Source organism: Syzygium oleosum, unplaced genomic scaffold (genome assembly GCF_021117445.2).
Source record: "Syzygium oleosum isolate NSW1041296 unplaced genomic scaffold, Sole_v2.1 Sole_v2.03, whole genome shotgun sequence".
NCBI classification, from domain to species: domain Eukaryota; kingdom Viridiplantae; phylum Streptophyta; class Magnoliopsida; order Myrtales; family Myrtaceae; genus Syzygium; species Syzygium oleosum.
The window spans coordinates 16,467,866-16,603,523 of NW_026607487.1; the positions used below are offsets into that span (position 1 = coordinate 16,467,866).

The 135,658-nt window shown below is 41.0% G+C and overlaps 21 protein-coding genes across 33 annotated transcripts in view; 12 read left to right on the forward strand and 9 right to left on the reverse strand.

The window, feature by feature from the left end:
• Positions 1–5,034: 5,034 nt before the first annotated feature.
• On the reverse strand, positions 5,035–9,158 carry LOC115671969 (xylan glycosyltransferase MUCI21-like). Its single transcript, XM_030593694.2, has 2 exons — positions 8,633–9,158; positions 5,035–6,336 (listed from the first exon to the last, which is right to left on the reverse strand). The coding sequence occupies exons 1-2, from the start codon at positions 8,775–8,777 to the stop codon at positions 5,045–5,047; spliced, it is 1,437 nt and encodes a 478-aa protein (XP_030449554.1). The 5' UTR covers positions 8,778–9,158; the 3' UTR covers positions 5,035–5,044.
• Positions 9,159–14,289: 5,131 nt separating this feature from the next.
• On the forward strand, positions 14,290–17,067 carry LOC115671975 (uncharacterized protein At5g01610). Its single transcript, XM_030593705.2, has 3 exons — positions 14,290–14,575; positions 15,834–15,888; positions 16,471–17,067. Exons 1-3 carry the CDS (start codon positions 14,474–14,476, stop codon positions 16,848–16,850), a joined length of 537 nt encoding a protein of 178 aa, XP_030449565.1. The 5' UTR covers positions 14,290–14,473; the 3' UTR covers positions 16,851–17,067.
• A 3,569-nt stretch (positions 17,068–20,636) lies between these two features.
• LOC115671976 (uncharacterized) lies at positions 20,637–22,501 on the reverse strand. Its single transcript, XM_030593707.2, has 2 exons — positions 21,056–22,501; positions 20,637–20,774 (listed from the first exon to the last, which is right to left on the reverse strand). The coding sequence occupies exons 1-2, from the start codon at positions 22,095–22,097 to the stop codon at positions 20,740–20,742; spliced, it is 1,077 nt and encodes a 358-aa protein (XP_030449567.2). The 5' UTR covers positions 22,098–22,501; the 3' UTR covers positions 20,637–20,739.
• Positions 22,502–23,008: 507 nt separating this feature from the next.
• Positions 23,009–25,819, reverse strand: LOC115666734 (cell division topological specificity factor homolog, chloroplastic). Its single transcript, XM_056309062.1, has 2 exons — positions 25,626–25,819; positions 23,009–23,817 (listed from the first exon to the last, which is right to left on the reverse strand). The coding sequence occupies exons 1-2, from the start codon at positions 25,716–25,718 to the stop codon at positions 23,209–23,211; spliced, it is 702 nt and encodes a 233-aa protein (XP_056165037.1). The 5' UTR covers positions 25,719–25,819; the 3' UTR covers positions 23,009–23,208.
• A 3,525-nt stretch (positions 25,820–29,344) lies between these two features.
• Positions 29,345–33,794, forward strand: LOC115671970 (protein RETARDED ROOT GROWTH, mitochondrial). Its single transcript, XM_030593696.2, has 7 exons — positions 29,345–29,772; positions 29,948–30,059; positions 31,495–31,654; positions 32,165–32,313; positions 32,607–32,758; positions 33,094–33,208; positions 33,456–33,794. The coding sequence occupies exons 1-7, from the start codon at positions 29,459–29,461 to the stop codon at positions 33,594–33,596; spliced, it is 1,143 nt and encodes a 380-aa protein (XP_030449556.1). The 5' UTR covers positions 29,345–29,458; the 3' UTR covers positions 33,597–33,794.
• A 215-nt stretch (positions 33,795–34,009) lies between these two features.
• On the reverse strand, positions 34,010–39,702 carry LOC115671973 (isopentenyl phosphate kinase). 3 transcript variants are annotated; one of them, XM_030593701.2, is made up of 12 exons: positions 39,490–39,702; positions 38,790–39,020; positions 38,428–38,525; positions 37,281–37,323; positions 36,648–36,709; positions 36,423–36,479; positions 35,586–35,621; positions 35,422–35,499; positions 35,041–35,107; positions 34,872–34,928; positions 34,550–34,653; positions 34,010–34,467 (listed from the first exon to the last, which is right to left on the reverse strand). In XM_030593701.2, the coding sequence occupies exons 1-12, from the start codon at positions 39,554–39,556 to the stop codon at positions 34,372–34,374; spliced, it is 996 nt and encodes a 331-aa protein (XP_030449561.1). In that variant the 5' UTR covers positions 39,557–39,702; the 3' UTR covers positions 34,010–34,371. The 3 variants fall into 3 exon arrangements, with proteins under 3 accessions (XP_030449561.1, XP_056165824.1, XP_056165825.1); XM_056309849.1 differs by lacking the exon at positions 36,648–36,709 and having other exon boundaries at positions 37,243–37,323; XM_056309850.1 differs by lacking the exons at positions 36,648–36,709; positions 37,281–37,323.
• Positions 39,703–41,264: 1,562 nt separating this feature from the next.
• On the forward strand, positions 41,265–46,611 carry LOC115671967 (probable WRKY transcription factor 4). Its single transcript, XM_030593691.2, has 4 exons — positions 41,265–42,048; positions 43,417–44,111; positions 44,199–44,357; positions 45,958–46,611. The coding sequence occupies exons 1-4, from the start codon at positions 41,545–41,547 to the stop codon at positions 46,229–46,231; spliced, it is 1,632 nt and encodes a 543-aa protein (XP_030449551.1). The 5' UTR covers positions 41,265–41,544; the 3' UTR covers positions 46,232–46,611.
• A 779-nt stretch (positions 46,612–47,390) lies between these two features.
• On the reverse strand, positions 47,391–53,935 carry LOC115671968 (uncharacterized). The gene is made up of 10 exons (XM_030593692.2): positions 52,935–53,935; positions 51,885–52,172; positions 51,452–51,535; positions 51,022–51,357; positions 50,200–50,335; positions 49,901–50,063; positions 49,355–49,480; positions 48,797–48,991; positions 47,975–48,097; positions 47,391–47,767 (listed from the first exon to the last, which is right to left on the reverse strand). Exons 2-10 carry the CDS (start codon positions 52,162–52,164, stop codon positions 47,654–47,656), a joined length of 1,557 nt encoding a protein of 518 aa, XP_030449552.1. The 5' UTR covers positions 52,165–52,172; positions 52,935–53,935; the 3' UTR covers positions 47,391–47,653.
• A 10,647-nt stretch (positions 53,936–64,582) lies between these two features.
• On the forward strand, positions 64,583–66,781 carry LOC115671780 (uncharacterized). Of its 2 annotated transcripts, XM_030593420.2 has the most exons (2): positions 64,583–65,989; positions 66,103–66,781. In XM_030593420.2, exons 1-2 carry the CDS (start codon positions 65,105–65,107, stop codon positions 66,115–66,117), a joined length of 900 nt encoding a protein of 299 aa, XP_030449280.1. In that variant the 5' UTR covers positions 64,583–65,104; the 3' UTR covers positions 66,118–66,781. The 2 variants fall into 2 exon arrangements, with proteins under 2 accessions (XP_030449280.1, XP_030449279.1); XM_030593419.2 differs by having other exon boundaries at positions 64,587–66,781.
• Positions 66,782–67,914: 1,133 nt separating this feature from the next.
• On the reverse strand, positions 67,915–78,897 carry LOC115671779 (CSC1-like protein At1g69450). 4 transcript variants are annotated; one of them, XM_056309342.1, is made up of 11 exons: positions 78,534–78,895; positions 77,528–77,862; positions 75,767–75,922; positions 74,504–74,567; positions 74,008–74,217; positions 72,646–72,837; positions 71,505–71,803; positions 71,006–71,282; positions 69,583–69,858; positions 68,981–69,214; positions 67,915–68,522 (listed from the first exon to the last, which is right to left on the reverse strand). In XM_056309342.1, exons 2-11 carry the CDS (start codon positions 77,806–77,808, stop codon positions 68,361–68,363), a joined length of 2,151 nt encoding a protein of 716 aa, XP_056165317.1. In that variant the 5' UTR covers positions 77,809–77,862; positions 78,534–78,895; the 3' UTR covers positions 67,915–68,360. The 4 variants fall into 4 exon arrangements, with proteins under 4 accessions (XP_056165317.1, XP_030449278.1, XP_056165318.1 ...); XM_030593418.2 differs by having other exon boundaries at positions 78,428–78,895; XM_056309343.1 differs by lacking the exon at positions 72,646–72,837 and having other exon boundaries at positions 78,428–78,897.
• A 3,190-nt stretch (positions 78,898–82,087) lies between these two features.
• On the forward strand, positions 82,088–84,188 carry LOC115671908 (uncharacterized). Of its 3 annotated transcripts, XR_008815979.1 has the most exons (4): positions 82,088–82,783; positions 82,994–83,024; positions 83,116–83,387; positions 83,874–84,188. XR_008815979.1 is itself a non-coding variant. In XM_030593588.2 (2 exons), the coding sequence occupies exons 1-2, from the start codon at positions 82,145–82,147 to the stop codon at positions 83,961–83,963; spliced, it is 729 nt and encodes a 242-aa protein (XP_030449448.1). In that variant the 5' UTR covers positions 82,088–82,144; the 3' UTR covers positions 83,964–84,188. The 3 variants fall into 3 exon arrangements, 1 of the variants encoding a protein (XP_030449448.1); XR_008815978.1 differs by having other exon boundaries at positions 82,994–83,387; XM_030593588.2 differs by lacking the exons at positions 82,994–83,024; positions 83,116–83,387.
• A 1,060-nt stretch (positions 84,189–85,248) lies between these two features.
• Positions 85,249–88,543, forward strand: LOC115671906 (26S proteasome non-ATPase regulatory subunit 11 homolog). The gene is made up of 2 exons (XM_030593586.2): positions 85,249–85,413; positions 86,938–88,543. Exon 2 carries the CDS (start codon positions 86,960–86,962, stop codon positions 88,226–88,228), a length of 1,269 nt encoding a protein of 422 aa, XP_030449446.1. The 5' UTR covers positions 85,249–85,413; positions 86,938–86,959; the 3' UTR covers positions 88,229–88,543.
• A 2,192-nt stretch (positions 88,544–90,735) lies between these two features.
• Positions 90,736–98,292, forward strand: LOC115671905 (ARF guanine-nucleotide exchange factor GNOM). Of its 3 annotated transcripts, none has more exons than XM_056310255.1 (3): positions 90,736–91,144; positions 92,342–93,140; positions 94,024–98,292. In XM_056310255.1, exons 2-3 carry the CDS (start codon positions 92,418–92,420, stop codon positions 97,669–97,671), a joined length of 4,371 nt encoding a protein of 1,456 aa, XP_056166230.1. In that variant the 5' UTR covers positions 90,736–91,144; positions 92,342–92,417; the 3' UTR covers positions 97,672–98,292. The 3 variants fall into 3 exon arrangements, with proteins under 3 accessions (XP_056166230.1, XP_030449445.1, XP_056166229.1); XM_030593585.2 differs by having other exon boundaries at positions 90,737–91,144; positions 92,342–93,152; XM_056310254.1 differs by lacking the exon at positions 90,736–91,144 and adding an exon at positions 91,196–92,072 and having other exon boundaries at positions 92,342–93,152.
• Positions 98,293–100,051: 1,759 nt separating this feature from the next.
• On the forward strand, positions 100,052–101,065 carry LOC115671833 (uncharacterized). The gene has a single exon (XM_030593484.1). The coding sequence runs from the start codon at positions 100,052–100,054 to the stop codon at positions 101,063–101,065; it is 1,014 nt and encodes a 337-aa protein (XP_030449344.1).
• A 4,623-nt stretch (positions 101,066–105,688) lies between these two features.
• On the forward strand, positions 105,689–108,508 carry LOC115672080 (vesicle transport v-SNARE 12). The gene is made up of 5 exons (XM_030593842.2): positions 105,689–106,106; positions 107,208–107,266; positions 107,361–107,549; positions 107,863–108,033; positions 108,241–108,508. Exons 1-5 carry the CDS (start codon positions 106,013–106,015, stop codon positions 108,388–108,390), a joined length of 663 nt encoding a protein of 220 aa, XP_030449702.1. The 5' UTR covers positions 105,689–106,012; the 3' UTR covers positions 108,391–108,508.
• Positions 108,509–109,078: 570 nt separating this feature from the next.
• On the forward strand, positions 109,079–112,556 carry LOC115672124 (uncharacterized). Its single transcript, XM_056309775.1, has 5 exons — positions 109,079–109,684; positions 110,176–110,275; positions 110,357–110,492; positions 111,988–112,083; positions 112,158–112,556. Exons 1-5 carry the CDS (start codon positions 109,312–109,314, stop codon positions 112,293–112,295), a joined length of 843 nt encoding a protein of 280 aa, XP_056165750.1. The 5' UTR covers positions 109,079–109,311; the 3' UTR covers positions 112,296–112,556.
• A 692-nt stretch (positions 112,557–113,248) lies between these two features.
• LOC115672119 (serine/threonine-protein kinase VIK) lies at positions 113,249–121,603 on the forward strand. Its single transcript, XM_030593894.2, has 11 exons — positions 113,249–113,786; positions 114,630–114,704; positions 116,523–116,639; positions 117,841–117,935; positions 118,373–118,493; positions 118,606–118,685; positions 119,561–119,620; positions 119,781–119,902; positions 120,006–120,091; positions 120,174–120,289; positions 121,076–121,603. Exons 1-11 carry the CDS (start codon positions 113,328–113,330, stop codon positions 121,200–121,202), a joined length of 1,458 nt encoding a protein of 485 aa, XP_030449754.1. The 5' UTR covers positions 113,249–113,327; the 3' UTR covers positions 121,203–121,603.
• Positions 121,604–123,327: 1,724 nt separating this feature from the next.
• On the reverse strand, positions 123,328–125,346 carry LOC115672120 (transmembrane emp24 domain-containing protein p24delta7). The gene is made up of 4 exons (XM_030593896.2): positions 125,034–125,346; positions 124,664–124,873; positions 123,707–123,783; positions 123,328–123,628 (listed from the first exon to the last, which is right to left on the reverse strand). Exons 1-4 carry the CDS (start codon positions 125,259–125,261, stop codon positions 123,484–123,486), a joined length of 660 nt encoding a protein of 219 aa, XP_030449756.1. The 5' UTR covers positions 125,262–125,346; the 3' UTR covers positions 123,328–123,483.
• Positions 125,347–127,919: 2,573 nt separating this feature from the next.
• Positions 127,920–128,919, reverse strand: LOC115672121 (uncharacterized). Its single transcript, XM_030593897.2, has one exon. The coding sequence runs from the start codon at positions 128,751–128,753 to the stop codon at positions 128,247–128,249; it is 507 nt and encodes a 168-aa protein (XP_030449757.1). The 5' UTR covers positions 128,754–128,919; the 3' UTR covers positions 127,920–128,246.
• Positions 128,920–129,834: 915 nt separating this feature from the next.
• LOC115672122 (transcription initiation factor TFIID subunit 10) lies at positions 129,835–133,597 on the forward strand. 3 transcript variants are annotated; one of them, XM_056310178.1, is made up of 6 exons: positions 129,835–130,018; positions 130,173–130,237; positions 132,369–132,431; positions 132,894–132,951; positions 133,026–133,076; positions 133,193–133,597. In XM_056310178.1, exons 1-6 carry the CDS (start codon positions 129,914–129,916, stop codon positions 133,301–133,303), a joined length of 453 nt encoding a protein of 150 aa, XP_056166153.1. In that variant the 5' UTR covers positions 129,835–129,913; the 3' UTR covers positions 133,304–133,597. The 3 variants fall into 3 exon arrangements, with proteins under 3 accessions (XP_056166153.1, XP_030449759.1, XP_056166154.1); XM_030593899.2 differs by having other exon boundaries at positions 129,838–130,018; positions 133,233–133,597; XM_056310179.1 differs by having other exon boundaries at positions 129,951–130,018; positions 130,173–130,241.
• Positions 133,598–135,531: 1,934 nt separating this feature from the next.
• The window catches only part of LOC115672123 (phosphate transporter PHO1 homolog 10-like), a 6,160-nt gene continuing 6,033 nt past the window's right edge, over positions 135,532–135,658 (reverse strand). The window contains exon 14 of the mRNA XM_056309999.1: positions 135,532–135,658. This exon is cut by the window's right edge and continues 225 nt beyond it. The gene's annotated coding sequence lies outside the window, so the exon portion shown is untranslated.

Below are 135,658 nucleotides of genomic sequence, written 5' to 3' on the forward strand. Positions count from 1 at the left end.
ATTTTCTTTAAATTAATATTGTTTGCTGGATTCGTTTCTTCTCCTATTTCTTCTTTTTTTTATTAAAAGATTTATTTGGCCTGATATAATATGTGGAGCGCAAATATGTCGGGTATTTTTCCCAGCAAAAATTAATGGAAATGAAATGGGGGGGGGGCATTTTCTGGGCTCCAAAATCTCACCTACCAGGGCGACTACCGGCCAATTGATTTTTTCGGGAGAAGACTTAAAATCTTTTTTTCAGAATATTATTTTTACAGGAGTCAATTTGGTGAAGGTGATTTCTGATTTCTTTAATTGAGCTGAAGCCATCCCGATTTGAATGTCAGACCGCGATGACCTAACTTCCGTGGAAATTAGTTTAATCCTGCGACGATGGTGATGGGAAATTACTAATTGATGTGCTCAAAAGCAGTTTCTTTTTGTCGAGCGTTCGAAAGTTAGGAGATTAGTTAAACGATGGTTATTGCGCTTAAAAATTCCCCCAAAAAGAATTGTCCGTTCTATCGTTTCCGATTAGAGCGAGTTATGAGATATATGTTCTTAACGTTGCTCGGGCGTACAATCATAGACAGGCGAGTTGAAAAGACTCTGCTGTGAAGTATATGGCAAATCGTCGTTCCCGAAAAGTTAAAGCCACTAGAAAATGCGTCAATAATATGTTTTATGGGATGTGCCTTCTCACTCCCGTTCACATGTAAGTCGATCATTTGGAAGTGCAAGACTCGACTCTATGTGAACAGGCACGACTCGTGTTTGGTGCGAACGAATCGCGAAGCCACCACGGGTAATGAGTTTGTTTTGGTCTTCAAGACTTTGCATTTGAGCAAAGTTCCTTGGCTCAAAGGTGCTTTCAATAAAGCAATAATAGTGTATAGATAATTGGTAATGGAAAACTTTAAAATGAAGCGAAACAAAAGAAAAAGTAAAAAAAAAAAAAGGGTGTAGAGGCATTGATGTTTGCTTTCTTCGAGAACTATTCTGTTTGCCTTCGCGATCGCGTCCTCTAGGAACGGGCAGTGCCACAACCACGATAGCATTGTCGCAGGGGTTGCCGGCGGCCCGGGCAAGGTGTTGATGGAATCGCACGATTCCAAAGCGAGGCGTCACCAAGTTCACATGCTACCGCAGGATCTGTCTTGCCTGGGTTCGGCTTGACCTCAGCGAGCATTAGCCAAATGCCGCAAGACTCCAACGAGTGGTCGACAGGAGGCAGCGAGACCGAGCGAGGCGACGCCGGAGTCGCTCGCAACCCCGCCTCCAATAATCGGGTTGAGCCACCTCTCTCTCTCTCTCTCTCCACGACCGTCGTTCACGGGAGATGAAGATATAAGGGCATATTCGGACCAGGCGCTCCGTCGATAGGGTTAAAGTAGAAAGATAAGACAGTCGGTCGTCAAAACTACCGAAAAGCCGAGGCGAATAGCGCATTGGCCGAGCTTTCGAGCATTTCTCCAGGGCAGCTCTCGACCCGTCGTAGTTTCTTAAACGACTTTTTACCAAACGCCTCAACTTCCATTGGCGGATTCTCGGACGCACTCAGCTGCCTTGAAAGTCATTCCCAATCCCCCGCACTTAACATTCTAAACATCTTTTACAAAAAGCGGGGTTAACATTAAACAAATGGTTTATTATTATTATTTATTATTTTTTAAATAAAAATTTGTGGGGGTAAAAGTGGGTCCCAGCAGGAGGAGTGTCGAACGACGAGGATTGAGTGGCTTGAGCCTTGAGGGGAGCGAGGGACATGTGTGCCCTTTTGTCCGTCGGTCTAATTTACGAGAATGGGATCCAAAAGAAGAGACCGTCGAAATCGCTCCTCATTGGCTGATCCTCCGCCCGCTCCACGTGGCACGAACAGCGGCTCCCGTCGATCCGAGAAAGCCCATGCGACACATGATAATAATAATAAATAATAATAAAAATAAAATAAGCCACCACGTGTCTGCTTTTACGCAGACAAAATGCTCTCCCACTGTTTCTCAAAGAGGGGGGGCGCCAGGTCACTCGGAATGTTTAACGCTTGATGATCCAGTAATCCACCCCCCCATGTCCCATGAGAATATAAAAATAATAATATTAAATTTTAATCAGGATCTTAATCACGAGTGCTCACGAATTTCGCGTCCCGAATATTTAATTGGGGAGGCATTTCGCCTTGCGAAGCATCTTGTGCGTGTTACGGAGACAGTCGATTTATTGAAATTACAGTATTTTTTTCATTTAGTTTCTTAAAAAGTGTCTCGATTCCCTTTTTAATTAAAAATCACGAGTACCATGGGAATTTACTTTTGACGTATGGAATCGTTCTCCTCCCCCCTTTTTGTCCAATCAAGTAATTGTAATTTTATCTTAGACCTCTTGAACTGTCATCGCTTGTTTCAAGTTGATCCTCTCCAACTTCAAATCAGCTTAAATTAGGGCGACGCGTATGTTGGAATCGACACTGAGTTATAAACATTTTTATTATTATCATTATTAAGTATGCTTGACGTTGGAATAGTGCATTCATTAGCGTAACCCAAAAGGTTTGCCCAAAGAACAAAAGAAGAAGAATTTTCAATTTATGCACCAACCTTTTTTTAGTGATGTATACAGCTTGAAAATCAAGGAAGGGGAAAAGTTGCGAGCCTTGCGGGCCACCGATTACATTCGGACTTTCTCTTGGAAACACTTTTGAGAGTACGGATTCATGTATCTCTAACAACAGTCTTGATATTTAAAAGTAATCAAGGGGATAATTGCAAAAGTAGTCCTTAACTTTGCTCTTTATATCAAATCATTCCTCAGATTTCACAACCACCGTTTGATATTTTCCCAACCTAAAAGGACCTATATGTCCTCATGCGAGCTCGAAATTTACACACATGAGGAGAAACATGGCATTGAGGACCGGGTAACTTGCGAAAAATTAGGATGGTAATTCTAGGTCCCAAAAAGCAAAGGGGATATTTCATATGGGGAATAGAGTTAGAGACGATACTTGTAATTTTCTCAAAGGGAAAATGACACAAATGATCACTGAACTTTAGTTTAATGTATATTATCTCTAAACTTTTAATTTGTTCAATAATGGTTCTTGAATTTTACTCAATTTGCAATGTCGTCATTTGAATTTTTTATTTGTTCAATGTGGTCCATGAACTTTTTGTACATATTCAATTTAGTCCCTAGATTATATGAAAATATTCAATGTCGTACTTCCATTAATTTAAATTCAGAGACAACATTTAACATTTTCATACAGTTTAAGGACTAAATTGAATATGTAATAAAAGTTTATGAACCGCATTGAAAAAATTAAAAGTTCAGGGATGATACTGTATATCAGTATAAAGCTCAAAGATCACATTGAATAAATTTGAAGTTCGAGGACGACATTGCACATTGATTCAAAATTCATAGACCATTTGTGCAATTACCCATTTCTCAAAAGAAAACATCACTAACCTTCTCTTGATGCCTTGGCTTGAGTGTGCTTTTATTCTGATCGATTTCTTTTTCTTTTGTCTTTTTGGCCAATTCATTGCCTTGCTTAGTGACAGGGCACCCTCCACATAAGACGCCACGTCATCGGATAGCAAAATTTATAGGGCTAGTTTAAAAAACTGGAAAAAAAAATCTCAATAATATATCTGTGCTGAATATTAAGTATTGGAAGCTTTTACTGCTAGATACAGAGAGAAAAGATGTATGATGATAGATAAAAATCGAATAATAAATGCAATTAATTTGGTTTTTTTGTCAAAAAATACAATTACGAATAATTTGTTACCAAGATGTATTCGTGGTTGGTAGCTTTTCTGCGACATAAAGTGGTGATGTAAATTTCTCAATACATTAGATGCACTTAATGACAATTAAAGTGCTGAAAAAATGTCAATTTATAGCACTTGATGTGACTATGAAAAGCTTGTCAAAGACTAGCAACTTCCCGACATTATTGCGAATACAATTGGCAAAAACCGATCTCTCGTTCCCATTGGCGGGACTTAAATGAACACGACTTAAGTAGATCTCGAGCTAACACCAACCCAAATCAAAGTCCGAGGAAGTCCGGTCCACGTCATTATCAGCGCCTGCATAGGAAAATTGAATGGACGGAAGGCGTTGCCGGTCAAGCAAATATCCAGTAGCTGGGCAAAAATTCACGTGAAGGTTAGAAAAAAAGGCCAAAGAAAAGAAAACAAAACAAGAAAAATGGTCTCAGGGGAATTTGAGGGCACGGTAATTCTAACGTAATGAGCAGTTTTCGTACCTTCTGGTCTTTCATCGCTAGGCTCTATCAATCATCCAGATGGAGGAATGGATGTGATGGCCCTGATGGGATTGGACCATGTTAGGAAAGTCCAATAAGTGGGCCTAAATTTTTCTTTTTAGGAACTTCCGTACCATAATTCCGATTTGCCTTCCCACATGCATCTTATATTCACGCGGCCAATTTTTCGAGCTTGACAGACCAACGAAAACTTTTCGAGTTTAGCGTTCCCTTCAAATTACCACAATACCCTTACCTTAATATAAAACAAGCGAGAAGAAAACACGTTAGGATATTATCAATGGAGATTTGAAACCACCGAGCAATTACCTCGTGAATTGTTTATTTTCATATAGAACATTGGCTTCAATTTGAAATTTAATTGGACGCTCGCGTAGTATTTGCGAAAGAACTAGCATTCTCTAAAGAAAGATTTTATATTCGTCTTTGCAATTTGGAATGTTCCTGTAAATTTAACCATAAATTTATTTGCTTCGGTTAATTTTTCTTTTTACGAGACATGTATTTTATATATTATAGAAGCCACGTAGATAGAGTCGGTCAATTAAGACTAATTGGTTCTATAAGTATATGGCAACTCAACTTTGTTTGCTCATCTTTTCCAAGTTTGTAATCAAATGTTTCACGAGGAATTGACAAAGAAATTTGACCCAAAAAATAAAAATAAAAATCGATAAAAAGAAAGAAGAGAAATTAATTAAAATTTATTGATTCTCAAAATTCATTCATTCAATTTTATTTTTTTTGGTATTCATTCATTCAATTTTAACCCTGTCGTTCCTCCTCCATGAATTTCTTGGCCTTCTCATACACCTCCTCCAGAAACCCCCTAATTCTCACCACATCCAACCTCACATTCTGCTCCTTCAAGTACACCCTCATCACCTTCGCCGACCAACCGCCGCCGTTGGCGGCCGCCGGGTCCTTCAGCAGCACGCTGTCCCTCCCGTACCTCTCCAACAAGCTGCTTTCCTCCGGTGCGATCCTGTACTCCACGTAGCTCAGCCCCACGGCGCGTGCCGGCTCCTCGAAGCACGCGCGCGCCACCCAGCCCGCTCCGATCGGCACCACCTGCCCCAGCACCGCCCCCGGCCGGAGGAACAGGGTGTGCGTGAGCGCCGCCCCGTGCACGCCGACCAGGGCGTGGCTGGAGTTGATCAGCTCGTACGCCTCCCGCAGCGGCGTGCTCCGCTTCGGCTCGAAGACGGCCACCTCGAAGCCGACCGCCTCAGCCAGGTCCGTCACTTCCTTCCGGTTCAGGATCACGCGCCCGACGCCGCCGCTCCTGGCGGTGATCACGAGCCGCGGCCTCCACGCCGGAGACCGAGGAGCGGCCGCGGGGGCCTCGGGGCGGTTGCGCCGGTACGCCTCGTCGAGGAATCGGCGGAAATGCAAGAAGGTTCTGGAATTAGGCGTCAATTTGGGGTTTATCGTCATGAATCCGTGAGAGATCAACCCGAGCGAAGCGGAAGGGAAGCAATGAGAGCCCTTGGCGCGGTCGACATATACGACGGGACGATCGCTGAGAGCTCGGAGCAAGTCCCCATACTTGTGGATCCACCTGCCGGTGGCTCCGTCGATCACGAGGACGAAATCGCGGCCGGGGAAGACGGTGTTGGCGGTGACGAAGAGGGGGACGAGGCCGTCGCCGAACTCGTGGAAGAAGTTGCCGGTGTAGCCGCCGACGCTGAACACGAGGGCGGGGGCGTCGTGCTCCACGTCGCACCGGCGGCCTTCCGGAGGGCCGGCGGCGAGGGCGAGGGTGAACTCCTTGATCTTGGACATGGTGGAGTTCTCCCATTTGCGCGGGTGGGGGCGGATCCTCTCCGGGGAGAGGCGGCCGGCGGTGGGGCGGAGGAGGAAGAAGGTGGCGGTGGGCGGGTGGAGGAGGGTGGGGCCGTTGACGGTGCAGGTGTCGTATGCGCGGTGAGACCGGTCGCAGGTGATTGCGGCTGCCGCTAATTCTCTAGATTCAGGGGATTGCGTTTGACTGTCGAGTGGTGGGGCCCCCGTGATCTCTCCTCGTTGTGTTGGTGACAACCTTTTGGTACCTGCGACTGCGAGGAGCAGAAGAAAAGTCAGACAGGAGTCCAACTGAACGTGGAGTTTTTCCTTTCCCTGAACCCACGTTTTATATCTCCGAGGCATTTGATCGATAAACCATAAAGCGTGAAAGTTCCGAAAATTAATTCGCGGAAAAATTATTTCACTCAAATAAACATATCCTTTGTAAGTTTCATTCAACAGTTAAGAGAGAGCCGAACATATTCCTTCTAATTCGTTTGGAAAAATGACATAAATAATCCTAAACTTTGGCCCAACGTGCAATGTGGTCCCTAAAATTTTAATTTATTCAATGCGATTCTACAAATTTAATCCAATGTACAATGTGATCTCTAAATTTTAATTTGTTCAATATAGTTCTCGAACTTTTGATACACGTTCAATGTAGTCCTTCTAAAAATTCAAGATCATGGATCACATAGAACATTTTTATATTGTTCAGCGACTACATTAAACTTTAGGGATCATATTGAACAAATTAAAAGTTCAAGGATCACATTGAATATTAGGCCAAAGTTTATGGACCGCATCGAACAAATTAAAAATTCAGAGACCACATTGCACATTGAGTTAAAATTCAATGACCATTTATGTCATTATCCCAATTCGTATTATTCGATAATCATAAATTATAAGCAGACGATAACGCACAAGAAGATTAAGCTCGTGATGCAATCCGTAAACGGTTGAATGATCAAACTTCTCTTCCCTCCATATGATGGATTGTTCGCCTTAGTTGAAAGCATCAACTGTCATTACATATACAAATCAGAAACTAAACGGCAAGCAACAAATACCGACCATGTTTATTATGATCGAGTCTACTAGAAGCAAACAAAATTGGAATCCTTTTCCTACGTTGTTCCAATCATGTCCGCAGTTGAACGCGTTTCCTTCAATTAAATCAATCAAGTATACATTGATTTCACCAATTATTCAGCAGTCGATACTTTGACTTATAGATGAGAATTTGAAGCCAGTTATACGGATGTATCATGGACGTAATAATTAATGGTAGATAGCTCGCAATTAAGCCAAAGTAGAAATGTTGACACCACTTCTTGGGTTGGCATAGTAAGTTAGGTCTGCTATCACAGGCCGCAGTCGAGATAGCAACCGTGGGGCACTTAGGGTTCCAAACGACTCGCTCGTCCCTTATCTGGAGTCGCATAAGCTCAATCTTTCTCTCGTTAATCGATCACTCTCTCACTTGATCCATTACGGATCGTAGAGAGATCCTCTAAAGAGAGCGTTATCATGAATAGAATACTCTGTTGTTCTTCTTGAGTTGGATTCATGGATATTGCAGATGAACGGGGTGAGAGAACCCCCTTTATTAACACGGAACCCCTCAAATTGCAAGTGTGGATCTCCTCTTGATCTAATGGTGAAAATCAAATCTCTGCGTCTACCATCTACCTCTTTAATTGCAAGAATGCTATAGAATATAAGTGTGCAATTCCAGCATTACCCCTAAGAATAGTTTAGAGTGCTCATAAAAAGCCTAGACCCCAATCCTAGAGGCTTCAAGACATGTCCGGTCATTTTGGCCACCTTCTCAACCTATCATGATATGAAAGCCTTTGATCCGTGACACTAGGACCTTCCGCATTAAGAAATAAAAGGTGGTCTCAAGTTTGATCCTCATCAGCGTCGGTTCCTTGAGACCATACTTAGAGTCACAGACTGGTACAACTTTACAATAACGCCGTATGATCGGGGCGAGAAGACCGCCACATCCTATGTGGATCAGCTGATTGTCGTTAGACGTTAAAGACCTCAATGAATTCAAAAGGTGTGGGGTGGACGAGGACCACGCACATGAAACACAATTGCGTTTGTTTTGTGGAGTTGCCAATAATGACTAATGCTCATTCAAGAAAGGGACATCTACAGTCAGCTTCCATGACTTTGACAAGGAAACTCATTTTTTTCCCCGTCCATGCAATCTGCAAAAGCATGCAACAAATTTGGGCAACTAACTAGTCATGGCAAGACCAATCAATGTTCCTGGAAAGCTAATCTGAGCATAACACAATCCGTTCTCTATGACAAAGCTGGAAAATGGGAGAAATAAAATTTCTGGGGAGAACTTCGAAATCTCAGTCGAAGATTATCCAGAAAAGCGTATAGATTTTCTTCCCTTTTTGGTGGCGTTCGCTCTGAATGAGCTTCACCAATTCGAGCAATCCACACCATTGTGAAGGAGTGGAATGAACGAAACAAGAAGCATCCTATGGAAATAGAAACAGAGAGAGATCTGAAGAGGGCTTAAGCATTAACGCATACCTTGAACGTTCTTGGTGAGGGAGTGTGGAGGAGTAGTGACGCTCGGCCTGGACACGGTCGAGACATCGATGCGAAGCACCAGGAGTGCTACGAAGAAAACCAGGCCTACCAGAACGCCCCGAGCCCCTTGGCTTCTCTTATTCATTGCACCCACGCGACTTTTTTGCTCCAAGAAAAAGACCCAAAGAAACAAGGCGCGATGATTCGCAACCTGTGTCTTTTTGACAGAAATCACACCCGCACGCACAAGGGAGAGATCGGATAGAGAGACTCCCAATGATGGGTTGTGAGAAACAGCAGCTCTTTAGCTGTGGATGTTTCGCTCTGTGTCATCAACCCGTCGAGTTTCTGGATGAAACTCTCAAGAGAGATGCATGCTGGAGAGAGAGAGCGAGAGAGAGAGAGAAGCGAGACTTGTACGCTAAGGACTAGTTAGGGAAAGCGCGCTTTAACGGCGAAGACTCGCACCAGGTGTCGCAGAAGGCCGAAAAGGAGAGAAAATATGATATGCTATGAGGCAATTGTTTGCAGTAGGTATATTATATACAACTATCCAAGGGGCGAAAATAATGATTCAGTACACGTTTCGTTTCGTGAATCGAAAAGAAAAAGATGTAAAGAAATCACCCAGTGAGCATATGCCATATATCAACCTACCTTAAATGAGAGATATGTCTCCCCCAGATCACACATTGCGACAGCATTTATAATCAAAGTCAAACGCGAGGAATTGGTCTTGGTCTGTCAATGGCATTTCGTGTGATCCCGCAGAGCAGCTCCTCACGTTGGAGTGTCACTCGTCTGTTGTAGGTGGTGAGCCAACAGCGTCTCACATCGAGAGATTCTTCGGACGGCACAAGAAAAAAAACTTGGGTTTGATTAGGTTTTCTCAACCTGTTCTTGGTTTGATACCTTTGTTTATTGGTTATTCTCTAAACTCGTTTTTATTACACCACCTCGAGTACATATCGTACGTACGTTTCCCACATAGGTACAGTCAAATTGCAACAATGATCCTAAGATAGGATTTAAAAATGCATTGTGGTCTATCAAATAAGTCGCTCTCAAGTCATCCATACTACTATATACATCACGCAATTTATAATTACCAATAATGTTTTGAGTGAAAAAGATTGACCCATTATGTGTAAGTCTTTCATGAACCGAGAATACAATTGCAACTTAATAATAGTTTCCTAGTCCTTGTCAAAATTCTCTCCAACTCATCCGAACACGATTAGTTTGAATCCAAACCCCATTAATTTCGTGTCGTGTTAACATTGTTGCCCCTGAACAAGAAGCCCTAAGCAAGAGTGAGTGTGACAAACTTACCCGCAGTCTTCTCTTTTCTTTGCAGCAGCAACAAGGTTGCTAACCTTGTTGGTCTTTTAGTCCTCTCCGATTCCTATAAGCAGGAATTGATGCCCCTAACCTTCCATTCTGTTACGGCTGTTAACCCTTTGTTATTTGTTTATGTGATTTCTATTTAAACGGCTTCAACCACCTTTATGTGAATATTCAGAACACTTACTGTAAATTGTTACCGTACAAGTCTCTTTAGTTAATTGCCACTAGAAAGGACTCTTTGTCCAGTATGTTCATATGTTTAGCAGGAGCAGGAAAATTTCACTATTCTTCTTAATTAGTGATTTTGTGCATAATTTTTGCACATATCTTTTCTCATTGGAGGTTACTTTTTTGACTGATTGCCGATACAGCATCCTGAATCTTGTTTGCACACAGATATTCCGAGAAGAAAAGGGTTGATGAGAGCCAGAGTTTGACTCTCGATGGTATTCGGCGTTCATTAATACATCTGAGAGGACAGCGATATCTTTAGCCTTTTGGAAAGGGTTCGGTATTGTTACGATGCTGATACATATGACCATGGCACCTTTCCCATCGAAAATTTTCACGGGTGTTTGGTTGAGTTTATGGTCAAAGAAACTGAAAAGCTGCATTCCCCAGTAACTTTGTTTCATAGATAAATAGAGGCAGTTCCATAGAAGGTTGCAATAGTCCTTAATTGATTTTCCAAATACTATGTCAATTGGCAGATACAAGAGTTCCAATGAGCATCCTTTCTTCCCTGCCTACCTTCCCAAGTCAATGCTTTTGTCTTAGTCCCACAGTTATCATCAGACTCAGGCCATTCTTCTATGATTGTGAACATCAATAGATTAATGTTATGTTCTCTTGGTTGAGGCTCTCATTATCACGATATAATTCTGAGATTGTATTTTCAACATATCGAATAGCTTTGCTGTCATTCTTTAAAATAAGTATGTCAGTGGAGAACCAATTTCCCCAGTTCCCTTATCTGCGGTGTCTTAATGTTAAGTTCGAGAGTAGTCTCCCCTGATTAGTAACTAGGTTTAGTGTTTTCTAGCATCCACTGTACCTGTTATCAAAATCTACTTGTAGGGCGCACATCTGGTCAATGGCTAGCTACACTGGAGAAGTGCCATGCCACTTCTTTTGGTGGATATTTTCATGGGTAAGAGAGAGAGCAGAATGTCTAACTCAGTTGAGAGATGGAAACCCTTCTTCTTAATGTGTCCAATATTAGAGGTCTGTATGGTTGTTGAAGGAAACATACTTATAAAATAATTTGAAGGGAATATATTATATGATAATTGATTTTGAGTTCCCTAAGCCTTATTAGTAGTATATTCTGTACGCACGGATTTATAGTAATGCCTTATTGAATGTAGATTTCTGACATAATGATGACATTATGGAGCTCATGTGAAAAAAATAGGTGTGTGTTGGTGACAGAAAGGTTGAAATTGCGACAGCTTAATTGAAGAGGAAGTAGGAGGAGATTATGGCTCATCATCTCAAAATTACATAATGCGTTCCCGTGTGTCAATATGAATGCTAGGGTAACAAGTGGTCAGTATCACTTCTACTGAGTAGTGAAAATCTACAGCAGTAATTGTATTTGCTTTTGCTATCTGGAGAGGGAAGTGATCTACTAGAAACGTAGAATTATCTTCAATTAAAGATCATTTCTTGGTTGTATCTCCCGCTTCCAATATCCAATATCTTCTCATATATAAATAGGTTACCCCTGTGCTGATTCAATCAAAATAAACACTAAGGAGTGGAATATGTACTCTAGGGATCTACTCCGATGATTGGTAAAAGCTGGAGATGATGGTAATTGTTGATCAGCTGCTGTATGCGACACAATTTGCTTACAGGTACACCAATCCATTCATAGTGTTCTTGTTCACAGGTTTGAGTTTGTTTGAAGGAAGTGATCCCTCCTCTCTCAGAATCCTCTGATGAAGTCGCTTATCGAAAAAAAAAATAGATGAAGTTGCTTTAGTATCTTGAGTTGGGTTTTAACGATTGTAGAGTAAATCCTTCATCAGCGACTGGAGGCATAAGTATGTTCTAATTACGGCACCTGTTTTCATACTGAATGATGTTTTCAGACTAGTGTTTAACTTGTAGATTTACTGCTTGCACTTGCTGCAGGAACTCTCTGAGAGAACCCACTATGGAATCTTTGTCGCCTAGGCAAAATTTGGAGTGTCCCCTGCTCCTTGCGAGGCTGCGTTAAAGAGTTAAAGTATGACTTATCCCGCATCTCAATTTATGCTTCCAATGCACTGAAGAGTACATGGTACTCCCAAAACAATCGTTCTCTCATCTTTGGGAATGCAGGGTCTTGCGGGATAGGGCGAAGGTAATGGATTTGCTTAGCTATGAAGTTGTGGAATCGGCTGTCAAGAGAAGAGTACAGATGAAGGCAAAAGCATACGGGCAGTAAGTGAGGATCAACAACTAGGAAGACAAAGTCTATCCGGTCTACAAAATCAAGCGGAGTTTAGTTGCCAATCTGTACAGTGATTGGATCGTGCCTTTGACAAAAGAAATTCAGGTCGAATGCTTGTTGAAAAGGTTGGACTAGCGGAAATGCCGGCATTCTCTAATCTAGACCATTAGTGTTAGCGCATTTAACATATGTATATCAAACTTCCACACTTTCAAATGAATAATTTACCGGGATGGTAAACGCGCCACTTGATGAAACTAAGCTGTGCTCAGCATCCTTTTGGGCTTCTCCTGAAGCAAAACAAGCACTTGCCAAACCGCTGAAGCCAAGGCTGCTAAAAGGGTCGAGCTCTTGGCTCAAAGTCCGAGGCTTGAGTCCGATGTAAAGGAGAGCTACTGATCGGGCGCTGGACTGTACTGTAGTCCCGATCCTGCTAGTTCGAGCTTTGCCGAATCGACGCGACTGTCATACGCCACGTTTCTCGAAGTCAGACCAAGCTCCATGAGTTGTTCTTAGCACAGCATGATCTTTCAGTTGGCATAAAGGGTTGTGCACACATGAAAGTGTCCGTCTATATTAACCAAATTTTGCGAGTGGCTGTCTCCGTCAATGCTCATGAGCTGGAAAGATACAGAAGCAGTCGGTCCCTCCATGTGCTTACAGCTACGGCATCTATGGAGTTTCCCAAAAACAAACAGGTAAAGGCCCTGTGAATGCGTTACTGTTAAGCATTTTGTCCAAAAAGATGATGACTTTATGGTACCGAAAGATTTCTACGTGTACGTGGTATGTTTTGCGGCCTTCTCTGTCCTGGATTGGACCGTGTGGCCTTGGATTTTCAGTAATTTCTCGGTCGCTTCCTTGTGATTATACGATGAAATGGAGGAAGATCACTTATCATAATAGGCACGCTCATAGAAAAAATACTTCTACCGTTGAAAATCTATGGATCGCTCGTTCGATCTGTAACGTATGACGATTGATGTTGTCAAATTTGATATGGTAGATAGGAAATTTCAAACTTGGCAAGATGATAATATGGATGAATCGGTTTGAATTGATGCAAACATCGTGCATGATGACCACAAGGATTCGGGAATATCTATTATTTAGGAAACTGAAATTGATTTATAGGCAACCCTCTTCCCAATACACGACGACTACGTACTAGCTTTTACACTGCGTTTGTTATGAGGAATTAAAAGGGAGGAGAAAGGGTTAAAAAAAACACAATAATATTTAGGTGGATGGAAACGGACCCAAGGAAATGATTAGGATTGATTTGTCCAATCAATTTTACGTGTGTTTTAAATTTTGCTGATTCTCTTCAAATGATTAGGATGGGTTTTGAAGGATTTGGATATTAATAAATGAATTTATTCTATTATCTTTCCATTTATACCCTATTTTATATTCAATTATCAATACATGAAAATGACTTTTTTATGTCCTAATGTGCTCTTTTCCTTTCTTTTTCCAATTGCTTGAATTCGGATATCATCATGATTCAATCCCTCTCGATACTTTCCCTCCTGTCTTTTTAGCTAATCCCTACAACCAAGTTCGGTATAAAAGCCATTTTGAATGCTTTCTCTAAAAAAATTTTAATATCAAAAGAACTTTTGATATCTCAAACATATATATATATATATATATATATATATATATATATATATAATTTGATGGTCTAAAGATGATCTGAACGGCATTATGGGGAAAAAAGAAAGAAAAGAATTATCAGGAAGTAAATAAATTTGTCGTCTTTTATTTTTTTCTTATCTCTTTTATTTTTTTTTATCGAGAACAGGAAGCGCCGCTTTTTGACTGCTTTCACTTGCGCACACATAAATCTGCATGCTTTGTCTCTCTCTCTCTCTCTGTCTCTCTGCTCTGTCACTCTTTCACTGCTCGTCGTCGCTCGGATTCGAGAGAGAGAGCAGAGAGCGAGGGAGGGGGTGACTCTAGCCGAAAGGGCCGATAACCCACCATTTCTCTCGACTCCGTAGCGAGAGTTTGAGGTGGAGAGAGAAAGAGAGGGAGAGGGAGGAGGGGCGATGGAGAAGGCATTGACGAAAGTGAGCAGCTTGAAGCTGGGGAACTCTTGGATTTCGAAGAGGGCCAAGGCGGAGATCTCCAACATCACCGAAGACATCACCGTGAGTGTCTTTATTCTCTTTTGTCCTGAAAAGCTGCGTATTTTTTCTTTCTTTTTTTTTTTGGAGTGATTTTTTTGCCCGATAATGTGGCTCGAGCGTGGTGTCCCGCGGATCCCCTCGCTCCTTCCCGAACGATCGACGCCTTTCTACGAGTGGGGGTGGACATAGCGACCGGGTGCGGTGCCAGATCTGTGGATTTGAGGGGAGATGAGTGAGGGAAGTTTGGTTCTGGAGGGGACATTGTGATTGTTTTCTGGTCGGCAATGTCGCCGGATCTTTTGAGGGTAATCTTCACCCGATGCGTTCAAAACACGAGGATTATGAGGCAAGATTATCAGAAAAGATGGCAGCTTTTAGTTGTCCGCGTGATGGGTGGGATCGAAATTTGAAGTGAATGTAGTAAAAATTGCTTCTTTGTTCCGAGTATGGGACAGCGGCTTTTCAGTTGATTCTTTGGGGTGACCGCTGCGTGTCTTTCTGTGCCAATGGTTGTGAGTTCTGATCATGGAATAGCTTCTAACAGGGTTGTGATCGTCTAGCCTATACACAACTTAGTGGAATAAGACTTGGTCTGTTGTCGTACAATAGCTTCCGGTTTGCAATTCAGCACTAATGTGGCTTCTAGTGTGCAACCGACGCTAATTTGAAATTTATTAATTGCCCAGTTCGCTTTCAAGAGCATTGTAGGGGAAGTTCGCCATTGCCCATCAAAGAACGTAACTGTTAAAATTAGTGTACTTCCTCTGGTTCATTAGATGAGAATTGATATAGATTGGAACCTTCTCCAACTTATTAAAATCAAGTTAAATCCCCATCTTTTCTCATCAGCCACATGCTAGTTGACTCTCGGGACACTTGACGACATTTCTACTTTCAGCGGCTACTCTAACATAACGGAGTCTTATGATTTGCAAAGGAGCCATAATGTTTTTGCACCTGGGATTTCCTGGTTATGTACCTTAAACTAGAATGCTTAAGACATATGGCACCTTCGATATCATGTGAAAACACGGTTGGTCAAATGCTTGCAGAGTGTTGAATTTGCTGGTATATCTATTGATAAATGAGCTGAAAGAGTTTTGTTTTTTGGTACCCATGAGTTGCAGTCTTGAACTGGTACAGTAACATAGCAAACCTAAGAGATTTAGATCAGCAATTAGAGCTTTGCTTAACAATCTGAATTTTGTTGGTCGAGCATTAGTTATATTCAGGAGCTTGATAACATATTTGTGCTTAACATATTTGTGTCTTGTTGCAGTATGTCTCCAATGCTGTTGAAGAGAAGGCAAAATGGATTTTCAACAAGCTGAAAGGTAAGGAACATCTACTCTTTAGACCAATAGAAACAATCTGGATTTCGTATTCCAAGTTGCCTATTGGTAAACACTTATTTATTGCAATCAAAGAACACAGTTACAGATGGATATGTTTCCAAAACTTTGGTAACTATCTTTACTGTGCACTAGTCACCTTAGATTTTCCTGCATTTGAAGAGATGAGATGAATTGTTGTTTTTTAGACTTACTGAAGAAACTTTTCTGCTGGATCTACTTAGCTAGCCAGCTGCTGTTCACTATCTTTCCCTTTCATACTATTTGGCATCTGTAATTGTATCATTATTTATTCCATCGAGTTCTCGTATTGCAAGAACTGTTAGATTAACGTTTTGCATCTTGATTTACTTCCCATATAGGAATCAGCCAGTGCTCTGTCTCGGCTTCTGGAGCTTCTCTTTTGCATTAATAAAGTTCATTTTGCTTTTTGGGGGTCTATGAAATTTGTCAGTATATGTGTAGTAACATGAAAAAAAAATTATTATAAACCAATTAGCACGGTCGTTTTAAATGATTAATCTGTTTCTCTATGTTGATCGATTATTGTTTCCTCATTTTTAGGAAAGCCACAGAGAACCTTGCCAGAGCTTCTTCGAGAGTACAACTTACCGCCAGGGCTTTTCCCCCAGAACATAACTTGTTATGAATTTGATGAATCAAAGGCCAAGCTGATTGTCTACTTGCCTTCTGCTTGTGAGGTTACCTTCAAGGACTCTTCTGCAATTAGATATGCGAATCGTGTGAAAGCAATCCTGATGAGAGGGAAGCTCACTGGTATAGAGGGGATGAAGACTAAAGTCCTGGTGTGGGTTAAGGTGACGAGTGTGACAGTCGAGGGCTACAAGTCCGACAAAGTATGGTTCATGGCTGGCGTGAAGAAGTCGAGGGCAAAGGATGCCTACGAAATGCCCCGTGACGCTGTCAGAGTGGAAGAATTTTGATCTACTAAAGGGGAGTAGCATCTCCTAATATTTCTAGACAGTTAAGCATAGGTATCTATATATCTGCATTGTTCCAAGACCAAATTTGCAGCCTCCGCCATTTGATTTTGTTTATAGTTATTAGTTGCCGCATCTGGGAATGGATTTTTCTCAATTTATTGCTTTGTGCAATTTATGACTGATGAGTCTAAGCAATCTGATCAGCCCTTTGTAGTAACTTCTTGCGCAGCCTGTGGAGAAGTACAATCTGTGATGGAAAGTTGTCTACTTTAGCATTATCATGCTCTCTTCAGTTAATGAAGAATGAACGTGTCATTATGAGTTAGTGGGTAAAATGCATGAATACCAGGAATTAGAGATGCGTTTGGATTAGCAACTTGTTCGCGGACAACACTTGGGCAAAAGAGAAGTTCTACCATTCTGCTTCGGATGGATGAGGAAAATTTGAACTTGTCTGGACTACAGCATGGTGTTCTTCGATCACATTTTTGGCTGTGAATCCTCGCCCTCCTTTTCTTTGGGCATGCTCAAATTGAATGTGCATCCCCATGAATATGTGTGGAATTTTAGATGGAGAGAAATCCTTTTTCTCATTCATATTTACTACCTCTTTACATTGTCATATTTATAGACTAATACACAGAGGAGCCCTAGCAAACAAAATAGGAAACAAAGCCTAAATAGGAGAACAGCTACAATCCCACGATTTGTGGGATTTAACCAGAATAAAAAACTCCTAAATAGGAAAAATCTACTCCTATCAATCAGTCAATTATCCTACATATTTACAGCCATATAATCTGGATATTTACAGCTCAACACTCCCTCTCAAGCTGGTGAATAGATATCTTCCATTTCCAGCTTGGTAACTAGCTCGTGAAAACTTCCACCATTAAGTCCTTTGGTCAAGACATCTGCCACTTGCTGTCCTGAAGGAACATAAGACAAACAAATTAGTCCTTCTTCAAGTTTCTCCTTGATGAAGTGCCTATCGATCTCAACGTGCTTTGTCCTGTCATGCTGCACAGGATTATGAGCAATATTAATTGCAGATTTATTGTCACACTAAAGCTTCATAGGACTTTGCCACTCGACCTTCAAGTCATCAAGAATGATCTTGAGCCACAATAACTCACATATTCCATGAGCTGTTGCCCTAAACTCAGATTCTAAACTAGATCTTGCCACCACATTCTGTTTTTTACTTCTCCAAGTTACCAGGTTACCTCCAAGGAAAGTACAATAACCAGTTGTAAACCTCCTGTCAACCACGGATCCAGCATAATCCGCATCTGTATAAGCCTCAAGCTTAAGATCAGGACTCTTCTTGAATAGTACTCCCTTCCCTGGGCTCCCTTTCAAGTAGTGTAGGACTCTATGAGCAGCCTGTAGATGTGACTGCTTTGGATTATGCATGAATTGACTAATCAAGCTTACTGCATAGGAGATATCTGGTCGGGTATGAGCAAGGTAGATCAACTTTCTGACCAATCTCTGATACATTTCTCGATCCACTGCTGCTTCCTCTTGTGCTTCTGCTAGTCTCTGGTTTGGCTCAATCGGAGTAGTTACTGGTTTGCAACCAAGTTTCCCGGTTTCTTCCAAAAGATCCGTCACATACTTTCATTGTGAAATAAAGATCCCTTGCCTTGAGTACGAAACCTCAATTCCCAGAAAATACCGTAACTTTCCTAACTCCTTTATTTCAAACTTCTGAATCAAGTACTGTTTCAGCCGCTGTTTCTCCCTTTCATCATTGCCCGTGACTATTATGTCATCAACATACACCAATAATGTTGTAACTTCCCCTGCGTCCGAATGTTTTATAAAAAGTGTATGATCTCCCTGGCTTTGTTTATACCCAGATGCCTTCATGACTCTAGCAAACCGTCCAAACCAAGCTCTAGGTGACTGCTTGAGCCCGTATAGTGCCTTTTTAAGTCTACAAACCTTTTCTGTTGTTTCCTGTCCTTCAAAACCAGGTGGAATGCTCATGTAGATTTCCTCTTCCAAATCTCCGTGTAAAAATGCATTCTTTACATCATATTGTTGAAGTTCCCAATCAAAATGAGCAGCTAAGGACAGTAAAATTCTTACGGTATTCATTTTAGCCACTGGTGCGAATGTCTCTTGGTAATCCACTCCATATGTTTGAGTGTAACCTTTTACAACCAATCTTGCTTTGTACATCTCTAGAGAGCCATCTGCCTTGTACTTTACAGTGAATACCCACTTGCACCCAACTATATTTTTCCCTTTTGGCCTATCAACAATTTCCCATGTTTTATTTCTTTTTAGTGCCTTCATCTCTTCTATCATGGCATTCCTCCATTCCTCTTTTGACAATGCTTCAGACAAAGTGTTAGGGATAGCAATAGAGTTTAAACTCACAATAAAGTTTTGGTATGGTGATGATAATCTATTAAGGGACACATAATTTGATAGTGGATAAACTGGTTTCCTGGTGCACTCTCTAATCCCTTTTCTAACAGCAATAGGTAAATCAAGATCAGCCTTAGGTGTATCATTAAGATGTTTATTCAAAGGAGGTTCAGGACATACTGTGTTCTCATTGGCAGCACCCGGAGTGGCATTTTGGACCTGCTCTTGTGTTAGAACGGATGTCCTCCTTGAATACACCTGAGAAAATCTCACAGAATCATGGATATGAGTTGGACTAGTGGAAATAGGAACAGAACCAGGTTGAGTTGGACTAGTGAGAATAGGAACAGAATCAGGTTGGTGTGTGGGAGATTGTGGTGGGCAAGAGATAGGATTCAAGGTAGGTTCATGAGCTACAGTGGACGAGTTTGGGTTGACAGGGACATTGGACATTAAATCCAGGTTATCAATAACACCATGGCCCTTATCTTCCATGACTGAAATCTCCCCCTGAAGATAAGGTTGTGAAAAATAGGGTTTATTTTCAACGAAAGTGACATCTGCAGAGAGATAGAATTTTTTGGAAGGGGGATGGTAACATTTGTAGCCCTTTTGTGTTTGTGAGTAACCAAGAAACACACATTTGATTGCGCGAGGATCTAACTTTCCTCGTTGATGATGATGAATGTGGACAAAGGAAGTACAACCAAAGACTCGAGGTGTAAGACCATTAGATGTACGAAAGTGAGGATAGAACTGAGAAAGAACTTCCATAGGAGTCTTGTGGTCTAATGTACGAGAGGGTAGTCTATTGGTCATGTATGTGGCTGTAAGAACAGCTTCCCCCCAATATGTTTTAGGAACTTGCCCGTGAAACAATAGGGCACGAGTTGTGTTAAGGAGAAGACCATTTTTTCTTTCAGCAACCCCATTTTGTTGGGGTGTATTCACACAAGATGATTCATGGATAATACCTTCCTCATGAAAATACGAGGACAATACTTGATTGAAGTAATCTCTAGCATTATCAGATCGAAAGACCTTGATCTTAACCCCAAACTGAGTTTGAATCATGGAACGAAAGGAAGGAATAATGCTTCTCACATCGGATTTATGTTTGAGTAAGAAAGTCCACGTGATCCTAGAACAATCATCAATTAAAGTGACAAACCAACGAGCTCCAGAGATGTTTGGAATCGTGGAAGGTCCCCAAATGTCACTATGGATCAAGTCAAAAGGATTAGAACTACGACGATTGCTAATAGGAAATGGTACACGATTATGCTTGGCTAACTCACAAACATCACAACGGAAATCTTTAATATTCAAACCTTTAAACAAGGATGGAAACATAATACTCAAGACTTGAAAGGACGGATGACCAAAACGAAAATGATGAAGCCAAATAGCTTCTTTATTTGAAGTACTAAGAAACGATGAAGATAGAGTATTCATGATTCTTCTTGTAGTGAGAGGTGTCTCAAGGTAGTACAGCCCATTTTGTTCCTTAGCAAGTCCAATCCTCCTCTCCGAGTCCTGATCCTGAAAAACACAATAGTATGGGTAAAAAATGATTTGACAATGAAGATCTTTTGTGAGTTTTTGTATGGATATAAGATTGGCAGACAGTTTAGGGACATGAAGAACATCTTTAAGGACAAGATTCGGTGTGATAGAAATATCTCCAACCCCTGCAACAGTCGCAAGAGAACCATTTGCCACAATAATCTTCCTATTGCTAGGACAAGGTGTGTAGGTGCTGAAATGGGATGAGGTGTGAGTCATATGATCGGTAGCCCCCGAATCAACAATCCAAGAATTACCTGAGAGTGCTAGAGAACATGCACCAGAGGGTTTATTAAGAGACCCTAACAAACCTCTTATTTTCTCAATTTCTTCACTATTGAAGGCTGTTTTCTCCTGAACTTCTTCGTGACTAACTTGCTCAGTTAGGTGGACCCGGGGCCTTGACTGTGTTGCCCGATTCACCCATTCTCGGCCTGAAGTAGTTGGTTTGTCATTCAGTTTCCAGCATTGCTCCTTTGTATGTCTCGGTTTCTTGCAATAGGCACACCACAAGTTGTCCCGGTTGTCTTTCCTTGGCAAGTCACCCTTTTCATCAACCTTTTTGATTGTCAAGGCTGACCCTTCTACTGTTTGTGGTTCGAGCATGACGGATCGACGACTTTCTTCTGCCCGGATCAAGGAAATTGTTTCCTCCAATGATGGCACTTCCTCCTTGCCAAGTATTTGAATTCTGACTTGGTCGAATTCAGAATTAAGCCCGGCTAAGAAATCATAGACTCGATCCTTTTCAATAAGATTCTTCAGAATGGCCGCATCTTCTGGACACCGCATCTGGAGTACTCGATAATGATCGAGTTCTTGCCATAAGTTCTGCAGAGAATTAGCATACTCAGTAACAGTCTTATCTCCTTGCTTTGTCCCACTGGTTTTCACCTTAATTTCATACACTTGGGCTGCATCACGAGCCTTTGAGTACGTCCGTTGGATAGAATCCCAGATCTCTTTTGCTGTTGATAGAAACATACAAGTATCGCTTATGGCTGGTTCCATGGAATTCCATAGCCATGACATAATCATGGAATCAGCTTCATCCCACGCATCGAAATTAGGATCTCCTAGTTTGGGTCCTGTCCCAAGCAGATGGCTGAGTTTTCCTTTGCCCTTCAGATACGTCTTGACAAATTGTGACCACTTGAGATAGTTCTTCTCATTCAAAATGAGGGCTGGTCTGATATTCTGAAGATCACCTGTCATGTGTGTTGAGGTGACCTCCTCCAATGGTTTTTTGGTAGAAGGGGTCGGATCTGTGGTTTTCGGTGTGATTTCGGAATTGGACATTTTTGGAGAGTAAAGGTCAGGAAGAAAACAAGAGTAGTAGTGCAGCTATGAAGGCTGCATTCGAAGGAAAAATTTTCTAGAGAATAAAATACAGCAATGAAGGCTGTAATTTGGAATTCAGAAATCTAGCCTAGAGCTCTGATACCATGTGGAATTTTAGATGGAGAGAAATCCTTTTTCTCATTCATATTTACTACCTCTTTACATTGTCATATTTATAGACTAATACACAGAGGAGCCCTAGCAAACAAAATAGGAAACAAAGCCTAAATAGGAGAACAGCTACAATCCCACGATTTGTGGGATTTAACCAGAATAAAAAACTCCTAAATAGGAAAAATCTACTCCTATCAATCAGTCAATTATCCTACATATTTACAACCATATAATCTGGATATTTACAGCTCAACAATATGTCATTTCCATTCTCCCAAAGCCAAAGATAGCGTTCATCCTAAATTTTGCTCAGTTTTGTTCACGCCTTATTTGGTCCGTCAGTGGAATATTTCACGAGCTCAAAAAATTTACCTACCTACGAAGAGTTCCCTCGAAAATGAAAAGAAGTTATCTGCAAAGGATTCTGCTAGTTTTGGCTTAATTCGATACCAAAGGAACGACAGTTAAATAAGAAAATTTCACACGATTAGACTGTTATATGGACAAACTTGCAAAAGGTTAATTCGATGTCCATCATCCAAATGCATCACAGTTGCTAGACAAATATCACCTTTAAGTTTTTAGTCTCCAATGGAAACCAAGACATTTTTCCCCTGTAAAAACTGAATACGTCGTTCAATGACAACAATGTCTTCAGTTAACTACCAGATATTACCATTTATGAAGAATTTGCAATTCTTCTTCTCCTACTCGTTGAGAATAACATGAACTACCAGAGAGCAAAGTAGTCAATCGCCATCAAAGATATTTCACTTATATACAGGAACAAAAGGTCTTTATCACGGTTATCAAAAAAAAAAAAAAAGGTCTTTATCACCAGTTAAATGTCCAAACTTGAAGTAGATAAAACTCTCTCTAAATGGAATGGAAGAAAAGAAAATCATTACGACTACCACATTAACAAACTTTGTTTCCCCATGATTCAGCCTCAGAATCACGCAGCATTTTCGTCCGGAATAAAGAAATCAAACCTGACATCCACTGAACCAGACCTCTCCCCGGTGTCTTTGTACTCGATATTCGTTATTGCTCCAATTTCGTCCTCGTCTAGATACTCTGGCTTCACCCTTCTCACAGGTACCGTGACAGAATATACAGTTCCAAGGTCCGCATCAGTAGATACGGTTAGCTGGACTTTATCCTGCGACTCAATTTCCACGAAGTCTGATAAAGCGTGAACAATGTTGGTGACAATTTTCTGCTTTGCTTCATCGCTAACCGCACATCTATCAGAGAAGAGAATCATCTTGAGTCGCTGCTTGGCAATCCTTGCATTGGAGCTCTTTCTAGTCATCCGAGAAGGAAATATTATCTTCCAAGCTAAGTTTAAACGGTCAAAGAAGCTCATGTTAATGGCATTCAGAAGAAAACTCTCAGCTTCTTGGCTAAAAGAACTTGAAGGTGACAGCTGATAATCTCCTGTAAAACCAGAAAGCCGTTTTGCTGAACCACGTGTGTTGCTACTCTCTAGCACTATGCAGGGCCACTTTGGTGAGTTCTCACGAATGTCAGATCCTCCATTCAAGGAACCAGAAAAATTTACCTAAGAAGATAACAAAAGATTGAGTTTAACATTTCAGTTTTTTCGAGACAAATTGCAGAAGGTATTATGTTATCCATCAGAAAACAAAACTGGAGCCGTATCTTCAACTTCACCATAAATTCAATTAAGGCACATGGTAATATCATGTTATCCGGTATAAAAAATATTTCCACAATATAAAAATTAGACAGAAGATATAGTATTTCTTCTTTGAGGCTTCATTATAACATTGTGTAGTGAACTGGTTAAGCTTGGTTCTGTATGAAATAGGAGAATGCCATCCTCACGGAAAGATGGTCACTGTCAACAAATTTACGAAGCCCAATAAGAAAAGATACAACTATGTATCAGAAAACATCGATCAGCAATTGACAGAAATTTGAACTTAAACTAAAAGAGGAGGAGGTCCTCTGACTTTAAGTAGCTCAAATTGTAAAACTAGATAATGCAATTAATTTTTCAAGATTCTGTATTCATATTACCCACAAAGTCTGAAGCATACCATTAACAACTTAAATAAAGGGATACAATAGATTAGCTCTTGTCCACAGCCCGGGACTTATTACCATTACCAATCGGGGCAAACGAATAGCACTGCATACTAGTAAACGACTTGTTTATTCCCTTCTTTACACAATCAATTGACAGAAAGACAGACACGTTTTGGTGCCATTGACACCACTTCCAAACCATCCTGCCCCCACCGCCAATAGCCACACAAGGAGTACAATTACGATAAATGTTTTCCTCAGTGAATTAACATGCACAGATCGTGTTTGCACTACCAGTCAACCTAGATAACTAACAGAGAGAGGGTGACTAGGAGAGGTTGCTAGCTTGCACAAGCTGACCTTGACATGTAATCTTCTTCTACTGAAGCCTTCGAGACGTGTCAATCAAGGCCCAGAAAAGAGTACACTTAGGAAGGATCCAAAAAGTGAGACATGCAACTAGGAAATCAAAGACTACTCAATGCATTAAAAAGGATAAGTGCAAAAGAACACCCACTCGACAAATGTGGTCAATTGGCATCCAGAAACAAGGGCAAAACCAAGGTTCACACGAAAGAGTGGCACAGGGAGTCAGGAAGGATAATATAACCAAGTTAAGTCCCCAAATTCTACTAACAAAAAAAACGTACTTAGAGCACATGAGAGTCTATTCTTGAAGACAGTTTGGCGGCGAGAGTATGCAATCTGATTAACAGAGGAATAAGATGACCCTACAGCCCACAAAAACCTCTTGTAATTAAGCTACCCAGCTCTAATCAGGTAAAAACACATAGTGGTTTTTAACAAATTGGAACCATGAAATGAAAAACAGGCGAGTGCCCGCAATTCCCCATGCAAACCTAAACTGCTACGACCCCAATTCACAATCCTAAAAGCCTGGATCTCCGAATCAACACGAGACAAGGATACAATCACGACATCTAAAAGTTCATACTTTACGGAGATATCGACAACTACCAACCATACAGTTTGGACATCAAACTACATGCTCCATTTGAAAACTGCGCTTACACAATGAGAAGGAAAAAAAAAGACCGAATAAATCAAATTGCAGCATTGCGCACAGCTACAGCCAAAACCCTCAAAATGGCTGGCGGATTCTCAGTACCCCAATTCGCCAATCGCATCATCGCTCACGTAATCAATTCTAGCGTCCGCTAAACACATCGCAGCGCTGCTGCCAACTCAAATTCATCGCAGAGACGGAACTCGCGACGAGAAATGCAAGAAATTTTCAGCTCGACGTTCGGCGGAAGAGAGCTGAAACGGGGCTCTAGAGAAAAGCAAAGACAGTACCTTTGAGGTCGAGAAGGGCAGAGAGGTCCGAACCGGGTGGTTATGGTAAGAGCCGAGAGTAGCAGAGACCTTCAGATCACCAGCAATCGCCATTTTCTCGGCTCGCTTCTTCTTCTTTCTTCTTCTTCTTCGATTTTTGCTTCACTGGTTCAGTCCCTAGCTCTTCGGGGGGACGTAACAACGAGCTCGCTTGAAACGTCAACGGCCCGGCATGACGTGAATGTTGGGTGACGTGGTACTTATTCAGGCCCAATCCAAGCCCCTGGAGCTGACTGACCCGGCCCCTCACAACGTAGTTTTGCAGGAAAAAATACCAAAAAAGTCATAGACCTATTATATTGATACCGATTTAGTTCTAAACTTTTCAATTTGATCAATTTAGTCATAAAAATTCAATTCATCGGGCTAATTTAGGTTAGAAATTACTGACGTGGACGACGGCCGTTCTCTATCACGTGGCCGGTGCTAATATGTACATTTTTTTAATATTTTTTTTTGTTTTTTTTCCTCCCCCTTTTCTTTTTGCTAGTGTCGACGAAGACTGGCTTCGCCTAGGTGAGGTCATCCTAGCCGCCCACACCCTCGCTTGGCCGCACCCTGGCCATAGCGGCCTCATCGGGCCTCGCCCATGCCACAGCAAGGCTCGCTGTCGCCCAAGCGAGGCTCGCCCTCCCCTAGGCAAGGCCGCCCTGGCCTGGGCGAGGGTCGGCCTTGCCAAATATGGCAAGGGGGACCTCACCGGAGCTTGCCTTCGCCCAAGCATGGCCTGTGAGGCCAACCCTCACCTTTGCCTAGCAAGGGTGCCATGGCCTGTGGCCACTGACTGGTCATCAGCACCAACAAAAAGAAAAGGGAAATGGAAAAAAATTTAGAAACTTATTAAAAAATTGGGTTAATACCACGAAAAACTCTAAACTTGTATATTTGTGACACATTTATCCCAAAATATTTTTTTGACCATAAAAAACCCCAAACTGATACACCTGTGACAATTTTACCCCGAACTATTTTTTTTACCATTAAAAACCCCAAACTGGTACATCTGTGACAATTTTACCCTGAACTTACCACAAAAAATCTCAAACTGGTACATATGTGACAATTTTACCATGAATTAAAATTTTAATATTATTTTTTATTTTTTTCGACTTTTTATTTATTTTCCTTTTATTTTTTTTTCTTTATCTTCAACCTTTGGCCGGTCGCCGGTCCGGCGACCGGCCAGAGGCGGAAGCCGGCGAGGGCCGCCCTCGCCCAGGGCAAGGGCGATCCTCGCCCGACTCAGGCGAGGGCTGCCCTCGCCGGTATCGGACGAGGGCTGCCCTCGCCGGATTTGGCGAGGGCGACCCTCGCCTGCGTCGGGCGAGGGTTGCCCTCGTCGGCGTCGGGCGAGGGCTGTCCTCGCCCGGCCAGGCAAGGGCGACCCTCGCTCGACTCAGGCGAGGGCGACCCTCACCTGCGTCGGGCGAGGGCTGCCCTCGCTTGCTTCGGGCGAGGCAGCCCTCGCCTGGGCGGGTGAGGACAGCCCTCGCCTGAGTCGGGCGAGGGCGACTCTCGCCGGCATCGCCCTTGCCGAGTCGAGCGAGGGCGGCCCTCGCCGGCTTCCGCCTCTGGCCGGTCGCTGGACCGGCGACCGGCCAGAGGTTGAAGTGAAGAAAAAAAAAAGAAAAGAAAAGAAAAAATTCAAAAAAATAAAAAAAATAATATTAAAAATTAGTTGGGGTAAAATTGTCACATGTGTACCAGTTTGGGGTTTTTTGTGGTATGTTCGGGGTAAAATTGTCACAGGTGTACCAGTTTGGGGTTTTTTATGGTCAAAAAAATAGTTTGGGGTAAATGTGTCACAAGTGTACCAGTTTAGGGTTTTTCGTGGTATTAACCCTAAAAAATTTCATGTCAACGTCATTCGTGCCACGTAGAATAGCTGACATCCACATTAGTGATTTTCGGTCAAAATTGGCTGGATGAACTGAATTTATAAGTTTAGGACTGAATTGGTACAAATGCAATATGTTTAGGATTTTTTTGGTACTTTCTAGTTTCACCTCATCTATCACTATGACCGGGGTCCCAACCCTCGGTCTCGATGGACTCGGGCACGAGCACAAAGTTTCTAGACCTTGTCCTATGGGTTCGGGCTTGGACGCAAGGGATCCAGGCACGGGAACTCGAGCCTGAGTGCCAAGGACCCGAGCACAACCTTTGTTGACCTTAGCCCAAGTCCTGGGGTTCCAAGCACAAGTACCAGGATCGGCCATTGCGACCCAATTGGTTGGACCGTAGGTGCGATGATTTACCCGAGCCCACGCTGGGACATCGAGCACAAGCACGGGGGGCTTAGGTTTGGCCTTGCGGGACCTGGGTCGGGGCGCCGAGGACTTGCGAGCAAGTGTTAGGGTTCCTATGTCCGAGTGAAGAGTTCAAGTGTAAGCACTAATATTTAGCTATATTTTGAAAAATGATTTATAGATTTTTATAGAGAAAATCATTTTACTGAATTCAAGCATAGATTTTCTGTTGACTCTTTTTTCAATGCGATTTAAACGCTGGAAACTGAGAAAAATATTTTTCTCAAAAATATTTTATGTGAAACAAACGAAACATACGTAAAGCCCTTTTTGCCCATTCCACAGCTCTATTTATAAATTGCGAGATTCTTTTTATCTTTATGGCAAATCAAGCAGTTCATATTGAGTTTTCACTCTCACATGTAATTAGCTTCCCCCTGCGACATAGGATTATCACATTAATATAAAATTTAGAGAAAATTCCAAAAAAGAGCATGAAGTACCCTTATTTGAAAATTACCACATTAATATAAAATTGAGAGAAAAATCCAAATAAGAAATGCCATCATTTTTTTAAATAAGGGTACGAAGTAGACTTTGTATCAAATAAAGGCATGAAGTGGTCATGTCAGTCTCAAATAAGAGCCCAAAGTGGCCATGACTGTTTCAAATAAGGGCTCAACCTTGCCGGTCGTAGGGCCAACCATATATTTCGGCCGATTAAGAGCATTTTCATCCAAAAAAGGCAAAGGACAAAAATGTCCTTGACCATCTAGAAAGTCAAGCTCTTCTTTGAAACTAATATATCCACTTTAGGTCTTTATTTGAAACAAAGTCCATTTCAGGCCCTTATTTAGAATTTTCCCTAAAATTGGTAAAATCCCTTTTCTGGTTCAAAAAAAAAGGATAATAACACAAACAGTCCATGAACTTTGGCTCAATACGCAATGTAATCCATGAACTTTTAATTTGTTCAATGTAGTCCCTAAGCTTTAGCTTAATGTTTAATGTGGTCTTTGAACTTTTAATTTGTTTAATGTGATCCTCGAACATTTGGTTTATGTTCAATGTAGTCATTAAACTATAAGAAAATATTCAATACAGTCCTCCAACTTGAATGTAGTCATTGAACTTGAATTGATGGAAGGACTACATTGAATATTTTCATATAGTTCAGGGTTTAAATTGTACATGTACCAAAAGTTCAGGGACGACATTGAACAAATTAAAAGTTCAGGAACCACATTGTATATTGAGTTAAAATTTATGGACTATATTAAATAAATTAAAATTTCATGATCATATCGCACGTTGATCCAAAGTTCAATAGCTGATTGTCTCATTTTCCAAAAACCAAAAAAAAAAAACAGAGAGAGAACTTTTCTTCGTTATTCGGGTGTCGACGTCGCTCGATCAGGTGGGAAATGGTCGGGTAAGCCAAACATAAAACAGCAGAAGCAGAGAGCCGAACAAGAACCAACCTCGGCACGTAGAAGGAGGAGGAAGGCATCATTTCTTCTGTCGGGTTCGCTTCCGAATCCGTGAATGGGGGGGAGATGGAGAGCCGCCTCTCATCTCCTCGCCCGCGTCGCTAGTTCAACCCTTCAGCCCCGCTTCTTCTCGGTCGTCTCCTCTCGTCCTCTTCCACCCCCTCCAACTCCACCACGCCTCTCGATCTTCGCTGACTCAATCTTGGCCAGGCCGCTCTCCGCGGTTGCGGCTAGGGCCGCCTACTTCGACGGCGACGAACTGGGTCCTCGACTTCAGGACCCGGGTCGCCCCTGCTTGCCGCCGCCGCCGATCAAGGAGGCGGATGAATCGGAGAACATCCCCATCAAGTCCTACTTCCTTTCCACCAGGTCTGTTCAAGCTCGACCCTGTTCTTCTTCTTTTCTTTTCTTTTTTATGAGGGTTGATTCGTGGGTAGATTGTTTTTGGGTTTGTTATTTCCATCGATGAGGCAACTGTGTTTAGTTCGGTGCTTGCTCTTTTGTGTGGTTGCTGGTGGTTTTCTCAGATTCATGGTTTTGGCAGTATCGATTTGAAGAGCCTGCAGGCAGAGAACTTAGGCAATGTCCTCCCTCCCACCTCTCGCTCCTCCAATTACGTAGCCCTCAAATATTCTGCTCTCCCTTCAGACATTAGAGTAAGATGGCTCATTTACCTTTTTGGCTGGACTTTATATGGTATCTGGAGTTTTGTGACATGTTATTGATGGTGATCATGGCCAACTTGAAATAAAGGCAGTCCGTATATTATTGCTGGGTAGTCGGTGTCACACTGCAGCTCTACGAGTATAGGAGAAATGACCTGTTAACAGAATAAATATTCATCTTTATATCTCATCAAAATTCAAACTCCCAATTCTGTGAGAAGGGCAGTGGGCAGAAATGAGCTTCTTTACCCCTCATTTTGTTCGAGTTTGCCTGAGAATTGGTTCCTGGTCCTGGTCAGAGACCACTGTGTTCGAGCCAATTGTACGTCCCCGGAGAGCAGCTTTGGCTAAAACTCGAGCAGTTTCTTGAAAACTCTGCCTCTAACTAAAGAACCTGAAAAAGAATGAGATGAATTTTATGAGTTGATATTGTTGTATGTTATGTCTGAAATAGTCTTTGTTGGGTTTGGTTTGTTAGCTTGGAGATGTCTTTGGTGGACTTTAGAATTCTGATCCTATTACCAGCTTGCTGTTTCAACAAATATATAGATAGATATATATGTTGATAACAGGTTAATGTTGGTAATGTGTTTGAGTCTGCGTTCTTTTAATAGGAGGACAGCCATGTCATTTACCCTATACTTGTAGAGCTGGGGTGTGACAGTCAGCGTCTCACCTTGTGATTATAATTCTCAAGCAAGTCACTTTGCTCTGTCGTAATGTCATGGGATTGCTTAATTGGACTCTTCTGACTTAAGTACATGTGTTTAAGCTGGCAAACCATTTACTAGGGCTTAGCCAGGACTTTGCACGTTGCCTTAGTTTTAGTTTTGTTGAAGTATTATCCCACATCGATTGACAACGGGTCCTAAATGCTCTTTATATTTATGTGGTCTCCTCCACCTATTAGCTTAAGCTTTTGGGTTGGATTTTTTAACATGGTATGAGAGTTAGTGTTATCCCTTTTCCGAATGTGCATGGTCAAAATTCCATGTGAATGTGCGTTGTCAAAATTTCACGTATCGCTCATAATATGGCGTGCACGTAAGTGGGGGTGTTGAAGTATTATCCACATCGATTGACAACGGGTCCTAAATGCTCTTTATATTTATATGGTCTCCTCCACCTATCAGCTTAAGCTTTTGGGTTGGACTTTCTAACAAATTTATTAACCGGTTTCTTTTCTAAAGTAGAGAACTTGATTTCACTTCTGCAAGCTCATAATGATGACAGGGCTTACTGATGTCTTCTAATTCGTGGATGGATGAGTGATTTCTGTTGCTCAGGACACTGCAACATTATGGGATTTTATTGCATTACATATCATAAATCGATATAAATGTTTAATTTTTTTAATTTTTCTTCTCAGTTCAAGATTGTGCTCATCTTTTCTGCGATGCTGATAATAACAAGATGACATTTTTAGGGTCATGGATCCAAAGAGAGAGCAAGTCACTGCCGCTACATGGTTGTATCTCAGTATGGATCTGTCATTCTGTTCAACATTGAGGATCAGGAAATTGAAACTTATCTGAAAATAGTGAGAAGGCATGCCAGTGGATTGCTTCCACAGACATGGAAAGATGGTAAGTCTTCTTGTTGATAAATCATTTCTATTTCTGGATTCTTTGACCTGGTGAAATGAAATCTTTCTACTCATGCTCTGTGATGTATTTTCTCTCAGCATGTGCATAACTATGTGCTTGCAAAAGCTACTTAAACTTCTAGAATTTCTTTATTGGATAATTCAGTTCCAGTGGTTAATTCTGTTTCCAACTTTTTATGGCCACTTGAAATTTGCGTGTAAATGAGAAATGAGAACAAGTGTCCTCTCAGACTGAATTATCTGCTGACATAGAATAATATTTTGTAACCCTGACATCAAGTTTCCTAGGGCCTCACAGTCCCTCTAAAGATAGAAGAGATGTTGTATGGTTACATGGTCAAATGTCTTCAAATTGCCCATTTCCTTCATGCGTGTAATGTTGTTAGGCAGGTTTTTTTTACCGCCATTTATCATGATCTAGGGGTAGATGCTAGAACTATGCTCATACATGCGATTGATCTTCCTTTGAATTGTCACATTTTATTTCCAGATTATGCTGTGAAGGAGCAGCCGCTGTTAGATGGGGACATGGAGGGGGGCCCCGATTATATTGTTCTCAAAGCCTTGGATACTGATGGTATCCGAATTATTGGAAGTGTTCTTGGTCAAAGTATTGCTTTGGATTATTTTGTTTCACAGGTAAGTCTTAGGACTCATCCTAGGAGCATTGTTTTGTTCGTTTGCCAAAGGCACTTGCTGGCTTCTTTAGCTGCTGCATGGCTCTTGCATATCTTCTACATGCAAATGTTACAGGATTATGGCATATAAATTTTGTAGATGCATAGCAGTTTCTCACCTGCATCTAATAGAACAGTGATGACCAAGTCCTTTTCTACCTGTGGGATCACTTGTTGCCCACTCCTATTATGGTTGGTTCTTCTCAGTAAACTTCATTAAGGCAGTTAAGGCTAACACATATGTCTCTGGCTCAGATTGATGGCATGGTCGAGGAGTTTGCTTATATCAATCGGAAGATGCAGACCACAGGAACCTTTACAATGGATAGGAAGAAGCTCCTTCAACTTGTTGGGAAGGCTAATTCAAATCTAGCTGATGTAATTATCAAAGTTGGTCTTTTTGAGAGGTAAAAATATATTAGCGAATTGTGTGTCAGATGCCATCAAGATGCTTGGATGTTCTCTCTGTTAAGTATGCAAGAATAACTAGGTGATATGGGCAAACTATATTATTTAGTATTCTATAAAACAAGCTTGTCCAGGAGAATAGCTTTGCAAGTCACTCTTCTTTGCGGTTGTCTTCCCGAGTTTCTGTGGTCTGTGTGCCTGTACAGGTTAGGAAATTTAAGATCTCTATATCCTGCAATTAAGTTGGTCATTGAGGACATCCCTTTGCCTTGATTTTTTAACCCTTCAGAACTATAGGTTTGGCTAACAATCTTCATTTTATTGTCATATGCAGATCAGAAATTGCTTGGAGGGAAGCAAAATATGCTCAGATATATGAGTACCTGAGGGAGGAGTATGAGGTCACACAACGCTTTGGTAATTTGAATTTCAAGCTAAAGTTTGTGGAGGTATTATCTCTTCCTCCATGCTTTTTAGCCTTTCTTATTTAAGGATTCTCATTGTACAGCCCATATGAAATCTCGCCTAACTTCAAGGACTTAGGAAATTGCTTTGGAAAGAGCTTACATTCATTGTGCTTGCAGTTACTTGGAGCAGAAGAAGAAACTAGTTATAGATTGGGTTTTTCCATACATACTTCTAGTAATTTCTTTGTGAAACTTAATCTGAATTTGGTGATGAATTTCCTTATTGCAGCACAACATTCATTTTCTTCAAGAAGTCATACAGAACAACAGGTCTAATTTGTTGGAGTGGTGCATCATTTTCCTATTAAGCATCGAGAATGTCATATCGCTCTATGAGATTCTTAAAGACTCAACTCAAGCCCCTCTATGATCGGACAAGCAGTTGGGAGAATCTGGACGAATGTTGTCAAACATCAATGATTAAGATAAACTGCACAAGCAATCATTCTTTATTCATTGGATAGTAGTCCAGCAACAAATAGAGAATATGTAGAGACTGCCATGTACTTCATTTTTCTAGGTCATGGCCTAGTCTGTCTTCGCAAATAAAGAAGATGAAATTTTGACATCTTGCTTCTTAGCTGTTATTTTCTTTGTTATGCCTCGGCAGGTCTGTTAACGCAATTGCTCTTAGTCAATTGCCCTTGACGTTATGCTGCTAGTTTGAAAATTCTCTCATGGAAAGGCAACAGCCGTAGGTGGACCACATGTTATCACTGGGGGGAAAATAAATTTCTTGTAGCAACACGGGGTCCAGTTCAGATGGCTGAACTAGTTACACGATTCAATAAGTTGGGACGCTCCTTTGAGGAACTCCATGTTGATTGTTGAGCAATTAATCACTCTTACATGGATCAAAGATTCAGCAATATTGATGGTTCGCACCGTTTGCGTCAGCCAATAGAACTGGAACTTGAAAAAAAAAGAACTCTCTTCTCACCAAGCTCGTACCCTTTTCTTGTTCCTGTCTTCACCGAAGGGAGAAGACCTAGTCTCGTTTCACACATCTAGCTGAAATCAAGCAAAAAGTTGACTAATGTATGCATCCAAGTTTATTAAGTTGGTTGATGGATTGCAAAATTTTGTCCGACAAATCAACCCCATGATATCGGACGTTCCCCCGCTCCATTCTTCATTTGCCACGCCTACCCAGCAAACCGAATGGCTGTTCCAAGCCAGTCATCAGGTATGTTTCCTTTCAAGTCCCCGCTCAATGCCCTAACCGAGTGGGTTGTTGCCGCCTGAATTCATGAAGAAGTAAATCTGAAATTGTCGATCTCTTGAAAGTCTGGTAAGTTAAAACAGCAAACTCAAAAAAGTAACCTTCACAATGTAAACGTCAATGCCAAGCTTTGCAATACTTGCAGCTTCAGAAATCTTGGTTTGCATTCCCCCAGTTGTATCATGAGTAGCTACTGTCATTTCAACTGTTCACAACAATTGATACAAAGTGAATTATATGTCGAAGGGTTAGTTATGACATGGACCGAACCAAGATCAACTCATGTAGACCCAAACAAAGAGATAATGACAGGCTTCATTCAAATATGCAAAGCGGGACATGAAGTTTCATGCTGTCAGAATGAAATCAGGCATTAAAGGAGCATGAACATGTGTTTATGCCCTGATTGTCTCTTCAACTAACCTTGGCTGTCTTCAAGAGGTGGTTTCACAACAGACCAATTCCCATCTTCTCTCACAGCTGTTGCATTCAAAAGATTCGGTTATGGGTTGCGGTTCCAGAAGTTTGATCCAATAATTGATCCAATAAATAATGTCCACTGTTGGTCTGCGACTCAAAAGTGAATGCTCACCAATCTCCTTTAGGAGCACGGCATCAGGTTCTGTGGGAGGACGGTCATATACCCCAAATACATCTGTCTTGACATTAATAGGATAACATTTCTTAAGATTTCCAGCTTACAATGAGAAATTAGGGGCTCAATATTCATCTCAATGCCTGGTAGCAACAGCCGATCAGTTGATGTTTGAATTTAGAAGCTTGCGCAGCGGCTAAATATTCAGGCATTTAAATGATGCAAATAGTGCTACATTCGCAGACATGATTAACCTTAAGTTATAAAGTTAACTCCGTGCATGTTTGGAGCAACCAACAAGAATGCCAAATATTTTTAAAATGACAAAAGACTATGCAAGGAGAAATGCAAGTCATATCAAATTCGCATGGTGGATACAAGGAAAACCACATAATCGGGCTTCAAATGCTCTGCTAGATGACGTATGATAACATCTCCACTCAATATAGTGCAGCCCTGATAAAATAGAGAACATGGTACCACATTATTAGTCATAGTTGGAAAGGTGTACAAGATTACAACTTAAAGATGAGATAAACAACCTGTAACTCATCAAGCACTGCATCTCCATGAAGGACCTGGAAGGCATGCCGACCAAACAAGTTTTTAGCTCATTGATATCTAAGCAATTCCGTATAATATGTCTGCCATAGCCAGGCAGAACAAAGTAGTGCTTGACAGCAAAATGATGTTGACAATACTAATGTAGTCGTTACATCCCAGTCAAGCACAAACCATAAATGCAACATAGATGCACCCTTACCATCTTCTCTACTTTGATGATTGCCTAAATCAAGATAATGCAACCAAGTCACGCTAAACATGTTTTCATGACGAAAAGGTCTTCTGATTTGAATTTTTTTTTTAACAGTGCATTGTTGAAGGTAATGTTAAATTATCAGAACTATAGACTTTTCTTTATAATTTTAGATTTGATTTTTTTAATTATGAAACAACTCGAGTGTTTCAAACAATACAACCATTAACATTTAATGTTGCTCTAAGTCATGAAACATTTTCATAATATTTTCAAATAAAAAACATATAGTTGTTCATTTTGGTGGAAAAGTCATGAACCAAAGCCAAATCTCCACTAAACAGACCCTTTTCCTTTCCAATAAGTGAGAATAATGGAAGTTACTATCATGGATTGTTTAAACAAAAGGAAAGTTCGTTCTTATTTGTTAATAAATCTGTTCATTTCGAGTGATTCTGACATCTGAAACGACTTTCTTGCATGAAGCGGATGATAATGAAACTAAAGAAATCATGTCTTTGCCGCATCATGATGTAATATGTTGCTCTTCACAAGAAAAATCACAAAGAAGAATTCCCCACAACAATCTGTCGCTCTGGAGGACAAGAATTTGTGAACTTACAGGGATGAAACCTAAATCAAGAGCCTTAGCTACTGTGGACAAATCGGCTGAGGCAATCTGAAAATATTAACAGCTGAGGATCAGAAAGGAACTAAGAATCCCTCATAAGAAATAAATAAAACCCAGAGAAAAGTTTGCTCATATGCTGAATATGTTTCATGAAGCAGTCAAGTGATCTCTCTATATGTCGGCACAAAAAATATAGTCTCTTAAGGCGCCTCTGACATTCTTTTCACGAGTCGACCATCCACATGAAAAGGGAGATATTCCAATAGAAGGGAGGCCCTCTGCAGCAAATAAAACTCCCAGTCAGCATTATCTTTATCTTTTCTTATTCTAGAGATCAAGTCCAGAAACTGAGCTTCTCGTCACTACCAAAATAACTTTAATCTGTTAATTGATTAAGACAAGAGTCACAATCGTATAATAGCGGAAAGCAGACAGTAGAGAAACTTGGAAGCAAAGTGTGGCATGTGCTTGACGGTTGGCAGAATACATGGTGGTCAGGGTAAAAGTAAAAATGAATTTCATTAACAAATGAGCCTCATTAATTGAACATCCCAAAACAACTCAATGAACAAGTATTTTGTTCAGCTAAACAGAATATCAGCCTCTGAAGTTTATGCTTGGTGAACATAGAAATTCAGGAATGGCTGCATAAATTTAGTGGGCTCCTTGCTAAATTTAGCACCCATTTTGGGCACTGTAACCTTTACCGAACACATTAACTGACAGGTATCTTCTTGGAAGTCAGTTTTCAAGACATGAGTTTAGCTCCAATTGGAAGAAGAGAAGCAACACGCACAGACAAGAGAACAACCTTGCAGTAAAAGTTGGACACTAAATGTGAATCACTACCTCTTGCTAATGCTCTAACAACTTCAAGATTGAGTGTGCTCACCTGTATGTTTGAAAAAAAGAGTAGTTATAAACAGAAAATACAAGGAAAAAGGAAATTAAGTATATAATTTCCACTCAAGACTTCATGGAGCAAAGACAGAATCTTGCATCTCCAACATGAACAGCACATTTGATGCCTGCCGGAACATCAGGACCATCTTGAGCACTCAACAAATAATGAATAACAACTTGTAACTCATGATATTAGACAAGTCATGTAATGGTGGCATTTGTATGATAGAAGCAAACAATAAAGCTGTCATCCAGTGTCATCCAGCATCAGTGTTTAGTTGGTGACAATGATGTAATGCTCCTCAAAAGTTCATAAAGCTTTTAGTATTGGATGACTGGAACAGCTTTGATTAGCATGTTAGTCCAACCACCGACACTCGCATCAGTCAAACTTTCCGACCATTTTGAAAGACATGTGATAATGAAAAAAGATAGGGTGATCCTTTTCCTGTTGCTAGCACACTATTATGTCAAGGTGAAAGACTGCGTTAGGAAGCATCATTTAGTTCCCCTGGTCAACAAGAAAGTGAAGTCTCCAAATAGGGAGCGATGTCAAATAGGAAATCATAAGAATGTAAACAGGATGGCTAACAAAGGAGGTTCATCGATCTTTAGAATATGTAAGTTGACCTTCTAACTGAGCCAAGTATGGTAAGCAAAGTCACTTCTAATTGTCCACCAATTCTCGTATGATCTTCTTGAGAACTGAGCCATCATTTCTATCGCAAGATGACTTCTAACTACTCAGATAAGCACCCCGAGATTTGAACAAATGACCCAAAAAAGATCGCATCCCGGAAGGGCGAAAAAGCCCAGTTACAGAGGACGTTTTGCTTCTTTTTTTTCTTTTCTTATTCTGTTTGTTTAGGATGCCCAAGTAGAAGAAGCAATTTCTTGAGGTCATACTTCCACATGAATTACTTATATCCACGATCATCCACATGTGTATTAAAGTTGCCCAGCCATTTTCAGAAATTAAAAGCACCTGCAATAATTATAGCAGCTAGACATGCGGAGACACTGTCAATGGATGGATACACCAAAGGAAGAGAGAGAAATGAAGCAATTAAAGAAATCAAAGACTGAATCTCACTGAAATACGCGTAGCAACAAAACCAGCCTTCACAATAGGTCGTTTCAAGCCTCCTTTATGAACCCCGGATTGGCTAGCTTGAAAATGCCCGAAAGAACCTGAATTCCACGTTGACAATTCAATTGCACGCTAAAACCACAGTATCCATAAAAATAATATAAATGAACTTGATCCTTAAGGAGGATTTAGTTTGCTCCTCCCCATATGTCGGAAACTAAAGATCACAAATTTAGCTGCGCTTGCTCTTCCTGATGGAAAAGATTGTAATACTGTGCAATATCTCAAGCCTTATAGAGTACAAGCAACAACTAGCCTGCTTTAAAAATCCTTCCAGACCCAAAATTTAGCAATCCATAACTGACCTGCTCCATGGACAACAATGAAACTGCTCGACTCCAACAACTCTTGGTCTTTAAACTCATCCACGTCGAGGGATGTCTCCAACTTTCCATTTCTCTTGCTCCAATCCATCCCTGGGACCTTCGACGAAGAAGAGCCCGAGATCATCACTCGCCTAAGCTGTGTTGCCACCATCTCAAGATTAGCCTCATTGATCTTCTCTAAATCATTTTTGCATGTGATAGCCGCTCCTCCTGCGCCGCGGACATGGCATATCATCATTTCTTAAAGCCAAATAAGAATCAAAACAAGACATCACGCATCACAACTTTAAATCGGTATCCCCCCATCCGCAGCACCCTTGCTTATCAAAAGAAATCATCCACTGCTCTCTCCAATATCAAGAAACCACCAACAGTAGTTCAAAGAAGCAAGAACATTGTTTTCTGCACTCGTTATTGGTCTACGCACGTATAGCTTCGCGAAGAACAGAGGTGAACCCAACGACTGGGCAACAAAGACAAGTGCAAATCTTGGCACAAGAGAACTGGTTGAGACGAACAGACGAACATGAGGTGAGCACGACCGGGAAGAACGGGGTCAGCTATTGCAAGAAGATGCACCCATTGGGTGTGTGAAGCGATTCATCGTATCGAAACAAAATGGACAGAAAGAAAAGAAAGAAAGCTGGGAGGAGACGAGACGAGAGAGAAGAGGAGAGACCAAGTTTGACGATGCATCGAAGTGGCTTGACGAGGTTGCGGTGCTCCGATCGCTGGTGGTCGTCCATCACTGCGCGCTTGGGTCTTCTTCGAGCTCTTTGCTTTGTTAAAGACGCTCCCTTTGCTCTTTGTTCGAGCTCTCTGCGTTGTTCCTTCAATGAAGACACTCTCTTTCCTGCAGAAAAGTTGCCAACTTTATTGGTTCTTTGCTGTTAAAAATGGAAAACGAACAAGCTGACCGAAAGTCAAATTCTTTATATAGATCCGAGTTCCATCCGTGACACAAGTGCGGCACAATCGACGGCTGTGGTTGTCTCAGATCCACACATCATGTAGAGGGGTAAACAAAATCATTAAATAAAGAAAAAAAAAACAGACACCAAAAACCCCAAATACCACGCTAACGGTGATACATTTACCTTGATTTTTTTTTAGTGACGCAAAAATTCTCAAATTTATACTCGTGTGATACATTTACCTTCCGTCAATGAGGATCGTTAAAAATCTGCTTACGTTAATGCTAGAAATCAAACATTGTTTCACGTGACTTAATTAAAATAAAAATGACGTTGCTTTGACTGAAAAATCATCCGACGGAATCTTGATAGAGGGTAAATATATCACATAGGTACAAGTTTTGGGTTTTTTATATCACAAGAAGTTTATGTTAAATGTGTCACAATTGGTATAATTTGGGGTTTTTGATGTTGCAAAAAAAATTCATGATAAATATGTCATAATGGACATAATTTGAAGTTTTTGTGACATTTTCCCTTAAATAAACCCCAAACTTGTGAGGAGATGCTACCCTCGTGTTCACTATTCTAAAGTTATGTATATGAAGCTAGAGAATTATTCTTTTAATGTGCACGTAATCTCTTTTCACCTATTAGCTTAAAATTTTTGTATGGTACTAGAACCAAGGTTTTGGTTCTTTTCGCAAATGTGCGTTTATCCCGTTAGTTAAATGTAATATCCCACGTCACTTTACTACAATAGGTTTATATACTCTTTATATACAAGCGACTCCCTTTGCTTATTGCTTTAGGCTTTTGAGTTATACTTTTTGACCTCGTATTGTACAATGAGACCCAAGTTAAGCGGGGGAAGTGACTTCCCTCATAAGCAACCATTATTGAGCTGGTCGAAGCTCTAGGGCTACCACTCCCCCGTCGGTGCCTTCGGATTTGTGGATCTTTGAAGTAGATCCCGAAACTAGCGCCATCTCGACGGAGGCCATGGAATTTAGTCGATCACCACAAGGTGATCGCTTCCTAAAGCGACGGTAATCAACAGCCCAACAATCCTTCATCGCATTCTCATGTTCGTTTTTCTCTTCAATTCAGGCTCGAACGCGTGATTTTTACAAGGTGATTACACGGACCATGATCGATACCGACACCCGAAATAGTAATTATAATGTCCTATTCAAAGAACGCAAAAATAATAATACATCGAATAGTCTTTTTAAGAGCAATTCCACGAAAGTTTTTATTTTTGGGGGTAACTCTCGTCAATGGAAAAAAAAACAAAAACAGAAGAAGAAGAGGAAAATCATGGAAAGATGTCGTCTCCAGTACCGGCGGCGGTGACGCCGTCATTTTATTACAATCCCATCGAGAACTTAGCTGTCCGAACCAAAGTGTCCCATTTTGTCAACGTGGTTCACCCGTTTCCTCGAAAAACAATATGCACTTATCGATTTATTTATATATTAACCAGAAAAAAGAAGACACAAAAAAACAAAAAACAAAAACTCGTGGTCTCTCCCTAGAGAGAGAGAGAGAGAGAGAGAGAGAGAGACTTACAGTTGCAGGTGAGATGGTGGCGTGGACTTTCTTGTACTGATTTTCTCGCAGTTCCAGATCCTGAAACACTCTCGCCCAAGGACGGAAAGACAGCGACCCATTATCGCAGGCGCAGAAAAGCTTCGGTTTTTTTGTCCTTTGGAAGACGAAGAAGAAGAAGAAGAAGATCGCCGGAGAAACGAGGAGAGAGAGAGAGAGAGAGAGGGAGCTTTTCTTGATTTTCTAGTTTTTTTTTGGCTCGCCCGAGCATGGCCGCCAACGAGAAACCGCCGCAGGCGTCGTCGTCAGCGGCGTCGTCGTCGGCGAAGCCTCCCGCGCGGCCCACCATCACTCTCCCCCCGCGCGCCTCCTTCGACTCCTTCTTCTCCAACGGCGGCGCGGGCGCGGGCGCAGGCGGCGGCTCCTCCGCCGGGGTGCTCGGACTCGGCCTGGGCTTCAGCCCCGGCCCGATGACCCTCGTCTCCAGCTTCTTCTCCGACTCCGACGAGTACAAGTCCTTCTCCCAGCTCCTCGCCGGCGCCATGGCCTCTCCCGCAGCTCACCGCCCGCCCTCCTCCGCGGGAGAGCCCGCTCCCGCCCCCGCCCCCGCCCCCGCCCCCGCGGTCGCGGGCGGCGACGGGGAGTTCCGGTTCAAGCAGAACCGGCCCGAGGGTTTGGTAATTTCGCCGCCACCTCCCCTGTCGCCGTTCTTCGCGGTGCCCCTGGGGCTGAGCCCCACCACGTTGCTCGACTCGCCGGGGTTTTTCTCGCCGGTAACTGCAACTAGCTCATATATACTGCTTTGAAAATGGTCGTTTCTAGTTTCAATTTGTCACTGTTATTGACTGACGAGCTTGTAGCGACTCTAAGAGAATATTGGATTTTGAGAGTAATAAGTTGTGTTGTTTGCTTCTGCTTAAATCAAGCTTTGTCGAGGAATCAAGTGTAGAGAGGACTTTCGTATTGTGCTGGACTTGGAATGACAAAATGGACTGAACAGAGTTAGGAAAAACTGTTACTGGAGTGGAGATTTGCTAAGAGAAATGATTGGTATTGAACGAAATGCTTCAGGATTGCTGTAAGACCTGTTACTTTTTATAAAAGGAGGAGGAATGTTGCTGCTGAACTTGAAATTATAGGCTTGAGGTGCCAAATTTTCTGGAGAAACTTCGGTTTGTTAGGTTGGGGCTACGCATGGAAGTGTCAGAATTTCTATCGTGAATTTTATCGGGTTCTGATTTTGCTTATATCAAAAGGAGTGACTCGGAAGTTGCTCCATACCGTTTGTTTGTTGATAATTGCTTTATGATTGCCAAGTTACCAACTTTAAGTATACTTTGGCAAATTCTCCTTTTTAGCTCCATGAGATGTTATCATAACGGCGAGAAAATGCTTTCTGATTATGATTAGTTCCAGAGCAATGTTTTCTGAAACGGTTTCTCTATCTATCCGTTAATGTTTTACCTTTTTAAAAACTATTTCTTTAACAGGAAATATGAGTGGGAAGAATCCTCCAAAGCATAAGCTGTACAATGTTCTCCATGAATGTATCTGTCAGGGCTAGCAATATTATTTACTGTGTAATAGTCTGTCTGTTTGTGCTGGGGAATAGTCACTTCCAACTCAAAACTCCATCGAATTCTAAACTTCACTTTCTTGATCATTAACCATATAAAACTCAAACCTGAAAATTCTTTAGTGAATGATGGCGGTGCTTCTATGACCAAAAGAATTCTCCTCTTTTCTTCTGTTTACCTCTCTTTGTGATGTTATATTTTTCTTTATGAAAACTCTTGAAAAGTATAGTTTCCCTTGGACAGACGATTCCAAAAAAACCTGAGCAAAGAGAGTCATTTGTCATGTAACTAACTATTACATTGTTATGACTTTTTCTCCTATTGGGAGATTTTATTATTGCTGATATTGTTATATGTATTTGTGTTAATTTCCTCTGTCCTTGTCTCCGGCGATAAAACTCATGTCTTGATTGCTTATGTTGAATTGTATGTAAGTTGAACTCCAATTTCAATCATTTGAAGATCTCTAGATGATTTTGGATTTTTAGCTTAATCATATTTGAAGATCTCTAGATTCCAGTTTCTAGCGGTGATATTTATTTGCAGAGTTTATGAGATGTGTAGGGGCCTTTTGGAATGTCGCATCAACAAGCCCTGGCACAGGTCACTGCACAGGCTGCACAAGCCCAGTCCCTTATGCAAATGCAAATTGAATATACAAACTCAGCATCTGCAGTGCCTGCGACATCTCTGGCACAGCCAATGTTCCAGCAGGCACCATCTTTACCAGATGAGAAAGTTGCAGTGACTGAGTCGTCCGAGTTATCGCCGTCTGATCTGAGAACACAACTTCCCTTGCAAGTAGATAAACCAGCTGATGATGGGTACAATTGGAGGAAATATGGGCAGAAACAGGTTAAGGGTAGTGAATTCCCGAGGAGTTACTACAAATGCACACATCCCGAATGCCCTGTCAAAAAAAAGGTTGAGCGTTCTCTTGATGGCCATATAACAGAAATAATCTATAAGGGACAGCACAACCATCAACGTCCTCTAAATAAGCGCTCAAAAGATGCTGTAACTGCTGGTGGTGGTGATTCACATGTTCAGGAGCATCCGCAATTTACTTCCCATGTTCAGAGTAGTGATTTTAACCAATTAAAGGATGGTGAACCTTCTAATTTAATGCTTAGAAAGGAGCAGGAATCTAGCCAATTAACTCCTGAGCATTTGTCCGGTACAAGTGACAGTGAAGAAGTTGGTAATTCTGAGTATGGAGCAGAGGAAAGATGTGAAGGTGAACCTGAACCCAAAAGACGGTATATCTCAACGAGTCATCGTCTTCTGATGCTTATACAGTTTAACTCCCTATCTATTCTAATACACAATGAATTTGTTCTATGCAGCAACACAGAAGTTAGGGTTGTGGAGTCTGCTGCTTCACTCAAGGCTGTAAGTGAACCCAAAATTATTGTGCAAACAACTAGTGAAGTTGATCTTCTGGACGATGGCTACAGGTGGCGGAAATATGGGCAGAAAGTAGTGAAAGGGAATCCTTATCCAAGGTGATTATACGCTCCTTGTCAATGGTTATAAGCTGGTAGCTATAATTAGAAACCTCAGATTCTGATAATGTAAAGCAACAATCTGGCTTGGGTTTTTGTTGGTCGTCCTTCAATGATATGTCGATAAAGATGATAGCTCGAACTTTGAAAGAAACAATCTAATCTGATTCAACTATCTAGCTTTGGCATAACAAAATTGCTTACTATACTATTACTTGAAGCTGTCCGTAACATATTTATGCTTTGTTGTGATAGTTTCTGGACCTCTGTCACCAATTGAGATGGTCTAAACTTGTCTGCACTTATCAGCATTTTGAAAAGGTTTTATTGTTTATGCGAAATACTGATTTCAACAAGTAGATGATGGAAAGAGGGTATTCAATATTCATATATCTACTTAGTGAGCCTGAAGAAGGAAAATCTGTGTTTTCACTGGTAGAAGGCTTACGCAATACATTGGCTTCTTGTTAATCCTATAACAGCATTAATGCCTTTTCTTTTACATGTTTATGTTATATGCATGTATCAATAATGATGATATGAACATATACGTCTATGCTACTACACATATATTGGATTTTAATATCGATCTTTTATCTTTGAGTAATAGAAATAATTTGTGGATTGTTCTAGTGTAATGCATATAACAGTTGTTTATCATGCATGGTGATGATTGAAGCCGTACCAAAGCACCATTACCATTTTCCTAATCTCATCTTTAGATTGGTAACGAACTAAAAAATGACGATTGCATTGAAGGTAATATTACATTTATGTGATAATTAGATATAACAAATGCATATTACTTTTTCTCTATCTTGCATACATAAGTTCTGTCTCCTGCCCATATAATTAAGCATCGAGCAAATCAGTGTCCATATTTCATTGAAAAGTTTGTCTCCTAACAATAGAACATAAGCACATAAAGGACACAATATACTACTACTTCCTCTAATGACAATCTTTTGGATTCTTACTCTATAAGATATTAACAATTCAAAATTCATCAACTACAAATTTAATATAGCTCATTAGGTAAGCCAGAGTAACAACAAAAATTATTTAATAGGTAAAGCTCACATGTATTGTTAGTACCACATGTTTTTAATATCACGCCGTTGCTAGTGTAAGTGTTAGCACAAAAACTCAGCTCCGATTTTGGTGTTACAGATTACTGAATCATTTGCCTTTTACCATATATAATCCACAATTTTCCCTAGTCACCTTCTTTTATCATATATCCCTCACTACCAGCACTTCAGAAGCGCAAGTGCATCCACCGAAATACCAGAGGAAAAGAAAAGTTGAGAATATCCAAGATCACAACTGGCATAAATTTTCTTTCATTTTGAACCTTTTTCTTCTGTGACCTAAAGTTCTACAGATATTACAGGATTTTAATTGAATTAAGATTTCTGAGGTTGAAGTGAGTATCTAAGATACTGTGCTGTTCTTTTAGATGTAAATTATGAGGCAATAAGCAACCAGATTTACTGTTTGTAATTTAGTATGTTGAAAAGATGGTGTTCTTCTGCATTTAAGTCGATCAGCAATAATGCTGTGGATGCTATAATACTTTCTTTACTTGTTAAATGTGCAGGAGCTACTACAAGTGCACGACTCCTGGATGCAATGTTCGTAAACATGTGGAGAGGGCTTCAACTGACCCTAAGGCTGTCATTACGACGTACGAGGGTAAACACAATCATGATGTTCCGGCTGCCAGAACTAGTAGTCACAGTATTGCCAACTCTAACATACCACAGGTTAGGCCACATCATGCCGAAGACAATAGGCACACCTCAAGTGGCAAGACAGATTTCGCGAATAGGCCGATAGCACGCCTACTTTTGAAAGAAGAGCAGATAACATAAACTTTTCTGGTTTTGGGAATATGACAGAGCATGAACAGTAGACAACAAAGTGCATCAATGGGGAAAAAGAAAAAAAGATGTAACGTCTGCTATTTCAGTGAGCCAATTTATCGTCAGCATTCTGTGGCCATAGTTTTGTTCAAGGCCGAGTGCTCCACTTGATGATATAGATCAGAAAGAGGGACAAATGGAAAGGAGCCTGTTTAGGAGCGAGCTTGCGATGCGTTGTTGTATGGGTAACTGCCGAGGCAGAGCATGTTGTATTTAAATTTCTTTTCCTACCCTGCATTCTTTTGTACATGAAGATACAATAGTGATGCTTTATAGAATACATCATGTTGTACTTTATAATACTACTACTTGTGTGTTTGTTCTTCCCATCCCAATGGAAGTTCTTTGGACAGGTTGATGAATGCTTACTTTGAACGAGTTGCTGTTGTCTCAAGACTATTTGCCTTCAGATGGGGAATGATATACCGTGTCATTGCTAGGAATGCGTGGAGGCAACGACTTTTTGAAAGAGCTTTTTGTCAGCTGTGTAGTCCTCCAAGCACACTAATCAAGTACTACAGCGTAGGAATTATTTTCAGGACGCTAACTGAAAATAATGAAGTTCGATAATTACAAACATCACCCATTATTGAAACGTGCAAAACAGATCTCTTTACATTTCCAGAAAATGATATAGCTGTTGCTGCTCTGACTCCCACTTTTGTGGACCGCATCTTACATGGGAATAGGTTTAATGAAACAATGTCTGCCATTCGATTTCGGATACGTATGCAAGCTATTGACCAGTGGAGACTCAGGATTGACATGCATAGTTTGGAATTTTCTGTCTTGCCAACTGGTTGTTTGTGCGGAAGTAAAATAAAAACTAGTGTAGGATTTGTATTCGTTATCAAGAATCTTCATTGATCATTGTCAACATGAACCCGACTGTTCCCGCGAAAGTATATGCATTTTTTGAAGGTTTGCTGATCGTGGCCATATCAATCATATCGATTCGGCGACTGAAATCATTCGAATTTGCAATATTAGGAGCCCTCTTGATATTAAGAGTGATATCCTGGAGAGTGCATTCGCTTTAACGATTCAGTTTCACAGATGGATGGTCAACTATTATGGTCCAGAATAGTCACATATTTCTTAGCGGATGGAGATGAAAACAAAGCATTGATTAGGATCTCTTGAGAGTACAAAAAGAATGAATTAAATTTTATTCAAGAACACATCCCAGCGCGATTATCGGCAGGATATGAAACACTTGCGTTGAAGCATTACATCCTCTGCTAATTTCATCCTTCCTCTTCTCTCCTCACGCGAAGAATAAGCGTCTTTCTCTGAAATTATTTACCAGTTGACAAACCGCTCTCGATCCCCCTCGGTGCTGATGTAGGGTGTTCTCTGTCATTTGAGACATCAACCTTCATCAAGGGTCACTATCGTTGGTATCTGGCCATGATTAACAAAATCGATCTTATTCAAACGCATGCAGCATAAAACTTGCTCGGGAAGTTCCTCTTGTTTCTGTGCCTGTCAACCAAATCCAAAATTGGTGGTTACTAAACATGACAGTTGACAGATGAAAAAGTCGTAGCAAGGTAATGAACTTATTAAACGGCCGAAAGCTGGGTTTCACATGTCTATAGCTGAAGAAAGATTAAGGGCCTCATGCATCACTTAGCTGGTATTTAATGAGCTAACTAAGCAGGACATCAAGGTGAGAAGGCAAGGTTATACCTGTATGGTTAGACCCAGATCGAGAATGCCGTTCTTTAAACGATCCCGAAAAGCTTCTAATCCTTTCCTAGATATGTAGCTGAATCGATGTATATCAAGGTCAATCTCAAAATAATTAGGTCCCTGCAAGATAAAAGACATTGATTAGCATATAAGATACCACCGACATGTTCAAAGTAAAAGCTTACCATCGTCTTACATAGGTCCAAAAAGAGACATGTCTGATAGGGAAAACGTATTTTAAAGATCAACTGGCAAAAGGTGTATGAAGCTGATCGTGTGATACATATGTGGCAGTAACTTTCTGTTAAATAAATTCAAATGGAGGGAGAAAGGAAAAGGAAGTACCTAACTGGGTCCCACTATATCTAAATGACTGTAACGGAGCTAATAAGAGTGGACGATATTTCACAACTACATGCAAAAGACTAAAATTTAACTGTATTAACATAAGTGCAGCAACGGAACTGCTATTTATTTGTGTCATATCAAGTGAAATGACATGCCGAAGAGAAGCATTTAACAGGTGTTGGCCCGTCAATATGACATTTTAAAATGCAAAGAACTTCAAGCGCTTGCATAGTTTTGCTGACATGAAGGATAAATTTACAAGTGAAAAATCAAATGCCATCGGAATGATAACACTCCCTTGGGTCACGTTCTCAAGATTAACTAGAATGAATATGTTGTAAGTTGATTTGGGAAACAATGTGACAGAGTCTAGATAACTCTCTTCAAGAATGGCTCGAGTTAAAATCCCGAAAAAAACGAGGAACGGAATCTCAACGAAGTATATACAAAGAATACAAAACCTTCAGTTACCTTGAAGAAATTGTGTTGTGGACGCGAGAGAACAGGCTTTTCATTATAAGCATGTAAAAGCTTCCTTTCTGCTGAACTAAGTTGAAGGTCCTCTGGGTTGACCACCCCAACCATGATCTTTAGCCTCTCTCTAAAATGAACTAAGCTCTCCTTTGCAAACCCTTTAACTTTTTCCATTTCATCTGCGACCAATCTCTGCATTGGAAACCAATCTTTGCTGTTATGAATCATTAAACAAGATGACAATGCCATAAAGTTCGATAACATTTTTAGTTTCTTTTGCATCGTTCAGAATGCTAGAGGAATGGACGGGTTATGTTTCATCCATGTGATAAATGGACCGGAAACATTGACAGTAGCGAAGGAAAGGATAGTGCATGAGGAGGTTCCATCAAACTCACAAAAGTTCAAAACTTAGTTGAGTTCTTTTCAAATGATCATATATTCTCAGTACCTGGTAACAGAATTCTAGGATATGGTGAACGAAGAAATGGAAAAATATGGCAAGTATTCAGATGAAGTTGTCTGTAACAAGAAAAACTTGCAGTGATTGCCTACCTTAATGCTATCTTGAAACTGAGGAGAAATCTCTGCATCAATATTATCAGATACTTTGAAATATAACACAAGACTCATTCCTTCCCCATCATTATCACCAAACATGGTTGTGGGGTAGGTTGGAAGCTGCAGGAAAAAGAAGAAACTTTTCATCTCTACTGCTCAAAAGAATTTTAACTTCTGAACAAAATGAAAAAGACAAGTCTCACCAGAAAATAGACCATCATACACAGTAAAATCCATGCATTGTGCAGGATATCATAATGAAAAAAACTGTGGTTTAATCATCTCTACCTTTTGCTTCCTAGCCATCTTAAACAGGACAAGAGAAGAACTAGCAGGATGTTACTATAGGTTACTGATTAAAAGAAGTAGAAAAGACTGAAGGTTGTTACTAGGAATTAGGAAGTGCTAAGAGCACCACCCTTACTTATCGACACCATCCTAATCAAACCAACCCTTTTCCTCTGTGCTGCACTCTGTGGTGTGTGTGTGTGTGTGTGTGAGAGAGAGAGAGACGAGAGAGAGAGAGAGAGAGAGAGAAACCTGTATATTAACTATTAGAAGAGAGGGCACTTTGTCATGTCCTCTGACAGAGGGAAGATCGAGGTGTTGAGCAATATGATGTATCTTTCGTGGGCAAACATATAAATCAGCCCCAATGGGCACATAAGGGCTGCAATCTGGAGCTGGAAATTTCCTTTTGTCCCTGCAATTTTTGCACGTATAGTGAGAATTAAGATAGTGAAATATGAACAAAGTGTACCAAAAGCCAAATTACAACGACAGTCTTGTTTGTGGGAATAATTTAGTACGTGCCAGAAAGATTAATTCAAGAAACATGCCTAAAATAATTCTCTCCACGGAGTTTAAAGACCGAAGGCGAAACTGCAGACCAACTTCCTGCACTTGGCTTCTCCACTTTTGAGCATGGTAATAGAAGTCCTGCTCTGGGCCTATATATGAACCTCTCCGATGTACCTGCATACCAGTTCATAACATTTGAAATCCAGTGTAGTCCATTAATGCATGAAAGCTACTCTACTCATAAGCACCGAAACATTAAAAAAAAGTACATTAACCATAATGGATAGCGATACTGAGAAATTCATTTAAGAAAACTTCTTTGACTAAGCTGAGAAAACCAAGAAAAACATAAACAGTGGCAATATGCTGAGGAAACAAAATTGAAAAGCTTCAATTAGCTTATTATAACCAAAGATCCATGCTGCTTTGGCCATAACACTATGTTCCACAATGAGCCAGAAGATCTGACTGGGAAAGCAGATACTTGAATATCACATATTCACAACCATACGTTTGAAAATGTCTATCATCTGATCGAATTTGTAAAATCTTCACTTGTTAAAAGTGATTCAACAAGAAAATGCACCTTCAGTTGACTCTCCCTTCAGTAACATTCTACAAAAAAAGAAGATGAAGTGCCTTTTTGGAAAATATAATGGGATTGGTGCTTAGCAGCCAAATAAAAAATTGAAAGCCCAATGGCTTGGACAGTAGAAAAGGCATTAAGATAACTCCAGCACAACCTGTTAGCTATTTAAACTTCATCAACAAATACTGAGACGATAAAAAACACAAATATCACATCAAGCAGTAGCATTTGTGGCCTGGAAAAGAAATGGGAGAAAGTATTGTGAACTTACAATATTCGGTAAAGGTTTCTTCTCCATCACAGGATTTCCTCTTGAGAGACAACAGGATAACTCTTGATTTCTTTCGTTGCAAAGACACGGGACTCATGGGCATTTGGTTCTTCCAATCAGAGTTCCCCGAAGGTTGCAACTTAGCTATGCAAGTTTTCAAGTTGTTTTCCTGCAATTTTTCTCTGGGATCATGTACACCTCCATCTACTTTTACATGACTGTCACAAAAGCCCTCATATTTACACCCTGCATCTATGTAGTGCAATTCACTCTCGTACTGAAGAACTTGACCACTCGGTACAGCCCCGGTGGCATTACCTACTGAAGGAAAACCATCTGCAACCAAACAAGAGAAGAAAACAATCACACATTGATCATGAAGATGATGGATTGAACGGACCAATGGCCTCATCAAGAAAAGAACCATTACCTCCATGTAAACTAATGAAGTCATCATCTGAATCGGACTCTAGGATACTGACCGAGTCAAACCAAGCTTCTTCCTGGCATATTCCTAAATATAATTGAGTGCGAGTGAGATGGTATGGCTCTTGCAATTATCACATTTTCAGAAAAAAAGAAAGAAATGATACCAAAGCCTAGCCAAAACTAATAAACGATGCACCGTAGGATACGATAGACATAATGTTCAACATCTCAAATTTCTTTATTAATGTGACTTCAATGAGATATACAATTGAAAAGGTAGGGATTCATATCCCCAAATTATCTCTGTCGAGGATTTAAGATAATACGATATCAAGGAACAATAACTCCACGTGAGAACACATTTAACATGAGAATAAGTGAGCTTTTCACGTAGAGAGAGAGAGAGAGAGAGAGAGAGAGAGAGAGGATAGTACCGTTTTCATCAATTTGACTGTGGTTCCATTGTAATTGAGTTAAGTGCAACGTCATGTTCGAGACATCTGATCTCTTGCAAGCAGTAGCAGCACCTTTGTTGAAATCCATATGAACAAAATTGCTCATGGAAATATCTCTTACACGATTTCCAGCATCGCTCTTCCTTATAGGCACATCGACAACTGAACTGCATATTTTTCGGTTCCATTTCCCAGGTCTTCTAAAGTATCTCCTACGTGTCTTAACTTGCTTATGTGTGGTTGAAACACAGCCACCCATTACGATTCCTGTGTTTTATAAACTTGTGTTACAATGCATCAGGTGGGCTTGTATTTTCTACTATCTACCTCACAAAGTGAGCATGTATCTGAACTGAGAAAAGGAACCTCCCTTGTTTTGCAACAGCAGATTTACAGAGGAATTCATGTCTGCTGTTCTTAAAAAACATATCAAAGAAATTCTTTGAACTGGATACGTACATCTAAAATGTCTTTTTTTCTCCATCATGGCTTTAGCATTCAGAAAAAAGTCACAATGATAACTCTAATGCATCTAATAACATCAAATAATGAAACAAAACAAGCGCGAAAAAGAAGTCAAATCAACCAAAATGCCCATATTTTTACAAGAGTAGAGTGGCATCATTGTGAAAACAGAGGAATCTCCCCTGAAACAATTCGGTAACAAGTTTACAACTTTTCTAGTCGTAGTAAATGTTAGATTGAGTCATGGAGACCACTTGGAACTTAGCAAAGAGAAATTTAATATTGTTCAATTGCACTCTTCATTAAATTTAACAACGTCCAAATCATGTCAAATTGCACAGGCAGATTGACTTGCAAACTCCTGCTATAAAATGCAGGACTGCCAAATTTCTAACGACTTGCTTGACACAGCACGGTGGAAACATTGATTAAAGAGGTGATCCATTCTTCAGTGTCTATGAGATCAATCAAACCAAGGTTATCTCTAGTTGTGATAACCATTCTTCCAGCTAAACTTGATGTAAATCATCTCAAAAGACTTGTTATGAGGGATAAGGTACTTACCTCCGAGAAAGGCACATATGCAGAGTATTGTCTTTGTCCTCTCATAAAGCAAAGCTTCCTAACTCAGTTTTGGATGGAGGCATCTCATAGAGGGTCACTCATTGCACAACCATACTCAACTCCTTCAAATGAAACCATACAAGATAAGAACACACGCAGTGAAACTCAAGGTACACCCTGCTACAGCGATTGCTCTTCAACCAGAGGAAAATAGGAATAGAAGACGATCCAAACAATCGCCGAATTCAGACCAAAATATAAAAAAATTTCCCCTTTAGACAGCAAGCGATATTGAAATCTTAGCCAGCAAGAAAATGAGAACAATCTGGACAGGATATAAGCACATAAAAAAATGCCAGCAAGATAGAAATGAATCTCAATGGAGAAGGATGTGTCAGAGACAAATAAAAAAGGATAAAACTGGAGAACTACCAAAGCAAAAAGAAATGAGCAGTAACAGGTCATTGTCATTCCCATAGGGAACAAAGAAATTATTTGGAATGTGCCATGTGTAAAACCTTTGAACATAATCAAAGAAAGTGAAATAAACTACTTAAATATCAAAGTGAAGACAATATGCTTAATCAGAGAGAGCACAGCACTCAGTTAACTGGAAACTTCACCTCAATATCATCACACCGTATGCTTAGACACATGCAGAGAGAGCACGTTACAATGGCTAAAGCCAAAAATTTTAACCTCGGGAGAAAAAGTCCAGATTAACAGCCTCAGTATTCACATATTGACCACCAAAAAGTTGTCCTACATATCATGGACACCCACCAAACAAGAAAAGGTCAAGAAAAATGAATTGGCAAGAACTATTACGAGTCAGCAAAGTTGACCTCCTTTTGCAGATACATGCAAGAGATGTAACAAGCTAAAACTTCCGAAGAAAAAACAGGGTTCTCATGGGAGAGAGTCAATCCCCATCATTTGCCCAAAGAAACAAGAAGAAAAACTTTTGGCATCGCAAGAACAACGGAGAACACCATGGAAGAAGAAACGAAAATACAAGAAAGAAAAAAGAAAGGACAACGAACCGGGGGAGAAAAAACACAAACCTGAGGAGAGTTCTGACATGCAGGACAAAGAGAGAAATTACACCCCCAGATACTTTCCCTCTCTGAAACTGCAAAATTTCAGAGAGAGAAAGAGAGAGAGAGAGAGAGAGAGAGAGAAGGTGATGTGATCCTAATTTATAGTGTCCCCGTCTTTCTCATCGAAGGCTTACGGGACGGGGGGTGGGTGATCTTAGCAGAAAATCCGCGTCCCTCTTCCCCCACGTGCACTCATGTCTCTTGCCTGAGGACGAAAGAACTCACCACGGCCTTCCTCCCTCTCCCTCTCTCCCTCTCTCTCTCCCCTCTTTATACGATCTGCTGCTGCACCATCCATGCATGTACTTTTTACTATTATTAATATGACCACATAACTCGCCGCCCGAGTTCTCACAGTGTAAACTCAAAGGGATGAACTGGGGCGCCGAGCGTTCAACCGGGGGAGCACGTTCATTGGCTGTGAACCGAACTCGCCGTTTTGCCGGTTGGCCGCGGGAGGAAAACGTCGGACTTGACTTTTTCTCGGATTTTGATGGTTTTATGTGGGCACGAGGGACGAGACTTTTGAAGACCTTTCACATATACAGACACGGTCACACGGTTCTTTTTCCTCGTATTTATTATGCGTAATTCGGGACCATATAGTTCTTCATAGGCGCGTGCGACATTATAACACGGGATATTTTCTAAGTTTTAAAAGTTCAAGATTGATTGGCGCGTGATGGGTTCCGGGGTTTCGGATTATACCCATCATGCACCTTGCACCATGTAACATAATCTTCCGGCATATCTACACGAGCTAAGTCGGTATGACAATATTAGTGCTTATTGGTAGTTTATCTCGGGTTTGCCGTATAGGACGGTCGGCGACGACTGGACTTCTACGTCAATCATTTTCGGCGAAAATTGACCGGATTGATTACATTGTAATTTCACGCAAAAATTTAGGATTAAATTGATAAATTTGAAAAGTTTACAACTAAATTGGCTGAATTGACATCTGTATAATAAATTTAGAACTGATTAGATAATTTTACCCTGAAACTTGCGGAACTGACAACTTCTAATGCTTAGGACCCATGTAACTATTAGTCTATTATATCTTTTGTAGCAGACAAATTAAATTATCTATTGTTCAACAAAACGTAGGTGCATATATATGTAATTTATATTCCGGCTCATATACTGTACGGACGAGAATTTGATTTTCGTATTTTTACCTGCTTATCGACATAGTCACCTTGATCATAAACAAATGTAAATAATTAATTAATCCTATATATCTATCTTTTTCAAAATAAAATTATTATCTTCTGTTAATTCTATAATCATTATAGACCACGAATTATCTTGAGGGGATGGCGTTGGGAAAATTTCAATTCGAGGAAATCACCATCTACCGCGACGTTTTGTTATATGCACGCTAAAGTCAACTTAGGTAGCTTTCCAAATTAATTTGCTCTCCCTGTTTCCTCTACCATATATATATATATTATTATTTTTAATTTCAATTTTCAAATCGAGGAGCAATCTTGGAAATTAATAGTGTAAAAATACATCTTCAATGACGCCCGACATAAACAATCTTTTTATTTGTTTATTATTTTTTTTGGTGAAAGATTCGATGCAATTTCCAAGCTGCACATTTAAAGTTCAGGAGTGGTGTTAAAAATTTAATAGATTGTTTAGTACTTTCACTTCGGCCTAGAATTTATATTAAAAACGGTTCGATTTTCGAACTCAATCGTAATACCAAACAAATTTCAAACTTGCACATTCAAAGAAGTTCAAGAGTAGTCTTAAAAACTAAATATTGTCTTTCTAATGCATTCATTTCAATCTATAAATACAGAAAGAGTCATATTTGCCTTCAACCTTAATCAAAGAAGCTCCTTCCAAATACCAACCAAGCTTTCGATTTGTGGGTTACAAATTTGGATATTACCCATTTTTTTTTAATTAAGTTTAGATGCGGGTGCTTGTCCATACTCGTAATCCACTAGTGATTCCTCCCTGATCAAGAACGGAGGACACGTGGTCAAACATGAAAGGCAAAGTAATAATGAGTTGTAGGCTTAGGTTAGTACCGTTTTCATTAGAGCTTGCAAAAAGGCAAATTGGATTGAATTCAAATTGGTGTGAGTTTCTCTTGACACCAAAATGAGGATCGGCATAAATGCTGAATCGATTTTAATGCCGAATCTGGTGTATAATGGGAATTAGCCATCTTCCGAAATTCGTTTGGATAAAGTTCGGGAACATGCTAGGAAGCAAGCGTGAATGGCATCATATTCTGAATTCGGTAATTGATGAAGATCGGGATATTTACCGAAACATGGAAAGTTTATAATCGGGAATATACCGAAATTACAGAAAATCGGTAAAGATGAATTATGACCCAGCCACGTGAATCATGATAATAGGAAGTTATGAGCAAGAAGCGGAGATAGTGAGCACGAGCAGATTGTGGAGAGTTACTTGTCCAAATTTGAAATCGTCCCAGCGATTGAGATCAAGTTTTGGCGGACAATGAATTTGGAAAACGTGGTTAGATACAGCAGTTATTGGAAGCGCCAAGATTCAAAATTTGAAAACATAGAAGTAACCTACAAGCAGTTACAGGGTATGAAGAGATACAAATACTCAGAAGACAGAAAGAGGAAAAGGAAATCAACAACAATGCAAAAACACTCAAGTTTACCTGTACTTTAGTTTCCTCTGTACATTTACTTCCTGCATTTACAGCTTCCCGCAACTTTAGTTAACTTTCAAGTCCTTTACAGCTTTCATAGGAGTATTGTAATTTAGCTTGGAACTTTGTTAATCTCAAATTCATTTTCAATCCATTCGATTGCTATCCGTTCCATATAATCCTGTGTTATATTCTTCTTTTCACCACAACTCTTCTAGAAATCAAGCCACAGAACCTATCTTAATAAAAACCGAAAAATCAAAGATTCGGTGAAAGGTATTCCTCGTCGTAAAACGAGCGAACAGTTTCAATAAAGGAAGAAGAATCCAATCAAAGAGGGAAAAGTACCAAAAAAGTCCTAAACCTTTTGCATTAGTGTCAATTTAGTCCTAAACCTTTTTTTGGTGCCAATTCAGTCATAAACCTTTTGCATTGGTGCCAATTTAGTCCTAAACCTTTTTTTGGTGCCAATTCAGTCCAAAACCTTTTGTTTTTGTGCCAATTTAGTCCTTCCGGTCAATTTTGACCGGATTTTGCCGACGTGGACGCCTGCTGGTCGGCGGCCGGTCATCGGCACTGACGTGGCTCCGACGTGAACAACTTTAATATTATTTTAATATTTTTTTGAATTTTTGTTTTTTTCCTTTTTTTTCTTTTTTTTTCTACTTTTTTTTTTTGGTCTCTCCCTCCTCCCTCGGCTTGGCCGCCGGCCCGGCTGATCGGGCCAGTAGGCCGAGGCCGGCGAGCTCGACCTCGGCGGCCACCGGGCGAGGGTGGCCTCGCCCGGCGAGGGTGAGCCTTGCCTTGGTCGGGCGAGGCTCGACCTCGCTAGATCCGGCGAGGGCTCGAGCCTCGCCTTGGTCGGGCGAGGCCCGACCTCGCCGGGCCTCCGACGAGGGCTCGAGCCTCGCCTTGGTCGGGCGAGGCCCGACCTCGCCAAATCCGGCGAGGTCGGGCCTCGCTCGACCAAGGCGAGGCTCGCCCTCGCCAGTGGTCAGCGAGGTCGAGCTCGCCGGCCTCTGGCCGGTCGCCGGACCGGCGACCAGCCAGAGGGAGGAGGGAGAGACCAAAAAAAAAAAAGTGGAAAAAAAAGAAAAAAAAAAGGAAAAAAATAAAAATTCAAAAAAATATTAAAGTTGTCCACGTCAGCGCCGGTGACTAGCCGCCGGCCGGCAGGCGTCCACGTCGGCAAAATCCGGTCAAAATTGGCCGGAAGGATTAAATTGGCACAAAAACAAAAGGTTTAGGACTGAATTGACACAAAAAAAAGGTTTAGGACTAAATTGGCGCAAATGCAAAAGGTTTAGAACTGAATTGGCACCAAAAAAAGGTTTAGGACTAAATTGGCACTAATGCAAAAGGTTTAGGACTTTTTTGGCACTTTTCCCCGATCAAAGACGTAGAGGAACGAACCTCTATATGGGGTTTAAGCACACATTGCCGGCTTGATTCACCGCTTCATTCGCCGATCGCAAACAATCTCGAAATTGAGTCATTACTTGTGTTTTAATCCATGTCTTATTTAATCTATGCAGGTAAGACAATACGTTATAGATACGAAATCCACATGAGATGGACATAATCGATAGAGAAACAAAAATCACGAGAAAAAACCAAAAAAGGGGTCTCTATCACAGCAGAGAGGCAAGCATTTCAATTTTCTTTTGTGCTTTTTGTCTTTGTTCGGTTCCTAAACGTGCGATTGACGACGGCTCTTTACCAAAAGAATCATCAATTTATGTACACGTCCCACTCGATCCACCTAATGACACCCATTTTGTTCTTAAAAGAATTAGCAACCTGAGAAACAATGGCCTTTGCTTGAGCTCTCATCTAACTCAAGACCGTCTTGTTAACGAGAGAAGCACATCGACCTCTAGTTTCAACGCTCCCACAGATTTCCTCGTTTCTTAAAATCTCTCCTGCCACCAAACTTTGATACCACGAAGTAGAAATTTCAGCAAAATGAAGATGTCGAAATTCCAAATTTCTCTGACTAATTGTTCACGAGTGAAGTCAAATGAACACGGCTCGATTAGTTAGGCATGCGAATCATGTTCTCCCGAAGGCCAATATCTGCATAATATTTTTACAAAGAAATTGGGGAGGAGGTGGGACTTTGAGGTCGTTTAATTAATTAAACCTAGACAAGTGTTTCATATCTGATCAAACTCGAGTGGCCTAACTTTTGTGGAAGTTGTTAATTGGGGCAGCGAGGCAATAGGGTTGTCGTCACAGACACACCAAATTTAGTTCAAGAATCAAACTCTTGATATAGCAACACACCACTCGATTAGGTGCGCCGTGGTCTTGTACCCGACTCCTATCAACCTATCTGGGTACTAATTCAGTGAATTATATGTATGGCCTAGCCAACTACATATGATTATGGTTTGGTATGTGTCCGAATAAGTGTTTCTAATGGACAAATGATTAACGAAGAAGCGTACGCCCCAACCTCAGTTTGTGGGACATAAGGTATCTTTCTAATTTGCGAAAGTAGCAATCAAAGTTTGTCCCTTTTCAGCCGCTGATCTTTCAGCTCACGAACATGGTTCTTTTGATGTTTGATGGGACTCGATAGGTGCTAGAGGGGGCATGGGACAGCGCTTACAAGCTATAATAGTACGTGATTTTGTAACATAAGGACTTACTAACATTATTAGTTAGATGTTCCACATCATGTCCCTAACGCATTGTCTAGACCCTAGAAAAGCTTCCCCTAACTAAATGATCAATTTGTGTCAAACGTGTGTATTTCGTTGAACCTAGAGCAGCACATGGAGCAGCACCATATTAATGTTGTCCATTAGGATTAGCAATTCAACTTAGCATACGTTAGGATCAGCAATTTAGCTTTCGGTCAATTCATGTTAGCATCCGAACGACCCGATTTTAGTTTTACGTGACCAAAATAGTTTTTTTTTTTTTGGTAACCGAGGTGTCCGGGCCAGCTTGCGCGCACCTCGACTATTCCTCGGGAGACTAAAGACAAAGAACCCACCGCCACGCCCCCACTTAAATCACAAGCGCCAATGTGAATCGAACCCTGATCAAGTGCGCCTAACCACACAATCCCAAGTACGCCCTAACCAACTGAGCTACCCATGGGTGGGTACGTGATCAAAATAGTTTATTACTTATTATGAACAAAATGCATTGATTTGCGTCAATAAGCGGCTTGAGCGTATCACGTCGAACCAAATTCTAGTTTTCTCTCTATATTTCGCATATCGAATCTCGCGCCGTTTGTTATTATGTATATGAGTTTTGTCCGATGTTACCAATCCTATGTTCCGATGAACTGGGTAACTATAAAGTGGGGGCCAAGATTAGGGTTTTGGACTATTGAGCATGATTATGTTAAATGAAAGTCAGCATCCTAGGGTTTAGTGCGAGAGACTTTCAAGCTGTCTTTCTTCGACCTTTTCTTTACCTCCTTTTCATAGGGGATGAATCCACGATTTATAAGATCATTTCTATGTATGGACGATAAACATGTCATTTCCATTCATTTTCTTGTCAGTGAGCTTTGTCGGTCCAAACCCATGGTGTGAATTTAACCTAATGTGGTTGGAACAAAATGACAATCCACACTATAAACTAGTGCGAGCGCATAAAGTACGTCTCCATCCAAAACAAACCTAAATCATGATAACAATCTCTCTTGCCATATTCTAAGTCTTTGTTATCTCAGGAACAATACAGGACCAAATCCACTGATTGATATTCTTATCGTAGTTTAATGGTCTTGATAGGAGTAAGTGAAGAGTCGCCGAAGAACCCCGATTTGTATAATGGTTAGTTCGTTCTAGATGGGGTCATGGAAACCATAAAGACAATGGAACAAGAAGCATATATTATATGTTGAAATGTAGTGATATGGCCATTAAGAAGTTAAATTATGCCAAACCCTAATCATTATGTTGTGGGAAACAGCTACAATACCACTCCCCACGAGCGTCCACAATGTTAGAGAATTCTCCAATCATCCTAATTATCTCTAACAAACGACTTGTTCCCCCTCGGCTCGAAGAACACACCTACGACCTATCTCACCAACTCCATGAAAGGTATCCATGCTCTACCACTTTGATGGTGATGACAAAGTTCTTTTCTCTATTGCTCATGGACGACTCTTTAGTTAGGTGTTTTCGGCCTTTCTTTTGTTCATAATGGGCGAGGAACTTTTTGTCACTTTCAAGTATGATATTCCCCTCGCCACGAATCAATTATTGCGAGTCGAGATACGGTGGATTCTTTTCAAAGAAGAGTGATAGTGTTTTCGCCCGCGGCAATTGACTTGACTGGACGAGCACGGTACGTGCCAAGGACACGAAAGTCTCTCAAGAGCCGGGAGTTTGAAGTCTTTCGAGCACTCGGTAACTTGTTTTCGACGATCTCGTGTATCTGACTAATTTTTCCATATGAAATGAACCCGGTTCCTTTTTTATTTACTAAGCCCTAATAAATATTGGAGAATAAAAATGGTCAAATCGTTGCATGAAAAGTGGTTAATGGCGGAAGTCATCTTCTTTTCGAGCCAAAAATTAGGTACATTTAGACTTTCATCGCTGACAAATTACCAAAAAAATTCAGGATTTTCCATTCATACACAACCTGTGTGAATGAGATATGTATAGTCAAATGATTGTGCTTCCAAAAATATTTCTTCAAGCTGCAAATTGCATTATCCAGATCAGCCTAACTCAAGAAAAAATGTTTAGTCATTGAGCGAATCCTCCATATAAAATGGCTGTTTATCTTTCACTGAATTTCACACTTGACTTACCAAAAAGAAGTTGAAAGTAGGGCCAATTTGCGAGTTACAATACATTAGCTCAGGTCAATGGAGGGAGAGAAATCGACGTTAAAATAGACTTTCAAAAGAAGCGTAAGGCAAATTTTCTGGTCGACTATTTCACATTTGGTCCCTCTGACCAAAGAAAGTGTCTGCACTTTTTATCAATCAAACTATTAGATGAGAGAATCGAACTCTTCCTTAGTCCTTATCTCTAGCTGCGCCTGGGGGATCGATCTCTATCATTCCTAAGATGAAACTATCGCCGAAAGTAAGCTATTTCGAGATGTCGGGAGAGGATCCGTGATGACATCGACTACCTTGACCGTATCCGATTCTTTGTCAGCTGAAAACACACCATATTAGTATCCTTGAAGATTATGGATGTCGCATCGAAGCATTCAAGGCTTCGCCACGATTTTCCACAAGTTCTACGACTTATCGATTACTTAGACCGCGCCTTTCTTTTGGGATGTGCAAGACAAAGTGCTCAAGTGCTTGGTTTGGATTAAAAATCACATTCATTCAGGGAATATGGGGTCTAGACGAAGGGGAAACCGCTGTTCTTGGTGCTAATTGCAATTCACGACTCGCGCCCGTGAATCTGGAATAGCGTTTTGCTTGGCTTACGAAGCGAGCTAGCCATATATTTCACGGGCTCGAAATTTACCCATTTGAATTTGAATTGCTCTTTCAATTTTTTGTTTAAAAATGCGGGGGGCCAACGTCAACAGAAAGGATGGGATCTAGTGACATTAACTTTGCGAAATTAATGCGGTTGCGTGCTTCGTGAATCTCGAACTCGAGCGAACCCGGTTGACTTTGACCGAGGACCGGGGGAGGGGGGGCCCATGAGGAGAACGAGAGGAGCATTTAAGGTTGGACACGGCCCGATCGATGCGCGATCATTTAATACGGCGTCGATTCGGTATTAATGCGCGCGGAAAATCATGGAGCTGAAATCGAAAAGATGGGCACATGGGCCTCAAGTTTCCAATTGATGCTATTGGGATGTGCAAAGAAATTTAGAGTTAATCAATGCTTGAACTCAATCCAAAATCTATGTGATAGATTGTGAATGTGGATATCGCCCGTATCTATCATAAATTGAGTTTGCGTTTGGATGGTGTTCATAATTTATGAAACTCACCATAACTAGTTGGGCCCTTGTAAGCCCAAGCCCATGCCTTTGCCGTGCGTCTGATCTAAGCCCACCACTTCCAGCATTCCGTAGTATCCTCGAGACCATGCGGGGCCTAGCCGGGCCGGGCCGGGCAGATGAATTTTTAGCTAGATCGAGCAGATCATATTTCGGTAAGCGATGAAATTCTCGCGAATTGGCAAATAGGGAAAAAAAAACGAAAAGCATATGCGCACGCGTTTTCGTTCTAGCATTGAGTTTGTCCATCGCTTCATGGCCCCTGGATTGAGGTTTTGCAAGGGGCGAAGCAGAACGCGATTTTCGAATTCCACGAGTTGAGAGAGAAGATTTCGTGCATGTGTTTGATAGATGAATAGTAAATCTTGATAGCTCGGCAGTTTCAAGTTGCATTAGACCAGAAAAGCGAGCCCACGGCCCAGGAGATGTGCAATGCATTGGACATGTGGCTGATGTAACCAAGGCGTCTAGGACAAAGCGTATTAGTGTGATGTCTCAAGAAAGCATTGTGGTAATAAGTTTGATTTGTCTTCTTAGGCCAAGTCTAGGTTATAATTGAAATGATTTTCCCGCCATTCTCCCGATCCTAACGGTGGATGACCTGCTTTTGACAGAATCAAATCGGCAACCTTAGTCCGACGCAATCGGTGAAGTCTGGTTAAGAATAGCATCGATCTCCTTTGCAAGAAGACGGAGAACCTAAAGAATCGAGAATTGGTGAGATGAATCCGAAAAGAACACACTATTTCTTACTGTACACACTAAACAAGGATGGTTATACCTCGAGTTTGCTTCTCTACTTGAACAGAGAAAGAAACTGAGCTAGATCTTGCTCATGCGATAACAGCAATGGGGTCGGGCCATGGACGATAATGCTCGACAGCGACACCGTGGCTAACCTAATTTACTTGGCCACATGGCTTAGCTGCAATATTATTACTGTTACACGGATACGACAAAACCTTTTCCTTTGTTTCTTATCGAAACTCTGAACGTTCGAAACATTTTTTGAAACAGATGTGTTTCTGAAATAAGGTGGCCCGTGCAATAAAAATGGAATCCGTTTGTTTAGCAGAAAAAATTTTCCTCATTTTTCGGTATTTGGTTCGCTTAGGAAAATGAGTCAATGTAAAAGGTTTTCCTACCAAAACTTAATTTCGGAAAAATGATTTCCTCTTTGAAAGAACCGGAAAAAGTTTTTCAAAATATGACTATCAGCCCTCAGACCCAAAACTTTACACTTGGACATGAAAGCCTTAATGTTGGTTCCTGGGTCCTAGCATTTAGGATCAGGTCTCTGGCGGCTAGGCCTGGGTCCATTTAGGCTAGGCCCAGGCCCCCGGTGCCCACGCCCGAGTTCATTGAAGCCGAGCTTGAACTCTTGGTGGCCGTACCCAATGTTTTTGGCACCCAAACTCGGATCCATAAAGGCTATGCCCGGGTTCCGACACTCGAGCTTTGGTCTCGACTCTCAGGTCGGGGTCCACAAAGGTTGTGCTCAAGTCCTCGATGCCCAGACTCGGGTTCTTGGTTAATGACACGTTTGTTCTTATAAAAATATATATATTTTTTAAAAAAATTAAATTTCTAATTATTTTTTAATTTAAAAAATCAAAAATTTTAAATTGTTTTCTTTTCTTCTTCTTTTTTCTTTTTCTTTCTTTTCTTCCTTTTTCTTTTTGCTTCTTCCTCGGCTGGTTACTGGCCAGGGCAACAGCCGGTGAGCTTGGGCTCTGCCAAATCGTGTGAGCTTGCTTGAGGTTGGCGAGCTCTCGGCCTCTGGTGACAAGCCTCGAGCTCGTCGACCCCGTCGCCATGGCCATTGGCCGATCAAGAAAGAAGCAAAAAGTGAAAAAAGAACACATTTTTCGTGAAACAAACGGGCTCTAAATTAGAATGTCATTTGTCGTGCAATATGTTTTCTATGATATCAAAATGAGAAATCTATGTCACGACGTAACTACGCGCGGTGTCATCTCGGATCGACACTATTCACGACTAAAAGTCGGTGTCAAGAACGCCATGCCAATCACACGCCCAAAGAAACTCCGCGGTCCACACTTCCAGAGTCTCGTCGCCTCGCCTCAGAAGAAGTCCCCCCCCTCTTCCCTTCCCTCACGCAATCCCCAGATCCCTCCTCGTTGCCCGATCCACATCGCGCCTCGGAGCTCGCGAATCCCTCCTCAAGATCGTGTTAGCCCATGATTCACGATACGATTCGCATTCCCGTTTCGTGCTCGACAGCTCGAGCTCGGTCGCTGGCACCGATTTCGTGGGCGACTCAGGTTCTTCTTTTCCGCCTCCTCAGATCTGCATTGTCATTATAAATGCGGGATTCCGGGTCTTAGATCTGATGGGTCGGTCCCAGTTCTTGACGACTGTTGCGCAGGCTGCGTGAGCTTTCTGTGATGTTTATCTGACTGTTCTTGAATTTTGCGGAGCTGGGGCGCGGCGGAAATGGAGGTCTCCTCTGGACACTCCCCGAGAATTAAGTTGTCCCGAGCCAAGAGTGAGGGATCTGAGGGAACCCATTTGCAGGATTTGGATATGGAGTCATCCGTTTATGGTGGGTCTGGGCAGAGTCGGGCTCATCAGTACCATTACATGAATGCATTGGAGATCTTGAGGGAGACCGTGCGGATCCTCCGGTACAATCTGTCCAGCTTCATGCTGATCGCGGCATTGCTCATCTGCCCTGTTTCTGCGATAACTCTGTCCAATGCGTTGGTTGATCAGTCGATGCTGAAGAGGCTGACCGTTAGGCTCGTGCTGGTGGCCCAGTCGAGCGGACTCCCACTGAGGCCTTTCGTCAAGCATTCGTGCCAGAAGTTCTCCGAGATGGCAATCTCTTCGGCCATGTGCTTCCCCTTGTTCGTGACGCTGTCGTTGTTGTCGAAGGCTGCTGTTATATACTCGGTAGACTGTACTTATTCGAAGAAGAGAGCCGATTCGTCGATGTTCTTTGTGATAGCCGCCAAAATTTGGAGGCGGATCGTCGTGACTTACTTGTGGACGTGCATGGTCAGTGTGAGTTGCCTCACATTGTTTGTTGTTCTTCTGGTTGCCATTTGTAGCGTGTTGTCTATCATCAGAGTTTTTGAGACTCTGATTGTTTATGCAGCCCTTTTGGAAGGGTTGGTTTTCTCAGTCGCTTTTGCTAATGCCATTATCATTTGTAACATTGCTATAGTCATATGTGTACTGGAGGATGTTTCTGGTCCTCAGGCCTTGTTCCGGTCGAGCTCTCTAATAAAGGGCCAGACTCACGTAGGGCTCCTGATATTCCTTGGGTCGACAATCGGGATGGCATTTGTACAGGGCTTGTTTGAGCATAGAGTCAAGGTACTGAGCTACGGAGATGGGTCCTCGAGGATATGGGAAGGGCCTCTCTTGGTGATAATGTACTCATTTTTGGTGCTTATCGATTCCATGATGAGTGCAGTATTTTATTTCAGTTGCAGATCACATAGCATGGAAGCATCGGGTGTAGATCGGCAACCGATTTTGGAAAGTATGGCTATCTCTGCCGAATCAATGGATATCTAACCAAGTGCAAGCACAGGATCTATATACTTCTATCTGGAAGAGGAGAGTTGCATTAGAAGTTAAGTCCATTGCCATTTGTTATTCTTTAAGCTCTCGTATATTGATTAGTATCCAGTTGTTCCCAGTTGAGCTATTCCATCATTGGTTTGATGTGGAGAACAAAACTAGATGGCTCCCAACCATGTTGGTAGGTAATTCATTCTACTGATTATATTGGTCTTCAGCACACAATGACTCCGAAAGAAAGTTGAAAATGGCAGTCACATATTGTTGGAAATATTACTCTGAATATACAGAATAAGATAGATAGATCATATGAATTTGCTTTTGCACCTTGGGTTCTTTCAAGATTTTCATTTTTGGGTTGTTCTATATGCGACCGCGTACTCAGTGGCGTTGTGTATTTTAAGGCATCAGGCTTCATTAGCTTCAACATTATGCATTAAGCTGGAACTGAGCTCCAATGCACAGGGATAGGTTTTAACTTTCTAGTAGAGAGAATTGCTTAATTTTGAGTGGAAATAGTTTTTCAGCATATGTTGAACATTCGATTATACCCTAGTAATTGCAAATTGTAAGTTGTTGTCACCTTTGTCCTTCATTTGTTGCGAACTTAGTCTTACGATCTTACTCATCAAGAGGAAACAGAGCAAGTGGCTGTTGCAATAAATCGTGATCTAGTAAGGATGGTATTCCTGACTCATATGTGAAGATATCGTAATTGTTTGGGATTCATGACTTTGCCAAAGTTGTGTCATCAAGTTATCTGCGGGATACTGCTCAGTGCTCTTGTCCTTGATGCTTGTTTACAGACAGTTTTGTTGCCACTTTCAGGTGGAAACAGAACAGTTACCTTTGTCCATTATTTAACTTTAAGGTGGTTGTATACAATTCTTATCAGAACGAATCGATGCCTACTTCAAGAAAAAAGCATATACGGTCGAATTACAAGCTCGTAGCCGATTACTCAATAAAAAGCATAACAATTCATAAAGATTTGCCTACCTCGGTTGTTGATGTTTTTCAAGTAGTAGTTTTGCCATTTCTTCCAAGGCCAATGTGAAATAAAAATATCATTAATCTCTTTTGCTTTAGATGAAATTCTTGTATACTCCAATGTTAAGCTTATTCAATTGTGAATTTGCTCTCAGCGACCATTATTGAGCATTGTAAGAGGGAAGAATCTAGAAAAGGATTCGGACACACATGAGCCTATTTGATCGTAATCATTGAATGATGTGAGATTCATGTGGAGCTCACGTGATTGAGAGGCTCAGATTGACCAAGCCCATTTGTGTTGGGACCGGCTAATTATTTTTCCTAGAAAAGAGCTTTTGATGTCAACATCCCCGGCAAGCCCCGGATCGATCCTGAATATCTGGGTGATGGTGTCATTATTTCGTGAGTAACAGCAGCCACATTTTACAAGTCTCAGGATGTGGTACGATGATTTTAATGCAAAATCAACTTGTGGTGGTCCCAAAGATGATGTTAATAGCTGCCAAAGTTGTAGGGATCCAAATATTATTTCAACCACTTCAGTAAATAATGAATGCTACTTCTCACTTCGGGTGCCCTCAAGATTAGGAAAATTTCCACGATATACTTGCTCGAGAATAGTCGGCAAAATAACAACCAATTATGGTACAGTTACTTGTAGAATCATCCGACGATGCCAAGAAAAAGAAAGATCAGTTCATATGATGACCATTGCCTTGATGTCCAAGAAAATGGTACTGTTATTGGTAGTAACAAGTATCAATTTGAGCAAAGCATAAGGACTAGAAAAAACCAGTATCAGTTTAGGAACATGCTTTTACAACAGGGCACTTATCCTATAGGGAATACAAAGAACAGCCCATCATGAGCAATAAACGTTCCTATTATGACCAAAAAAATGAAGTATATCAAAAAACTGACATGCTGACACAAAATAGATGTCTTCGGAAAATCTTGCGATGGCAAGCGCTAATTTACAGCAAACAAGTACCAGGCACAGCACTTTGGTATAAAAGAAGATACCAGGCATAGCACAGACCACTAGGCATACACGCGAGACATACCGCTTGCTTAGTCTCTTGACGGCTTGAGGATATGAATGATGAACTCAACAAAACTCCCCAGAAGTCACCATGATGCTGCTAGAAGAACAAGGCATACGTCACCCTCACACTTCAGTGGAAGAGAGAAGGGGACTGTTCAGACCGTCTGAGTGTACAGAAAACTGAATTGGCAATAAAGCAGGGTCCTGGTAGGCAGTCACCAATTTATCCAAAAATTCCAACATTGATGGATCGTTCTGATCTTCCCTATCCTTCTTTACCAAAGTCTGGAAATGGATTAACCAAAGTGAAATTACATGGGAGGCAAAAAAAATTTATGACAGGATCAATTTAGAAGGTAAGAAAAAAAAAAGAACTTGATTATACTACCACTTGCAGCATGTTTTCTTGTTCTTTTTTTTAAACATTTTTGGCTTCTTTTGAAGGGGAGATTTATTTGATTTTCTGGGAAACACACGAGGCGAAGAAATCCTAATGCAAGCCAGTTGGAAAACAGGAGAACCCTTCTTTAACATGAAATCTGATACCTCTATAAGAAGGTTATTTGGGAAAAAAATAGTGAAAATCATGCGAAAGCTGCATTATTTGTACATGATCCAAGTGACGAATATTGCATTTATTGAACCTAACATCCAACAACGAAGCTATCTCTTCCCAGTAGCAGAAATGCAAACGATAAACCCCAGCGTGTAAGCGTGAATAATATTAACCAATAACACCATACCTCTGCAGAATAAGCAACAAAGATGGGCAAGAAGCGTTTCCGGCAGTACTCATTGAAAAGAAGAGTGAGGACTGGAAGAGGGAATATAAGGGTTGATGCCAAAGAGAGCTTCTTCAATGTAAAGATTCCCACGGCGATACAATGCATCAGCACTAGAGAAAATATCATTGAATTGTGAACTATCGGCCAAAACTTTCCAGCAGTTTCATACTTTGGTTCATAGACATTTAAGAACTGCAAAATATGAGTGCACGTATCAGTGTTTTGCAAATCTAAATATTGATTGCAAAGTGCGGTGGAGTCTTCACGTTGATAAATAATTAACATAAGAAAATTGGGGACGTTGATAAATAATTAACATAAGAAAACTGGGGACCCAGATATTTGATACGAGCAACCCAGTTGGTGCAGAAATGCCTTAGATCATTATCTGGTTAAGAATGTCAAACACAAAGCAATTGAATCTTTCAACGTGCACCCATGAAAAGAGGCATGAAGCTACTCTGTTAAATATTCCATATCAGCCTAGAACTAAGCTGAAAAAGTCCAAAGGTGGAAGCTACAACTCAATGATGAGAAAGTAAAAAGAGATGACCACTGACCTGGTTCCGAAAAATAATATATGCAAGACACAGGTAAATCAGGAGGAACGGCAGGATAAGTGGAGCCAGGAAGAAGTATGTAATACCCAGTAATCCAAAGAAGAGAATTCGTGGGATGTCCCTATGATAGGGAATTGATGGAACTTCAAATTCCTCATCTGTATCTCTCACAAAAGGTCTTTTTAATAGACTCCAAATGAAAGGGATTATGCGAAAGAGTTCTGATGAGGTGCTGGTCCATCCAGATGTGACCACATAAGCTATAAAGAATGATGCCTGCCGAAAAAAAGCATGTATAGATGTCACATTGCAAACTATGACAAGTCTAGATCAACATTTTAAATGGTCACAACTTAGGAGCATAGTGCATTATTGGCAATCTGGACTGACAATGCAGCTTAGTTCCACAATCAGGCGACTCCAGGGGCATGAGCTCCCAAAAGATAAGAGTATCAAATTCGACAAGGCCCACGGGGGAAAATGATGCATTTGCAATAGCCTTAGGCTTGGCCCCGAGTGTATGTTGCTGTATTAAAATGTTCGGAAGGAAGTAGGAAAGCCTACAACCACAAAGTCAGCAATGATATTGACAACTAAAACCATAGCTAATGACTTGATGGAGAAGCTTTGTCAACTATATCTGACCCAAGTTTTCCCACTCGGAGTCTCTTGTCAATGAAAAAGCCAATACTTTTGTATTAGATGCAAGCTATTGAGCAAAAGTCATTTTGCACTTTTAATGATCATTTTAGACTTCGAATGGCATACATTCTACTCCGAAAGAGTTAGACATAAAAGTTTCTTTAGCATCTTCTAACAAATTTTCAATCATATGTTTGTATGCATTCTACTCTGAAAGAGTTATACATAAAAGTTCCTTTAGCATCTTCTAACAAATTTTCGATCATATGTTTGTGTGCAGGACAAGACACTCCTCTAAAATGCCAACTAGAAGTTAATCTTCAAAACCTCCATTGTTACTCAAGCCTAATTTTCCAGAAGACGTTAATAGTTAGCTTGATATCAAAACTACCAATATCAGATATATGCCTAAATGATTTAAAACAACATAAGGCTAGCTCAAGAGGCAATATGTTGAGCATTTTTTACTTGATACGGTTAGTTTATTAGGCAGGTCAAAGTCTGCAGAAAAATAACAATCCAAATAGCTAAAAGCCTATAAAGTAAAAATTTATATCCGGCCATCTAACCATCTTTTACAAAGTTAACAATAATTTTGGAAGGTAGTAAAATTAAGAACCCCAGTAATGAATGATAAATCGGGAACAAAAATAAAAGCTAATGAGTTTGATGTGTCATTTCCTAATTGCTGAGCACAACTATGTCCAATGCTCAGCATTATCACTTCAAATTCCAAAATTGATACATTAGAACACTATGTCCCAGAAAGAAGCAGGCTCACCTGCGCTGGAACTGAAACACCAAGCTTGGCTGGAATATTTGTGGGGTCAAGGAATATGGAGACCTGATATAGAACTGACCCTGAAAAAACCGTTGCAAAAAATATGTTCCATATCGTGAACCAAAGCACCTTGTTGCAAGCACTCCTCTCTATCGCACTATGAGAAATATATCCCTGAATTGAAGAGAGAAACTCCATTATAGGAGGCACAATTTTCAGGAACAGCTGAAGAATGAGACTGGGAAGATAGCCAGTAACCACTTGACTGACAAATGTTCTGCAAGGAAATTTATGAGGTGAGGCTTTGCATCATTGAGAAGTAACACAGTAAATACTGAATTTTCAGCAAACATCAGCAGCGCTAAAAGGTGTGTGTGCGTGTGCGTGTGTGTGTGTGTGTGTGAGAGAGAGAGAGAGAGAGAGAGAGAGAGAGGCAATAAATAACACCACATGTAAGCACAGATGTGCCGGATTAGTAATTTTAATAATGATTACTTACAAGGTTAGAATGCTTTTTAGGAAGGGGAACAATACTTCCAACTGACTCAGGTTAGTCAGACCTTGCACCACTAGAACAGGGATGAGAAATAGTATTGTGAGAAGTATACAGGCAACTATGACAACCAGCTTAGATATCCACCTCCGCATAAAGGATGAAGAAAAGAAAGGCCAGTAGACATCATGAGGTTCAGGAGCTTCCTCTGCTAGCCACTGAGTGGGATCAATCCCTTGTTGCAAGTGAAAAGCAGTTGCAGCAGCATACCTCGAGTTGAAGGAAACAAAGGCAGCGCGAGCTTCCTATTAATTTAAGAAGGAATCAAAAAGCAATAAGATACACATGCTCAAGACGGAAACAAGGGCAGAAATATGTATCAACATGAACAGTATTGATTCAGAAATTTTATTAAATTAGAAGCACTATGCATCAAACCCATTGCTCAAGACGTTAATACCCTAAAAAAAGGTACTACAACATGAACAATATTGATTTGGCAATAACTTTTTCATGTATGGCTGTAATTTAGATGCTACCCATGATAGGATGAGATTCTTGAAAATTTTCCTCTAAAAAGAAAAAAAATTTCAACATTTTCAGGTCCAAAGGGATGGGTTGAGCACAAGTTAAATCATTAAAATTTTGAGTTGGAAACGTACATCAGAACTCAAATCTTCAGCCGACACTCCTCTCCTCTTTTATCTTTTTTTATACTAAAAGGAAAGGTAACACTCCTGTTTTGCAGACATTGGACTTCCATGTGAGAATCATGATTGAAATTCTGTTGCAACTATAATTCCACTTTGTACTGGAAACAATCATATACTCGTTTGAGAAAATTGGTAGCCATGGCAACAACATTTCTTGTGCTATGCCTAATAAAAAAGAAATGAGCGTTGCCAGGATGTCTATTCCCACAGGAGAATGCAAGCAAGTTCTCCACTTGGCTTATAGATGTATGGCAATCATAGTAAGAACGATGATGCGACTTTAGCTTTATAGAAGTTATCTTCCTAGACCTACGCTATCCCTGTTTACATGTAGTACTCAATTGAAGGCAGGATAAGGATCTTTCAAGGGAGGAAGTACACATGATAAGGAACTAAAATTTGTTCAAAGAATTGAGAAATAACTATGCACGTACTTCTCCAGCCAACGAAACTTCAGATTGCTCTAACCTCACATTCTCCTCCAAGTCTTCCAGCTTTTTCTCATAGTGATCCACAAGGTCAACTTTGCGTCCGAACAGACCAAAGCAGCTGTTACGCTTATACTTCTGCTGCGTGGGATCAGCTTGCATGTGTATAAGCCTTCTATACAATTTCTTAGTATCGTTCTAGAGAAAAATGAATTCATAAAGTAAGAGATGGGTTCAGAGACTAATGGCATTAAGGGGAAGACAAAACTAATTTGAATCTGTAGAGGCTCAACTAACCCAGAAAATAATCAATCCCTTGAAGCCACGGAATATTTCGCACATAAGAATCAATGAATATTACCCATTAACCTAAATATGACATACAAAATCCGAGCCCGAACTTCTGTGGTGCATGCACTTATGGCAGCCTCTATTCCCATGTAAACATATGAGGGTCGTAATCATCTATACCATGAAACAGATTTTCGATGGAATGAAGGCACACATAGGGCAGAAAGCAAAAGCACTGAACTCACCTAAAAATTCCCCTACTTACCACCAATGGTCTATGATAAAGCTGGCAAATACGGAAAAAAAAAGGACATGGTTCCGTGTGACTCATATATATGTCATGAAAAGCACAAAAAGCCAAGATTACTCAATCAAGCGTGCTAGAATTGAACACATAGGTAGCTTGATCCCATCTAAAGAAAGCCGGCACAGTAATTCTCCTTCGCCTAGAAAAGCTATAAGTCAGATGGTTTCATCATAACCACTGGAGCCTGTGAGATTTCCAACTCCTTTGGAAAGGTGCTGTATGCTTTTCTTTTTTTTTTTCAAATGAGAGCAGCATCCTTAGTCTGTCCATCTATAACTATGGTTGCAAAAGGCCATCAGTTTAATATGATAAATACTAGTCAAACTATATCAGAAGTACTATATTCCGTATGGCTCTGGCTGCAAAACACAATCTCCAGATCTCTGGGAACCAATCACAATTTCAGAGTGGATACGAGAGCTATGACAAATTCAGGCCAACTTTATATCATACAGATGTATCAAGTGAAATGGTCCATCAACCAACTGGCTGGGCTTAGTGGTAAAGGGACGCCTGAGGGTGAATTAGGTCCATGGCTCAAGTTCAAGCCTACACACTACCAAGTGTAAAATATAATCATGTTTGGGTCTTTCACACGAGTTTTAGCTCACATCTTACCCGATTCATGAGATTAGTAGTATTAATCAAGATTATGTGGTTTAACTAGTTAAGGTGGTGGGCTTCCTTGTCACTGAAAAAGGAGTAAGCCATCCTCGGGTATACAGCTAAGGAAAGATGATAAGAAAGATAAAGTAGCTCAAAGTACTTACAATTAGGTTTCGCAGCTTGTTGGTCCGTCGAACGACCATGTGACACAGATATGTAGATGGATGATATTCTCTAAAGAATCTCTCAACACTATCACTGACACTGCTTCCAACAGACACAGGGATGCTCCGCACAAGGATGGTGAACTGATGTGGTTGGGGCTTAGAGGCATAAAAGTAAGCTATCCTTTTTGATGAAACATAGTTGTATTCCTGCAATTACATAGACTACTTTAATATTGCTAAACTTGTTCTCATAATATGCCACATCCTTCCCTGAGAACTTTCATACACTTCTAGGTCCAGACAGAAAGGTATAAGAAATTAAATAATCCCCTTAATGACCAGTTTGCTTCTCATGAGATGATTAAAAAATCAAGCAAATAAGACACAATTTATTTGTCATTTGCCTTTTGATATGATACTAAAAAATTTCATGTATCATCAGTTATCGCAGAGCATAAGAAGAAACTTTCAAGGATAAAACCTTGGAGCTCACATAGTACAGTAGAAAGCAGACAAATATCGTGACAACGTAAACTGCACAGAAGTGAACCCATAACCTGCCAAAGAAATAAAAAAACCAAGGTTATGTACTTTTCACAAAACTTAAAGTTTAAAACGAGAAAGAGAATTTCTTTAAGGCGATCAAAGCATAGACGTACAAGATAGTACATCTATTAATAATTAAGATGTACTTGCCAGAAAGGCTTCGTGTTTCAGTCAAATTTCTCTCTCATACTCCGATCAGGTCTTCACCTAATAACTTGACCAATTCATTACCAAATAAACCTTAATGAAGCTTGCTACTAAAAGATTTGACACAACTGAAGAAGGTGACAACCTAAAGATGATGTTTGGTCAGTTAAGCTTAATTTCAGTATTTATGCACTAGATAAGTCAAGGAAGTGTGCAAAAGAGGGTTCCAGCTTATATAAAAACCCCACAAAGCAAGGACCAAAAGATCCGAACATGATATGTTTTAGGTTCTCCCGCACCTATAGGATATTTGACATATCATGTGAACCCAAAGAAAAACTAGAAAATGCAATAGCACAGTACAAGCAAGGAATTGCAGGCTCCCATACATTATGCTAGCAAGTTGCGCAAGAAATGATAGAAAAAATCCGGCTCCAGTAGTAGCAATAAATTACTGTGGACACTAAAAAGGTGGAGCGCATGGTGAAAATTCTCAATTCTCAGATGTAAATGGAAGCCAACTGAGAAAAAAACAGATGATCAGCTAAGGAAGATTTCAGGTATGTAGCCTCACAAAGGAAGATGGTGTACGGAGTGATTGATGTTCATACTTTTTAAATTAACGAAAGATTCAAAGGCTTACGAATTAACAGCGATAGCAAAATAAAAAGTAAAAAAGAAGCAGAGATAGAATCTTCTCCACATCTGAAATTTATACAGGACTTGATTAATTTTAAAATTCAAGTTAAAGATATATAACAGGTAAAGCATGAAATAATACTGGGCATTAAGAATAGATAAAGAGGAGTTAATCTTTCGCATAAGAGATGATCCATCCTTGCAACAAAAGTTGATGACTCAGTGGTGTCAATGTCGAACTAGCGACAGGGCTTGAAATTCTTGATATTACTGACAAATAAAATTTTCTCAGCCCAGGAAGATTTCCCAAAGCATTCAACTATGGTCAAAGTTATAAGGATACGAACAAAAATATCTAATCATTCTTCTCTGTTACGGGTCATAAAGACTAACCAAAAGAAAAGATGAGCAAAAGAAAAAGTACCTGTTTGATCCATTGTTTACATTTGATATTGTAAATACATCTAGTGAGTTGTTCGAAAAATTGACAAAGTCAATATCCTCAAGCTGATCGCCCGTGCAGTTTATTGGAAGAAGGATGAAGACTCCAATAACCCCCGCAAATGCAAATACTCTCAAGCTGTAATATTCAGATCAAAAGTAAAATTGTATCAGGTAGAGCCAACGAGGTAAGTGAATACATGACCCAGAGAAGCTAGTGCACCAATTACCATAGCCACAACTCATTAATTAATGGAGACAAATATGAACAGCAAGAAGAAAGGCTAACAAATATCCAATGTTCAGATCAAACTTCTCTCATCCCAGTCACTTCTTTAGAGAAATTCTATAATAAAACTGCTTTTTTAATTGTTTCTTTGTTTACTAGAGCTTATTGTTTATACTTGATGCTCTGGCATGATGGATTTTCTCCATACACATCATGTAGAAGAAGTTAAAAAGCATTCCCCTCAATCACACAGAGAGGGATGTATTCCATGAAATCAGTTATCCAATGAACACGACAAATGAAAACTCACAATCAGTCTGAATCCCGAATGACACATTAACAAGGGTTTTAAATCATTATATAAATCAGAAGAAACATAAGCAAACTTTCAACTGTCACAAATTAGCTTCTACTCTCATGCGGAATTCAATTTGAGATATGCTACACAGAAAGAGATCCTGCTCACTACCCATTGCACTGACCCTAATAAGCTGTGCAAGGAATCATGAAACCATCAAATCTTCTCAGGAATTTTGGGTAAATAGGTCTATTCAAGCATTCAATGTTGGAATGCATCCACTATGTCACCTCAGCATAACTTAAGACAACAGGGCTGAGAAAGGGAGGGAATGCAAAGAGAACTAAGGGATTGACACCTGCTGGCTAGACAGCTTTACCTATAAGAATCAGGAAATACTTACACAACATAATACAGCTTAAATACAGCTTCAACATGGCCTCAGATCCTTCCAATAAATGATACTTAGATGAGGCTAAACCAAAGAATAATTCAGCCTTCGGATTCAAATATCCAATTCAGAGGAGTTGCTACTATCCATGACTACTAAATAATCATGAAGCAGCAAGGTCATAATATTAAGCCAAAATACTAGTGCTCTTGCTTACAGACAGGAAGTAATCGAAGAAGTAAAGTAAACCATAAAGATGGCGTTAAGACTTAAGGTTATGGAGCCTGCACCAGTCATGGCTAAATCTCATGTGAAATGGCTGAGGAAACTAAAAAAGTTGTTAAAAAGGTTCTGTTTTCTGAATTAAGAAAAATGTAAGGATGACTTCTTAATCAAGAGGAACACAAATATTTCAATCCTCCACTTGGAACATTCAGCAAGCAGGTTCTGTTTGTTAATTCTATTTCCTCTAAATCGTGTCATTTCCCGCAGGAGATATTTAGCTGTCTTACTGAATTCTAGGCATCTTTCTATAACAGTTCCCACTGTAAGTTTGAAAGTTTCATCATATCGACTTTAAACCAAACAGAATTCAGATGCGTCACTTCCACGGGAGAAATGGGAGGGGAAGAACATCCTTAAGCAGCGTCTTTGAAGCACTCAGCAATCCTTATTACGAATAAATTCTGAAAATGGGCATCCTCATTCCAGCACTAAGAGAAACTCCCAAATCAAGTAAGTGATACCCATCAAAAGAAAGACAAAGAAATCGGGTTGAACTTAGAACTGGTGACAAGAATGCTCGTATCCCAAGAGCTTGAATTACCTGAAAATAATAATCCGCATAAATACGACAGCATCCAAGCCTGATCTAGATAATAGTTCCTCTTCAGAAAGCTTCCATGCCTTCTTCACCCACCCCGGAGAAGGAAGTAATCTCTCTAGGTTGAAATGGCTTCTCCTTTTAGATTTCCCCTCAGCTACCAATCGCGGTATATAAACTTCATAGTTACTTGGTTGCTTTCTCAGGACTGAGTATAGTATGAAGAATAAAAAGCAAAGGCCCGTATTTATTCCAACGGAGGTCAAAAGAGCAGATACAAGCATTTCTTTCTTATTATCCCAACTACTTCAAAGAAAGAAGGGATAAACTGCTAATTCCTGCGAGTTAAAAAGTAGGAGTATTAGAAAAAAAACATGAAAAGGAAGCACACAATAACACACAGAGAGAAAGAGATGTAATTTTGCATTTCAGGGCTTTAAGCTGCAAGAACATAGTGCATCTCTGAAGCACGTGGAATTACTCAAACGCCATCTTCAAAATTTTGAAACTAGATCTCGATAAATAGAACTCGCACACGACAAGCAAATCCGGGTGCACATAATAAATTTACATCCTCATGTTTCAAATTCGAAATCCCTGTATATTGCAGTGAAGAACATTAACAGGAAGATGCATCCCAAAAACAAAGCCAACAGCACGTTAAGTATGTATGCCTCAATCAACCAACTCAGTTCAAGCATGTAACTTTGCAGCTTAAACTGGTAACGTATTCAAAACTCCTGGGGATGATCGCAGGAGAAAGCAGAGTTAAGGAAATGAACCCCACTTCGCGTCTCACTCTAAAACATTCTGCGAATCTAACAACAAGACCACGAACAGAGATCGGGAACAGTCGCATATTCATCAAACAGCAAGCAGGGAAACGAACAGGAAGCATCGAACCTGGTGCCTCCTTCCAACGAGAAGCTAAAACGAGAAATGGGTATATGGGGACCGCGTAGGATCTGCTGCTAGCACCAGTTAAGGTAGCTAGAGATTGAAGTGGCACCTGCTTATTAATAATTGGTAGCCCAGATCAAAGCGACCGGACAAAATGACCCAGAATCTGATGTAACGAGAAGAGTAGTTAGTCGGATAGAGCTATACATATGCCTTCTTTTACACGGTAGCAATCTAAAACAGGTGAAACCGAGTGAAGTTTCCCCCTTGCAGCTCGGTGAACACACTTCTCTCTCTTTCACTTTTGCTTTTCTGTCTTCTTGAGCCAAGAAAGAAGAAAAAGAACAGCGACCCAATTTCGTCGCGATGCGGTTAGTGACAGAACAGGTCCGGAGGCTCGACGGGAACGGGTCCTCGTTTCTCGACCGATCTTGACGTGGGGAGATGGCGCTGGCCGATTGGTGGTGGTGGTGATGATGGGCGTGGCGCTATATAGTTTAATGTGGGTGGGGGGGGGGGGGGGAAGACGGGTGGTTGCCGAAGTCGTCAGCAGCAAAAAGTTAGTGGCTGAGGCCAACGGCTAGTCAAGCTCGTCATCACCACGCCACGGATGGGAGGAAGGGGATCGCGTCGCAGCTCCGGGAAGGAGAGCATCATTACAACAGCTGAGTTACAGCTGAATTCCACGTATCTTTTGAGGGGCGTTGGGCCTCTACTTCTTCTCGGAGAGCACGTTGGGCCCAATCTGTCGACCACTGGACCGTATCATTGGGCAGCCTGCGGTTCCATGGGGCTATCCAAGCCCAGTAAGCCCGAAGTGTAAACGGGTGGACCTCGACAATAATAACTTTTTGATACCGCGAAAAATCCCAAACCGGTATACCTGTAACAAATTTACCCAAAACTAAGTTTTTGACCATCAAGGACCCTGAACTCGTAACACTTGTGACAGATTTACCCTTTGTTAAATTGGATTAATATCGCGAAAAATCACAAACTGGTAAATCCGTGATAAACATAGGGGTAAAACCCTAAACTGATATACATGTCAACTATCACGTGTCATCAAACTCAACAATTTGACTGTAAAATTTAACGCAAACTAATGAAGGGTAAATTTATCACAGATGTACCAGTTTGGAGTTTTTTGTAGTGAAAAAAATTAGTTTTTGGTAAATTTGTCACAAGTGTACCAGTTTGGGGTTTTTTGTAGTATTAACTCGACAAATTAATATTTTGCTCGATCATGAGTGAGCTTGGGTAAGAATTTCTAGGCTCGGGTTTCCATTGATTTGATCTTCTAGTTACCTCATGAGCGTTGCACTATCACGGTGATAGCGCCTCACGGTCATGGCAAATCACGAAAAAGCTGGCTTCCTCGGCTTCAAGCTAAGACTTTGCGGCTTGTACGGCGCTAATTTATACTTTTACAAGACTTACCCAATATCGCATAAATGATGTACAATTAGAAACATACCCTTGCACCCACCATCCCACCTCTGATTTCACTCTCGGCATTTCTACTCGGGTTCATTACCAACACAATACTATTCGCTCTTATAGCAACTTGCTTGTGCCTACCTGGATTAAAAAACATGTCGTGTTAGTTTGAAACCACCCGAGACATACTTATCGGCACGATAGCCCCAAACATTGGCAATGTAAGATCAGAGACACATCCAATGGTCAAGACAAGCAATAAATATACATTGGTAAAAGAAAAAATCGATGCGCCCTCGATCCACGCAATATCGTGTTCTTTAGAATGTGCATCTACTTTGATCTCCAATATAGTTTCAAATCGATATGCTATTCAATGAAGTTGAAAGGCTGTGTGGTGTGTTTTTCTATTTTTTGGGTAGCAAAATTTCAGTTGAGCAACTCCCATATTTGTCCTTAGATGGAAGAGACACAAGTGAAGAACTATAAAAAGCTTACAAACTGTTTCTCCCCAAAATTAAATTTATCCGGATTAATTTTATTATTACTTTTTGTTTGAGGTTCGTGCACTTTGGCATTTTCAAATTTAAACAATTGAAACAATTGTAAAAGAGTATAGAATATCCACATATAATTTTTCGAAATCCAGATGATATTCTGAATTTTGTCAGATAAGCAAAATATTATTTTTTGACTTTAATTGAACCGAAACAAGCAAACCCTTAAGCTATTAGGACTCGGATCAACAATATATGCTTAGTACATTAACAAAACTAATATGATAAATTCGCACATGCTTAATAAATAACGACGTAAAATTATTAGTAAATTACTTAAACTCGAAATTAACTGAGGCTTTTTTACTTCAGTTTTCAATGTTAAGTGGCCAATGAGAGAGAGAGAGAGAGAGAGGCCTTAGAGAGCTTATGTGGCATAGTCATAGAAATCTCAAAAATGCCAAGTGGAATTTTTCTAAAGTGTGTGGACCGACTCGCTTTTTATTATAAACTTTTCTCGGAGAGTTTGCTTTGTTCAATGTGTGCCCCGTCAATGCTCGCGCATAAAATCCGTTTTAAATCAATAAATGCTCGAATAAAAATTTGTCACATCGTTCGATATGATTTTCATCGGAAAAAAAATCTCAATAATGGCTAGCACCAAAAGGACAAAACGATCAATTTCTACGAAAAAGATATTTTCTCTCTCGACAAAAATATCATTCCAAATAACACCAAAAACGTGCGCTGTCGGATTCAACTGGATAATCCTTCTTTATTCACTAATTTTTCCGGTTCTCTTTTTTTTTTGTTAGTAAAAAAGAACTCGTGTGAATATGAAATATCTATTTTAAAGACATTCAATGACTTTTTTGGCGAAAAGAAGACCTCATTTCAATTAACATATCTACCCAAAATATCGAGTGGTGCCATCACTAACAATAAATGATCCATTTTATTCACGGAAAATCAACTATCCGAAATAATATCTTTCTTGAAAACGATGATTTAGACAGTTTAGGAAAATGGATCAACAAATAAATTTCAATAGTGATCGGGCACATATTTTATTGATGATGAAAATATTATCCGGCGACTAATTTATCCAAGCGATGCAAATGATTGTTGTTTTAAGATGATATTTTTCAAATGACTGATTTTTCACCGACGTGCGCCAATCAAGAACTTTGTTAACGAGTTCCTCGCGACACTTATTAACCAACTAACGAGTCATGCTTTCATGGGACCACCGTAGATGGTATCGAGTTTACTAGACTCACGTGGTACTTCTTCGACCATTTATCAATCTGATTCCTTTTTTCTCTCTTATGTTGACTTGATTAGACATATCTTTTTCATGGTCGAGGAAAAGTGACACTAATCCTCCGTTTGTCTCGCAAAAAAATAAATAATGTGAAAAATATTTTACTAAAAATATCAATTATATTGCTCACAAAATGAATGAATGAAATTTTTTTTCATCGTTCGCAAAAGTATTTTGATACAAATTATTATAAATGATGAAAATATTTTTATTGGCTAATTATTATAAGTGAAATAAACGAACATTTTTTTGGAAAGTATTTTTTCAAATCATTTATTTTTCGCGAAACAAACCGAGTCTAATATTAATGGCATTTTTAGTGTAATTAATGGCGATTAATTCTGTTTATGATTAACTTTGACATAAAACCGATGCAATTAGTTTTGCAACAGAGAGCCAACATCCGAAACATTCTCGGACCAAAACGGATCATTCTTTTGCCTCCTCTGCTCCATATCCATGGCGACCGGCGGCGCCAGAGCACCCGGCGAAGAAGAAGAAGTGGCCGTGGACGACGAGTGGCAGTACGTTCAATCCGCTGATCCTCCGCCGTCTCTCCGCTTACCTCCCTCTTCTTCGAGTTCCACCCAATGGGACACCACCGTCGCCGTCGCCGTCGGCGGAGATGACTTCCTCCAACTCCAACGCCGTCGCCCCTCCTCTGTCATCCCTCCCGTCCACCACCAAGGCCTCGACCGTGTCCCGCCGCCGCCACCGCATAAACCCACTTCGCCTTCCTCTTCCTCGTCTCCTTCGTGGCGGTCGCCATCGTCATCTTCTTCTTCCTCTTCGCCTTCTCCTCCCAGTGGGACGGAGGACGAACCGCAATCGCCGCCGCCGAGTCGTCCGCTCGCTGCAATTCTCAGGTCCGGCGCCTGCGGGATTGCTTCGAGGGTCCGCCACTGCGCGCTCCTCGTGGGGGGTTTCTGGTCGTTCAGCTCGGCTGCTGCGGCGGCGGCCGGGGTGGCGGCGGCGGTCCTGCTCTCGTTGGCATACGTGAGAATGCAGAGGAAGAGGTGGCGGTGGTGGAGAAGGGACAGAGTCCCCGTGGAGGCGAGCGAGAACCGCCTCCGCCTCCTCATCAAAGACAAGGACCAGGTAACGAATAGGGACTTGCAAATTGCAAATTGCAATCTCCTCGTCGCTCCGCGAATTCTTGATTTGCATGATAGAGCTGATGATTCCAAGCTAAAAGAATTCACCTGGGTTTGCCTCTGTGTCTAGCTGTAATTGCTTGAGAATTCACCTGGGCATGCCTCTGTTTCTAGCTGTAATTGCTTTCTCTTCTGGTTTTTCAAGGCTTCACAGATTCATGTGCTTCTTCAGCACGTAAAATGAGGTAAGGAACTGTAATTGCGAGGATGGGAAATGAAAGACGTTTTAGTTGTTTCTCAAGTAAAGGGATTCACTTGGGATTTGTTCTATTTCAGAAAGAGTTGTTCAACGTCAAAAGATTCAGATAACTTTATTAAGCTCTTGAGAATTAGGATCTGCTGGATTTTGGAGCGAAACCAATGTTAAAGGCAGCGAAACGATGTCGATCCATATATGGTTTCTGAACAACTTATCAGTTCAGTCAGCAGAAACTACTTGGATCAACAAGATATCCAGGCATCTAGTTTCCAGTCGATACGAAAAAAGAACCGAACTTTTCTTGGAAAGATGTCAAGAACAAGCAGTCAGCTGCACAATTTGGTAGTTTGTGAGTTGGGCTAACCCGAGCTATGGCTCGTCACCTGTGCATAGCCGATGCCTGTTCGATTAGAGTTCATTCTTCTGTAGAAAAACCAGAGACTCTTCGCCGAGTGAATATTACGGTTCGAATAACAGAATCCAAGTAAAAGGGTCAGAACATCTCATAGTTGAGCTTCAGTGAGAAGTCTGTCCGATTTCTCATATGCTGTAGGGCTCCCTGATTTATGTATCTACTCGGATAGCTATAGCTCGAAACGAGAAATCACGAACTGCGATCCACTTTGTTAAAGATGGAACTCGATGTTAGTAGTGAATATTCGGTCATGTAAACTAGGCCCCTTTTGTACAGTTAATACTACAATTTGAGGTAACATTTCGCCTTCCTGGAACTTTTTCATTGTTCTGCATTGCTTCTTGCATCTAGTCGTACAGAAACATCCGCCTCTATTATAACCACTGCACTGACCCTGGATTGATCTTTTGGATTGCGCAGAAGATCAGCCAACTCTTGCTTCAAATTGCACAGATGAACGAACTCATGTTAGCTCGGCGACGGGTTCAGGTGCTCCGAGTCGGCGATTAATGCTTTCGATCTCTAGTAAGTCATGACTCTCCGGTGACCCGTTCCTCGAAGCCATGATGCTCCAGCCGCCTTGAGAATTGATGTGAAAATGCAAGGTTTTTCGGCTTCCGGTCAATATATATGTATGGAGGGAATACACACTTGGAACTGCTTATTAAGTCATGCTTCTGTAAAGACAATCGGTGACTGCACCAATATATATTATTGTTGTCTTATCCGTGGAAATTCCTGTCATTTTGCTATGCTGAATGGTCTGCGTAGTTTATTTTAGGGAGAAGTATATTGAAAGTGTAATAAGTTTTAAAACTTTCAGAAAGTGTAATTACGTCCTGAACTTGTCATGAAAATGCAATTGAATCTTAAAACTTTTTTTTTATTTTTAAATTTTAGTTCTTGAACTTTTTGAATAAAATATAATATCATCCTTCCTTTAAAAACGTACACTAATGAAAATTGTTGATGTAGTTGCTAACGTCGATTGATAGTTAAGTATAAGAGCTGGCATATGGTCTAATCCCTCTAATCTGTCGTGATTTCTCCTAATCCTTCTTCTCTGTTTCTTTGCTTCATATAATCAGGATTGTGTATTTGGAACCCATCCTCTTCCCTCCTATCTCCTCCTAAAATATGTCCAAAAGCTCATTTTGATCCTAACTCGATCGTGAACATGTGAGATCTCTAATGCAAGTCATACGACATCAAATTCGAAGTCGTGAAACCTCCGATCTGAGGTCTATGACCTCAAATCTAAGACGCATGTATGGACTAGACGCGTGTGCACATTGTTAGCCACCCATCTAAGTCCTCGTGATCCTAGATTAATTATCAGTAATTTTTCTTTTCGTTCCTATCTCGTCACATAAAATGTTAATTCTTACGGTGGACGAACATTTAAGCAAATTTCAATATAAGTTAAGAAAGAACTAAATTTTTTTTATTTAAGAAGTAATAAAAAAATTAGTGTTGGGATTGAACAATGAAGAAAAATTTAGGCACTAGTAGCGTTATTATCCATAAATCTAATATATTTAAATTATTAAAGTAGTTCCAGCAAAATACATGACTTCGTCATTCTGCCTTTTAAAATGTTTCTTTTCCCTAAAATTTTAAAAAAAAGAATTTCCCATCCACGTCAGATATAGGGATATTTCGAATCGGTATCATTTCTTCTGGTAAAATAGAGAAGTACTGCAATATTTTTTTCTTTATTGCCAAAAGGAAATTGGTAATAATTTAATTTTTCATTTTTCATTTTTAGCGAATATAAAAATCACCCCATGCTTAGCAGATACTTTAGTTCTTTTCTTGAGAAATAATCCACCAGCGAGGGACTTCCTCTTCCTCTTCTCCTCCTCCTCCTCCTTCTCCTTCTCCTTCCTCCGCCATTGCTAGGGTTTGGATTGGCATCTTCATATTCAGAACAAGGCTCGCGATTCGTGAAGAGATTCCGGTAAGCTGTTGTTGCGTACGTAGCGTAGCAATTTGCAATGCTTGAATCTTGAACGAACGAGAGCTTAGATACGAGAGGGAGCCTTCTTCTGACCTCGGCTAGGGTTTCGAATCGGTTTCTTCGATCTCTTCTTTTGCCTGTAGGTCGTCGAATCCGTCGATCCAGATCGCAAATCGCAGGCTGGCGAGCGATTTTAGTAGCTCTGCTTCTGCTGTGTCAGTCTTCTTGCTGCTGTAATTCTGCTGCAATTCTGTAGTTTTGTTTCCGCGCCTCGCTTTCTCCATGCACTGTTACGACTTAGCAGGCCTTGCTTAGCGTTTGTCTTGTCACATAGCGGTCGAGTTGATTGAGTACGCTTGCTTTCTTTGATATCGTATGTCTGAGGCTCTTCGTGTAACGAGTCAGATTCAGGTATACACACTCTGCGAATCATCGGTGTAAATCATCGGTATTGAGTGTTTTAACACCTTTACTCCCTTGAGCACAGAACGAACGAGCATCCAAAAGAGGTGGGGATGATATCATTTTTGAAATTTAATTTAATAGGTTAATGTTGAATTTAATGCCTGTGAGATTATTTACAAGTTTTGGGTTGCAGCGGCAGCTGTTGACTGAATACAAGTGATAGATGGCAGATGATTTAGATGATTTCAAGTTATGGGTCGATTGTTCGGAAGATGAAGTGTCTTCAGATAATGTTATGTCGTGTTCTTTTTTGTATGTTCAGTATATGTTTATTCAAAAGGTTTAGGGAGGTTGCAGAGCATATCTTTTTGGGGAAGGTCCAAGCGTTCTCTTTTTTGCTTGTGACTTGCACCCCTTCAGTTTCTAATGTTATGAAGGTCAATAGAAGCTGACATGTGTGATTTTTGGTAGTAGTGGCGAAAGTTGCCATGAATGGCTGCATTACCACCGCTACATGCCATGTTTTAGGAGGGTTTTGTTGAGAATAAGTGAGGATGATTGTTATAGGCGTGGTATTAGGGGCGCTGGCAAGTAATGCATTAGGTGGTGGCAGAATGTTCTGTCATGGTGGTTCTGGTTTTACTGTCGATTGGCAGAAGATAAGTAAGTTATATAAGTCATTAGAATACATATGATTATTCCAAAAATTGATTTGCTGCTTTCAAGAGGTGATCGGGTGTGATCTTCTTATAGACAGTGAACACTTTCCCCTGACCAGCTTTACTGTCTGTTTCCTGATGCTAAGAAATCGTGTGGTTTTTCTTTGCATTTGCTTTATTAGGATAAAAATGTGAATCATAATACTGATTATTTGTGGCAAAGCACCCGTTGGAAAATTATTTTGACTTTTATGAGGTTATCGTTTGTATGTTTGCACCTTGTAAATGCGAGGGTTCGAGCAGAGACTGCAAGTTGATGAATCTAGTCAAGAACTTTTATGATTGGCTGCTTTGCAAATTACATGAGTTCTTCTACTTTTCCCTCATCTACTCTGGCTTCGGTTATTTCTTGGTGGTCGAGCATCCATCTAACATCAAATTGGTATTTCATGTTCTCCAGGGTTTTGACTTTTTGAACAAAAATGTCGACGTCTTATCTCCCGGCAACAACTGATTCGGTTGCTCAGGCTTTAGAGGCCAAAACTCCATCAGAATCTATATCTATCCTGTACCGTATTCTTGAAAACCCTTCATCGTCCCCTGAAGCCCTCCGAATCAAAGAGCAGGCCATCACTAATTTGTCAGATCTTTTGAGGCAGGAGAATCGGGCAGAGGATCTTCGTAGCCTTCTGACCCAATTGAGGCCTTATTTTTCCTTGATTCCAAAGGCAAAAACCGCAAAAATTGTTAGGAGTATAATCGATGCAGTGGCTAAGATTCCAGGCACATCTGATCTTCAGATTTCTCTTTGCAAAGAGATGGTTCAGTGGACCCGTGCAGAGAAGCGAACTTTCTTGCGGCAAAGAGTCGAAGCGAGGCTTGCGGCACTTCTGATGGAAAATAAGGAATTTGTCGAAGCACTAAACCTACTTTCAGGTTTAATTAAGGAAGTGAGAAGACTCGATGACAAGCTTCTGCTGGTGGACATTAACTTGCTGGAGAGTAAGCTTCATTTCTCCTTGAGAAATCTTCCCAAAGCCAAGGCTGCTCTTACAGCAGCGAGAACAGCTGCAAATGCCATTTACGTGCCTCCAGCTCAGCAGGGCACCATAGATTTGCAGAGCGGGATTCTTCATGCTGAAGAGAAGGATTATAAAACAGCATACAGTTATTTCTTCGAGGCATTTGAAGCATTTAATGCTCTCGAAGATCCAAGGGCAGTGTTTAGCCTCAAGTACATGTTGTTATGCAAGATTATGGTAAATCAGGCGGATGATGTAGCAGGAGTAATATCATCCAAGGCTGGTTTGCAATATGTGGGGCCAGAGCTTGATGCCATGAAAGCTGTTGCTGATGCCCACTCGAAGCGATCCTTGAAGCTATTTGAGACTGCACTGAGGAATTTCAAAGCCCAGCTGGAGGAAGACCCAATTGTCCACAGGCACCTCTCTTCCCTGTACGACACTTTGTTAGAACAGAATCTCTGCAGGTTGATTGAACCTTATTCTAGGGTCGAGATCTCCCATATTGCTGAGTTGATCGAATTGCCCGGGGATCACGTGGAGAAGAAACTGTCCCAAATGATTCTCGACAAGAAGTTTGCTGGGACTTTGGATCAGGGTGCCGGATGCCTCATCATTTTCAACGACCCTAAGACTGATGCTCTCTACCCGGCAACACTGGAAACCATTTCCAACATCGGCAAGGTCGTGGATAGCCTGTACGTGAGGTCTGCTAAGATCATGGCTTGAGCTTCTCGGACTTGCTGAGGCAGTTGTTGGTGTTGCCGCATGCCTGTCCTTGCGAAGGCCGTGTCGCGGTCGAGCTTACTTCATGGAACTGGGAGCTAATTGCCTTTTCCTTGATGGATTTATCTTTTTTCTTTCTAATTTGTTCCCTTTGCTTTGCTAGACTCGCATCTTTCCGTGTCCTTAACTTTTAGCTAGCTGCAGCTCCGCAGTTGGATGAGACTAGCTTTGACCAATTGGGTCAATTTCCTTCATCTTAGGCATGATGTGCTTGGACAAAGATCGGTTGGTTTATCTCAAAATTGCCCTTCATTTTCATCAGTTTGTGGAAAGTACGATTTTACAGCGTTGTTTTGTTATGTCGTGAAGAGAAGTAATTACGTGATTGCATAGAGTCGTGTAAACATCAGACTTTGTGGTGATTGAAATGCTCCGTCGCCTGGGGAGAGAGCCATGGCGAGCTTGTCAACGAGTTCACTGCGTCAAATTTAGCCAATTTGCGTGTATTTATTAGCTATTTCCGACATCTAGTCATGACTAAATTTGGGCAAGCAAAAAAAAAACAGAGGTTTTTGACAATATGGTAAAAATTACATGCGATTCTGTAAAGCCATATTTGAATAGTCTATAAGACTTTTAAGTATTACGAGTTAAATGGAAGTCGAGTTGCGAATTTTACAAAAATTGTAATAAGTCAAAGATGTAAAAGTGAAGCTAGAAAAGAGACATCGTGGAATATGGCATTGAACATCGCTACGATTATAGTTCTAGATTGTTGAAGCCAACAAAAATTGAAAAATGAGACCTTAATGTGCAGATGTGAATGAATAAATGAGTAATGGATGTATTTTTTTTAAAAATATTTTATTACTTTTGAGATATATATATATATATATACACGCAATATTTTAGCTAAAACCCTTGTCGATTGTCTGACTTCTTGCTTTCCACAAATGTCCTTGCTATATATAAGCATCGTTTCCTCTGAATATTTTTCGGGTGCCAATATAGTTTAGAGACAGTATTGTTAATGTTTTTATCCCTACATATTTTACATATGATGGTTCATTTTATCCCTAGAATAATATTACAGATTAATTTAGTAAATATAATTTACAATATCACCTTAAAAGTAGTTGCGTGTGCATAGGGCGTGTGTATAAATGGTACTATTTACATCTCGTTTCTTTTGTGAGTTGTAAGTTTTGTCGACCTTAAAGGTTGGAGATTATGGAAAACAACCTGCTCAATTTTTCTATCCTCTTCGTCTTTCAAGGATCCAAAATATGGGTTCATCAAATACGGTTTTAACGGTTGTTCATCTTTACAAGAAATGATTTGAAAAGTTGTACGACTTTGATCTTCTCTTGAAATTCAATCGAAGTTCTTTTTTCTAATTATTTACGAATCAAAGGGTCCACTTATCATAAAAAAGAAAAAAAAAATCAAGGAATGATCCCTTATGATCTATGAAGTATTCTCACGACTAATTTTGTCTATATCTCTCAATTACTTTGAACAATGACAACGGAGAGGATTATACGCATCACAGAGTATAAATAAGTAACGAGTAAAAGTTTGGCAAAAGAAATTTCAGGAAAAGAGAAACCAAAATCTTTTTTCGCTTATCTTGCAACGTCCGGAATTTACGTTTCTCGATCGAAATAAAAGCTATTGTAATTTCCAAAAATAACGAGAAGTTACTCAAAGGTTCTGAAGAATATAGCTTCTGCGTATTTGCAAGATTTTAGATAATCCAAACTAAAATAAAAGAGTTTGCTCAAACATTAATAAAACATAGGAAAAAAAAATAAAAAAGCAAAAGTGACCGCTCAACACTTATGAGTGGGGACTTTACCAATATTGTAATTATCATTAGAAGGATCATGGTTCCTAGATAAATCCGGGAACCGGAGAATCGGAACCATGGAGAACCAGTTTAGTTTCAAATTTCGGGGTATGCATGGTAGGTAGTTGGGGAACCGATTTCGACGGGTACGTTCAAAGTTTTACCTGGAACAGGTCTCTGTATCTTTTTCGTTACATGTCTTTGCATAATCTTGCAGTATTCCTTCGACAAAAAAAAAAAAAAAAATCCTTTGCGGTATTCCCTGAGAACCATTAATCTGAGCTTCCATTTCCGACAATATCGATGACCGACACTTTCGCTTATATTCTTCGTGTTCGCGTGTCTAATATATGAGTTGTAGTTAGTGAATTGTAGCGGCAGCAAATGGTGGTCATTGGCAATTGTTCAATTAAAGAATGCAGGTGGAACCTGAGTAGACTCTGATAGGGCAGGTTCCAAAAATTTGGGACGGGTATGTTTCAGGTGGAACCTGGATCGATTCCGAAACTGCTCACCGCTAATTATAATGCATTCTTGCACCCACCAATTTTTGTATGACATTTCTTTTTCTCGAAGGAAAATAATTTTCAGGAAAATTTATTTATTTATTTCATTTTGCATCTTTTGCATATCTCTCTCTCTCTCTCTTTCTCTCTCCTCTCACACTGCGACTCGAAGGTCCTCTCTCTGCTTTTTCCACGGGGACACACTTTCTCACTCTTGGTTTTCTGTTTCGGCCGAAGGGAGAATTTTCCTCTCGCTTTCTCCTCCGAAATCGAAAGCGGCGCCCCGTCGTCTCCCCCGGCCAGCTCGCTCGGCCGTCGCGCAGATCGGACTGCGACGGCGATCGATCACCTCGCGGCCCGTCGCCATCGGGAATCGATCCGCGCGCGCGCGCGCGGGGGCTCCGGAGAAGTCCGAGCGGGACGGGACGATCCCGTCGAGGCGGAGGGTTCTTCGGGCGAGCCCGGAAAGGCGGGCGCGGCATTGCGATCGGTCGACGGCGGCGCGGCCGATTCCGACGGTTGCGGTTTGGGCGTCTCCCTTCGCCGGATCTGCCGGAGAAAGAGGTAAATAGAGGCCCGTCTCTCGTCTCGATCTCCTCGCTTCCTGTTCTCGACTTTCGCTGCCTTGCGCTTGATGCTGTCGCTCCTCGGTTGATATTCGTTCTCTCGTCGACGAGGAACGGAAGGAGCGGAGGAAATGCAGTTGTGTCTGAGTTGAATTTCGTTTCTGGTGAGGGAGAAAAAGTGGCGATGGGCCTGAGTCGGGTGATTATGTCTGCGTCATTTTTGGTCGAATTGTCATGGAACGTTGTTTCTTCAGATGTTGAGTCGTGTGTGGAGCTTTGGGCTCCGTTTCTGTTGGCCTGAATTGTCTGAGTAGTGAATTGGAGGGTTAGATCTGCGGTCACTGTTGACCATCCCGTCATTGAGTTTTTTTCTCTTGAATCTTCCCTGAATTGGTGTTACTGCGTATCTTCCGCGTTGTTATTGGTGGCTGAAAATTGAGCTGGATCTGCTAGTGGCTCCGATTGTGAGCAAGTATGGTCACTGTTTCCTTCTTACTTGTGATCATGTTCATGTTGTTTGAGACTTGGGTATGATGTCATTTAAATTGAGGTTTCGACTAAGACCGGAGTTTCCCCTAATTTGAAAGGAGGGAAAATGTCTTAGATTTGATCATCTGATGAGCATCTCTAGATGGTTGTTGGTACTCGGGATTTTGATAATTTTAAATATTGGGGCATGTGATACGGCTGTTAACTGGCTTGGAGGAACTGTCATGTTTGCCTTGTTCATATGCCTTCGTCAGTAGAGGAATTGCAGCAGCGGCTCTTGCAGCTCACTGGTGTTGATGTAACTGATGGATATCTGGTGTGGGTTTATACATTGGAGATTTCCGAATGGAGCACTGCTGTGAGCGGGTGCTGTGACTTGCCACTGCATGTATGTCCAGGGAGGCCGGTTATCTCCTGGCCAAACAGAACAGGAGAAAGTAAAAAATCTGTTGCTGGTCTCACGTCGAAATTTCTTGTCTGTTACTTTTTCTCTGCTTGAATTAGGAATGCTAGAGTATGTCCTTTACAATAATATGTTTCTGACATTCTTATGCACACGAGCTTAGATACTAGAGATTCTACGGCAGCTCATAATAGGCTATTAAAATATCAAGTTGCTTCTCCTGTTAGCCCTCAAGATTTGTTGTGCTCTTGCTTTGATATGCGCCTTAGTTCATCTGTACTGACTATTCCCGCATCTCTTAAGGTAATGACTATTTCTGGAGCTCTGGACCTTTTGCAATAGCAGTTTTGCTTAAATTCACATACCAAGTCCCATCAAAATGGGCCGTTTGAAGATGCCACCTGGAATTAACGCAATTGAGGAAGAACCCGAGGATTATGACTCTTCCTGCTCTAACAAGGCTACTTTAGGCTGCGTGATCAACACAGAAATAGCTGCAGTCTTGGCTGTCATGAGGAGAAATGTAAGATGGGGTGGTCGTTATATGTCAGGAGATGACCAACTGGAGCACTCTCTAATCCAATCTTTGAAGGCACTACGGAAGCAGATTTTTTCTTGGCAGCACCAGTGGCATACTGTCAACCCTATTTTGTATCTCCAACCGTTTCTAGATGTCATTCGATCAGATGAAACAGGTGCACCTATCACTGGTGTCGCATTGTCATCTGTTTATAAGATCTTAACTTTAGATGTGATTGATCAGACCACAGCTAATGTAGAGGATGCAATGCACTTAGTTGTGGACTCTGTGACTAGTTGCCGATTTGAGGTGACTGATCCTGCATCAGAAGAAGTAGTACTGATGAAAATACTTCAAGTTCTTCTGGCTTGTATGAAAAGCAAGGCGTCAGTTATGCTGAGTAATCAACATGTGTGCACTATAGTTAACACTTGTTTCCGTATAGTACATCAAGCTGGTAGCAAGGGTGAGTTGCTTCAACGGATAGCCCGCCACACGATGCATGAACTTGTTCGTTGCATTTTCTCACACCTTCCAGATGTTGACAACACAGAGCATGCATTGGTTAATGGAGGCAATAAGGTGAAGCAAGAGGTACTTATAGCTTCTTCTTCCTGCTGGTTACTTTTCACTCTCTTCTTGTTCAATCAGCCTTCTGGAATGGAATTCTAATTCATAGTAAAAACTGTGTTTGTTTGGTATACTAATGGTTAGCATTTAATTGATTCTTATAGAATACAGCTTCTAATCTATTCTGTCCTCTTATGTTGCCGCATTTATCTTTGAGTTCTTTATTCTGTCTTAACCATTGATGTTGCCATGTCACTTGCCATCTTATAAGTAAGATAAATAAGTAGCTAGAATTTTACTAAATGTGTCTTCTCCAAGAACAAAACTCTGGACATACTACTTGGGATGGCAGTTTTTAGCAATATGACAAGTTATTAGTTGTGCTTTGTATTAAATTTTGAAACACTAGAGAACATACTTGAACACTTAATAGATTTTTTGTTTTTGTTTTTTTCTTTGTATATTAATAAATTGACGAGCTTTCAAATCGCTTGACTCAAATGCCTTTAGGCCTAGTCAGAATTCTGATTTAAAATTGACATCGTGTTGTGGCATATTGTTTGCTGCAGGAAAAGTTTCATGTACATCTCGCCATGTTCGGGTAGTGACTTTCTCTTATAAACACTAGAGTAATTCATATAGTCATTTGGAGTGCGACAAATTGTTTCCTTTTGTTCTCAATTTATAAAGTTACAGAGCCACATGAAAGATCACCTTGATTTAACTCCTAATACAAAGAGTTACTATTTGAATGTTGGAAGGCACATTTAAGAGATTTTTGCTTTCCATATTGAATTATTATTTAGTATACTTACTTGGTAGGCTAACCATCCAAATAGGATCGCACTTTTTTTTCAAGCAGCTTGAACATACCATACTTTTATTTCTTTGGCAGGTCCGTGGACCAGACAGTGAATATGCATTTGGCACTCAACAATTAGATAATGGCAACAGTGGTTCAGAACATGATGGTCAACTATCCTCCGGAAGTTTTGCTTCCAATTCATCGACTGCTCCAATCCCTGGTATGATGGATGAAATTGGAGCTGGGGCAGGGAAGGATGCAGTTCCAGTTGATCTGCAGATGATGACAGAGCCTTATGGTGTCCCTTCCCTGGTGGAGATATTTCACTTCTTGTGTTCTCTCTTAAATCTTTTTGAGCACACGGGAATGGGCCCTAGATCAAATACCATAGCATTTGATGAAGATGTGCCACTCTTTGCACTTGGTTTGATTAATTCAGCTATTGAGTTGGGTGGGCCATCGATACGCCGCCACCCGAGATTGTTGAGTTTGGTCCAGGATGAACTCTTTAGAAATCTAATGCAGTTTGGCTTGTCTATGAGTCCACTCATTCTTTCCATGGTTTGTAGCATTGTCCTAAATCTGTATCAGCATCTACGTACTGAACTCAAACTGCAGCTTGAGGCTTTCTTCTCCTGTGTGATTCTGAGGCTTGCACAAAGTAGATATGGTGCTTCTTACCAGCAGCAGGAGGTTGCCATGGAGGCTCTTGTTGATTTCTGCCGGCAGAAGACTTTCATGGTGGAAATGTATGCTAATTTGGATTGTGATATAACTTGCAGTAATGTCTTTGAAGACCTTGCTAATTTGCTGTCAAAGAGTGCATTCCCTGTGAATTGCCCTTTGTCTTCAATGCATATTCTTGCTTTGGATGGTCTTATTGCTGTCATCCAGGGAATGGCTGAAAGGATTGCGAACGGATCTCTTAGCTCAGAACAAGCTCCAGTTGCTCTAGACGAGTATACTCCATTTTGGCTGGTCAAATGTGACGACTATGGAGATCCAAATCATTGGGTCCCATTTGTCCGCCGGAGGAAGTATATTAAGAGGAGGTTGATGATTGGAGCTGATCACTTCAATCGTGACCCGAAGAAGGGGCTGGAGTTCCTGCAAGGAACACATCTCTTACCTGACAAGCTTGATCCACAAAGTGTAGCTTGCTTCTTTAGGTACACTGCAGGGTTGGATAAGAATCTTGTTGGTGATTTCCTTGGAAACCATGATGAGTTTTGTGTTCAGGTTCTTCATGAATTTGCTGGGACCTTTGATTTCCAAGACATGCATCTAGATACTGCACTTAGGTTGTTTTTGGAAACTTTCCGACTGCCTGGAGAATCACAGAAGATTCAGAGAGTCCTTGAGGCTTTTTCAGAGAGATATTATGAGCAGTCACCACAAATTTTGGTTAACAAGGATGCTGCTCTTTTGTTGTCATACTCTCTCATAATGCTCAACACAGACCAGCATAATATACAGGTAAAGAAGAAAATGACCGAGGAGGATTTTATTCGGAATAATAGACATATCAATGGAGGCAGTGATCTACCTCGAGATTTTTTGATAGAGCTTTACCACTCCATTTGCAAAAATGAAATTCGCACCACTCCGGAACAAGGTGCTGGGTATCCTGAAATGAACCCGAGCCGTTGGATTGACTTGATGCATAAATCAAAGAGAACTGCTCCATTCATTATTTCTGATTCTAGAGCATATCTTGATCATGACATGTTTGCTATAATGTCTGGTCCGACCATTGCCGCAATCTCCGTGGTGTTTGATCATGCAGACCATGAAGAGGTTTACCAGACATGCATTGATGGTTTCTTGGCTGTTGCCAAGATATCAGCATGCCATCATCTTGAAGATGTGCTGGATGATCTGGTTGTTTCTCTTTGCAAATTCACTACCCTTTTAAATCCTTCGTCCGTTGATGAACCTGTGTTAGCATTTGGTGATGACGCAAAAGCAAGGATGGCAACAATAACAGTTTTCACCATTGCAAATAGATATGGTGATTATATCCGCACTGGTTGGAGAAACATCCTGGATTGCATCTTAAGATTACACAAGCTTGGCCTTCTTCCAGCTCGTGTGGCAAGTGATGCGGCTGATGAGACAGAGGTTTCTGCTGAACCCGGACATGGTAAGCCGGTTGCTAATTCTTTAGCTGCAGCACATATGCCTTCCATGGGAACTCCAAGGAGATCTTCTGGATTAATGGGTAGGTTCAGTCAGCTTTTATCTCTCGATACAGAAGAGCCAAGATCACAGCCCACTGAGCAACAACTCGCTGCTCATCAGCGCACACTTCAGACAATTCAAAAGTGCCACATAGACAGCATATTCACGGAGAGTAAGTTTCTGCAAGCTGAATCTCTATTGCAGCTGGCACGGGCTCTTATTTGGGCTGCTGGGCGGCCCCAGAAAGGGAACAGCTCACCTGAGGATGAAGATACTGCTGTTTTCTGCCTGGAGTTGTTGATTGCAATCACTTTGAATAATCGAGACCGAATTGTGCTCCTATGGCAGGGTGTCTATGAGCATATTGCTAACATTGTTCAGTCGACTGTCATGCCCTGTGCCTTGGTAGAGAAGGCTGTCTTTGGGCTTCTTCGGATTTGTCAGCGCCTGCTTCCTTACAAGGAGAACCTCGCTGATGAACTTTTGAGGTCTATGCAACTTGTCTTGAAGCTTGATGCTCGGGTTGCGGATGCGTATTGCGAGCAGATTACTCAAGAAGTTAGTCGCCTGGTGAAAGCTAATGCCACTCACATCAGGTCACAAATGGGATGGCGGACCATCACGTCCCTTCTTTCTATAACAGCTCGTCATCCAGAGGCTTCTGAAGCAGGATTTGATGCACTGTTGTTTATCATGTCAGATGGGGCTCACTTATTGCCAGCAAATTATGTTTTGTGTGTAGATGCATCCAGGCAGTTTGCCGAATCTCGTGTTGGACAGGCAGAACGGTCTGTTCGCGCACTGGATCTCATGGCAGGTTCTGTTGATTCTCTGGCACGGTGGGCTTGTGAAGCTAGGGAAGCAATGGCAGAAGATGAAGTCGCCAAAATGTCTCAGGATATAGGGGAAATGTGGTTGAGGCTTGTACAGGGATTGAGAAAAGTCTGCTTGGACCAAAGAGAAGAGGTCAGAAATCATGCACTTTTGTCACTGCAAAGATGCTTGACAGGAGTAGATGGGATTCAACTTCCGCATAATCTATGGTCACAGTGTTTCGACTTGGTCATCTTTACAATGCTTGATGATTTGCTGGAAATTGCTCAGGGACAATCCCAGAAAGACTTTCGAAACTTGGAAGGCACACATATCCTTGCAATGAAGCTTCTCTTAAAAGTATTTCTACAATTGCTTCATGACCTCTCGCAATTGACAGCTTTCTGCAAATTGTGGTTGGGTGTGCTCAGCCGAATGGAAAAGTACATGAAGGTGAAAGTTCGTGGGAAGAAAAGTGAAAAGCTTCAGGAGCTAGTGCCTGAGCTCCTCAAGAACACTCTACTTGTGATGAAGACAGGGGGTGTCCTTGTGCAGCGGAGCACCTTAGGAGGGGATAGCTTGTGGGAACTAACATGGCTACATGTGAATAACATTGCTCCATCACTGCAATCTGAGGTATTCCCCGATGAAGAATTACCGCAAGCTGAAACTCAGGGAAATCAGGTATCTGAGGAGACAGTTTCTGCTCATTCAAATGAGTCATTGGCCAGCAATGGTAGTTAGCATTTAGTGCACTGAAGAATATAATATGGTTTGGATGTGAGTCAGAAAAGCTGTGAGTCTTGGCTATGATTAATTTTGTGGAGCTGCCATACGTATAATGAATGGAAAAGATGAACCTGAGATTTTTGCATTCTCATTCTTAGATCTGCAGCAATGTCGGTTAGTTGACACTTACCCTGCTCTTCTTGGGTTTGTGTCTTTTCCTCACTATTGCTTCCATTGCAACAACTTTTATGTTTATTTTCAAGATGCACTGCTCAGTTTCATGGGGCATAGTTATAATGGGGAAGGACTCTTGGGAGTACACACTCGTTCTCTGTCCAGAAATATAAGCATACCCATCCAAACTTGTGTTAGTCTGCTGATTTATTCAGAACCAGGGATGTTGTCAGCTAACGATGATGGTCACTTTGTTAGTTCAGCTAGGTTTTTGAAGGTTCCAGAAATGCTTCTTCCGTTCTTTACGATCTTTTGCAGAGCGAGTGATATACATAATGGATCTGATTAATGGGGTTATAAGACGGATGCCTGCTCATACAGTCTACTTGTTTTGTACTGCAACTTGTAAAGAAATCTAGTACTGCTTTGAATTTTGGGCCACACGTCTTTTCTGTTGTTGAAGTGCTTAATCTTTGCAGTTGCCAAATTCTCAATCCTTTTAACTGTCGTTCTTAAGAATGCAAACTCCGCTCTTTCTAACGGATCAATTTCTCTCGGGGATTATCAAGAGAATATACCTTGGCTTAATCCCAAGATGAAGTCTTTGCCCTCTTGCTTCTCCTTTGTCGCGGCATGTAGTGCGCTGCTTTTGTCTGCACAGTTTGTTTAACCGATAAAACTGAAGGGGGTTGAAAGATTGAACATCACGATCTGAACAGTAATGATCTGCTGTCTTGGCTCATCGCCACACGAACCATGATCAGACTCTGGTCGGTTTTTGGCTCCTATGGTCTCTTTGTTCTGTCCGATCGCTTGACACGAGGGAGACATGTACCGAGAGGCAATGTTCATTTGTCCCACAAAACGGACTTTTTGCTTAATCACTCGTATTAGAAGTACATTGTTTTATTGGTGAAAATGCATCTCGAATTTATATAGACGAATTTAAGAATCACGATACTTTAAGCAATGTCTTTCTGTATGTCATGAAGACCAGTGATAGGTCATCAATGTGGTGGTACATATAGGTTGATTCTTGGTGTTAAGAGAGGGATACAACGATGGATTCCCTATGCAATCAAATTCAAACAGTTACGTATTTGATCTACGATCTAGGCTTTAGTCTGAATTATACTCAGGGTATCAGCAGGCTTTATTTCATGAGCTTAAGATTTTCACTCTCGACAAACAACGGCGCGTGGACGTTCTCGTTATTATTATAGGATAATGACACAAACAGTTCCTGAACTTTGGCTCAATGTGCAATTTGATTCCTGAATTTTTAATTTGTTTAATGTAATCCCTGAATTTTAGGTTAATGTTCAATGTGGTCCCTGAACTTCTATTTTGTTCAATGTCATCCCTGAACTTTTGGTACATGTTTAATTCAGTCCCTGAACTATATGAAAATGTTCAATGTAGTCCCTCAACTTGAATTAATGGAAATGACTACACTAAACATTTTCATATAGTTCAGGGACTGAATTGAACATGTACCAAAAGTTCAGGGACCACATTGCACATTTGGTTAAAGTTCAGGGACCATATTGAACAAATTAAAACTTCATGGACCAAATTGCATATTGTGCCAAAGTTCATGAACTGTTTATGTCATTTTCCCTTATTATTACTATCAAAAGCACGAATCTATTTATTCTGAAAAACTTATCAATTAATGTAAATGTTATGAAATACATGAATGCATATTCATTATATTCAATGTACCTATTATGGTACATTTGTAACCTACATTCTACGTACAATCTCCAATGAATGTTCATCTCCCTATTCAATGTATGTATTCAATACATTGACATTAATGATATGTGCATTCTTGTTTTCTTATAAATAGGAGTTTAGTTTTGGTCATTGTGTAAAAATATCAGAACATAATGAAAGGAGAAAATATATATCTTTGGTGTTTATCTGCTTTCTCTACTTAATCTCTATTCTCTCTATTATATACTTGCAACGCAATATTTTACAACACGTTATCAGCACGAAGATCTACCAACTGAGTAAATAATTTTTGCAAGGTAAGTGTTCTCTTTGTTTTCATTAGTCAACTTATATTTCATCTTCTCCTATCAATTCTTCATTTTTCTTTTTCTTGGCCTGAAGCCAATTTCCAATCTAAAAGTATCCTTCTGCTCCTGAAGTGGCGGTGGATATTTGGAAATCCTTCTAATTAATTTAAGGATTCATTTGTTTTGCAAGAATTATGGCAAATATTGAAAAGCCCAAATTCCACATCCTGGAAGTGAGTGGAAATAATTATCTATCCTGGTGCCTTGACATGGAAATGCACCTCCAAGGGCAAGATCTCGCTAATGCAATTACAGAAGACGGAACCTCAAATGCAAAAGATAAAGCAAATGCACTGATTTTTATTCGTCGTCATTTGCATGAGAGCCTGCAGACTCAATATTTATCCGTTCGAGACCCTCAGACCTTGTGGAAGAGGTTGAAGGATAGGTATGATCATACCAAGACTGTTATCCTCCCTCAAGCACAGTATGACTGGCAAAATCTCAGACTGCAAGATTTTAAATCGGTGTTTGACTATAACTCCGCTTTATTTGATATTGTTTCTCGGCTTGAGTTATGCGGTATCAAGCTCACTGATGCGGAACTGTTAGAGAAAACTTTCTCCACCTTCCATGCTTCGAATATTGTATTGCAACAGCAATACTGGCAGCGTCAATTTGCCACATACTTTGAATTAATTTTTGTGCTCCTCACTGCTGAGCAAACTAATGAATTGCTGCTCAAAAATCATGATCTTAGACCTACTGGGTCAAAAGCATTGCCTGAAGCACATGCTAACTTTGAGAAAAATACTAGCCATTTTAAGGGCTATAAGCGCAAGCAAGAACATAATCCTCGAAGGGGTGGCAAGAAATTTAACCGCCCTAGGAAATCAAACTTTGACCCGAATCATGACAAAGAAAAGAAGCAAAAGAAGGTGACTAATGAAAGTGTTTGTTATCGTTGTGGCATGACTGGGCACTGGTCACGTACTTCCCGTACGCTAAAGCACTTTGTTGATCTATACCAGGCATCTTTAAAAAATAGGGGCAAGGGTGGTGAATCTCACGCTATTGAAATCAATCATACTGCCATAACCACCGTTGAGGCCAACAATATCTCTGTTGGTGGGACTCCTCTTGCTCCTGAAGTAGCAAATGCATCCCTGGATGTCTCTGATTTCTTTGAGGACCTCTCATTACTTTGATGAAGCATCGGACTGGTGGATGACAACTTAGACTTCGAATTTTATGATTCTAATAATTTATTTTCTAGTTGCTTTTCTTTAAATGTATTACCTTTTATTGCTCTTTAATATGGTTATGCAATGAAATGCTTATGAACCTGATATAATATTTATTATTTTGAAATTTTATTTGACCCTATAACTAATATGAAAATTTTATGATACTTGACACTTGAAGTTGTCAACATAAATGCAAATGGAAAATACCGAGAAAAAGGAAGATGTTTGTTTGCTTGATAGTGCATCAATACATACCATATTTCATAGTAAACACTTTTTCTCGAGTATGACATTGCATACATACAATATCAAGTCCTATTTCGATTATTGATGGTTTCGGGAATGCCACAATTGTTTTGCCAAAAGGCACCATCCTGCATATTGAGGATGCATTTCTAAGCAGTAGATAAAAAAGGAATCTGCTTAGCTTCAAAGATGTACGCTGTAATGGGTACCATATTGAGACTATTTATGAGCAAAATAAAGATTATATTGGCATTACCTCTTATAAGATGGGCCTGAAGACCATCCATGAGAAGCTAGAAGCTTCTTCTATGGGTTTGTATTGTCTCATGATTAAGGCCGTTGAAACCCACTCCACCATATCCTGGAGATTGGTAAACCCTGATCAGTTTGGATTATGGCATGATCGCCTTGGTCACCCTGGCGCTTCAATGATGCGTAGAATAATTCAGAATACAAAAGGGCACCCTTTAAAGGATACAAAGGTATTGTTGTCCAAAGATTACAATTGTGAAATTTGGTCACAAGGAAAACTCATTACCAAACCTTCTATAACAAAGATTAATCTTGAATCCCCTTTATTCCTGCAAAGAATTCAGGGTGATATTTGTGGACCAATATAACCACCAAGTGGACCGTTTCGATATTTTATAGTACTAGTGGACGCATCCTGTAGATGGTCCCATGTTTGTCTATTATCTACGCGCAATGTCACCTTTGCACGTTTACTTGCACATATTATAAAGCTTTGGGCACAATTCCCTGATTATCCAATTAAAAGCATAAGGATGGATAATGCTGGTGAATTTACATCAAAGAGTTTTGATACGTATTGTGCTTCACTCGGAATCGAAGTTGAGCACCCGGTCGCATATATTCATACTCAAAATGGATTGGCAGAATCCTTGATTAAACATATCTAAATCATTGCCCGCACTCTATTATTGAGAACGAATCTCAACGATACAGCATGGGGTCATGCAGTTTTGCATGCGGCAACCCTAATAAGATTGCGCCCCACTGCTAGTCTCTTACAATCTCCCCTTCAAATGGTTCTTGGTTATGAACCTGATATTTCACATTTACGCACCTTTGGTTGTGCAGTACAGGTGCCTGTAGCACCGCAAAAAAGAACGAAAATGGGTCCCCAACGCCGTTTGGGCATTTATGTTGGGTTTAATTCACCGTCCATCATTAAGTTCTTGGAACCAACTTCTGGTGATCTTTTGACTGTCAGATTCGCAAATTGTCATTTCAATGAGACTATGTTTTCATCAATTGGGACACCTAAAACTGACATGACTGCGAAGCAAAAACCAGTTAAGGTTTTCTCCTGGAATGAGAAAAATTTATATCAATTAGACCAAAGAACTCCTGAGTGTGAAAACGAGGTGCAGCGCATAATCCATTTACAGGCTATGGCCAATAGACTTCCTGATGCATTTAATGATGCTACTAAGGTAACGAAGTCTCATATTCCAGCTGCAAATACTCCAGCTAGGATAGCTGTTCCCGAAGGACAAGCTAAAATAGATCAAAGTCCCCCACACTTGAAACACGGTAGACCGATAGGATCAAAAGACGCTGTTTCTCGAAAACGAAGGGGAAAGAATAAAAAATCTGCTCCAGAAGAGCCTGGTGTTGTGCTTGCTCCCAAAGAGCTTATTGCCCCTGAAGAGGCATAAACCCATGAAAAGATCACCAACCCTGGGAATACTGAGAATCCCATTACATATTGTAATGAGATTTGGGATTGGAATGAAATCATCATTGATGATGCTTTTGCATTCTCAGTTGCTCATAAAATTATGGATGATGATTGTGAGCCGCAATCTATTATTGAATGCCGTCAAAGGCAAGATTGGTCTAAATGGGAGGAAGCAATTAAGGCTGAATTAGCTTCCCTAATCAAACGAGAGGTTTTTGGACCCATAACTCGCATCCCCGATAATGTAAAGCCCGTTGGATATAAATGGGTATTTGTCCGGAAACGAAATGAGAAAAACGAGATTGTCAGGTATAAAACCCGACTCGTTGCCTAAGGATTCTCCTAGAGACCTGGGATTGATTATGATGAGACATATTCACCTGTGATGGATATGATTACATTTCGTTTTCTCATTAGCCTGGTACTCTCTGAAAGATTGGAAATGCGTCTTATGGACGTTGTGACGGCATATCTATATGGCTCATTAGACTCGGATATTTATATGAAAATTCCCGAGGGATTCAAAATGCCTGATGCATGCACTCCCCGCAACTTATTCTCAATAAAATTGCAAAGATCTTTGTACGGGTTAAAGCAATCCGGTCGCATGTGGTATCAACGCCTAAGTGAGTACCTAATTAAGGAAAGGTACAAGAATGATCCTATCTGCCCATGCGTGTTTATTAAGAAATCAGAAATCGGATTTGCTATTGTAGCAGTTTATGTCAACGATATAAATTTAATTGGAACTCCAGAAGAGTTAGCTAAAACTGTTGAGTATTTGAAAAGGGAATTTGAAGTTAAAGATTTGGGTAAAACCAAACTTTGTCTTGGTCTAGAGCTTGAGCATAATGCACATGGAATAATCATCCATCAATCAGCATACATTGAAAGATTACTTAAAACGCTTCAACATGGACAAGGCTCACCCATTGAGCACCCATTTGGTTGTAAGGTCTCTAGATCCCCAAAAGGATCCGTTTCGTCCTAGAGAATCTGATGAAGAGATACTTGGTCCTGAAGTACCATATCTCAATGCAATTGGGGCTTTGATGTACTTGGCACAATGTACGAGACCAGATATCGCTTTTGCGGTAAATTTATTGGCACGTTTTAGTTCTGAGCCAATTCGGAGACACTGGAATGGAGTTAAACATATTTTTCGTTATCTCCGAGGAACCATAGATTTGGGATTATATTATTCCAAGGATTCCACTACCTCTGGTTAAGTTGGATATACTGATGCTGGATATAGATATGATCCACATAAAGCTCGCTCTCAAACCGGTTATTTATTTTGTTATAACGGCACCGCCATTTGTTGTCATTCTACGAAGTAATCGCTAGTAGCTACATCTTCCAATCACTCTGAGATTATTGCTTTATATGAAGCTGGAAGAGAGTGTGTTTGGTTAAGATCTGTTATAACACATATTCACAATTATTGTTGTTTAACACCGGTTACAAATTCTCCCACTATAATTTATGAAGATAATGCTGCTTGTGTTGCACAAGTTAGGGGAGGATATTTCAAAGGTGATAAGATCGGGGAGGATATTTCAAATGTGATAAGACCAAGCATATCTCGCCGAAATTTTTCTATACTCACGAACTCCAAGAAAGTCGACAAATTGATGTTAAGCAGATTCAATCCATAAATAATCTTGCAGATCTTTTTACCAAATCATTGCCAACGTCAACTTTTGAGAAATTAGTATATGGCATTGGTATGCGGCGAGTTCATAAGATGCAAGATTGACTAGCCCCAGCAGTGGCTATATAGCTCAAATCGAGGGGGAGATATTATGAACTATGCATTGCACTCTTTTTCTTTCTGTCCGGTTTTTTCCCACAGGGTTTTTCCGGCTTAAAGTTTTAATGAGGCAATTTACGCATCTATAAAAGGGAGAGATCTTAAAATTTGTGCTGTGTACTCTTTTTCTCTTTTGTCCGGTTTTTGTCCCACTGGGTTTTTCCGGCTTAAAGTTTTTAATGAGGCAGTATCATTCAATGCACATTCATAATATAATGAATACAATGAATATTCAAGGGAGAGTGTTATGAAATACATGAATGAATATTCATTATATTCAATGTACCTATATATTTGTAACCTACATTCTACGTACAATCTCCAATGAATGTTCATCTCCCTATTCAATGTATGTATTCAATACATTAACATTAATGATATGTGCATTCTTGTTTTCTTATAAATAGGAGTTTATTTTTGGTCATTGTGTAAAAAAATCAGAACATAATGGAAGGAGAAAATATATATCTTTGGTGTTTATCAGCTTTCTCTACTTAATCTCTATTCTCTCTATTATATACTTACAACGCAATATTTTACGACAGTAAATACATTATTGACATAATATATAAAAGAGAAAAGATTTTAAGTTTGAATTTCTTATATGTAATGTTGTTTATACGATAAGAAAAGCTTCGAATATTAAAGTCGGATACACGAGAGGTAAATATTTAGTAATAAATTACGCATTTGTCAATGCTTATGAAAGATTAGACCAAGAAAAAGTTGCTTATGAAAGATGTAAATGAAGATGATTTTGAAAATGGTAATTTTTCCGGTTGCTTGAAGAGCCAAAATAGTCAAAAGGACACACGGTCTGTTCTTGCTTCCACCACCGGGGTTATCTTTAACTTGATTCATCGTTCCATCAATTCTCTCCATCACTCCCTCTACTCTCCTCCTCCTTCATCATCATCTTCTTCTTCTTCTTCTTCGATTGTTTAACCTTTGATTCGAGGCCAACTGCGATCGCCCCTCGCACCGCAGACGCTGTTGACCATAGTCCCCACCGCTCGGTTTCTCCTCATTTCCTGAACTCTTTCTTCTTCGCGTTAGGGTTCCGAGATCCGAATCCGATCGCTCGCAGCTGTGAATTTTGTCCCCCCGGGAAAGAGGCGATTGATCGATCAGCGGGAGCGACGAGATGAGCGAAGTCTTCGAAGGGTACGAGCGTCAGTACTGCGAGCTCTCGGCCGGCATCTCCAGAAAATGCGGCTCCGCTTCGCTCCTCGACGCAGGTAATCGGAAACTCGTGATCCGACGAAATTCGATTTCTTTTCTGATTGCGGTTGGTTTGCTCTTTCGCTCGAAGAAATCGACGCGACGTCGACCTGGAGTTCTGCAAACTTTCTTTCCCTTTTGGTCGCTAAGTTGTGAGCGATCCATATTCCAGGGTTGCGCGTTTCTATTTATGTGCCCCGATTTGGTGTCTGGTGGTTTGGCAACATCCCGTATCTTCTTTGTAAAGATGTGGTCGGATCGTCTCCTGCTGTGGGGTTTGCACTTTTGATTTACTTCTTCTAGTGCTTGAGCTGTTAGAGAATTGAACAATTCGTTTGTGCTGTCAGTGAATTGGGAACTGCTGTTCGATACTTGCGGGTCATTTAAGGATTGAAAACCCAACACTAGTCGCCGAGGAATGTAGAACTTGGTATCCGTGGCATGCCTATGGCTAAGTTGTTAGGGCCTCTAAATTTGCACGAATGAAGTCCAACTTTCTGTCTATCTCAGAGAACTAATTTGTGTTAGGAGATGCCTTCTGATATATAGCTTGTTGTTGGTCTCTAGAAGCACTTGGTTTTCGTGGCGGGTCACTAATGAGTTGGGAACATTTTAGGTCTGGCATACTGTAGTACAGTCACCTAGCTCGTAAAGAATCTGTTCCCTAAACAAAATATTTGCTTAGTTTGTTTTCTGGAAGTCTGATATAATCGACACACTCATATGACGAAAGGCAAAAAGGATGCTTCTTGGTTTGTAAATTTGGAGCGTTTGAACTTCTGTAATGAACTGCAGGATAGTTGAATGTATGCTTTCTCAACTTGAGTACCACTGCATTCCAAATTCCAGTTGAAAGTTTGGGAGGCATATAATCTTAACCGACGGAACTGTGGGATAATTGAATATATGCTTTCTCAACTTGAGTACAACTGCATTCCAAATTCCAGTTGAAAGTTTTGGAGGTATATAATCTTAACCGACGGACTAATCTCTGTAAACCTCAATACAACTACAGACGAAATCTGAGCGAATTTACCTTATTTTGTTTCTTGCTCTGACAAACATGGAGATGATGCCATACCAGCTCAAAGTAATCTATTTGGTGATCTTACTTGCAGAGGAAAGAAAGCAACAGATATCTGAATTAAAAGTTGCACTTGATGAAGCTGATGGGTTGGTAAGTTGTGAGAGACGTGATTTTCTCTCCCTGTGGCCTGTGCTCTTTCTCAGGATTTTCTGTGCTTCTGACTTTTTTGGTCTGTATTTTCCAGATACGGAAAATGGATCTGGATGCTAGAACTTTGCAGCCAAGTGTCAAGGCAATGCTTCTTGCTAAGTTGAGGGAATACAAGTCTGACTTGAATAATCTGAAAAGAGAAGTTAAAAGGATGTCATCTCCTAATGCCAACCAGGCTTCACGCGAAGAATTGTTGGAAGCTGGAATGGCAGATTCACATCTGGTATGCCTTGAATCTAGATGCGCATTTGGTACATGAATTGTCCTAGTCCTGTACCTCATTTTAACTTAAGGGAAATTTTTGGTTTAGTTGCTCATTGGGTTCAATGATTATGTTGTATGATTTTGTAATGAGTGTATTCTTGCATGATATACTACTTGCCTTTTTGCCCCTTAAGTGGTAGTTCAGGTTGTCTGGCAACCTGCAACAGCAATGTGGTTGCTGAATTTTGGTTTTTCTTATGGGTTTGTGCAGTTTTATTGGATAACTGCAGAGCATGCTGAATATTTACTTTTGAGTGGATGTTTAACTGCAGGCTTCAGCTAATCAAAGAGAAAGATTGGCTTTCTCGACGGAGAGATTGAACGATTCTAGTGAGAGGATAAAGGAGAGCAGAAGAACCATGCTAGAGACGGAGGAGCTGGGGGTCTCCATACTCCAAGATCTACACCAGCAGCGCCAGACTCTCCTGCATTCTCATAACAAGGTACCTATTGAAGTTTAGTTCTATTTATTAAATCCTTGAACTTTCTTTTGCCAACTAAATCTTTGTCATTGCAAATTAGCGTTGTGCGCCTGTTTGAACCTGAAGTGAGTTTGCAGTAATGGCTGCATTTTATGGGCTAGGACTTTGCCTAGGAGGCTCAGACCTGTTAATGATTATGGTGCTCTTTTTACAATCTTTAATTTGCAGCTTCATGGGGTGGATGATGCCATAGACAAGAGCAAGAAGATTTTGACGACTATGTCAAGGAGGATCACTAGGAACAAGTGGATCGTTGGCTCAATAATCGGGGCTCTCGTCTTTGCTATTATCCTAGTTCTGTACTTCAAGCTGTCTTGATGGTATCCATACCACCAATTCCCATGCCCTGCTATCCTTGTGCGCAATAAATCTTCTTGTACATAAAGTAATCAAAACAATACTCATCCCGTCTCTATGATTCTTGCATTTGTTGTGACTCTCTTTGTATTTTCGGGTTCATTGTTGTTCACCTCGGTTCGACCCGGTTCGCGGATGAACTCGATGGGAGTTCCCTGTGGTGAAAGGGTCGGACTTATTATGATGCATACTTTTATCGAACGTACGTCTTTATGTGTCTGGTGGTTTTGGTTCTTGTTCTTCGTTTCGTCCCACTTGGAATGCCTATTCGTTTTATCTATAGTAAAACGCACGCGCTAAAAGATATGGCGGACTGTTTTCTCAAACCACTGGGACACTGTCGGCTGCATGTTCCTTAGACACGTTCTTTCGACTCATCGGCCTCGATAGAGCCTTGAAAATGATGTGAAATGGAAATAAGACGACGACGCCCGTCACAGGTCAAGTTTGTGCAGTGCGAGAGCACCTTGGGCCGTGGGATGGGCCGCATGCGGAAAGCGAAAGCCCAAAGCCCAAATCGGAAGCTCCTCTCCTCGGTCTGTGGCTCTGTGAGGAGGACACGTGGAGGAAGCGTGAGCTGACTGTTCTCTTCGCAAGCCCAACTTCCCTCTCCGGACCCGCCAAACTGAAAGCAAGAGAGAGAAAAAAATCGCTCGCTCCCAGGCACGCACGCGGCCGAGAGAGAGAGAGAGATTCATTTCAGAGATTCAACAATACAAACTTCTCCGTCTCTACTTCTTGTTCGTCTTCGTCTTCTTCTTCGTCTCTTCAACCGCGCTTGCAGAGCTTTCTACGCCGAGAATTCCGGCTTCCATTCCGTTAACTTCACCTCCCCCGTTCGTCGGCGGAACTGCCCGAGGTTCTTCAATCGCGGCTTCGGTCATGGAGCCTCTCTCTCCCGTGTCCCCTTCCATCGTCCTCCCTCCTCCGAGCAACTCGCTCCGGCTCCAGCGGCCGCGGCGGCTTGCCGCCTCCCGCGCGGCCCACGGCGGCTTCCGTCCCCGCCGCGCCCCGCGCTTCCTCGTCCCGCGCTCTCCGGTGCCCTGCCGGTGGGGATTCGCGGAGCTCTGCTGCGGATCGCGCGGGAAGAACGTGGGAGGAGAGGAAGACGACGGGAGCGACGAGGTGGAGAGGGCGATGCGGATGGACGGGAGCATTCCGGGGACTTCCGACGAGTTCGTGAAGAGAGTGTCTTCTCGTGCTTACGACATGCGCAGGCACCTCCACCAGTCCTTTGAGACCAGCAGCTATGATGGTAACGTTTGTTACTCCTTTACTTTCTTCTAATTTCATCAGTTCATTTTGTCGCGTACTTGTGGCCGCTTTCTCTGAGAATGTTCGAGGAATTGTTTGATTTCTGTCGATTAGAGTTCCTTTGCTTCACCTTCATGAGGCCATTGACTTTTAGATTTAAAGAGTACTACACGTGTACGGAAGGATCGTTGCTATGTAATGCTACGATGTTGCTGAACTTCGCTACAATAAGGAGCAGTGCAGTTCTCGTAGCAGTATCTGCATGTCTTGGGAGTATTTGCTATGCTTTGCTTATCTCCACATTGATAGAACTTTTTTATGCCAAGGTTTGCACTATTGATGGGATCTCTAGAGAAGGTGTCGCGAGCGATGATTCTCTTCCGAGTTGAATAATTTTTATGCGTGGGATAGTGCTTTGATCTGCTTCCATATCCTGTATTTATGCGCACACCAAATGAAACCGGTCTTATTTTTTCTGCCTTTTTGATCTAGTGTTGGAGGCAAATCCATGGAGAGACCCTTCAAAGCCTGTGTATGTATTGACTCATGGTGAAAACCAATTGTGCACAATGAAAACACGAAGAGATCGCAGGTTTGGCGAGTAATGTGCGCCATGTTTCATATGGTTTTTTGTTGCTTTTTCTCCTTTACTCATTTTTTTTAGCTTTCACAGTGAAGTTGAGAAAGAACTTGGATTACTGTTCTCCAAAGCTGGAAAATGGAGTTCCAGTTCTGGAAGTCAGTCTAAGCAGCCAAGGAGCGGGACAAAGTTCCAGATGCTTGTTGAGGATATCCGGGATGGAGTTCTTGTAAGGTTCTTTAATTTGTAAAGTTTTTTTCTCTAGATATTCTGCTAAGGACTTTTATGCTATTGTTGCTGTATAAATGTGATGAATTCAAACCAGAAAGAAAGATAGAGGACGTGATTGTGCAAAACAATCATCAGAAACTTAATATGTATCAAATGGAGCCTTAAGAGCATTGTAAATGAATTTACCCATGCTATCTCCTCTCCTCTTATGGATCTCTAACACTTAGGCTCCATGCTGAGCAATTCTCTGAGTTACAACACTTGGTTTTGCGATGCAGTCCAGCGAACTGTCCTAATTCATTATCTACTTCAATTACCAACCTCTTATAAAAAAAAATATAGTTAGTCACTGATCTGGTTGTAATTCTTTGATATTGTTGTCGTGGTTTTCTTTGATATTGGCCCCGAGTCTTTTAATTGTTTTGACCAGGAATCACAGGAAGTAAATATTAATGAATTAGTAACGTGGCTTGGTGCGTCCATTGTCTTGCAAAAGGATGTGGCCGGGCCTAACATGATATCATCTTCTAGAAAATGTTAATTTTAGCATTGGTCCCTGAATGCCATCAAGTGTGTGGTAATAACTGGTATGAGAGGATCAAGGAGAAGCAAGCAGAGCTGCACAGGGGAGAAAAAAAACGGGCGCCTAGTTTAGAAAGGTTGATGCCTGTTGCTCTAGCGACTGGCAGGGACTGGGTAGATAGGAAAGCCGTGTAGAGCATAGCTGTGCTAACTAATGGTGATCTGGTTGTAATTGACTAGAAAAATCATATGTGGTTCAGATGATGCCATGACGAGATGTAGGGGAAGCTGAGATTTGGATGTACACTTTTTCCACTTTTGTGATGCAGGAGCAAATTCGGCTGAAGGAACTTTCCCCATGCAGAGATTTTCAGTTAACAAGATCAAGTCATCCTTTAGTTTGCATGAAGGATTTTATCTAAGCATCCAACAAAGATAGTAGTTAGATAGAGCTAGGTAGAAGTTAGGTGTATTATTTGCTGAAGCTACTAATATCTATTGCAACCCTGGGGATGAACTCGTGGCCAGAAGGTCCTAATGAGTCTGGCTCTAGTGTAATTGGCACTGTCAGCAGCCTTTTCCATGGTACAAGAGGCACACTGATGGAGCCGTTTTCAACACAATAACTTGGAAAAATAAAGCTCTTGGAGGGTTTGCACTGTGGTCTATGTTTTTGCCTGATTCTTTGTGGCGTATGCATATCTAATTGGAAGGAGGGTTTGCCTATGATCATGCATTCTTTACGGCGTATGCGTATCTAACTGCATGGCACCTAAATGTAGAGGTTTAGGTGCCAGTTTCTTCTTTCTGTGAAAAACGTTCTTGCCTGAATATTAATTGTTTTAAGACCTGATCGGAGTGCTATACTCTTGTGATTGCTTGGGACTGATAAACGAGTTTGTTCTTGCGTTTTGTTTTTCTGGTTTTCTTTCATTTCATCTGCTATATGAAGAACATCCATATTGTTGCAGGTCTTTGAAGATGAGAATGAAGCTGCAAAATATTGCGACTTATTGCAGGGAAGAGGTCAAGGTTGTGAAGGTGTTGCCGAGATAGACGCCTCATCGGTAAGGGGATCAGAGGAAATATCGAAAACCTGCAGAATTTCTCGATCATTGGCTAATCACTCCACACTATGCAGGTGTTTGATCTATGCCGCAAGATGAGGGCTCTCGCAGTTTTGTTTCGTAGGGGAAGAACACCACCTCTACCCCAAAGCCTTGAGCTTAACTTGAAGGCCAAGAAGCGGTCCCTTGAAGATGAAGAAGGCTCGGCTTGATGCTACGTATGCTCCAACATCATCTGAAAAGATCACAGATAACTGTCCTTTAAAGGAAGTTGTCCAAGGGTTTTAAAGCTGACTGTATCTACCAGTTTACTGCAACGCTCTTGTAGCGTAATAGTTGGTAAGTATAGGTTGTTTACATCTCCCTTTTCGACACTTCCGCATGGGTGGCTTGACAGGAATATGTCGGAGATATTGATGTCGATCGCGTTCACGTATAGTACACACTGTTCAATGCAAAGGCCAAATTACAAACGCCTGATCGTCTTGAAAGTGTGAAAATAAAACCGTCTATGATATAGTGTACTGCGATTTGAATATCTCAGGGAAAATGAAAAATCAGAGAGCGAAGGGTTTGATTCGGTGGGCAGTTGATAGTACATTATCCAACTCGAATGGTTAAAACAGTGTACTACGATTGGTAGAGAAGAGCGGAGTTCTGATGGATCGATCTCAAAGAAGCATGACAGTGCTCGTTGAGAGAGCTAAGTCGTATTTACGACTTAGGTAATGCGTCCGAAGAACGGGCACACCCACCCCATACTTCTTCAAGGTAAGGGCCCCTACCGGTTTGACTTTGACTTTCCGCGATGTTCGTCTGAGGGCTCGGCATCAGGAGCAGCTCCGACATCTACCCGCAATGCACTCGTCTATTAATTAATCAAGTGACTAACATTGACTTCAATTCGATGCCATCAAGTTAGGTCGGTGATTATACAGGAGTATCTTTTGTTCGATCGAGATCCGATCGAGAAGTCAGGATTGTCAATTTTTCCTCGATTCGGATAAAATCTCAATTTCCCCCAAATCAAACCTTCGCCCCTTTCCATTTCTATGCAATCACGAGGGTAGAGTATGGATCCGGACATTAATAAGGGCGGCTCCCTCTTTCTCTCTCTCAATATATATAATATAAAAAATATAACAATGACAAAGAAGGAAAATTCCGCAAGACCAGTCGCGCACAGCAGAGCAAAAACACGAATCGCATTCCCGTTGAAAAAGTAAAACGAACCATAATAACGGATGCACACCACCACCACCAAATCCCCAGACAGCCTACCCCCTCTACACCTTTTTCCCCAATCCAGGAAGAAGAAAAGTCGAAAATCCGGAATCGATCCGATCCGATCCGATCCCCCTCCCCCTCCCCTCCCCATGAGCAGCGGCGGTTGCAGCTCCGATGCCTCCGGCGGCGCCGGCGCATCCTCGCCCACCCCTCCCCCGGGGAGGCCCGCCGACAAGGAGAAGCGGAAGGAGAAGGCCCGGGTCAGCCGGACGTCCCTCATCCTCTGGCACGCCCACCAGAACGACGTCGGCGCCGTCCGCAAGCTCCTCGAGGAGGATCCCTCCCTCGTCCACGCTAGGGATTACGACAACCGCACCCCGCTCCACGTCGCCTCCCTCCACGGCTGGATCGACGTCGCCGAGTGCTTGATCGAGTACGGCGCCGACGTCAACGCCCAGGATCGCTGGAAGAACACGGTACCGCCTCTCGTCCTCTACCCCTCTGCTCAAACGCTCCCGTTTCTTGTCCAAAGAATAGGGACTGGATACTGTGAGCCCGCTTATATTGCTTGGCTCACCTAGACTTTGTGTGGAAAATGTCCGACTAAATGGAAGGTCAACGAGAGATTTTCTGATGTCATGCGACTGAGGATTATACGATTTTGGTAACATGCCGCCTTACTTTGTTAAAAGAAAAATGATGTGTCGATTGATATAAGAGCGGTAAGGTAGGTACAAGGAGGAGCTTCTTCGCATTGTAGGGCCATTCAAGAAACTGAACTGTTGGTAATTATTTTCTGGTTGCCATCATTGGGCTGCGATCAACAAGTCCAGAGTGGTTTTCCCAGTAGAACCTTTCAGTCCATAACTATTGGCGGGATGATTGCAGTTCTCTGCTGTCTATCGTTTTGACGTTGCTTATGTGGTGATTTTCCTGGGGCTTGATAAAATCGTGGAAGCAAACAGCTCCTATGATTCTAAGCCTGTTTAATTTCCCAATTTAGTTTGACTGACTAATGCTTCATGGACTTTCGTGGAAGCGCTTGCTTTTACTCTGCATGTGCAATTGATAGATAATTGACGTCTGTAATTTGAGAAGCACAAAATGATTGTCACTGGCTTTATGTTCGTCTGTAAGTATGGAGGAACCGATTAAGGTTCATGGCAGATTGCAACTTACCAGTAGCTGACAATGCATCGTATGATTGTGAACTGTAGAATTACTTGTAAGTGCGTCTCTCGATTTAGTATGCATAGGAAACCTTGCTTTCTGCAATTTCCTGCTGGGGTCATGATCTAATCCAGATTTTGCCTTGACAGCCTCTAGCTGATGCAGAAGGAGCTAAGAAGTATAACATGGTGGAGTTGTTAAAGTCGTATGGAGGCTTATCTTATGTAAGTATGCTATTTGTCCTCCCCCACCACACCCCCCCCCCAATTTTTTTTTCCGTCCCTGTTTCGCTCTTTCTATTTCTAAATTTCCAATGTACATGATTGTGATTCTTATATCCGGGACTTGTTACTTCATTTTCATTCTGAAAAATATGCAAAGTCATTGGGATGAGGCTACCAATAGCATAGGTCGCTCTTATACTTGGTACCAAAATGGAGATGAAGGCCTTTTGTCTAAAACGGCATGACAGGATTGGCTTTTAACAATCATTTAGTTATACACTAGTGCCTAGGTAGGTAAAAGGTCGTGTTCCATATTATAATGGAAACTCTTCTTTGAAATCTATATGGAGATTTGAATGGTGATTGGAGTGTCTTTTCCTTTTCCATTTTACTTTAATTTTTAGAGTTTGAATGAGAATTTCATTCAATGATGAATATATCAAATCTTTAAAAACATATAAATGGCAAAGTTTAAAGTCACCTTGAATAATTTTCATAGTTTTTGGACGGGAAAGCGAGGAGTATTCTCTGGACAGCTTAAACCTGAATCATGTGGGCACTTTGTTGTCAAATCACAGATAATTTATCATGCTGAAGGATGCCGACTGTTACTAGAATGGTGGCAGTGTTAATTTAATGTTCCAAAATTCTTTGTGGAAGAGAATCAAGTGTTCTTTTTAAATTATGGATCCCTAGAGGATTAGTATATTATGGTTGGTATTGGTATGTCCCTCTTTACCTTTTTTCCTTTTCCTTGGTGGAAACTTGTAACTTGAGGTCATATTAAATTGAAAGTGAGTTAGTTGAGGAAAAGGTTTGAGAAGATTATATTTTCACAATCTTTCTCACTGAGAAAGAATGCTTTATTATTTATTTCATGAAAGAGAAAACATTTTTTCCTTTTCCTTGGTGGAAACTTGTAAGTTGAGGTCATATTAAATTGGAAGTGTGTTAGTTGAGGAAAAGGTTTGAGAAGATTATATTTTCATAATCTTTCTCACTGAGAAAGAATGCTTTCTTATTTATTTCATGAAAGAGAAAAAAAAAGGAAAAAGAGCTAGCTCATTTCCCATTCCCAATCAGAGTTGTATCAGCAATCTTAGTATAGCAGCTACATAGATTAATTAGAGCATTATGGTTTCTTGGGGTTCCTCTTTGGAATGAAATCTGTTTTGAAGGAGTCACATTGTTTACATGCTTCATTATACGTGCACAAATGCATGAATACAATGAGGAGTAATGCACATAAATCATATGAATGATAGAAAATTAAATTGAATGTCTTTGTGCTTGTTTCTTTTTTCACATATTACGCTGAAGCATAATTCATATTACTGTGGTATTTTCTGGATGCCTAAGGATATCAATGATCAAGAAACGTTTTCTTCAATATTTGAAAAATGTTTAGGTGAACTATAATTGAACCATTGGAGATTTGTGGTCACCAGTCATTTTAACCTCATTTCATGTAAAGATTATCTTTCCACCCTAGAAATGAAAAGGGGCAATATAAAACCGATTAGTTATCACATTTATGGGAACCAAGAACATATCTAACTTTTTAAGTATCTTGTGTTTATTTTCATATGACTTTAGTTTCTGCTAAATTTTAACCTTCATTTACCGTCTGGAGTCCGGTTAATATGAATGCTCTAACTGGTCTCATACACAGTAAATGCTATGGTTCAGTATTGCTTCAATCATGGCAATCAACCAATTTGATCATCGCATAAATTTGTCTTTAAGTGTTCAATGTTCGTTGTTTTGTGATGTACTGATTGCATTTGGCCAATTTTAATTGTGGTATGCATGATGCAGGGCCAAAACGGAAGTCATTTTGAACCAAAGCCTGTTCCACCCCCATTGCCTAATAAATGTGACTGGGAAATTGACCCTTCTGAGCTGGATTTCTCTAACTCACATATGATAGGGAAGGTAAGATTTTAGATTGCGGGCAAGAGTTGTAAACCCCACCCCCCCTTTCTGTCTCTCTCTCTCTCTCTCTAAGAGTGTGCGTGCGTGTGGATGTGGTGTGCATGTGGGTGGAATCGGAGGCACTTTGTCATGTGTGGTAACTCTATCCATAGGAATTTTCTTCTGGTCAGAAGCACTTGTCTCTATCACAAGAAGAAAACCACTGATTATTGTGGTCCATCATGTTGCATCTTAGGCTGCGTTTGGTCGACCGGATAAAAGCCAGGATATGATATGTTTTATCCTATCCTGTGTTTGGTGGTGGTCCAGGATAAGATAAGGTCGGATATAGACCGGATATAGCCCGGAAAAAAATCCGAGGGGGGAGGTGGGATAGACCCGGATAGGATTTCTAATGCCTATTTTTCCAGAAACCCTACGCTCCACTCGCCGTCATCTTCATCCCCACACCTTGTGCGCTTTCACCAAAAAAATTTCTTGGCTTTTTTTCCTTCACCGACTCCTCCCCCCGGACCCGTGAATAGCAAAAAAAAAAAAAAATTATCATATCCGACTTTAAATCCGTAGTCCACCAAACAGTGGATAGGATATGAAGAAATCCCAGGATTTCTTATCCTATCCTATCCAGTCCTATCCTGTTTAGAAATCCGGACGACCAAACGCAGCCTTATGGTCTTCGAGTCTTCTATTGTGCAAGTCATCATAATACTGGTTTAGTTCTTAGTCTGCCCTTTTGTTTAAAACAAATGGGTCAAACAGATGGTGTATTGACTTAGGAAACATCAAGGGATTTTACTAAATTCAGGCAGTCAGAATCATCATTAGCCTTTATTATCATATTTTTTTAGGAGTACCAAAAGGTAATACTATTTTTTCACAGCAGACAGCTACTGTGGTCATTGGTGAGTATAACACATCCTGGTGCTCCTTACTTCTAATTGGTGCTCCTTGAATGTGAAAAGAATATATAGCTATTATTACTCACGGACAACAGCATTATCTGGAAGTTTATCCCTGGGGTTGTGGAACTCTTACTGCACCGCTACTTCTAGTTCATTATCTCTTTTTCGCGCTTCTTTATATTATGCCTTGTAGTTTCCATTTGCAGTTTCTTACTCGAAGGCAATGATTGTGCAAAGTTTGTCATGTGCTCTTGTTCTGCATGCTTTAGTGATCTCATTAGTAGCTGCTGTACATCTAGGGATCCTTTGGTGAGATATTGAGAGCAAATTGGAGAGGAACACCAGTTGCTGTCAAACGCATTCTTCCATCTCTTTCAGACGACAGATTGGTAATGTAAGTACATGTTTCTTGTATGATTTGCTATGGTGATGTGCAACAGAAGATATTCCTGATCCATTTGTGTGAAGGTAACGTGGATCATGTGCTTATGTATCCAGATAAACATGAATTTACTCCTTCGGTTTATATTGGAACTTGCAGTACCATCTACAGATTGGCAAAGCCAGAAGAAAAGGACACATATTTTTGCTAGGCTATGCTATTAAGGAGCTATCCTGAAGTTATTTTGTCAATTTGATCTTAGCTATATGCTGATAATTGAATCACATGAATCCAAAATTTCGGAATTATAAAATATTTATGTGTCTACAACTCTACATTCACTGAAAGGAAATAATGACCCACTTCGTATTATAGCTCTATTTGAATTTCCAACAAATTCTTTCAGGATAGCAAAAGCAATCTCATCTTTCGGTTTTTTTTTTATTCAGTCAGGATTTCAGGCATGAGGTTAATTTGCTAGTCAAGCTTCGCCACCCTAACATAGTTCAATTTCTTGGCGCTGTCACCGAGAGGAAGCCTCTTATGTTGATAACGGAGTATTTGCGAGGGGTACAGAATGGATATCATGCTTTATTGAAACTTGCTGTTCCTTCTCTCGGATGCTTGATGCATATCGCACTTTTGCTTGTACTCGGTTTGAGACATTTAGTTACTCATGTAGGGTGATCTTCATCAGTACCTAAAGGAGAAAGGTTCTCTCAGCCCCTCAACAGCTGTCAACTTTGCTTTGGACATTGCCAGGTGCTTATTACTTGAGATTTTCCATCTTATAGGTCACTATACAAGAAACTAAATGCTACTCTTTGTTCACATAATCTTTTCGCATGTATCTTCTTAGAGCTGAGGTTTATGGAGGAGACCTTTAAGGAAAGAGACGTGAAAAAAATCTCACTGATTGTTATTCACTGAATTGCCTGCGTGTATAACTTTTTATGCTCATGTTATCTCCCTACTCACATATTCCTGGGGAAAGGGAAAGTGAATGAATCAGCTATGAAGGTTTGGTTTGTTAAGATAGTTCATATTTAATGAGAAAGTTTCTCATCCATTAGTTACGCAGAGAGTGTTTGTCCTGGTTCTTGTGTACTATGTGACCTTGGGAACCATCCCAACGCGCATAGTTTTTAAACTTGGAATCATTCTATTCCTCTTCCCCTTCTTATGTAGGCTGCCCAAGTTATTAGACCTCAACACCCACAGGTAGAGGAAATTAAGTTAGCGGTAAATGTCTTGACAGCCCATTTTGGACCCTGTCGTCTTGTCATTTGTATCAGTTTTTCCTGTCATCCGTTAAGTCAAATAGACTGTGAGGATGATTCCGATGGTACACTTAAATATTTCAAACAGAACTGCTAATAGTTGAGCATGATATTTTGTTAGCCGCATGGTTGTAGTGCACAGATTTTTTTTCCGGGCATAAATCTTTCAACATAATGGCTAACAGGTACCCATGATGATCTGTTGTTGTTCGAATGCTTGTAGTGCACATTTGTTTAGATGTATCTTATTTTGAAAGGGGGGGAGGGAGGGGGAAACTGACTCTTGTAGTATAGTGGAATGTGATATTGACAATTGCCAGCTACATTATGCTAAACAACTATACTTTTTTGGATCAGGGGTATGGCATATCTGCATAATGAGCCAAATGTCATAATTCACCGAGACTTGAAACCTAGGTGAGCATCTTTGTGCCTAGAATATGGTGAAGTTTCTCTCTACTAATACAATCAATGAAATTCCTCATCCTTCTCATTTGTTCTTGGGTGATTTCCTTCCTTTGGGACTTCTTATTTTTATCGACTACATTCCTGAATCTGCCGTCTGAATTGTTTCCAGGAATGTCCTTTTAGTCAACTCTAGTGCCGACCATTTGAAAGTTGGAGATTTTGGACTAAGTAAACTAATCAGGGTTCAAAATTCTCATGATGTCTATAAAATGACTGGCGAAACAGGAAGTTGTGAGTGTCTCAAAGGAACTTTTCTGTATATAACATGATAACTCATGCTGATTTACATTTTTCTTCTTAACTATGTCTCCTTTTGCCATGGAACAAACCGAAGACCGCTACATGGCTCCTGAAGTTTTTAAGCATCGGAAGTATGATAAGAAGGTTGATGTTTTCTCATTTGCCATGATACTATACGAGGTAAGTGTCCATTTGTTCGGCTTGGATATCAAGGATTGAAGTACTTGAAGTTTCTTTTCTTGATAATATTTTCAATGTACAGATGCTTGAAGGAGATCCACCGATGTCCAATTATGAGCCATATGAAGCTGCCAAATATGTGGCAGAAGGCAATCGACCTATCTTCCGCTCGAAAGGATACATCCAAGATCTGCGAGAGTAAGTTGATTCTGGATTTATTAAAACCAAACGTTTGGTGCTTTCCAAATATAGTCTGAACTTAAATCAAATTCTAAATGGTGAAAAGAACAAGCTATGCATATTTTTTTTCATAGAAGAGCAACTATTAGATTGTTGTGAACATCATGTGCATGAAGGTTTCTTAATCGACAGCCTTGTGCAAAGTAGGATAATCTTTGAGTTGCTTGATTAGTCTAGTGTGAAAAGAGCGTAAGACTACTAAAGTGTACCCTTGGGCAGTTCTGTCAAGTCAATAGTGAGAAGTGCGAATTTTCTCTGCCATCAGTGTATCAAATGAATTTTCTTAAATCATCAAATAGCCTTTGTAATTGAGGAAAAGTCCCCAAAAATTGTTAAATGGGTTCCTGTCTTGTCAAATTAGGATAGCTTCATCTTTCTTCCGTATACTTTGGTATTTTATCCCCCTAAAGCTTTTGGCAAGTGAAAACTTGTCTCTCTGTGCTTGACTAAGCTCTTTAGAGGAATGCTTGCTTGGATTTCTGTCATTCTCTTCCATGAACAATACTTTGGGATGGATAGGCTTGAATTTGCTTTCTTGCCAGATATGACAATACTTCTTTTGGATTTTCTTATCATATGAGCAGTCCTTCAACAGTCTCGTGAACCTCTTTATCTCAATAGAAGGAATCATTGCTCTCGACTCTTCTTTGGACTTGACTTCTTATACGAGTCCAAAACATATTTTTGGGAATGCATCACTTTCTAAATGCTGGGTTGCTGATTTTTTACGTGGAATATTTGCAGTTTAACAGAGCAGTGCTGGGCCGCCGACATGAACAAAAGACCTCCATTCCTGGAAATACTCAAGAGACTCGAGAAAATTAAAGAAACTATGCATACTGATCATCACTGGAGCTTATTCAATGCTTAATGCTGAATCGACAGGGATGTTAAGTTGGATCTATCTATGCTGTAATTTACTGTCACACTCTTGTGCCCCTGATCGTGCACAGTTCAGATGGCTGCTGTGTAGAAGCAATTAAAGGTTGTGAGAATAATTCACTCACGCTTTGAGGCCAGATTCTGAATGTGAAGACTGAGCAGAGTGATGTATTTCCTGAGTTAAGATTGCAAGAGTCTTATATTCTTGATCAACCGTAAGAAAGCCAAGCATTGTCCAGGTTGACACATTTGCATCAAGCCGAAGTCATTTGACCACATTTCTTTTGTAATATAAAGTTTTAGTCCGCTGTGGTCCCTGGTCCATTTGGAGAAATCAAAAGGATTAATGTTTCTTTTTACCTCGATAAATTCCGAATGCTTATGCCAAAACTCTCATTGTGTTTCAGTATTGTGTCGTCGGTTGTAAAAAACCCGTAACGTTAATTGTGCAACAAAACCATGCTTTTGTCGACTGACCGACCGATGCAGATTGCTTTGTTTTTGCTGCTTCCCTCATAGTCTTTCTTTTCCAAAGTACAATATGAAAAATGGCCTTTGTCCTACAACTGGTTTGCGCACGTGAAGTATCCAAGGAAAGGAAGAGGGCTGGTGGTCCTCATGGAACCATCTACAACTACAAGGGCGGTTACTTCACCTCACTGCTCTGTATTCTCTACTTTGAGTGGAACAGAAGCTAAACAACCATGGGGATCTGAAAAAGTAATAAATCTTACGCATCGGTGCCAATTGAGTCCTAAATCTTTTTATTTTTGTGCCAATTTAATCCTTCCGGCTAATTTTAACCAGATTTTGGTGACGTGGACGCCGGCGGTGCCATGTAAGCCCGCTGGTGATGACATGGACAATTTTTCATAATATTTTATTATTTTTTAGTTATTTTTTTCTTTGTTCCTTCTTTTCTTTTTCTTTCTTCTTTCTTTAACCTTTTTTTCGGTGATTGGCCACCCCAGCCATGGCGGGCCGTCGCCCGCCACAGGCGAGGCTAACCCTTGCCTAGGCGAGGGCATCTCGGCTAGGGGAGCCCTCCCCTAGGCAAGGCCTGGCAAGGGTTAGCCTCGCCTGGGCAAGGGTGAGCCCCGACGGAGGCTCCCCTCGCTGGGGCTCGCCCTTGCTTGGCCGGGGCTTGCCCAAGCCGCGTTGGGCATCGCCCGGGCATGAGGAGGCCGACCCACGCCCGGGCAAGGGCAACCCGCCTAGCCATCGCCGGTGGCCGGTTACCGGCAATGGGAGGAAGAAAGCCAAAAAAGAAAAGAGAAAAAAAGGAAAAAAAAAATCAGAAATATAATAATTAAAAATCGAAAAAATATTAAAATATTATTATAAATTATCCACGTCATTACCGGCAGGCCTACGTGGCACTGCCAGCGTCCACGTCACCAAAATCTGGCCAAAATTAATTGGAAAGACTGAATTGACACAAAAATAAAAAAATTTAGAACTCAATTGGCACTAAAAAAAGTTTAAAACTAAATTGGCACAAATACAATAAATTAAAGACTTTTTAAACACTTTTCCCGGAGATCCTGTTAACGACCATTTCGCCCAAATACTACTTCGTCTCACTAGCCAGATCCTTCCGAGTATGGTGCTTCCTATTTAGAAGCATAACGTTAACTTACTCAATTTTCTACTGCACGACATTCGACATCACAATTAGAATCTCTTTTTTTTTTTTTGATAATCTGGATTCCCGCACCGGCCGCACTACAAGGGTCCGACCGGCCAGGCACCAACCGGAGGAGAGCTAATCTAACACCACAAACTAGCCTCCATGTAAGTCAAGAGTATGATAAGGCTACGCGGCAGAGGGGACTCAAACTTGGGACCTGGGACCACAAGTCCTACACCCTTACCACCGCAGCCAACCTTTTGGAGGCATCACAATTAGAATCTTCCTGGTTATAATTTGGCTTCTTTCAAGCCAACTAATAAACCCGGTACGGCCTGATTTGACGGTGAAAACCAGTTTGGTCAAATCATCACAACTACCAAGTTGTCCAACTAACCAACTCCACATCAGTAAAATTATTGATGCGAATCCAGACTAGAGACCTTAGTAATAATAACTCACTAGGAATGATAACAACCAGATCTTTCGGAAAATTATTTTTTTTCTTTCTTCTTTGGCATAATTCCTACTTAGGATCTCAAGGAACTGTCGACAAAGTAGGCATCCCAGAAAAAGTTGTATCACCGTCGAAGTGTTATGCAAAAGTACATACAACATTTCTAAGCGATTATAACAAGATTCAAATGATTTTCTTTTTCTCGAAAAAGGTCTTCAAGTGCCATAGTTGCAAGCCAGCCACAGACAGGCAAACAAAAAGCGAAAGGCCACTGAGCCAGGCCATTTTAGCGTTAGTAGCTTGGTTGAGCTCCTCCATTTCCTCTTCTCTGATATAGAGCAAACGAACATGTCAAACCCAACATTCCGCGTAACATATCTAGTTTCAAGAGTACATATACCGTTACCTCTCGCGAAGATAAAACATCTCGGTATGAATGGAGTCGATAGTCTCGTACAGCTTCTTCAGTTCCAATTCCATGACCTGGCATTCAGAAGACGACAATATGCAAAATTAGCTCATCCATCTAGAACAAGCCTACACTCCAGATCATTCGTAATCTTTTCCTTTTCTATTCAGTTGTAGAATCTCCAAAGATAGACTGGGCAAAATTTGATCCTCCCCTATCTTACCTATCTTCAGTAATTCCCCTCATACAATGCAGTTTAACTTACAAATCAGGGCTCGCAATTTCTGACACAAATTAACACGACTATTTGGCAAACTCGAAAGTAACGCGACTCCATAAGTAAATTTTATAAAAGAATTAGCAAAAATATAGGATTTTTCAATGACTCGACTTGACACGGTTACAAAACCTAATTATAGAACGTGAACACGAATTGTCAAACCTTGAAAAGCACATCACCGTGCACTAACTGGAACCAACAAACTAAAAACTGTAAAAGCGCATCCATAACCAGAACCAAACTAACTAAAAGTCTAAAAACAGCAAAAGCACATTCACAACTCCCATCTTCCAGGTCGCTATCTGAAATAAGCAAATTTAAACTAGCTTTCTAATGTGGACCCCTTCTTCGAAATGAACATAAAAAAAAAAAAGCCTCCACTCCAACTCAAGACCAGGGAAACTTTCTCATGAACTTCAATTTTCCATCCAGAAGCAGTTGTGGAAGAGCCAAATTATCATCTTTATGGATTCATCAAGCTTTTGCACGCGGCAGGTAATCACCAATCGCAGTCTCAGTTTTACCGATAGCAAGTATTCTTATGGTCTAAATTGGCTGAAATTTCCAACCCGGGTGGGAGCAGAGATACCCAATGTATCCAGAGCCAAAACATTCACAAATCCCAACACATAACCACAACTTCAGAAGAAAGAAGAAGAAGTGAAATCACTTACATCGACTTGGCCTTTCTTGGCAACGTTGGACCAATCACTGGCAGCCACACCGGTCCTCCAGTCGAAATCAACCGTCAAAGTCGCTTCGGGCTTGTGCTCGGGAGCCCACAAGCAAGCCGTGTAATCCCCAGCTTCGGCGACCGTGAACGCGAACTGCCCCGACTCCACATTCTCCGATTGGTGATAGCTGGTCCCGTGCGGAGAAGTCACCTAAACAGCAGTTCAATCAGGAAAACAAGGGGGAGGGGGGGCTAAAAAAAAACAAACAAACCCCAGATCACCAAAAGCACAAACAAGAAGGTTCTCGACCCGATGCAATCGCGGCGTAAGAAGGGAAGGGGGATTCGATTATTCCCGAAAGGGAGCTCACCCGGGCGGAGAGCCTGTGAGATTCGGGCAAGGGATGGCCTTCGTGAGGATTGACGACGGCGAACTTGCCGACGGTCATGGAATTGGCTCGGATGTCCTCGGCGATGCACTTGGTGTGGCCCGAGTGCAGCTCGAACCGGAGCGAGTGAGACGCCGGCGCCAGGAACCCTAGAAGCGTCGCGACGAGGACGGCGTGGAGGAGACGAGAGGCGTGCGGCGGGGACACCATCGTTGCCGGTTCGTGAGGGAGCGAAGCGACCGACCGGAGAGAAGAGTCAGCGCCGCTGGTCCGAACGAGAGAGATCTGCTGCTGTCTGAGGAAGGAGGAGATGGGGGCCGGAGTTGATGGGGCGACAGCGTGAGGTGTCGCCGCCCAGTCAAAAACAGACACGTGGCACGGAGATGGTTCTTTTTTTTTTGTGAGGGCTCTGGACATTTCGAAGATCATCGTACGACCCTTTCTACATGGTCTTAGCCCTGAGCATGGCCTGAAAAGGATCAAGGAGGGACGGGGATGTCTGGCTTGATCGGTTGTAGGGTCGTAAAACAAGACGTTGTAACCCAGATAAATGAAAATACCTTATTATTGTGAGGTAATACCTAAATCACACGCCAAGGATCCATGACAACCCCCGGTTAGGAGAATATCGTCTAATCCCTTTCTACATAGTCCAACTTTAGGAGCATGCAAAGGAACGGCCGAATTGGACCAATTGGTTCTACGCGATTCCCAAAGGCATCGGTTCAATTCTCGGTTTCCAAAGTATGACCGATATGTTTTTATTTTAATTTCTTACAAATTCGTTAAAATTAAGCCCTAATCCCTTCACATTGTTCACAAACACAGTAAAAAACAGAGGTATTAAGGCGAAAACAGAAGTAATCGTCCTCAGTGGATTCGCTCTCTCGTAAGGATCTCTCCGAGCTAGAGCTCGCGAGAGAGAGGAAAGGGACAAGAGAGGAGCGAGAATTTGGAGGGGAAATTAGGTGTTAAAATGTTTGTTTGTTCGTCTGCTTTTCATTTCTCAATCTCATCTTTCAAAATCTCCTGGAGCCGATGGGCGTCACGCCCCTTTGCGCGCTACGCCATCACAAGGTGCTCGCCGCAATCCGCGGCGTGATACTTCCTATAATGAGGGCTATAATTCACTTCGCCAGGTAAACTCCACGCGATTTTCCCAGATAGCCTATGACATGAATATAAACGAGAACAAACTGAAAGGAAAGAGAGAGAGGCACGAAACATTACAATTTACAAGCACAAACAAGTCACGGTAAACCGGGGCTTAGACAGTGCAGCAACTGTTAGGGTTCGACCACCAAACCTTACATTAAACAGACGAGCGAAGTTGAAGGCACCGGCGTGTCCCTTCGACAAGTCCAAAAGCTCGAACAGCACCATGTTGTGCTCCTCATTTTGGATCATTTAGATAATGATTCCAAATCTGGATGTTGATCAAGCACCCAGCACTTCAGCCTTCACCCGTGACCAAACCTTACCTTCCCTACAGAAGGGATAAAGCAGGTCCACTCCCGTTCTGTACACATACCGAACATCTCTCTGCATAAAAAAATCCCTAGCGTAATCAAGTCAGCTCGTTCTCCAATGTTTACATTGCCTGTAACGGGAAACTATTCCAAATCTCAGCATATGCGGAGAACAGAAGATGTAGTTAATGAAAGCTTCGACAATGGAGATCGATGGAAGATATTGGGACAGAAAATATACGATTGCATGATTAAAAACTCGAATCCTAATACAAAGGAAAATTCGAAATGCATATTAAGAAATTAAGAAAGAGCATGACATGAAGATCTACTTTTTTACATGAGAAGACATAGAACCTGCTGCATTAACAATTATCCTGGGATATCTCCGATCTTCGGACAACATCAAACCTGGGGAGGGGAAACATCCAGAAAGTACAGTTCTTTCATGATAGGCAATAAAAACCATCATTAAAATAAGTTTCCTCACCCAAGATAAGAATCTACAGAATATGGATCAAGCTTTTGCTTGTATATGCCGTTCTAAGCCTTTTCCACAATGTCTTCTAGAATTTAAAAAGAAAAAAGAGAAAAGGAGAAACATTAGAGAGCTAACATACTGTTGTAAGGTATAGGCCCCTTCAAAAATCTAAATTTAAGAATCTGTCACATTGCAAGCTGCTGCTAACTCCAGACAAACTCACGCAAATAGGAGCAAATCCGCAGCCAACAGATTCAGGGTCATCCAATCAATAATTTACCATACAGTCTCGTGCTCAGTGACCATGAAGACCACCAGACATTTAGTTCAGCATTCAAAATAAAGCCGACCCAAATGTTTGAGCCAAAGAATCAATTCAATCCCGTCTTTTCCACCTTTAGGGCACTGCGTTTCTTGGACTCTTATTTACTTAACACTTACATATACATTAGGTGATAATAATAACAGACCAATGAATTGAGATCACAACGGTGTATAACCAAGACATACGAGCTAGTAGCCTGGAATCAACAACACAGACTGCAGATAATCATGTGATAATAATAACACTTACATATACATTAGGTGATAATAATAACAGACCAATGGATTGAGATCACAACGGTGTATAACCAAGACATACGAGCTAGTAGCCTAGAATCAACAACACAGACTGCAGATAATCATGTGATAATAATAACACTTACATATACATTAGGTGATAATAATAACAGACCAATGAATTGAGATCACAGCGGTGTATAACCAAGACATACGAGCTAGTAGCCTAGAATCAACAACACAGACCGCAGATGATCATGTGTGGCAGTCATATAAGCAAGAACAAGTGAAAACAACACATTCCACAACATGGCGAGAATCACAGTGGAATGCGAGCGAACATCGAGCATTGAGCTCTTTAGGAACAAATTTGTAGCCATTAGTCTGAACTGAGCTTAAATCTCGAAGTCAATGTCAGAGTACACTTATTGTGACAACACCGGCGAGACGAAATGCCGAGACTTTCCATCTCTCCCATCTCGAAAACTATTCCTTTAATTTAACTAGATGGCAGTAACATAAGTTCAATTTGTATTCCTCACATAAAAATTGCCTCCATTATCCTCGGAAATTTTCCGAAAAATCAGCATAATTAGCCGACACAAACCGCCATTTTGCTCTCAGTAATCAAAAGATTAAAAAGCGAAAAATTGCCTGAACGTCACCAATCCCTTCGAAACCCGATCACTCATTCGCGACTTCCAAGGTCTCGGTTCGCTCCCCGGATGCAGGCTCCGCGCTCGCGCTCGAGCTCCGCCCCGCGTCCTTGGCCGCGGCCTCCCTCTCCAATTCCTTCACGGCCTCCTCCTCCGCCGCCTTCTCGGCGCGCAGTATCGGCTCGTAGTAGTCGGGGTGAGCCTCCATGCACTTCTTGAGGGCGGCGGTCGCCTGGTAGCACTTGTCCACGATGTCCTCCTTGCTCTTCTCCGCCTCCTCGATGCACTTCTCCCAGTCGACGAACGCGTCCCTGCAACCGCCGGCCTTCATGAAGAGGCAAAACCCGCACTCCCCTTCCTCCTCCTCCGCCGCCTCTCCTCCGCCGCCTCCGGCATCCGCCTCGACCCGGTCCGAGCCCGGCTTCTCGTCGGAACCGTGGCTCTCTAGGGTTTTCGTCCCGACTGGGGAGGGATCCGGAGGATGGGCCGACGGATCGGAGCTCGGGGGTCCTGGAGGAGCGGCGGCGGCGGACATGGATTTCGGAGGAGGAGGAAGATCGGAGATTCTGATCGGAGATGAAGCGGCGAGAGCGGCAGAGATGAAGAAGAAGGAGGATTTCGGGTTCGGAGCTTGGAGTCGTCGTTGAAGAAAAGAGTGGATTTGCGTAAAACCTCCTTAAAACCCCCCTCTTCTCCTCTTCCTGGGCGGAAGTTTCCGACCCCCGCTTTGCTTTGCTCCTCGCACGCGCGCATCACGTGAGCTCCTCTCTTGGTTTTTTTTTGGGGGTCAAAAACAACAATAAAAAATCCCAAACTTATAGATATATCTGTGTGACACGTTTACTTTCCGTCAAAATTCTATCAATGAGAATCCTTAGAAATCTGCCTATATGATTAGCCAGAAAACCAACAATATTGACATGGCCCCCACGTGGCAAATCATTTAACAGAATCTTGTAAATGCGTCACACGGATATAAGTCTAGAGTTTTTTTTTTATGTCACTTTGAAATAGTTTGTGACTTTTTCGTTTTTTTTTTTGCTTCTGAATTCTCACGGTCCTTTATTTTTGTAACTATACATTTTGAGTTAACTTTATCGATCATATAACAAATCACGTCCCTCGACAGAAAGGAAAAAAAGTATACGTTTACCAAAATTTATCGGCAAGTAACATTACGTGCTCTCTCGTAACTACTCGAGTTTTCGTCATATTGTAATCTCTGTAGCTAATATCTAAAGCCGAAGTTTCCTTCGCCGGCCGGAGCGCTTCACAGTCGGACATCGCAAACCGTTCGGGCAACTCCAGACGAAAAAGGAAAAATCTCCACTATTATGTGACAAGTGTCATTATTTCCATCATTCGAGTGATTGAATTAATCACAAGTGCCAATGCTCAATAGGCATAAAGGTCCCGGGGAAAGCTAAAATCATAGACTAGGGGTTCGACTCGTACGCTTTGTAAAGGGGTAGTAGAAAGGAAAAAATTAATCACGAGGGGTCTAATTGCAAAAAGTGAAAAAGGCGTGTGGTGCGATTTAGCGCATAACGCGAGAATCGAGGGTGCAAAGTGAAAAGTGGGTCGAACATCAAGAAGAGGGAGACCAGAACACAAGCGGGGGTCAGCTGTCCGCGAGCCCGTCTCGGATTTCAGACTCTCTCCTCGTCTCCTGCAGAACGGATCGATCGAGGGAGGATGAACAACCATCACAGTCAGGGCCAGCAGTCGAGCGAGAGCAAGCACGACGATGACGCCGCGCTCACCGATTTCCTCGCCTCCCTCATGGAGTACACCCCCACTGTAAGCCCCGAAATTCCGCTTCAAAATCGATGCTTGTCGATGTCCGCAGCGAGGATCGGCGCTTCTTGTTGTTGCTGTTGCTGTTGCTGTTTTTTCGGTTCGATTTCTCATGGGTCGGGTCTTCTCCCGCGGCGCTGTTGGTTCCCTAACCCAGGTGCCCGATGAGCTGGTGGAGCACTACCTGGGGAAGAGCGGGTTCCAGTGTCCTGATGTCCGACTGTAGGTACTTCCGTGCTCGCGTCGAGTTCGATTTCGCTTTGCTTTGGTGTGCAATTGGGTTGTGTGTCTAGTTAGATGAATGTGACCCCACTGTGCCCGATGCGATTCTGAGCTCCGGAGAATCGTAGGTTCCGGCAGATGTCGTTACTTCTTCCTTAGGATTTGAGAAGTCGGTCGATTTCCTCCCCTAGCGAGCTATGATTTTGGCAGGCGGGTCTTTGATTGTGGAGAACTATGTGGCTGCAACATTTATTTCGCATTAGTCGCGACGAATCAACCGCTAGGTTGGGGATGGTTGATTCTGAGCTTCTTCTTCGAGCTGGTAAATTCTTCTTAGTTAGGTATTGCAACTTAAAACTTGCTCGTGGCAGCCAATATTTGTCTCCTTTTTCTCTCAATCATGCACGGCAAAAGACACGCTAGAATTCTGCTGTGCACTGTCTCCTGTGGGGTTTGTGGCAGAAAAGCAAGAAGCTTTATGCTAACTCTGTCTGTTATTTGGACCTGATTGCGAGCTTCTTTGAGCTTGTGGAATCTTTTTAGTTAGGTACAACTAAAATTTCCTCATGGCAGCTAGCGTTTGGCCCCTTTTTTTTTCTCCTTTCTAATAATCTATGGCAAAAGACATGCTAATATTCTGCAGTGCCTTGTATCCTCTGGGGTTGTGGCTTGAAGGAAAGCAAGAAGCTGTATGTTAACTCTATCTGTTAATTGGGACTTGATATAAAGTAAACGGAAAACTTTATGCGTGTTCATTATTCATTGTTATGAATGATTTCACTTTTTCAGTGATGTTTGTAAGGAACAAAAGATTCATGGATGAAGATGTAATTGAAAGGTGATTACAGATTCATGGATAGAGAAGATGATGAGAGTTTTGACTGAAAGAATTCACATAGTGGGTTAGCCTCGAAGGATTCCGAACAATGTTGGAAATATTGGTGGCAAATCATTGAATTTGGATATGATATTGTCGTAATTGGAGGAGGTGGGCATTAGTAATTCTATTAGAGTCTGGAGAAGAAACACTTCCCAATGAGAAGACTCAGAACTGCATTATCATTATGTTGCTATCATGTGCCCACTTGGCAATGGCTGAACTACCAAAGTTCTAAAGATTTTGTTATAGGATATGTTATGGATTTCAGATGAAGCACAGCATGATCGTGGTTCGTCTAGCATCCTGATGACCATGAAAGTTGCACATTACATGATCCTTAAATAGCTTTATTTTTTTACTTGTCGGGAGAGGTAATCAGATCGACCTAACTCCTTCCCTGCCTTTTCTCCATAAGGTTCCTTGTACATTTTTTTATGGTTTTCTTTTTATTGTTTTGGGGGGGGGGAAGGGAGGGGAGGTAGATAATTTAAGTCATACCTCCTAAATTCTATTTTCCTTGCTTCAAACTAGGAATGGACTATGTGTGAAAAAGATAATGCCTTTTTCCAGAGTCATTGAAATGTACGTGCGTCTTGATTAAGATTGAGGGTATTGTGGTGGGCGATAATCTGGTGGGACTAGACACCAATAACCCTATGGCTGCGTTTGGTCGACCGGATAAAAGTCAAGATAGGATATGTTTTATCCTATCCTGTGTTTGGTGGTGGTCCAGGATAGAATAAGGTCGGATATAGACCGGATAAAAAAATCCGAGGGGGGGGGGGGGTGGGATAGACCTGGATAGGATTTCTAATGTCTATTTTTCCAGAAACCCTACTCTCCACTCGCCGTCATTTTCATCCCCACACCTTGTGCGCTTTCACCAAAAAAATTTCTCGGCTTTTTTTCCTTCACCGACTCCTCCGGACCCGTGAATAGCAAAAAAAAAAAAAAAATTTATCCTATCCGACTTTAAATCCGTAGTCCACCAAACAGTGAATAGAATATGAAGAAATCCCAAGATTTCTTATCATATCCTATCCAGTCCTATCCTGTTTAGAAATCCGGACGACCAAACGCAGCCAAAGTTAATTCGTTGGACCTAATTACCTAAATTATTTAGTGTTCTAGACAAAGAGAGTTTTTTTTTTATATGAATCTTTGGATATTGTCACATTTATATTTACATAGGGAGTTCACTGATTCTTTATGGCATGGAGTATTGATTCTTATTCTCCCCTGTACGTGCAGAACAAGGCTGGTAGCTGTTGCTACACAGAAGTTCGTTGCAGATATTGCTAGTGATGCTCTTCAGTATGTAACTGCAGTTATCTTCTTTCTAATAATTGAATTTTGCTGATGTGTTTACCTTTGAGTCGGTAACACTGCTAGGGACGCGTATTATGTTTGACCGAAATGTCTCTTTTAATTTTAGCGTTCACATTTTACATGAGTTGAGGATATATATTTCTTAGTGAATTGACGAAAGAAGGATTTTAATATGAGGACCATGTTTTCAGATTTTATGGCTAAATGAAATTTGTTTTATAATGCAAAAAAAAAAAAGAATGTCTAGGTATAAGAATCTTTAAAGAGGAGATATCTGTACGGACATCAAACTTTTCATTGATTCCTGTATGGAGTTAACAATGGAAAGTTAGCATTTTATCTTACTTGGTGTTGTTATTTCAGCGCTGCTTCCTTTTGCAGTTTATGGGTGATGTGCTAGTCTGACTGAGCTAACTTCCTGAAAGCCTTCTATGTATTTTATAACAGGCATTGCAAGGCAAGACAGGCCTCAATAGTGAAAGACAAAAGGGATAAGCAGCAGAAGGTGTTAACTCATACATCTGACAGTAGCATCTAATCTAATTCTCTCTCTTTTCATGCTGACCTTTTTAATTACAGGATAAGCGCCTAATCCTGACAATGGACGATCTCTCAAAAGCTCTGCGTGAGGTTAGAATCTAGAACTTTCGGTCATTGAAGTGATAGTTTGGCTTGAAAATTTTGCAATTGCCTGTGCTACCTTTCTCACTTTCATCCTCTTACATGTTTAATCTCTTGTGTGGTAGATGATCGATGACAAATTGCCCTTTATTTTTCCGTTTTCAGTATGGTGTCAATGTGAAGCACCAGGAGTACTTCGCAGACAGTCCTTCGGCTGGGTTGGATACTGCCACTAGAGATGAATGAGGGATAATGATGCAAAAAGATATTCCTGGATCTAGAGAAAATGTCCTGGGTAAAACTTGTTTCAAGTTTGCCCTGTAGTATGGTAATGCAGAAATGACGGTAGTTTCTTGTGGCTGTTTTCTGCTTATCTTTACTTTTCGAAAGAAACCATCATGCTGTCATCATATTGCTAAACTTGTATGGAAATCGATGAAGGTGTCCTTGTTAAGGTGCCGGTGTTGCTGTTTTGTATTTTTTGGGATCGAGATCGACTTTGGAGTGTTATAAAGTGGAATTCTGGGAAATGGAATACCGTACGCAGTCAACCGTCGCTATATTATGCATTCTTATACGTTCTTTAAGGATCATGGGAAAGGGAAATTCTCTCCTGCATGAATTTCTGAGACATTTGTCTTCTCTGCCTATGATTGATTTTAAAACTTCTTGTGATGGATCAACATCAGCTCTCTCTCTCTCTCTCTCTCTCTCTCTCTCTCCAAATATCTCACCGGAGCCATTTGGTTTCAAAGATACCTTCAGGACTCCTATGTAATAGCAGACGATCTGATGCCTTGCGATTGCTGATTGTGTGCTTGAAGTGGCTACGACTTCCAACGGGATCAATATCATTCCCTTATACTGTCATTTTGAAATTCCAATGAGAATGCATGCAATTTCAGTAACCAAAACGGAAGAACCATTCGGTCGATGCTGCCTCGCTACAGAGTGTGAAGACAATTCTAGCGAGAAGGTGCAAAAGCAAAATCTCAGTGCAAAATATCAATTTGTTATTCTTCGTCTTTTTTTTTGTTCTTTTTCCTTGTGTAAAGCTTTGCCTGGATTTTTCCTCAACAATCTCTGTCAGACGCATGTCAGTAGTTGAATATATGACTATCTCATTATCGTTGGAATTAACCCAGCCTGTATTCGTTTCATTTCAAAATATGAAATCAACCAAACCTAAAATTGTAGAGCTAAAACAGTTGGTTCTTCAGTTCTGAATAGATGATTGAAGTGCTCCATCAATCAAATAGCTTCCAAGCAAAATTTTTTGCTCCGTGAAACACTTCACATTTTCGCCATGGTGAATGAAAGAAGAGGACGACCAAGATTAACAAGAGTCTCAGCAACGACAGAACAGGAACCTGTTTGAACAGTTTCTTGGCCCTACCTAAAATTTTAAGATCTTTCGAGTAGGATAAAGATAGCATCGCGAAGTTCACTGAAATTCTTCATGGCAAATTGTTCAAACGCATTGACCCTTAACCCCTCCCATTTGCTTCCTCACCAAATGAAAGCATTGCCTCCGCTTCGAAGCACCTGCTGAAACTCTTTTTTTTTGGTAAGGAGCACCTGCTGAAACTCTTTGGGCTAAGAATACAAGAAAAAGTGGGAAAAGTGTCAAAAAAGTCCTAAACCTTTTGCATTGGTGTCAATTTAGTTCTAAACTTTTTTTGGTGCCAATTCAGTCCTAAACCTTTTGCATTGGTGCCAATTCAGTCATAAACCTTTTGTATTGATGCTAATTTAGTCCTAAACATTTTGTATTGGTGCCAATTGAGTCCTAAACCTTTTGCATTGGTGCCAATTGAGTCCTAAACCTTTTTTTGGTGCCAATTCAGTCATAAACCTTTTACATTGGTGCCAATTCAGTCCTTCCGGTTAATTTAGCTCAAAAAGGTTTATGACTGAATTGGTACAAATGCAAAAGGTTTAGGACTAAATTGACACATATGCAAAAGGTTTAGGACTCAAGTGGCACCAAAAAAAGGTTTAGGACTCAATTGGCACAGATGCAAAATGTTTAGGACTCAATTGGCACAAATGCAAAATGTTTAGGACTGAATTGGCACCAATGCAAAATGTTTAGGACTAAATCGGCATAAATGCAAAAAGTTTAGGACTGAATTGGCACAAAAAAAAGGTTTATGACTAAATCGGCACCAATGCAAAAGGTTTATGACTTTTTTGATACTTTTGCCAAGAAAAAGTTATCTGTCCTTATATTTAAGACAACTCTTTCCTAATTGTTCGAAGAAAATTCCGTAACATGACAGATGGCTTCTGGCATGTCTAGATTAGAAACCCTAAAAAATGGATATCTAAGAGACTACGCAATCAAATCGACAGTCATTTTCAACGAAATTCTAAATAGAGGGAGACAGGACCTTTCATGTGTTTCAGATCTGAAAATAGAAAAGTCCATGGCATTCAATAGGCCAAGTTTGAATATGAATGATGAGCTAAAATCAATTTCACTAACAAGTTTCATGTGTATTAAAATGCAGAAAGTATGTCACATTTCTGCTTGCTACTTAATTAAGACAAACAAGTTAGCTGGAACAGCCTGAGCTCGCATAGAAGGT

Bases quoted from the DNA above. Each gene is read 5' to 3' on its own strand.
- LOC115671969 (XM_030593694.2), bottom strand. From the start codon at position 8,777: ATGAATAAGAGAAGCCAAGGGGCTCGGGGCGTTCTGGTAGGCCTGGTT. The intron at 6,337-8,632 runs GTATGCGTTAAT...TGCTCCTCGCAG, and splicing joins CCTCACCAAGAACGTTCAAG to TCGCAGGTACCAAAAGGTTG.
- LOC115671975 (XM_030593705.2), top strand. From the start codon at position 14,474: ATGGAGAAGGCATTGACGAAAGTGAGCAGCTTGAAGCTGGGGAACTCT. The intron at 14,576-15,833 runs GTGAGTGTCTTT...GTCTTGTTGCAG, and splicing joins ACATCACCGAAGACATCACC to TATGTCTCCAATGCTGTTGA. The intron at 15,889-16,470 runs GTAAGGAACATC...CCTCATTTTTAG, and splicing joins GATTTTCAACAAGCTGAAAG to GAAAGCCACAGAGAACCTTG.
- LOC115671976 (XM_030593707.2), bottom strand. From the start codon at position 22,097: ATGTCCAATTCCGAAATCACACCGAAAACCACAGATCCGACCCCTTCT. The intron at 20,775-21,055 runs GTAATTCTTGGA...TGTGTTTTTCAG, and splicing joins ATGTTCTCTAGCACTCTCAG to GATCAGGACTCGGAGAGGAG.
- LOC115666734 (XM_056309062.1), bottom strand. From the start codon at position 25,718: ATGGCGATTGCTGGTGATCTGAAGGTCTCTGCTACTCTCGGCTCTTAC. The intron at 23,818-25,625 runs GTACTGTCTTTG...TTATCTTCTTAG, and splicing joins TGCCCTTCTCGACCTCAAAG to GTAAATTTTTCTGGTTCCTT.
- LOC115671970 (XM_030593696.2), top strand. From the start codon at position 29,459: ATGGGGGGGAGATGGAGAGCCGCCTCTCATCTCCTCGCCCGCGTCGCT. The intron at 29,773-29,947 runs GTCTGTTCAAGC...TGGTTTTGGCAG, and splicing joins TCCTACTTCCTTTCCACCAG to TATCGATTTGAAGAGCCTGC. The intron at 32,759-33,093 runs GTAAAAATATAT...TGTCATATGCAG, and splicing joins AAAGTTGGTCTTTTTGAGAG to ATCAGAAATTGCTTGGAGGG.
- LOC115671973 (XM_030593701.2), bottom strand. From the start codon at position 39,556: ATGGACGACCACCAGCGATCGGAGCACCGCAACCTCGTCAAGCCACTT. The intron at 37,324-38,427 runs GTGAGATTCAGT...TCAAACATACAG, and splicing joins TTGTTGCTACGCGTATTTCA to GTGAGCACACTCAATCTTGA. The intron at 34,654-34,871 runs GTTAGTTGAAGA...TGTTGTGAACAG, and splicing joins ACCTCTTGAAGACAGCCAAG to TTGAAATGACAGTAGCTACT.
- LOC115671967 (XM_030593691.2), top strand. From the start codon at position 41,545: ATGGCCGCCAACGAGAAACCGCCGCAGGCGTCGTCGTCAGCGGCGTCG. The intron at 44,112-44,198 runs GTATATCTCAAC...TGTTCTATGCAG, and splicing joins GAACCTGAACCCAAAAGACG to CAACACAGAAGTTAGGGTTG. The intron at 44,358-45,957 runs GTGATTATACGC...TTAAATGTGCAG, and splicing joins AAAGGGAATCCTTATCCAAG to GAGCTACTACAAGTGCACGA.
- LOC115671968 (XM_030593692.2), bottom strand. From the start codon at position 52,164: ATGGGTGGCTGTGTTTCAACCACACATAAGCAAGTTAAGACACGTAGG. The intron at 50,064-50,199 runs GCATGTTTCTTG...CAAAAATTGCAG, and splicing joins CGTGGAGAGAATTATTTTAG to GGACAAAAGGAAATTTCCAG. The intron at 47,768-47,974 runs GTATAACCTTGC...TTTGGTTGACAG, and splicing joins ATCTGGGTCTAACCATACAG to GCACAGAAACAAGAGGAACT.
- LOC115671780 (XM_030593419.2), top strand. From the start codon at position 65,105: ATGGAGGTCTCCTCTGGACACTCCCCGAGAATTAAGTTGTCCCGAGCC.
- LOC115671779 (XM_056309342.1), bottom strand. From the start codon at position 77,808: ATGCTTGTATCTGCTCTTTTGACCTCCGTTGGAATAAATACGGGCCTT. The intron at 69,215-69,582 runs GTCAGTGGTCAT...CATATTTTGCAG, and splicing joins ATATTATTTTTCGGAACCAG to TTCTTAAATGTCTATGAACC. The intron at 68,523-68,980 runs GTATGGTGTTAT...ATCCATTTCCAG, and splicing joins TTGTTGCTTATTCTGCAGAG to ACTTTGGTAAAGAAGGATAG.
- LOC115671908 (XM_030593588.2), top strand. From the start codon at position 82,145: ATGGCGACCGGCGGCGCCAGAGCACCCGGCGAAGAAGAAGAAGTGGCC. The intron at 82,784-83,873 runs GTAACGAATAGG...TGGATTGCGCAG, and splicing joins TCATCAAAGACAAGGACCAG to AAGATCAGCCAACTCTTGCT.
- LOC115671906 (XM_030593586.2), top strand. From the start codon at position 86,960: ATGTCGACGTCTTATCTCCCGGCAACAACTGATTCGGTTGCTCAGGCT.
- LOC115671905 (XM_030593585.2), top strand. From the start codon at position 92,418: ATGGGCCGTTTGAAGATGCCACCTGGAATTAACGCAATTGAGGAAGAA. The intron at 93,153-94,023 runs GTACTTATAGCT...TTTCTTTGGCAG, and splicing joins GCAATAAGGTGAAGCAAGAG to GTCCGTGGACCAGACAGTGA.
- LOC115671833 (XM_030593484.1), top strand. From the start codon at position 100,052: ATGGCAAATATTGAAAAGCCCAAATTCCACATCCTGGAAGTGAGTGGA.
- LOC115672080 (XM_030593842.2), top strand. From the start codon at position 106,013: ATGAGCGAAGTCTTCGAAGGGTACGAGCGTCAGTACTGCGAGCTCTCG. The intron at 107,267-107,360 runs GTAAGTTGTGAG...TGTATTTTCCAG, and splicing joins TTGATGAAGCTGATGGGTTG to ATACGGAAAATGGATCTGGA. The intron at 107,550-107,862 runs GTATGCCTTGAA...GTTTAACTGCAG, and splicing joins GAATGGCAGATTCACATCTG to GCTTCAGCTAATCAAAGAGA.
- LOC115672124 (XM_056309775.1), top strand. From the start codon at position 109,312: ATGGAGCCTCTCTCTCCCGTGTCCCCTTCCATCGTCCTCCCTCCTCCG. The intron at 110,276-110,356 runs GTTTGGCGAGTA...TAGCTTTCACAG, and splicing joins AAAACACGAAGAGATCGCAG to TGAAGTTGAGAAAGAACTTG. The intron at 110,493-111,987 runs GTAAGGTTCTTT...ATATTGTTGCAG, and splicing joins ATATCCGGGATGGAGTTCTT to GTCTTTGAAGATGAGAATGA.
- LOC115672119 (XM_030593894.2), top strand. From the start codon at position 113,328: ATGCACACCACCACCACCAAATCCCCAGACAGCCTACCCCCTCTACAC. The intron at 117,936-118,372 runs GTAAGTACATGT...TTTTTTATTCAG, and splicing joins TCAGACGACAGATTGGTAAT to TCAGGATTTCAGGCATGAGG. The intron at 118,494-118,605 runs GTACAGAATGGA...TTACTCATGTAG, and splicing joins TAACGGAGTATTTGCGAGGG to GGTGATCTTCATCAGTACCT.
- LOC115672120 (XM_030593896.2), bottom strand. From the start codon at position 125,261: ATGGTGTCCCCGCCGCACGCCTCTCGTCTCCTCCACGCCGTCCTCGTC. The intron at 124,874-125,033 runs GTGAGCTCCCTT...ACTGCTGTTTAG, and splicing joins CTCACAGGCTCTCCGCCCGG to GTGACTTCTCCGCACGGGAC. The intron at 123,784-124,663 runs GTAAGTGATTTC...TCTGAATGCCAG, and splicing joins CCAAGAAAGGCCAAGTCGAT to GTCATGGAATTGGAACTGAA.
- LOC115672121 (XM_030593897.2), bottom strand. From the start codon at position 128,753: ATGTCCGCCGCCGCCGCTCCTCCAGGACCCCCGAGCTCCGATCCGTCG.
- LOC115672122 (XM_056310178.1), top strand. From the start codon at position 129,914: ATGAACAACCATCACAGTCAGGGCCAGCAGTCGAGCGAGAGCAAGCAC. The intron at 130,238-132,368 runs GTAGGTACTTCC...CTGTACGTGCAG, and splicing joins CAGTGTCCTGATGTCCGACT to AACAAGGCTGGTAGCTGTTG. The intron at 133,077-133,192 runs GTTAGAATCTAG...CTTGTGTGGTAG, and splicing joins TCTCAAAAGCTCTGCGTGAG to ATGATCGATGACAAATTGCC.